Here is a 137,365-nt window from a genome sequence, read left to right on the forward strand (position 1 = left end):
CGTGTCGTCTTCAGCGATGAGAGTCGCTTCTGCCTTGGTGCCAATGATGGTCGTATGCGTGTTTGGCGCCGTGCAGGTGAGCGCCACAATCAGGACTGCATACGACCGAGGCACACAGGGCCAACACCCGGCATCATGGTGTGGGGAGCGATCTCCTACACTGGCCGTACACCACTGGTGATCGTCGAGGGGACACTGAATAGTGCACGGTACATCCAAACCGTCATCGAACCCATCGTTCTACCATTCCTAGACCGGCAAGGGAACTTGCTGTTCCAACAGGACAATGCACGTCCGCATGTATCCCGTGCCACCCAACGTGCTCTAGAAGGTGTAAGTCAACTACCCTGGCCAGCAAGATCTCCGGATCTGTCCCCCATTGAGCATGTTTGGGACTGGATGAAGCGTCGTCTCACGCGGTCTGCACGTCCAGCACGAACGCTGGTCCAACTGAGGCGCCAGGTGGAAATGGCATGGCAAGCCGTTCCACAGGACTACATCCAGCATCTCTACGATCGTCTCCATGGGAGAATAGCAGCCTGCATTGCTGCGAAAGGTGGATATACACTGTACTAGTGCCGACATTGTGCATGCTCTGTTGCCTGTGGCTATGTGCCTGTGGTTCTGTCAGTGTGATCATGTGATGTATCTGACCCCAGGAATGTGTCAATAAAGTTTCCCCTTCCTGGGACAATGAATTCACGGTGTTCTTATTTCAATTTCCAGGAGTGTATTTATAAGGTGCTTGCAAATTTCACCTAAGCTGCTTCTTTACTAGTACTGTCCAAAAAGCTATTAGTGCACGCCAGGATCTCTGTGTTGTTACATTCCATAGCATGACTGGTGACAAAGCAGTGTTCTGTGATAGTAGATTTTCTCGGCTGTTATTAGCGTGTACGACGCTTATTCTCAATACACAGATCGTCGTCAGTCCTGATAGCCTGACCAATGTATGACAGGCAAGAAATGCAAGGAATTTGGTAGCCGGCCGCTTTACGCAAACGAAGATCATCCTTTACAGGCCTTAAAAAGGAGCCTAATCTTAGATGGTCGTGGACAAACGCAGATCATGGCGTTTTCGCAGAACCCGACAGTTTCCTGTTGGAAATGCTATCTGAGTAAGACAAAAAGGCGGTAGAATTAGGTGCCACCTCGATACTTTCATCATTCAGCCGACAACAGACTTTTTCACTTCCTTTACATCTTGGCAACCAGTTTTGATCTTAATTTTATCGCTGATGTCATTTTTGCTTTTCCTCATACTTCTGTCTTTCTTCGTTTCACCCTTAATTCTCATTCTGTACTCATTAGACTGTTCATTACGGCAATGGTGGGCTAGTGCATCGCTGGCTTACTCTCAATTTGATCCAAGCACTTTGTTCGCAGTCTTCCATTCTTATAATTCCGTTTTGGTTTCTGTACATAGTGTACAATGCCTATCTTTCACTACATCTTACACCATTTTTTTCAGAGAATTCAGAACATTTTGCATCATTTTACAATGTCTAATACTTTTCCAGGTCGACAAATCTTATCAGCGTCTTTAGATTTTTCTTTAAGTCTTGCTTCCATTATAAAGCCCAACGTTAGAACCGCCTCTCTGGTGCCTCACCTTTCCTGAAGCCGAACAGACTATCCCATAACAGATCTTCTTTTCCATTCTTCTGTACATTATTCTTGTCAGCAGCTTTGGCGCATGAACTGGTAAGCACATTGTACCACAGTTTTTGCACTTATCTGCCTTTGCTATCTTCGTGATTGTGTAGATTATATACTTCCGAAATTCTGGTGGTATGTCTGCAGTCTCACAGATTCAACAAACCAATCTGAACGGTCTTTTGTTTGCTACTTTCCTTAATGATTTTGGAAATTTCGAAGGAATTTTGTCTGTCTCCTCTCCCTTTTTCGTTTAATAGTTTTGTTGATCTGCATTTCTGAAAGAGAGAAACTTGTTAACATCGAATATAAATTTAAATATCAGGAGTGTAGTCTTGTATGAAAGTGATGCATGGACGATAAACAGTTCTGAAAAGAAGCGAAGAGAAGTTTTGGAAATATGCTGCTACAGGACAGTGCTGGAGATGAGAGGGTAAATCGGATTACTAATGAGAATACACTGAATAGAACTGAGGAAAAAAATAAACTTGTGGCACAATTTGACTAAAAAGAGACTGGTTGATAGGATACGTTATGAGGCATCAAGAAATCGTCAGTTTGGCTGGTGTTATTGTGTGTGTGTTGGAGCGCGAGGGGGGGAGGGGGGAGGAGGGCGAGGGTATAGTTGCAGAAGGAGATAAAGGTTCACTGCAGGGACAAGCTTCAAAAGGATGCAGGATGCAGAGTTATGCAGAGGCGAAGAGGCTTTCATAGGGTAAAATAGCGTGGAGAGCTGCATCAAACTAATATTCAGACTTAAACTCAACCTTGCCTTCTTGGAACTTCTGCATGTTAACCGAAATGTTCAATTCCATATGTATTGTGGACAAACTTGGGCTAATTTTCTGGCTTAAATTTTATATTTCTCATCTGAAGATACCTCTCAACATATCTGAGTGCCAAAAACCTATCTTTCTGGTAATATATTTGTCATGCATATCGATCAATTTCGTAATATCGATCTTGTACCATGACAATTAGTAATCACAATTGGCAACCTAAATGATAAAAAAAACAAATTTACGGTAAATGTAATATCGTTACGCTTCAGTTTTCATGTAAACAAAATTTCCATCTTCATTTGTAATTTTGCTACTTTTACTATCGATTATGAAATAGATTTTATGAAATAACAGGCAGCTACTATTTTTCATGTTGTCAAAATTTGTAATCTTTGTTGTTAACCACTAAGGTTATAAATTTTCATTTAAAGAATTATTTTAAGAAAGCAAGATATAAATAAAATCTGAAAAATAATTTCCATGAAGACAGTCATGTTAATGGTAATTTGGGCTATATCCTGTTCTGGAAGGTACCCGAAGCTGTACTCGTAATATATAATGCAGTTTCGACGCGAAGTACAGAATAGTAGGGCCTGATTGCGAAAGAATTGGTACATGTTGTTCTCTGATCGATTTTGTTCTATGTATGGCCGAAGCAAGTTGCACGATTTATATCTGAAAAGTGTCAAATACGTGATAATAAATTATGTTTCAAGTACATGCAACTAAAAGAAGAAAATGGTTAGAAGCAACACAATGTTCCAGCAACTTGTCATTTAAAAGACCCTGGGCAAAAATCTTTTCAGTAAGTGATAACAGGAACAAAGGAATCAGTCCTGACACTGAGACCAGCTTTGTAAGTACTATTTATCTGCAAATATAACGTTTTTGCTCTTACCATGCATTTTAACGTTGTTTGAACTATAAGTAGTTATTACAATGTAATAATTGTTCTTCGTAATATATGGATTATAAGTAAGGGAGTGCATTATAGACTGAAGACCTCAACAACAGCCTCCAATGTATCTTCAGCATCGTTACCACTCAGACCATTTATCTTAAGGACAGTATATTGGTACCTCAGAAAGTCTGTCTTTTCTACAGACGTGTGACTTAGATAAATCATGTCAGTGGCACCAGCTTCATTTGTCCGCCCAATGAACTGCTCCAATTCGACTGCTGTCGACGCAAGGCCGTATAAATTAGCGGGGCTCTGTAACTGTTGGCCGCTCGCAGCACCGCCACACAGAAAAGCTCGCCTTTTGTGAACTACAGATGGAACTAGTTACCATCTGTCCACATGTAGACTCTGCTGGCTTACAACGGTGCTGCAGTGGGGGATCTAACAAGGCGAGGCCGCCAATTGTGAAATTCAGATTCGATTCATACTGCGCATAATAAAAGCTCATGGACAGAGGTGTAATGTGGCAAAGCACCAAGATGCACTTCTCAGCCGTTGTCGAGAAAATCGACAGTTAAAAGAAACCGTTGCGGTGAAATACTCTCTACGATTACTAATTTTCTACAGTGTCGTGGCGCAGCGGTAAGCGCTCGGGTTCGTAATTCGAAGGTCGCCGGTTCGAATCTTGCGCCATGCAATTTTTTTTGGTTATTAGTTTTATGTAATTCAAATATATATATATATATATATATATATATATATATATATATATTAACTATTAATGAATTGCTTATGCATGTTTGTGAAGGCGGATCGCTCTCCAATTGTACCGCCTCCATTTTTCCGTTTGTTTAACAGGGTGTACCAAAGCTCTCCCGTCCGCACTGATTTTCGACGTTGTTATAAGTTGCGCTAGAGACCGCATCTACCTTCTTTCGAAGTTAGCAGGCAACTACGCTGTTATGCGGCGGCTCGTACCGGCCCATTCAACACCTGTCCTTCAAGTGTAACGAGCGAGTAACCGAGTTTATATTTCATACCTGCCACAGCAAGTTTGTGTTCGTGGGGTCTCTATTCTAATTCGAACGTTTGACTTACGCTATACGTATTCGTTTCGGAATACCGTTTCTACGTCTTCCGTTAACTATACGTGGTTAACATTATGAAGATAATTAATAACATTTGTGAAATACAACTTTGTTTGCGGAAAACATAATGATGTTCGAAGTCGCCAGTTTTCCCACGACAAACGACTTTCAACAACTTATTATATGCATAATTGTTGCAACTGATTGCCGGGAATTATATATATATATATATATATATATATATATATATATATATATATTTGAATTACAAAAAACAAATACTAAAAAAAAAGGTAGCATGGCGCGAGAATCGATCCGGCGACTTTCGGATTACGAATCCGACCGCTTACCGCTGCACCACGACAGTGTAGAAAATTAGTAATCGTAGAGAGTATTTCACCGCAACGGTTTCTTTTAACTGTCGATTTTCTCGACAACGGCTGAGAAGTGCATCTTGGTGCTTTGCCACATTATACCTCTGGCCATGAGCTTTTATTATGCGCAGTATGAATCGAATCTGAATTTCACAATTGGCGGCCTCCCCTTGTAAGCTACATAAGGCCTATGTATACATTGAAGATAATTATCCACCTAATTAGCATCTCCAGCATTTTTGCAAATGATGGCCATACCATGACGAGAATGCGATTCATTATTTTAAATTAACTCTTCGAAGATTACATAAAATTCAAGTCCTGTCATGGTGGCCAGATATAGGATTATAAACCTGAAAGTCGGATGTTAAATTTGAAAACCTGTAGGAATCTTAATTTAAACAACGAGAGTAAACTTGTGAAGAAGTGTAAAGCATGGATGATCTCGACAAGTAAGTTTCTCTAACTCTCAGACCCAAGCCGTTTCACAGTAAAGCATTACTGCACGCGTCACGTCATTCATTCCGTATATTTATAAAAATGTGTTCCAACAGAATGATGACTGGCGATACCTTGTATAGCGTCTTGGAGATTTCGTAGCAATGTATCCGCACTTTTATATGCTATAATCCCTTGATAACTCACCCATCAGTGTTCTCTAAAAGTAATTACAAACGAGCTCTGTATTTGGAGAAAACACCATTGCATCGTACATCCCAGAAGCAAATAAATCACATCGATGATTCCGTACCAGCATATTCAAAACTGTCTCATTGGAAATGATCATCATTGTACGAAAAATTGTTTAAGTTTCTCTCAGGTTGTGGTGCATAGTTTATATGCATTAGTATGTCTACTTGTGTCACATATTAAATGCATTTTACGTGAAGTCTTCAAGAAGCTGCGACTGTTCTTACTTTCACATTAGCGAGTGTAGCGTAATCAATGAATGCCCTTCATATTCCATAAAAAGTACAAAATACCAGGACAACGTCTGTGAGAGGTGGTAACAAAGAGGTGAAGTATACATTGATGAGCAACGAACGCTTGTAATTTTGTTATTTACTGAGATATTGAAACACCTATTACTTATAAAAAACAACAGATTTTGTGTTTCGATGCCACTCAAGAATCCTTGAATTAACAATATATAACATAACGAATTGTGAAATTTGCACAGAAATACTCTCAAAATAGACCGGAAAAGTTGTAATTGTTCAGACTTTCGGTAAAGTGGAGAGAATTTTAACAAACAACATGTTATTGCACGCCTCTTTTAAATAGTAATACAATGTTGTAAAAGTAAACAGTTTAATTTAAAAAAAATGTACTTCACCATAACAGGTAATCAAAAAGGTTCAAGTGTTAACAATAGAAAATGTCCATTTTCTTATTTCAATCGAAGAAAACATTTTCGAAATATTGAATCGTTTATGGATTATGAGGGATACAACAAGAAAGATTCACAATTACGCGTTGTAGCAGCGCGTAGTGGTTAAAACTCGGTGTTATTTAGGATAGAGTGCTTTTTAACTAAACGCAATAACTGGCATGTGAATGGACATTATATTTAGAACGGTGAAGTTCTTGTGAACAGTGATCAAAATATAGATGCTAATGCTGAATGCTATAGCCTGCACTACGACATTTTTGGAGATAACAGAAATACCCATAACGTTCTACCACTCATTGTTCCGTGACGCAATGATTTGCTACTGAGTACGTAACGATTCCGTTTTCCTGGGCTTCCGACAGGCGTCGGACACTGAACATATCGTTGCCTTCTAACCAACATTAATTATGCGGGATGTCTTCGCAAATGTGGGATACGTGTTTGGCTTGATGAGTATTCGAGTAATTGGTATGTCTATACTATACCGAATATTCTTTTGGAACGAATGCAATGAGGCATCTCGAACAGAGTGATCTCCTCCATGCCAGCCAGTATGAATTTCGGAAATGTCAATCGCACTTCTCTCATATGACATCCTGAAAGTCATGGATCAAGGCAGTCGGGCATATGCAGCGTTACTTGACTTCCGAAAGGCGTTTGAGTGAGAATTACACACTCTCTTGTTATCGAAACTACGATGGTATGGGCTATTAGGTAAGATTTGTGGCTGAGCTGAGGCTTTGTTGGTTGGGAGAACACAGCCCGTTATCTAGGATGGAGAGTCATCGACAGGTGTAGAAGCAATAAGTGGTGAGCCCCGAGGAAGTGTACTGGGATCCTTGCTGTTTATGTTGTACATTACTGACTTTACAGACAAAATTAACAGTAACCTCAGACTTTTAGCAGTTGATTCAGTTACGTATTATGAAACACTTTGGGAAAAAAGCTGCATAAATACTCAGTCAGCTCTGGAAAAGGTTTGAAAGTGGTGCAAAGATCGGTAACTTTCTTTAAATTTTCAGAACTAAAATATTGCACTTCACGTAGTGTTCTATGGCTATAATGTAAAGACTCATTGCTGGAATTGGTCAACTAATACAAATATCTGGGTGTAACTACTGCTAAGAATGTGAACTGGAACAATCACATAGGCTCAGTCGTATTTAAGCAGGTGGAAGCCTGCGATTCATTGGTAGAGTATTAGGGAAATGCAGTCAATCTGCAAAGGAAATTGCATACAAAATACTCATGCAACGCATCCTCTAATATTGCTTCAAATATTTGGGACTCATACTAGATAGGACTGACGGCGGATATTGAAGGAATACAAAGGAGGGCAGCACCAAGTCACACATTTGTTTGCGCCAAGCGGGAGTGTCACTCAGATACTGAAAGAACTAAACTGACTGGCGCAGACTCAAACTATTCCAAGAAATCAGATAATAAACCGCTTTAATCGTCATGATCGAACCAATAAAACTATTTACAACTGATGCGGCTTATTATCTGAGTCTACCAAGATCAGTTGCGGATTTCCTGTGACCAAATTTGATTCCGTGAAAGCACACTCACAAAGTTCATAGATCCAACTTAAGTGATGAAGTTAGGAATATGCTACAGCCCGTATTTAATAAATTGTTTGTGTTTGTTAAGAATTTACAGTGCAAATTATACTTCCTTGGGTCTCAACCGTTGTTATCTATATCTACAACTATACTCTGCAAACCACTGCGATGTGCGTGGCAACATCCCCATAGGCGTCTAGAGGGCAAAATCAGGCCAATTACAGCGTTCACAGAGGCGTTTAAACATTCTTCGTGCGCGCCATACGTGAATGGAACGGAAAATGCACTAATAAATGGTACAATGGGAGTACCCTCTGCCACGCACATCGCAGTGGTTTTCAGAGTATAGTTGTAGATATGGATAACAACGGTTGTGACCCAAGGAAGAATAATTTGCACTGTAAATTCTTAACAAACATAAACAATTTATTAAATACGAGAAGCATCAGCAATATTATAACACTGTTCCCCGACGATACTAAAGACTAGCATAGTACCGCCGCTGGACGATCGAGAAATGTCTTGGTCAAGAGTTCCACCTGATGTCATGAATTGCAGCTCTGTTTAGACGTTGTCAAATGTAAAATTATGCCTATAAGAAAGAGAAATAACACGGTATACCGGATTACTAAATTTGTGGTGACAGTCTTGAGCATATTATAACGAATGAGTATTTAGATGTGATACCAGGCCGGCCGGAGTGCCGTGCGGCTCTAGGCGCTACAGTCTGTAGCCGAGCGACAGCTACGGACGCAGGTTCGAATCCTGCCTCGGGCATGAATGTGTGTGATGTCCTTAGGTTTGTTAGGTTTAATTAGTTCTAAGTTCTAGGCGACTGATGACCTTAGAAGTTAAGTCGCATAGAGCTCAGAGCCATTTGAACCGTTTGTGATACCAGAAGTGAGTTGAAATGGGCAGTCACTTAATAGTCTTATCACGCAATGCATAGATTTGTTAGAAAGGTTATGGAATGCTGTAGTAAATATTTAAAGGAAACCGAATGCATAACGCTAGAGTAATGATCCATTGGTTGGAGTCCTTATGAACTAGGGACGAAAATACGAGTAGGCATTAAACCAAAGGCGCGCTGCTAGAATCGTAAACTGTGCTTGTAGCCCATGTTATGAAAATACGAAATTTAGAAGTAATAGGAAATTTTTGAAAGGAAGACGACGCAGTTCTCGCGAAATTATTTTGATAAACATAGGGAACCGGTGTTCGAAGAAGACCGCGCTACCAGTATGCTGCCACCATTGGATATCTCGCGTACGAATAGAGAGACAGGACAACACAATTAGGAAGCGTGCAGAGAAGCATACAGACATTTATTTTTTCCTCTCTGAATGTGCGAATGATACAGGACAAAAGGACGATAAGATTGGTGCTAAGTACACTCCACCACTGTATAGTGCCTTGCCAAATTTATATCTACGAGTAAACTGACATTAAGAAAGCAAGGAATTGTTTATATAAATCTAGTGCGTGGAGCCGGTTGGGATGGCGCTACAGTCTGGAACCGCGCGACCGCTACGATCGGAGGTTCGAATCCTGCCTCGGGCGTGGATGTGTGTGATGTCTTTAGGTTAGTTAGGTTTAAGTAGTTCTAAGTTCTAGGGGACTCATGACCTCAGAAGTTAAGTCCAATAGTGCTCAGAGCCATTTGAGCCATTTTAGTGCGTGGACGTACAAGCTCGATAGGACTGGCGGGTATGAGACACGCTTTGTCCTACGTCGTGTTTGATTTCGATGTGTACGAGCTATCATTCTCGTAAACCAACATTTCTCCACATATTTCGCTTTCTGTGTTAGTGAAGACTGAAACCTACGGGCAGCGTTCCGCGGGTCCAGTATTGCAAACTCCTCTCCTTATGACGTGTGAGCCGCCTGGCACGTGAAGTTGTTTGCACCGTGCTTAGTACGCATTAAGCTTCGCCTTCAGGAGGACGGGAGATTCATACGGCCTAGCAGGGAGACAAGCTCAGATGTAAAGTGACGTAATACAACTGTCACAGAACACGCAACAGCAACAGGGGAGTGTTGAGTGATTTCTGGAGTGTCTCAGCATCTTTTAAAATACACCTCTCCCCTTACGCCTTCGTTCTTCTTCGTATTTTGTACTGGAGGTGCGGGAGAGTATAAAAAGAGGCGCACTGCCATAGAGTCGTGGAGTCGGTGGCGGCGGCAGAGGCCTTCAGCAGGCGAGTGTTTTACTTCAGCAACAAGATGACGGGAGCTGTCACGGCGGCGCCGCAGGACAGGGCCGGTGAGCCTTTGTTTACATCATGTTTACACCAGAGACTTTTCCTTATCTCTTACTTTCTCGCTCGTTTTGCTCATGTAAACAGCACTTTGAACTTGCTCGGGATGACCGTTTTTACTCTTAACATCGCAAAATTTCTGCAATATTCCAGTGTCATCCATTCTGCTAACCGTTCCTTGCCAACTGACATATGAAAATTATCCGTGAGGGGGCACGTAGTTGGTAATTTTCCAAGACTTCTTATGCTGCCTTTTGTGATTGTTTGTAAATAAACACTAGTTTCCTCGTTTCCTCTAGCTAAATCATGTTACCTACTTGGAACTGATAGCGTTAGATACTATTACGTTTTCACAGTTACTTAGAACTGGGCTCTGTATGCTGTATACAGTTATTAAGGGACGTAATTGACATTTATTTGGCTATAAATATTACTCGCTACAGTTCTGACACATTCAGCTGATTTATGCCGTCTATCCTCATTTACAAGTGATCTGTACGGACATATAACTCAGGCTTGCTACTTGAAAGATATACCATTCTTTTCAGGATTCCGTATTCTAGTCGGTAAAAACGGAAGCCTTATAGGATCACTTTGCTGTTCGTCTACCTGTCTGTCCGACACTCAGAAACCATTTTTCTCGGGAACGTCTAGACCTTCGACGTATCAAGCTGAAATTTATGTCTCATACTAAGGACTAAATTCTCTCAGTGGTGTAAAAATTGAAGCTTCTAAGTCAGTGCAGTCAAAATATACGGCTAAATGTGTCACATATTCTGATACTCGGAAACTCGCTCATCAGCACCTATGGTAGTTCCCTTTGACCTAACATAATAAAATTTGGCAAGAAGCAAAGTTTCACAGTACAAGTAAAGAAAAAATGAGATAAAAATTAATTTGTAATTATATTATACAAAAAAAATTTCCTCTGCCATTTGTTAGCCGACTACAACCTTAACATTAAAACATTCTCGAAAATCTTGGAATTCCGAGGACCGATATCTTACCATTATTAGTGTCGACAACAGGCTAAAGCGGTCGAGGTTCTCGGTTCTCTGGATGGATGAATTCATTATATATGGAATTAAGTTTGTAAGGAACCCTTAGCGCGCGAGCCCTATTCGTACTTGGCCTTTTTTTGTTGTTGTCACTACTGTTGTGTGTTTACTGGAAATGAACAATAAGCATCGCACATATCTTTAATTGATAATGAAGTGTGATTAATTAATAAAATTTCTCGGGCTTTCAGCCGCGTCAGGTGGTTAAAATCCCACGAGCTTTCGACCAATCTCTCCCCAGTCATTGTCAAGTGGTAAGACTGACTGCCAGACCAGTCAGGTCTTACCACTTGACAATGAAGAGAGATCGGTCAAAAGCTCGTGGAATTTCAACCACCAGACGCGGCTGGAAGCCCGAGAAAATTTTGTTAATTCATATCGCTACGAAGCCATGCATTCATACAAGTGTGATTAATGTTCGAATCGTTATTCCTTCAAGTCTTCACGGAATGTATGCTACTGTTCATTCTGAATGAAATCATATTCAATTTCAGTAAATGAACACGCGTACTGGATAGTGGTACCAGAATTCCTTACTAGCTGAACAGCGCTTGGCGTGAAATTTGCGAGATAACTCAACAGCTGCTTTCGATTAGTGATGGGCCAACCGATTGGCCTTTCGACTGTTCACTCGGTCTTTTCAGTCGAATAAAACTACGCAATGAAACCAGTCTATGTGACTTCGTCAGCTCCTCGAATGTTTTCACTCAATCGCCAGGTTTGACTAGTTTCACTCAGTGTGAGGAAACCGACTGACAAGTCTCTGATGGCTGCGTCAGTTCTTTGAATGTTTTCACTCAGAAGGAGACCGCTTCCACTCGTCATCACCGATTTGTCCAAATTTATTGTATGCATAAGGCTTAGCTAGAAATGAAAGTCACGCAAGTGGGAGCTCCAGATGACCAAGTTTTTAGAGAAAAACATCGTCCCTGGCGCAAGTCGGACGAGGCACCAGCTATTTACGGTAACCTCGTTTCCAGCCAGCGGTTATCACAATGGGAAGCGCATAGAACAGTAATTCGAGGGTTGTGGGTTCGAATCCCTGTTCAGAACCCTTTTCAATTTACGCTTTAATCACACTGTAAATAAATCTAAATAGTGTCAGTATATTGTATTTATTAAGATTTTCATAAAAAGCATGAAAAGAAAAAGCAAACGAAAATTTTGGATTGCGAGTAAATTTCCAATGTAGGATTCCCCTCAAATGTGCTCCATTAGTGCAATTCTGCCAACGTCAGGTGCAAGAATTTGGTCAAAAACATCAAAACTGCTGTAATCTCATAGAGAGAGAAAAAGTATGTAATTGCATTCTGAGAAAATTGTATCAAAAGACATTCCATCGAACATCAGTATCGTTACGCATGGTTTGGTGCCAAACTGTGCGGTGAGAGATGACCTTTTATAAATGTAAACCATTTTGCTGTTCTATAGATATTTAAAACAAGAACGTAATTGTAAATATGTGGGAGTTCAAAACTTGTGCAAGATGCCGAGAAAATTACTGTTTCCCTGTTTCTACGATGAATATCTCCTCAGTACGTGTAAATCATCAACTACAAAATAATAAAACAATGTAATTTTATACGCAAATCTTGTGTATGCCTTACAGTCCATCCATGGAAATTTTTTCGCAATTTCAAATTTTTCTTTGCCTTTCTTTCATGTCTTTTATGAAAATCTTAATAAATGCAATTTATGGAGTATTACTACGGTTCCTTTCCACTGTAAGTAACGTTTTAGTTGTGGTCTTCAGTCCGAAGACTGGTCTGATGCAGCTCTCCATGCTACTCTGTTCCGTGCGAGCCTCTTCTTCTGTTTACTGTAATCGTCTCTTGGCCTTCCTCTATGATTTTTACCACTAGCACTTCCGTGAAATACTAAACTGGTGATCCCTTGATGTCCAGAATGTGACCTATCAACCAATTCCTTCCTATGGTCAAATTGTGCTACAAATTTCTTGTCTCCCAATTTCTATTCAGTATCTCGTCATTAGTTACTTGATATACCCATCTAATCTTCAACATTCTCCTGTAGCACCACGTGTCGAACGCTCCTGTTCTCGTCTTGTCGAAACTGTTTATCGTCCATGTTTCACTTCTATATATGGGAACACTCCAGACAAATACTTTCAGAAAAGATTTCCTGACACTCAAATGTATATTCGATGTTAACAAATTTCTCTTCTTTGGAAGTGCTTCTCTTTCCATTACCAGTCTACATTTTGTACCCTCTCTGCTTCGGCCATCATCAGTTATTTCACTGCCCAAATAGCAAAACTCATTACTACTCTAAGTGTCTCGTTTTCTAATCAAATTCCCTTAGCGTCATCTGATTTAATTCGCCTTTATTCCATTATCTTTGTTTTGCTTTTGTTGATGTTCATCTTGTATCCTCCATTCAAGACAAGGTCCACTCCGTTCAATTATCTTCCAAGTTATTTGCTGTCTCTGACAGCATTACAATGTCTTCGGCAAACCTCAAAGTTTTTATTGCTTCTCTCTGGACCTTAATTCCTATGCAAATTTTTCTTTGGTTTCCTTTACTGCTTGTTCCATGTACATATTGAATAACAGCAGGGATAGGCTACAACCCTGTGTCACTCCCTTCTCAACCACTACTTCCTTTTCATGCCCTTCGACTCTTGTAACTGCAGTCTGGTTTCTGAACAAGTTTTAAATAGCCTTTCGCACCCTGTATTTTACCTCTGCTACCTCCAGAATTTCAAAGAGGGTATTCCAGTCAACAATGCCAAAATCTTTCTCCAAGTCTACAACTGCTATAAACGTAGGTTTTCCCTTTCTTGACCTATCTTCTAAGATGTGTCGTAGGGTCAGGACTGCCTCGATTGTTCCTACATTTCTCCGGAATCCAAACTGATCTCCCCTGAGGTCGGCTTCTACCAGTTTTTCCATTCTTCTTCACAGAATTCGTGTTAGTATTTTGTGACCTTGTCTTATTAAACTGATAGCTCAGTAATTTTCAGACCTGTCATTCTTTGGAATTGGAATAAGTACATTCTTCTTTAAGTCTGAGGGTATTTTGCCTGTCTCACACATCTCGCGCACCAGATGGAAGAGTTTTTGTCATGGTTGGCTCTCCCAAGGCTATCGTAGTTATGACGGAATATCGTTTACTCCTGGGGCCTTGTTTCGACTTTTATCTGTCAAATTCTTCTCGCCGTATCATATCTCTCATCTCATCTTCTTCTACGTCCACTTCAATTTCTGTAATATTGCTTTCAAGTTTATCTCCCTCGTACAGTCCCTCTATATACTCCTTTCACCTTTCAGCTTTCCCTTCTTTGCTTACGACTGGTTTCCCATCTGAGTTCTTGATGTTCATACAGCTGCTTCTCATTTCCGCAAAGGCCTCTTTAATTTTCCTGTAAGCTATATCTATCGGTCCTCTAACGAAATAAGCCTTTAAAACCTTATGTTTGTCCTCTAGCCAATCCTGCTTAATAGTTTTGCACTTCCTGTCAATCTGATTTTTTAAACGTTTGTATTCCCTTTCGTTTGCCTCATTTACTGAATATTTATATTTTCACCTATCATCTCTTAAATTCAATATCTCCTGCGTTATCCAAGGATTTATACTAGGCCTTTTCTTTTTACCTATTTGATCCTCTGCTCCTTTCAATATTTCATATCTTAAAGCTACCTGTTCGTCTTCTGCTGTATTCTTTTACCTGTAGTGGTCAACGGTGCCCAATGCTCCCTCTGAAACTCTCAGCAACCTCTGATTCTTTCAACTTATCCCATTTCTTCAATTTTCTACCTTTTTCCGATTTCTTCAGATTTAATCTACAGTTCATAACCAATAAATTGTGGTGAGGGTCCACATCTGCCCCTGGAAATGTTTTAAAATTTAAAACCTAGTTTCTAATTCTCTGTCTTACCATTATATAATCAATCTGAAACCTTCCAATTTCTCCAGGACTCTTCCACGTTTTCAACCCTCTTTTGTGGTTCTTATACCAAAGGTTATCGATGATTAAATTATGGTCTGTGTAAAGTCTTACCAGGCAGCTCTTTCCCACAGTCCACATTCACCTACAGTTTTTCTTTCTCTTTCTTTTCCTACTATCGAATTCCAACTCCCCATCACAATTATATTTTCGTCTCTCTTAACTATCTGAATAATTTCTTTTATCTCGTCATACAGTTCTTCAATCCCCTCATCATCTGCGGAGCTAGTTGGCATATAAATCAGGATTAACTTCCTGTATTCCTTCCGCTTTGCCGACCCCTGTTTGGGAAAGAAGTTAACATAAATAGCTCGTATCTTGCCAAGCCTCTAGCAAAAATACTATTTATTTCTAAATGACCGGCCGTCTTGAGCTCCCACTTTTGTCATTTATTTCTGGACAAGCCCTGTACATGCCATAAATTTGAGCGAAGTCGTTGATGACGAGCAGGCGCGGTCCCGTTTCTCCGGTTTGAGTGATTCCACTGATGTACTACTCCAATTTTTCCGGTTATACTTGAACCATGCCTAGGACGGCCAACTGTTTTGGAGACAAATAAATTATCTTATTTCAAGGAGAAATGTATAAAAGGTACATTTCTTAAAATTTCAAAATGTGTGTTCATTTATGGATTTTTGGTTGGCCTTGAAAGCTTAATAACTGGTGCTACATTATAAATTCATGTTTAAATAAATGGACAATTACTTTTTTATTTCAATTTATTGAACCTCCATGTCTCTCTTCCCGCGATTTGTACGAATCACCGACAATGCTTTTTCGGCAAATACTGAGGTGGTATCAAAAGAAATATTAGACATAATACATTTTTAAATTGTTTGATGATTTCCTCGCTTGCTTTTTAAGCATATACTGTCAATTGTCGGAAGAGATTTTTTCGCGAGAAATATTTGTCATAACTCATTAATTTCCTTAGAATTTTGATGATTTGCACAATATGTTTAGCTTCTGCACAAATGGCTGAATTATTGTTTAAGAGCTAGATTGAAATGAATTTAAGTTATTGGACATCATCACACCTTTTCAGTTAAATGGAATGCAGTCGCCAAAATTTAGTAATGTTCCCTTTCTCTGCACATACCCCTAAGGGCACTTTTATGCTCAATATTATCAATTTTATACCCCAACCACTAATCAGCTGTACTAGTTACATGTTAACTGAACCTGGAAGAACTTAATATACAGGAATATATCACTCAGTTTTAAATCATGAAACGAAGAATTTGTTTATTCAGTAGATAGTTAAATATGTATAATTCCTATTTTAAGTTTGGCGCAACTGCTGAAATGTCTTTGCGTACCATTATTGCTAGGGCTACCCTCTGGGGGCATATGCATGCCTGTTATATGCCACACCATTAGTATAACTAATGAAAGTACTACAGACTGATTTCTCCCTGAACAATAAATGGATAGGTCAGCCAGCTAAAGGATTAAAGAGTGGTTTCAGTTGAAAGAATGAATACAGTTTTGAACTGACAGAAAAAATACAAACTAGTTTCATGTGAAAAGAAGGAATGAATAATTCAGTTAATATGCGAAACAACGAGGGCTGCAACTTTAATAGTGGCAAATATTTGTTTTCGCCTTACACAAACCAGATACATATTTCAAAGTTTTACGGTGCTCCAATGTAGTCCCAGCAACGTGTATAACCCATTGCCAGCAATGTGCTAGTCGTAAGATGCCCTTAACAGCGCCAGTTGCGCTGTTAGTTCTAGTGGAGCAGTCTGTTACTGCCAGACGAATGCGTGTAACAGTTCTGACGCGAATGCCATGAAGTACTTCCTTCAATATTAAATTTCTCTGAAATCACAAGGGCTTAAGTCCGGCTCCATAGATCCAACAAATCGGTCTCAATTTGCGCCACATGCGCCCGAAGTATCTCCTGCAAAATAATGAGCGAATCCTCCAGAAACGCCGGCGACCAGCTTAGAGGAAGAAGCGGTGACACTTTTTGCAGAGCCTGCCCACATTTCGCAGGACAGTGGCCGGGCGTCTACAGCGCAAGTTGTGACCGATTTGTTTGATCGAGGGGGCTTGGAGGTGCTGTACCACCCACCACACTCCTTACACTTAAGCCCTAATACTACGTGACGGTGCTCCAGGTCAGTTCCGCATTTCTGTGCGGAGGCATCTCTACAACATTTAGTCCGGCTGATGGTCCAATTGCATGGCCTACCTGGTTGCTGGACCTCAGCCCTTTAGATTTCTTCCTGGACAAAGTCGTATATTCGAGGCCCATCCCGAATGTGCAGACACTGCACCAACGCATTCATGTTGTCTTTGACGTCATTCGGTTGCAGGGTGGCACATCTGAATGTGTGCAACAGTCGCTGCTGGGCCGTGTTCGCAAATGCTTAGAGGCCAGTATAAGGCACTTCAGACGCCTTGTCTAACGTTGGTCTCATTACAGCATGTCGTGCGCTCCATTGCACTGTACACGATGAATTAATAAATATGCTGTAGCAGATGAACCATGCATTTACGGCCCTGTATCCGTGTGACATCTTTTGTTCCTTGTTCTCTAGGGATCGCTTACTACTATTGGTCCACATTTCGCAGAATCCCCCTGTCGATTATTATTATCTGAATTGTTGATTTTAGATATTACAGGGGGATTTTGTGATTTTTTAATCACTTTCCTTGGCAGGTCCCGGCGGAGGTTCGGGTCCTCCCTCGGGCATGGGTGTGTGTGTGTGTTTGTCCTTAGGATAATTTAGGTTAAGTAGTGTGTAAGCTTAGGGACTGATGACCTTAGCAGTTAAGTCCCATAAAAAAATCACTTTCCTTAAGAAAGAACAATATTTCTTGTAATATGTAATCAGTCGGTCTTAAACATTTCAAATAATTTCCTTTTCCTTGTGTATGATATTTTGATTTCTTTTTTAATGTTTTATTACTACCAGTCTTTATTATTTTCATTGGGAAGCAACTGTTTAAGACTGATACAAGTTCTTTTATGTAGACATCGTCTGTCAAAAAAGTTCTGAGACAGATTTTTATTCCTAGCGTATAAGCAACCTGAGCGCAGTTACTACAGTGGTAGCTTCAACAGCCAATTGTAAACAACAGTTGTGCATTTGACCAGTGAGTTGTGAATAGGCAATATTAAACAGCAGACGTTCGGCTGTAGTGTGTCAACATTATTGTGTCACAAATTGCAATGGAGTAACATCCCTAAATCAAATGTTAGAGACATTCTATATAATAATTTGAAGCAAACTAAACTGTGTGAAAAGTTTGTTCAAATCAAATGGCTCTGAGCACTATGCGACTTAACTTCTGAGGTCATCAGTTGCCTAGAACTTAGAACTAATTAAACCAACTAACCTAAGGACATCACACACATCCATGCCCGAGGCAGGATTCGAACCTGCGACAGTAGCGGTCGCTCGGCCCCAGACTGTAGCGCCTAGAACCGCATGGCCACTCCGGCCGGAGAAAAGTTTGTCCGACACTCCTTGACTACCGAACACAAATAACGATCTGGACGTCAGCCATGATTTGATTGCAGCTAAAAATTAATGGCGAAAATCCTTTCTAGTTAAAAAGAGAAAATAAAGACAAAGTGCAGAAATTCACACTGAGGGTCAACGCTTTGACGACGTAATCAACATTCCAACTCCAACCAATGCAATCCCCGAGTTTAACAGTATTCCAAAGAAGGTGTTTTTTGAGTGCTGTGTATCGTTGTACGAGCGTTCTGTGCGTTGATGTGGTAAGTTTTATGTGACCAAACTGCTTAGGTCATCGGTCCTGTGCGTTGTACTCAAGTGTGGGGAGACTACGTAGAACATATGAAGCATTAAAACAACAGTCTTAAAGTTTCTCTATTTGTTATTAATATAGTCTCGAGACGTTTTGGGGTGATGGGGGGTATGTTAAATTTGGAACTGAAATCTGCCACACTATATACATCCTTCCAATCAGCTTACTGTGTGTGTACCTTGAAACTGTCTGTTTATTTATAATGTCTGTGATTTCCATGATACCACATCACTGTGAAGAGAAAAGTCCTCGCCCTGGAATGTCATTGTCTGGAGCAGAAATGTCTTCACTGAGGAGTACCGCTTCGAAATGAGCCCCGACGCCCAACGAAGACGTGGCTGGAGACAACCTGGGCAGCCGGCCGGAGTGGCCAAGTGGTTCTGGGCGCTACAGTCTGGAGCCGCGCGACCGCTACGGTCGCAGGTTCGAATGCTGCCTCGGGTATGGATATGTGTGATGTCTTTAGGTTAGTTAGATTTAAGTAGTTCTAAGTTCTAGCGGACTGATGACCTCAGCAGTTAAGTCTCATAGTGCTCAGAGCCCTTTGACCCATTTGAACACCCTGGGCAATGGTAGGATACCAAAGTTGCTGGCGCCGACCATGACGGACCGACTGGCAGGAGTGGTGGTCTGGGGTACCATTGCCTTTCATAGCAACACACCTTTCGTTGGCATCTGCGGCACCCTTACAGCACAACGGTACTTCGACAATATTGTACGCTCTGTTTTGTTGCCCTTCAAGACAAGCCACCCTGGGCTTACATTTCAGCAAGGTAATGCCCGCCCACAGACGGCGAGAGTTTCTACTGCTTGTCTTCCTGCTTTTCAAACCCTACAAGGACGCCGGATCTCTCCTCAATCGAGAAAATTTGGAGCATTATGGGCAGGGCCCTCCAACCAGCTCGGGATTTTGACGATCTAATTTGGCACAAGTTTTGGCACAATATCCCTCAGGAGGACATCAAACAACTCTGTCAATCATTGTCAAGCCGAATAACAGCTTGCTTAAGTATCAAAGGTGGGACAACGCATTATTGACTAGCACAGTTTGTGAAACTCTTTCTCTTGAATAAATCATCCATTTTTTCTTAACCTGTAATCATTCATTAACCTGTACATATACATAACATCTACCGATTTCCGTCCCACTCGGATAATTCTTTGGTGGTGCGTCCTTTTTTTGTCTTAGAATATATTTTCATATAATAAAGTTTCGTATCTCTGTAAACAGATGTGTTAACTTTCCAGCCAAACTCACATTAACTTCATTTAGTGAAAGATGACGAACTACAGGTATCCGATAAGGTAGAGAGGTTCCTACATAATAAAATAACGTAGAAAAATTACGTAATAACAAAGTCAAAAACTGTTTTAGGTCTAATTTTCGTAGAATAATCATCATTTAAAATATGTTCTTATTTTACAAATTTGATTAAAGGATATCCACTGATGATAGTACGAAGGCGCAGAAAAATTTTGGGGTTTATACTATAAAGCAGTTTGCATAACAGGCCGACCTTATACCCACTGAGTATATCTGTAAAGCAGCAACACCGATGGATGAATATTCGTTAACTTTGTTTTTCAGTCCTCTAACATTTTGTTACGTTATGATAAGCTTATGCAAACAAGATTATGTTTTGGTACGGCATATCATTTATCTGGACATATTTTAAAGCAGTCTGTCGAAATGAGGTATTTAACCTAAAAGGTGATCATCTTTCACACTTGTAATCACATAAATTCCGTAATTGGTGACGTAGCCCTGCCCTATTTATATTTGCAGCGATCAGTTCATTTGATTCGTCTTGCCCCTTCCTGTTAGTTAAGATGTAGGCCATTTGTATCACCCTCTCTCAGTAGCAACAGATGTCAAAATACCAATGTGAGCCCCAAGCGAAGTCAGCAGCAGTGCCTGATTAGCTATCACTTGGCTTTTTTTTCATGATCATGACGGTACATAACCTAAACAAAGCCCACATCTGAGTGAGATGTTGCTGCATATAGCAACATACTGTATTCTCTGTTCTTGACCAGACTGTTGCCTGCTCTCCCAATTACCAGTGCCTTGTCCTCGTTACACAGATCCCTGGTCAGTGCCTCAGTATCCTCTACAACTTAGTCAAGGATATCACTATGTCACTAGGTTTTACAATACTTCTGATCCGGTGCACTAATCCTGTTATCCTGGTTTTTCATGCAGTTGTTGAGCTGCACCCTTCCAATGACTGCTGCATTGCAACAGGACCTGTGTGTGTTATTCTACAGAACTTAGTTCTCTCCCTACTTTCTTCGACAGCTGAATGGGGCTCATACCCTTCAATACGTAACATGCTGTAGCTATTTTTTAGATTAATGATAACACAATTATCCGAACTATTCCGTTTTCGCCTCATTCATTTTATATTTCACACATCCCACTTTATTTTTTCTTCCTCAGCTGCTCCAAATCAATTTTCGTGGCCTCAGCCTCTGCTTGAAGGCACAAATCTTCGCCTTTTCTTCTGTGATTTTCCTGTCTTTCACTCATAACCTACACGCTCATCGGAGAGCTTCACTATGAATCCCTTCTTTTATTCCACTGCATTCGCCTCAGTGAAAGCGCAATTCACAATCCCCATCCATCAATTCCAAAATATTAAATTACTTGTGGCAGCATATACATTGTCACACAAGCTCGCCCTATTAAATATGATTACACGAAATTACGTGTTGGAACATATTACTGACCTTATACAGTAGTGTTTATGCTGGCGGAAATACATAAAAAAATCAAGCCGATCGATGGCGACTTCCAGCACTAAATAAAATTACACAAATTTCAGCGAAATCAGATCTACGTAAATTTCTGTGTATAAACACTAGTTACTTCCTTTTATACGAAACAGAAACGTAAACAAATAAATCAAGCCGAAGTTTATCCCATGTTTACCGTAAACAAATTTAAATATGAGCGTGCGATTCCCATTCTTACGAACTTTTCGCTTTCAATTATTCTGCAAACACCGGATTAATATCTTTACCGCATTGAAAACTGACAGCGTCTCGACTGCAACCAAAGATATGACAGATTCTGGGTATCACCGTTAAGTACATGGCAGTGGATAATACCCGTCAGAATATGTATTATGGGTTCTTCCAGTCCCATTTGCGTATGAGGAAGGGAAAGCACGATTGCTTGTACACCTCTGTGATCTCTGTATTTAGTCTATACTAATTCGTGGTTCGTACAGGAGCAATATGTCGGGGACTGTAGAATATTCCTAGAAACCTCTCTTAATACTGCTTCTTAAAGTCCTGTAAATTGTTTTTCGCGGGAAAGTTGACGTCTGTTTTCAAGTGTTCAAAAATGGTTCAAATGGCTCTGAGCACTATGGGACTTAACATCTGAGGTCATCAGTCCCCTAGAACTTAGAACTACTTAAACCTAACTAACCTAAGGACATCAAGAACATCCATGCCCGAGGCAGGATTCGAACCTGCGACCGCAGCGGTCGCGTGGTTCCAGCCTGAAGCGCCTAGAACCGCTCGGCCACAGCAACCAGCGTTTTCAAGTGTCTGCAAGTTTAAGTTTAAGTTTTTCAGCATGTCCATGACACTTGCTCGTGTATCAACCAAACATGTGTCCATGCATTCAATATACTTTGTTAGTTCTGTACCAGTAACCCTCCTCCCTCCCTAACCCGATTCTTTAAAGCAGCGATACTCAAACTACCCTGCACTGTGCCTGGGACTCAGCAGAACCTCTGACGGGACTTCGCTAAAATAATACATACGTAAAAAAAGTTTTGCATCACCCTGGTTCCCAGAACTCCTGAAGATAGACTTTGACTGTGGATATTGTATCACAGCAGTCCTTTTAACTGTTAAGAAATGTCACTAGATCCGCTCAAAAATGTAAACAACCATGCATGAGTGGCGCCTATTTGACGGTGGGGGCATGACAGCCGATCAGTTCCAGTCGTTCCTCCAGGAAGGAGGTACACGGCTCGTGTTGTCTGTAGTTCAACCATGCCTAGATGGTCAATATCGCGGTTCTAACGAGTCCGCATTGTTACTTTGTGCCAGGAACGGCTCTCAACAGGGGAAGTGGCCAGGCGTCTCGGAGTGAACCAAAGCGATGTTGTTCGGACATGGAGGAGATACAGAGAGACAGGAACTGTTGATGACATGCCCAAGGGCTACTACTGTAGTTGATGATCGTAACCCATGGATTATGGCTCTGAGGAATCCTGAGAGTAACGCCACCATGTTGGATAAAGCTTTTCGTGCAGCCACAGGACGTCGTGTTACGACTCAAGCTGTGCGCAATAGGCTGCATGATGTTCAACTTCACTCCCGACATCCATGGCGAGGTCCATCTTTGCAACCATGACACCATACAGCGCGGTACAGATGGGCTCAACAACACGCCGAATGGACCGCTCAGGTTTGGCATCACGTTCTCTTCACCGATGAGTGTCGCATATGCCTTCAACCAGACAATCGTCGGAGACGTATTTGGAGGCAACCCAGTCATGCTGAACGCCTTAGACACATTGTCCAGAGCGAATGCAGCAAGGCGGAGGTTCCCCGCTGTTTTGGGGTGGCATTACGTGGGGTCGATGTACGCCGCTGGTGGTCATGGAAGGCGCTGTAACGGCTGTACGATACGTGAATGCCATCTTCTGACGGATAGTGCAACCATAACGGCAGCATACTGGCGAGGCATTCGTCTTCTTGGACGAGAACTCGCGCCCCTATCGCGCACATCTTGTGAATGACTTCCTTCAGGAGAACGGCATCGCTCGAAGAGAGGAGCAGCATGTTCTCCAGATATGAAGCCTATCGAACATGTCTGGAATAGATTGAAAAGGGCTGTTTTATGGACGACGAGACCCACCAAGAACTCTGAGGGATCTACGCCGAATCGCTGTTGAGGAGTGGGACAATCGGACCAACAGTGCCTTGACGAACTTGTGGATCGTACGCCACGAGGAATACAGGCATGCATCATTGCAAGAGAACGTGCTACTGGGTGTTAGAAATACCGGTGTGTACAGCAGACTAGACCACCATCTCTGAATGTCCCGCTGTTTGGTGGTAGAACATGCAGTGTGTAGTTTGCATGAGCAATAAAAAGGGTGGAAATGATGTTTATGTTGATCTCAATTCCAATTTTCTGTACCGGTTCCGGAACTCTCGGAGCCGAGGTGATGCACAACGTTTTTTGATGTGTGTATCAACGTAAAGAAAAAATCTCACCAAATGTTGTCACATACTGAGAAAACCATCCATTATAAATATAATACCGGCAATGGTTTTGTAAAATTTAGTTTTTCCTCTCAGCGCACAACAGCCGAAACTGAGGCGACGAGCAGCATAATAAATCTACAATAATGCGACGATCAAAAACTACAAATAAAAGAATTTAACTTGTACGAGCAGGTATGTGTCGACTCCATACTCGTTATTACAGATGCACGCAATGATCGTTCTGACACTTTCTCCATCTACCTCTGCATGCTGTCTCATCTACACACGTTGCGAACATTCCACTGCGCTGTCTCCATCTCTCTCGTCTGCACAAACACCTCGAACAGTCTCAAAGGATTTCGTCACTTCGTTATCTGTGCTTCATTACCCAGGACTGCATAAACCCGAGCCGCACAGCAGAGACTACAATATTTAAGCTTGCGACTGCAGTGTACAGCCCTATTCGGCATGGAGTAGCTGCAAACCACTCTCGGGCCGCAGTATTTTCGATTCATATTTGTTAGTGACTACGGTTGTAAAATACAATACCTTTTGGTAATATTATTCCATGTATATCACATTGTTAAATTACATTGTTGATTTTAAAAGATAGAATGGAGCGTTGTCTTAATGGTATTGCAACAAAAACTTGCATGGAAAGACCAATGGTGGTTTGCTTGAAAGATGTGGCATCAACCTCAGAGATATCCGATCAAGACTATGAGATTCAAGAAGGTTATGTAACGACTCCAAGCTGGTCTAATGACCAGTTAAAGGTGGAAAAAGATAGTACGGCGAATCTTACATCAGTATCATATTTGCTGATTTTAACGGCTCACTCTCTGCAAATTATGTAGTAAGCTACGTCCGAATAGTTCCATGGTACCTGTTAAGATGCGCCGACATTTAGAAACTATACACCACAACTGCAAAGACAAAGATGAAGAATTTTTAATCCATGAGAAAGAACAATTATTAAGAAGAACTACGAAGGATGCGACTCAAAGTATGAATGAAAAAGCCACGGAGACATCGTATTCCGTCAACATCACGTTGCCCAAGCGCGCAAAGAGCACAATATAGCTGAGAATTTAATAAAACCATATGTGGCAGACGTAACACAATGTATCGTCAATGAAAAACCTGCAAAGCATGTTTCTACAACGCCACTTTCGAGCTACATTGTTTCGCATAGGATCAACAATCTCGCAGGATATATCGAACAAGACTACCAAGATTATTTGGACTAAGAGCTGAATTACAAGCGTTTATCACTGACATTTCTTTTAAACTAAAGAACTGTTTCAGCGATGTGACTTGCTTGTTCAGACTAGCGTTTTAGGCAGATATGTTTGGAAACATTAATGAATTGAAATTATCTTTCCAAGAGAAATAGACAGCAGTTTTCATTATTAATAATAAAACAAACGGCCTTAAAAGTTAGATTTTTGGATTATGTTGTCAAACGCGGACTAGAAAGCTTTTTAACATTGAGTGTGTTCGTTGGTGAGACAGCAGAATTACCAAATGAAATGTTTGAAGAATTCGACCAGTGTCTACATGATATGCACGCGTCTTTTCAGATGTATTTTCCTGAAGAACAGAATACGAAACTCAAAATGAATTCATTGGTTCAGAATGCTTTTGTACCAAATTTGCAGAAGCCAGAAAATATATCAAACAAAACCTATGAATCCCTTTTAGAAATAATATCAGATTCAGACATGGAATCATTGTTCAAAACAACGTCACTTAATAATTTTTTGTGCTGGGTTCGTGATGAACATTCAGAACTTTCCACACAGGCTCTGTTCTTCTCCCGTCGCAACAACATATTTGTGTGAAACGTAATTCTCAGCATATGCAGCTACAAAGACAAAATACCACAATAGACTGAATGCTAAACCTGACATGTGTCTTCAGTTCTTTTGTATCGAACCTCACAAATAGTTTCATACCTCCCATTAAATGGAAGCAATTTTATCTTATCAGTTTACAGTGGAATCAATACATTGTTATTTTGTGTATTAGGTTAGTATGTGTTGTTTTGTATATTGTTGTAGAGGTCAGTAGTGTATGATGTACCTTTTTGTATGATTTTCATTAAATTATTATAATTAAAGAAGGTTCGCAAAACCAGGTTTTGTTTACTTTAGGAGTCGGTAAAAGCGTTCTGTGGCCAAAACAGTTTGACAACCATTTCTTTAAAGATTCAGAATCCCAGTGAAAAACGAATAATAACGTTTGTGTGTCGTACAATGACATGATTTTGCAGTTCCACTCAGTGGTATACGTGGATACTGTTTGCAAAATGTGCTGCTAATAGAGTTAGTTAATGAAGAAGTGAAAAAATTAAGACATCATGCCTGAAACTGAAGTTTTACAGTGCGAACTGCGAAAATGAAATAGACAATAAACTTTTTCTCATTCATTATTTTGTGTGGGAGTGGGAGGGGCGGGAGGGGGATGGGTGAGCGGAGTGAGAGACGGAGTGCTAGGAGTAGGGAGGAGTGGGTATCAGTGAGAAGAAGTTACGAAAAGGTTTGAAATTAGGCGTAACGATTGTTGGAAGACTCATTCTCAAACACTGGATGGATGTACGAGGTGCATTCAAGTCCTAAGGCCTCCGATTTTTTTTCTAATTAACTACTCACCCGAAATCGATGAAACTGGCGTTACTTCTCGACGTAATCGCCCTGCAGACGTACACATTTTTCACAATGCTGACGCCATGATTCCATGGCAGCGGCGAAGGCTTCTTTAGGAGTCTGTTTTGACCATTGGAAAATCTCTGAGGCAATAGCAGCACGGCTGGTGAACGTGCGGCCACGGAGAGTGTCTTTAATTGTTGGAAAAAGCCAAAAGTCACTAGGAGCCAGGTCAGGTGAGTTGGGAGCATGAGGAATCACTTCAAAGTTGTTATCATGAAGAAACTGTTGCGTAACGTTAGCTCGATGTGCGGGTGCGTTGTCTTGGTGAAACAGCACACGCGCAGCCCTTCCTGGACGTTTTTGTTGCAGTGCAGGAAGGAATTTGTTCTTCAAAACATTTTCGTAGGATGCACCTGTTACCGTAGTGCCCTTTGGAACGCAATGGGTAAGGATTACGCCCTCGCTGTCCCAGAACATGGACACCAACATTTTTTCAGCACTGGCGGTTACCCGAAATTTTTTTGGTGGCGGTGAATCTGTGTGCTTCCATTGAGCTGACTGGCGCTTTGTTTTTGGATTGAAAAATGGCATCCACGTCTCATCCATTGTCACAACCGACGAAAAGAAAGTCCCATTCATGCTGTCATTGCGCGTCAACATTGCTTGGCAACATGCCACACGGGCAGCCGTGTGGTCGTCCATCAGCATTTGTGGCACCCACCTGGATGACGCTTTTCGCATTTTCAGGTCATCATGCAGGATTGTGTGCACAGAACCCACAGAAATGCAAACTCTGGAGGCAATCTGTTCAGCAGTCATTCGGCGATCCCCCAAAACAATTCTCTCCACTTTCTCAATCATATCATCAGACCGGCTTGTGCGAGCCCGAGGTTGTTTCGGTTTGTTGTCACATGATGTTCTGCCATCATTAAACTGTCGCACCCACGAACGCACTTTCGACACATCCATAACTCCATCACCACATGTCTCCTTCAACTGTCGATGAATTTCAATTGGTTTCACACCACGCAAATTCAGAAAACGAATGATTGCACGCTGTTCAACTAAGGAAAACGTCGCCATTTTAAGTATTTAAAACAGTTCTCATTCTCGCTGCTGGCGGTAAAATTCCGTCTGCCATACGGTGCTGCCATCTCTGGGACGTATTGACAATGAACGCGGCCTCATTTTAAAACAATGTGCATGTTTCTATGTCTTTCCAGACCGGAGAAAAAAAATCGGAGGCCTTAGAACTTGAATGCACCTCGTACTGTGGATACTCTGTGTGCCATCAGTTACACTGACTCAAGACAAAACAGTTTCTAACTGGAGTAGTGTCTTACTGTGTTAAACCTTTGATGTAAGATTGTACCACTTAATGAATAGATTATGAAAACGTTTTAAATTTTTAAATTTGGTCAATAATTACTTGAAATACTGAAAATTAAAATTGTAGCCCCTGGAAGCCATTAGATAGGCAACTTGTAACTGGGGCTGTGGGGCCCTGTGTACCCATTTAAAAATATAAGTGGTATTGGTCCCACACACTTGATCAATATTGTATGATGCACATCATGAGTGTTTTGTAAGCAAATTCCTTGGTCTGCTGACTGCATTTTCCTTGTATCTCACTACCAAACCGAAGTATGCCACCAGCAAGTGTTCCAACACTCTTCTAAGGGGACATCTTAACCAAGTTTTACATCTATCGATGACTTTCCCCCACAAAATCATTATCCAGACACGAATTGATACCTCTTACGCTGCTACTTTCGTTAATAGGCGTTGATGTAATGCAGAGTCAAATGATTTTCAGAAATCAACAAATGCTTAAGTCACTTGACTGCCTTGATCCATTGCTTTCATGGCGTCATATGCGAAATGTCCGACTTAGGTTCCTCAAGATTGGTGTGGAAGAGGTCATTCTGTTCGAGATATCTCGTTACGTTTGAGCTCAGAATATGTTGTAACACTCTGCAACAGATGGAGGTTAGTGGTTTTTGGCAGTCGTTTTGTGGATCACTTCAGCTGCCGGAAGAGTTTGTGACCTGTGCCTTTATACGATATTTTATGATTAAGAGAAGGGCTAACTTGTGTGTAAATTCCAGACAGAGTAAGACAGGGATTCCATCGCGCCCTGGGACCTTGTTCAAGTTTAGTGATCTCAACTGCTTTCCGATCACACTGATGTTAATATTTATGTCAAATATTTGTAAAACGATGCAAGAGTTAAACGGGAGCTGTATTGCTCGATCTTCCTTTGCAAAAGAATATGAAAAAATGGAAGTCACAGCTTAAAAAACTGTTGTTATTCCAATCGGATGTTGGGTTATTAATGTCCAATGAGGACAGTACATCTCCAAATGGTACCGGCTAGTACCAAGTTGGCAACAGCACTCATCTTTTCTGTCATCGATCACAATCCCCGTCCAGCTTCAACTTAAGACCTCGTTGCTCGTCCACACCCCCCTTCAACATGTTGTATGACTGTGGATTGTGCTGAGGGCTCTGACTATTTGTGTGTATTGCTTACAAATTGAAAATGGGATACTATACATTGTGCGTGAGTATCGCACATTTTTCCACTGATGAGTCTTCACAATAAACTGAGAAAAAATGTTACAGCAATAAATCTTTAGTAGTTGTTCAGTTTCAAATGCAGATGTGCTCAAAACTGCCATTTAACTGTTATTATCAGCCGAGGATCAGCAGGTCACATACAGTAAACATCGTGATAAAGTCCCCAGTCACACAGAGAAAAAGTTTTGTCTTTACGATATCTCAGCACGTGAGTTACAACGTTGTTCTTCTCACGTTGGAACTTTCCCAGATAAATTAACCGTCGCCTATTTGCACATGCTTTAACGTAGCGCCAGATAGTGTTGATTTCCTAAAACAAGACGCGTATTACACCGCCTTAGGCTCTGTACCAGTTTCAGACAGCACTTTCAAATTGTTGTTAAGCTGAATAGTTATCGCGCCCGCTGTTCTCGTTTTGATACTGGTTGCCCTGTGTAGTACATCTAGATCTACCACTGTTACAGCATTCGAGTGAATGTCGTTTCATGTTCCCATTTATGAATACTGTTACACGTCCGTATGCACCCCACCTGAGGCACATGTTCGACTCCATCGAAATGTCACATTCAGCACACTGTTAATGCTAAAAGCAGCTCATGGTGGAAGCTCAGTGATCTGTAGTGAAAAGTTGATATTCGAAACTACTTGCTCGGTCAGACGTTTAAAACATTCGAAGATACTGCAACCCCTTATTGAAGTATATTCGCGTGTCACTACAAAAGTCTGCATGAAGTTTATGTTTTCTCCTTATATAAAAAACTAAGGAGTTCTTCTCCCCCTCCCAATAAAATAATATTTTATAGTTTTAATCATCGTAAATTACATACTGATATACAGCATATATTAACATATTGCTTCTTGCAGAAAGCTGCTTTATGTCCCACAAGGTTTCTAACACGGAAATAAGAGTCTTAACTAAACAGTTCTGTGTCAAGCTCAACAAATAAGAAAACACAATCCTCATTCTGAAAAATGTCATGATTACCAGCTCAAGCTGCTGATAAAATCTTTAATTTAACAAGCAGTTTCGGTTTTTAAAAGCATTTACAGCATTATATTAGGCGAATATAGAATCATTGACATCAGATATACTAATGAAATCATGAGTCTGTCACTGTTGTCCCCTCGTAATCTAAATTACATTGTCAGTATACTATAAATTGTGGTAGACAGTGAACTCTTTCATGTTACATCAGCAATCAGTATTTATGGATACTGCACAACACAGTTTGTTTATTGACGATGTAATTTATATTATGACGTGGCAACAGACAACTTTCTGGTTTTATTATCTGACGTCCGTGATTTTACAATCGCCTAATATGAGACTACAACTGCTTTTCAGAACCTGACGATGGTTGTACTTTCGATTTGTGAGACACCACTTTCTGAAAATATGTTCATGATTCTGTCTCACATTATATAAGAAAATTTCAACGCAGAGCGCTTATGGTAATTTCCGTGTCAACTACACAGGACAGAAAAAAGAATCCCTAGCATCGAGTTGTAGCAGTCGTGAAACCACTAAATAGCTGTGTAACTCTGGAAGGATGATATCGTTTATCACGGTTTAGAAAACACGGCTGTTCTTTAAAAATTTGCTAGAGGTAAAAAGAAGTCTTTTCACCTCATTTAACCACTGAGAGGATTTTAAAGTGATTTTAAAATATATTTGGCAGGCATAATTTCTACTTTCTTTCTGACTCAGAGATGTGGTATAATCGTTAACTCACTGCAGTGGTGCTCGCGAAAATTAAGGTCCTAATACTCATCCAACCAACACGATTTAAATTTTCTTTCTTCGTCGGAAAAAAAAAATCTCACTGGGATTCCGGTCTGTTAACTTTGACAAGGCCGTGATCAATTTACTTCCACATCCCCAACCAAGTGAACTAAAACATCTTTAACGAAACGCTGAATTTTGGTTATTGATAGTGTACAGCATCAACCAGCCAGAGTCACGTTTTGGTTTACTTCATTGAAAAAAAAAAAACAGCGTTTCAGGTTTCTTTATCAGATGGCTTACATGTTTTATAACAAAGCACATGGACATGGGTTTTCAAGTAAGTTGTTGTGAATTTAAAGTCTGGAACATTTGTTTTCATCGTCTTTCTCCAACGAATGATGTCAAAACGAATGACAAAAAAAGATAGTTTGTGTTGTTGCCTAACGAACTTGAATAGTAGTGATGACCGCAATGGGTGTATGTGAAGCCATGAAAAACAGCATGAGTGTTATTCGTTGAAGAAAGACTATGAAACCGAATGTTACAGATAATTTCATGGTACCTCACCTACATCCGACGTCCACGTAATTTAACACAAGCGTATAAGCAGTCTGACGAACACAGTATAAATTCGAAACCGGTCGCGCTGCCCTTTCAGCAAAGTAAATTCAAAGGAAATTATAACTTGTATCCCGTAACAGCAACAATTCTTCAATAATGCAATTATTTGACGAAATAAGACGGCACCGATATTAAATGATATGAAATATTTTTTAGAAAACTGTGAATGAGTGTCTGCTTTTTCTACATCTTGTCATTCTTAGATACTGCTTCGTCTTGATTATTTCCCTTACAGACATACAGACGTTAAGAAATGTCAACTGTGAAATAGCACAGTAATGCTGGCAGAAACAACCCTTTATCGACCTCAAATGATATGAAGTGACTACCTTTCGGTTCATGACGCAGGGTTCTGGAAGACGCGCTACACCATGCTGCTACTTAATACACTGGGGCTGGCCATCAGCTACGCGACGCGTGTCAACATCTCGGTGGCCATCGTCGACATGGTCAACGGGACGGCGCTACAGGAGAGAGACGCCTCTGGAGGTATCCAGCTGGTCCGCGACCCTGACTCCTGCCCGGGCGAGCTGGTGCTCGAGGGTCCCGGCGGGCGCAAGGTAAGTTGCGGCTGACGTAAATGTACCCTGGCTCAGGAAGTCGAATTACTCTAGCAAGGGGCTCTAAAGGTCTTCAAAATTTTCTTTGATTTCCACGTTGGACCATTTCTTTGACTTTTCGGCAATTGTCGCCAACATCGCCATTCACTGTCGGGAGTAGATTTTACCCATATTTATAATGATTATTTCTGTCCCTATGAGACTGGGACCTCCTTTCATCTAACATTTCCTCTAAGGTTTAAGAGAGTATCAAAGTAAAGCGCAGAGAGTGATAAAATGTAAATGACTGGAAGCTCTACATCAAGTTGAACAACAATTGTGTGTGAGAAAATGTAAACTCTAATACTGTTTTGATTAAGCAGAGCTGTATAACGCAAATGGATGATGATGATGATGTGCTTCTGGTAAATGAGCAGATTGTTGAGTAGGAACTTACCAGAATTCACTTATCATGAGGCCTGTCTTGTGGAAGTGACATGACTGCAATTGTGGTAAATGTAAATGTTGTGTGACTAGGGCCTCACGTCGGGTAGACTGTTCGCCGGGTGCCAGTCTTTCGATTTGACGCCACTTCGGAGACTTGCGCGTCGATGGGGATGAAATGATGACGATTAGGACAACACAACACCCACTCCCTGAGCGGAGAAAATCTCCGACCCAGCCGGGAATTGAACCCGGGCCCTTGAGATTGACATTCTGTCACGCTGACCACTCAGCTACCGGAGTCAGACGAAATAGTGGTACGATTGTTACACGATCATGTGTTCGTCACGCATGCCACGCATTCTTTCCGGATGAGATTGTGCCTAATAAAGCTTTGATTAACAGAAAGGTTATTAACAAGAAGGATAAATTTCGGCATGAATTTCTCAAATGGAAAGCGGAAGTCGGTATTAGGTCTTTTATCCTTTTGGTATTCAGTTGAACTACCATAATGATGAAACCTGAGACCCTGATGAGGACAACCTTTTGCATTCCTCTTGATAAGCCAACCTCTGACAACAGTTTCAAATCTGAAAGAAAGAAAAACTAAACTTCCTTGTGTGATTAGGAGGGTTCTACGAAAATTGTTACCTGCAACTAAAAGACCACTATAACAGAACAGAACGCTGACTTCAAGGACTTTATAGAATACACTATCAACGAAGACAGTGCGGTGGGCACACGAAGCTTTTCTCGTAGAGCTGCATATGCAAAAACTCTCATGAGCAATGTGAATGCAAAGAATAGCTTGCAGTGATGCAACAAGCGTAAAAATGGACTGTCGACCTATGAAATTTATTGTGATCTGATTATTCTCAAAAAATGTTCAAATGTGTGTGAAGCCTTGTGGGACTAAACTGCTAAGGTCATCAGTCCCTAAGCTTAAACACTACTTAACCTAAATTATGCTAAGGACAAACACACACACCCATGCCCGAGGGAGGACTCGAACCTCCGCCGGGACCGTCTGACTATTCTACTTTTACATTACGTCCTAACGAAGTATGTTTTTTTATCTGCAGAACACCAGGAAAAACGAGCATTCATACCTGTCTTTTTGCAAAAAGTATAATGTTTCACGCGGGCATATACACTGAAGCGCCAAAGAAACTGGTATAGGCATACGTATTCAAATGCAGAGATATGTAAACAGGCAAATACGGTGCTACGGTCGGCAACGCCTATATAAGACAACAAGTGTGTGGCGCCTTTCTTAGATCGGTTACTGCTGCTACAATGGCACGTTATCAAGATTTACCTGAGTTTGAACGTGGTGTTACAGTCGGAGCACGAGCGATGGGACACAGCCTCTCCGAGGTGGTGACGAAATGGGGATTTTGCTGTGAGACCATATGACTAGTGTACCGAGAATGTTAGGAATCCGATAAAACATCAAATCTCGGACATCGCTGGGGCCGGAAAAAGATCCTGCAACAACGGGACCAACGACGACAGAAGAGAATCGTTCAACGTGACAGAAGTGCAACTCTTCCGCAAATTGCTGCGGATTTCAATGCTGGGCCATCGACAAGTGTCAACATGCGAACCATTCAACGAAATATCGTGTACCTTTGACGACTGCACGACGCAAAGCTTTATGTCTCTGCATGCGTCCGTCATCATCGACACTGGACTGTTGATGACTGAAAGTATGTTGTCTGGTCGGACGAGTCTCATTTCAAATTGTATCGAGCAGATGGACGTGTGCGGGAATGCAGACAACTTCATGAATCCATGGATCCTGCATGTCAGCAGGGGACTGTTGAAGCTGGTGGAGGCTCTTTAATGGTGTGGGGCGTGTGCAGTTCGAGTGATGTGCGACCCCTGATACGTCTAGATACGACTCTGACAGGTGACACGCACGTAAGCATCCTGTCTTATCACCGGCGTCCATTCATGTCCATTGCACATTCCGACGGACTTGGGCAATTCCAGCAGGATAATGCGGCACCCCATACATCCAGAATTGCTACAGAATGGCTCCAGAAATAATCTTCTGAATTTTAAACGCTTCTGCTGGTCACCAAACTCCCCAGACATGAATATCTGGGATATCTTGCAACGCGTTGTTCAGAAGAGATCTCCACCCCATCGTACTCTTACGGTTTTATGGACAGCCCTACAGGATTAATGGTGGCAGTTCCCTCCAGCACTACCTCAGGTATTAGTCTTGTCCATGCCATGTCGTGTTGCGGCCCTTCTGCGTGCTCGCGGGGGCCCTGCACGATATTAGGCACGTATACGAGTTTCTTTGGCTCTCCAGAGTAATTATCAGCAGATCATACCATCTTGCAGTAGTGATCATTGCATTATAAAGGCATGTTCTCTAAAGGGGATTTCGTTCTAACATGACGACGTGTCCATTCACACGCTTGTTGAGTCTGATGTTGATGTGATAATCCTGTTTGTGAAATAACGCCTATTTTTGCGTATTCTACAATCGCCAGATTTCAATATTATTGAGTATTTTATGTTGGAAAAACGGCTGATAGCAGGTTACACTCCAGTAGCGCATTAAATTCCTGCATTATTCAAGAAATTGACGACTGTTTTTAACGATGAACAGTGAGTCACGCACAAAATCCCGTCAACAATCATTCACATCAATGAAACCCGTTCTGGGTATCTTACATTGCACAACAACATTCTAGCTGAATTTCATGTGTGGTGTATCAGTAAAGTTTTAATGTACAATATCAAAGAAACATATCAGAAACATTTTCATTGTATCTTTATTTCAGGATGGAGAGTTCATGTGGGATAAGCATATGCAAGGAGAGATCCTCGCAGGCTTCTACTATGGCTATACGGTTGGGCACATACCAGGCGGCGTGCTTGCTGATCGTTTCGGTGGTAAAGTCGTCCTGTTGTTCGGCATTCTCGTCTCATCTATTCTGACTGTTCTGACACCGCTGTCTGCGTGGGCTGGCTACTACGTACTGTTTACCAACAGAGTCCTCCAGGGACTAGCTCAGGTACCTACACTCCTTTCCTTCTTTAGTTACTTCATCAGTGCCTAATACTTGATTAGTGATATCTAGGCAAGAGCTTTAGATAGCCTTAACATACCAATAAATAACTTGTCTGTCTGACGTTGGCTTGTTAGTATTTTATCCATAAAATAATAACAAACCAACGTCAACAGACAAAAATTCTCAGCACTGAGCCGTGCGCGGGTCGTGTTCGTGCCATTTATTACTTGACATCTTGTCTTTGCGGTACTGCCGTCTCGTTTCTTATTCGATTTACTGGTGTGACTGAGTTGTTGGCTTTCCTGTCAGTGAGTGGCAGCAGCAGCGCTTATCGATAAGAGCACTGTCCTACTATTTGAAGCGACCGCTAGTATTTCCGGGTCGTAGTGTGTCGTGAGTTGAGTCGGGATGGAGCTCCAGGGAGGGCCGGACAGCCATGACTCGCCCGACCATTGCCGACACACGTGACTTGAGTGGGGACGACCTTGGTTGGTCGTTCGGTCGGTCGTCTCATCGGACGACGTGTATTTGGTCTTCTGACCACTTCTGGGCCCCTTTAGTTGGTCATCTTGCGGGATGTGGCTCGGTTCCCTCTGCATGGTTGGGTCCGAGCCAGTGTCTCCAGGTCGTCGTGTGACCAAGTTGTGAATGGACGTCAAGGGAGTCGGGATGCAGCCCCAGTGAGGTCTGCACAGACAGTACTCGCCCGACCGCTGGCGACACACATGCACTGTCTGACAGAGGGAGACTTGAGCAGGGACGACCGATGGTTGGCCATTCGGTCGGTCGTCTCATCAGGTGACGTGTATTTCCAATCGCTTCTGGGACCCTTCAATTGGTCATCTTGCTGGACGTGGATCGGTTCCTTCCTTGTGCAGAGATATCGGGTGGCCAATGGGCAAGTGTTCCCTCTGCATGATTGCGTCTGAGCCTGTGTCTCCGGGTCGTCGTGTGTCCAAGTTGCGAACAGACATCAAGGGAGTTGGGACTGAGCACCAGTTAGGTCAGGACAGCGAGTACTTGCCCGACCGTTTCTGGGCCCCTTCAGTTGGTCATCTTGTGGGACGTGCGTCAGTTCCTTGCTTGTGCGGAGATGTTGGGTGTTACCCCTGCATGGTTGGGTCCGAGCCAGTGTCTCTGGGTCGGCATGCATCCGGAGTTCAGTCGGGGCAAAGTAGCAGTGAGGTCTGGACAGCCATGATTCGCCCGACTGTTGTCAACACACATGACTTGAGTAGGGACGATCTCGGTTGGTCGTTCGGTCGGTCATCTTATCGGACGACGTGTGTTTGGTCGCCGAGCGCTTCTGTGTTCTCTCTATGTGCCGACTTGTGATTTGTCCTTGTTGTTCCACAGTGACTGGTTTTAGTATTGTTCGAGTTGTTTGTGGACGTGTTACACAGAACGGTGTGTAGCTTGTGTGGTTTTGACTGGGCAGTTATTTTAATGCTGTCTGCATGCTGGATTGAGTGATTCGGTTGGGACGGAGCAGCAGGCACGTCTCTGCGTCGTGAGGCCAGACCAGGACCGCTGATGGATTGCACGCACTGTCGAATCATGAGGTGCTAGCTGCGAGAGCGACAAAGTTCGTTGCCCACCGAACCTGGACGCCGAAGTTGAGTGATTAGTTAACCTGTTATGAAACCTCAACTATTGTGACATCTCTGCATTCATCTGCGGATTGTTGGCCCCTGGGCCGTTCGGGCTAGCAGTGCTGTTCGTTTTCTCGTTGTCCTCAGCCAGCATTTTCCATCGTTGTGGCGTTAGTCGGACGTAAGGGAATTGGTTAAATTGTTGGTCGGTCCTTGGGCTGTCCCAAGTTTGTGTTGCCATCAGATTACCTAACTTTAACTCTTGGCTGCCTGTCTCACCTCACCTTACGTTTGAACTACCTTCCCAGGCCGACCCTTGGAACACTTCTGAGCACCATTTGTTCTGTTTGTTTATATTGTGATTTTCATTTTAGTTGAAGTATTGTACGAGGCCTTCCGCAGTGTATTAATTCAATTTTTTAAATTTTACATAAAGGCCTTCAGCCGTGTTAAATTAAAATTTTGAGCATTGATTAATAAAAAAATTTTTTCTTAAAAATTGTTCTATCTGAAATTGTTTGTAATCCAGGCCCTAAGCCGTTAATTGTTCCATGTGTTATGTGTGGCCTTCAGCCAAGGATTTGCACGAACCCTTTCAGCCGTGTGTATTCTTTAAAGGAAAATTTGTATTAATTCAAAATTATTTATCTGACTTCTTGTCTAGGACTTCAGCCGTTGTTTCAAATTTGTTTGTGGCCTTCAGCTGTGCAATACGTTAATATTTCCTTAATCGGGCTCCGGCTGTTCTGTTGTAAATTCAAAAGGAAATTTCTTGGTTAGAAAAATTTTTTGATTTGCTTTAATTACAGTTGTCCTTCAGACGTGTAGTGTAGGCCTTCAGCATTAAAAAAAATTACATACTACTTTTGGTTGCTTTTGATTTCTAAGCCAGGCCTTCAGTCGTTCTTGTGTTTACTGTGGTTTTGGGGCCTTAAGCCCGGCAAGCATCTCAAGTTTTCTTTAACTAAGTCTTCTGCCGCATTGTTTAATTGTGATCTTTTTGTGTAAGTAAGTGGTTCTTAGAAAATAAAGTTGTGTGTTTGATTGTGCAACCCACAGTAGCTGTCTGTGGCCCCATCCACGACCTTAAACTTATCCTGTGCGCTCTCTGGTTACCTACCAACCAGGTTTCAAGCACTGTAAAAGGATTAACACAAGGACATGAAATGCAAATAAAGGTTTAAAATTTTCAGCTGCACATGTTCTGGTCACACAACGGATATTCTTTAGTTCTTACCTGGTAGACTTCCCAAATAAGGAAGATACTTTTATGTCAGTTACCAAGAGGTGTTAGTCGGAACATAGGCAGACTACATAAAACATAATGTATAAGTTTTAGCAAGGATGACAATGAGGTCTGTAACTGAATGTAACACGGAAATGTGCCACATGAACTGTTGAGAGTGGTAAGAGGCTGGGGATGGCGTTGTCGAAAATTCTTAAGCAAAAACCGAGCGAGATGTTAGACACTGGACTCGCATTCGGGAGGACGACGGTTCAATCCCGCGTCCGGCCATCCTGATTTAGGTTTTCCGTGATTTCCCTAAATCGCTCCAGGCAAATGCCGGGATAGTTCCTTTCAAAGGGCACGGCCGACTTCCTTCCCTTATCCGCTGAGACCGATGACCTCGCTGTCTGGTCTCCTTCCCCAAAACAACCCAACCCAACCCTATTAAGCAAAAACAGTTCAGTTTATCAACAGCGTAAAACATGCTCCTGTGTGACTTTCATTTACTGACCTGCACAAACCAATTATTGAATGTTTAGTGAGACAGCAAAAATTTGATAATTTTGAAAACTAGATACGCCCACAATTTGAGAATTATTCTCAAGGGAATCGTTAGTCGTAGCACAGAAAAGGGATTTACATTAGCGAAGGAGGTACGAACGGGTTATTTCCTAGTACCACATTCCACGGTTATGGTTAGTTTCACGCTCTAGGAAAAAAAGAAAGAAAGAAAGAAAAAGGAAAACCTGTCTCACTTTAGATCGATATGTAGGAGGTAGAGGGCTTCCCTGTTGAACTGAGCTGGAGAAAATTATCATTCGTATAATGTTCCGACAGTGAAATCGCATAGTTAAAGACCGAAAGCTCTTGAAAAGGGTGAGAATCACTCTCTCAATTGTTACGTACCGCGCAAGCGGCCATTTCGACACAGTCCAAGACAGCCAGGAATTATTCCGTTTTCACTTACCTCCTTTTACAGCCCAGGAATTATTCCGTTTTCACTTACCTCCTTTTACAGCCTCGAAGAGCTGTCAAACTCCTTCGCCTTTGCTACAGTAAAAGTTGCCACAGGACTATAATAATAATGACGTACAGTGGTTTCTTCACTTGAATGGTTATTGTTAAATAATGAACGGACATACTCCCCTCTGCCCAAACTTATTCAAGGCTAAAAAAGTAAATAGGCCTATATCAGAATGTGACAAATCAGGATCAACTTCAACATATCTATTGTTTGTCTGTAGAGATCATAATATTCCATCTGGCACCGAAATTATTTATTGTCACGTTTAAATAGGTACAAACAATCCATAGCGCATACAAAATAAGTAGCGGCCAAAGACCTCAGCGTCCAGAGAAACAAAGTATGACTTACGGACTGATGCACACAAAACACATTTAATGACATTCCTCAACAGACTCAATGAGGGTTACAATAAGGGGGCACAAATGACTAAAGAATTTAACGATAATACACTAGTACCTAACACAATAGAGAGAATGTCAAACAATCATATCCTCTTAGTTCGTTCATGAATTAAGATAAATACGAAGGTGAGTCAAATGAAAACCTTAATTTTCTAATAACAAATCGAAAATTCACGCCGTTATCCTGTAAGTTGATAAGAGTGCTACAAACAGCGTGCAGAATGGCCTGTAGGTGGCAGCATAGTGCAGATGCACACGTACCGTCGCAGTATCAGTATAAAGATTGCCGCCCCACTTGCGACTTGCACCAGGGAAGAACAGCGTTGTGTTATTCGGTTTTTGCGTACCGAAGGTGTGAAACCTCTTGAAATTCATCGACTAATGAACGTTCAGTAAGGTGATGCATGTTTGTGACAGCAGCAAGCCTACGAATGGAGTAGGAAGTTCGCAAATGGTGTGACTTCAGTGGAAGATGGTCTCGTCCAGGTGAGGCACAACGAGTTGTGGCTCCACAGAACATTGCAGCAGTTGAAGCCATAGTGAAGGAAAACCGCCGAGTGACACTGAATGACATTGCAGCATGTTTACAGGTTAGTCATGGGTCAGCACACCACATTGTGCAAGATGTGCTTCAGTTTCACAAAGTCTCATCAAGATGGGTGCCACGGCAGCTGACTCCTGAAATGAGAGAACGACGTGTTGATGCTTGTGAAGGACTTCTTCGGCGCTTTGAACGAGAAGGTGATGGATTACTTGCAACAATCGTTACTGGGGACGAAACCTGGGTTCACTTCCACCAACTGGAAACGAAGAGACCGAGCAAGGAATGGCACCATTCCTCATCACCAAATGATTTCTCTATGTTTGGACCACTCAAAGACGCAATGGGAGGAAATAAGTTCTGTTCTGATGAAGAGGTACGCCACGCGGTGCATGAGTGGTTGCGCGGACTACCAAAACAATTTTTTTCTAAAGGAATTAATGTACTTTGTAAGCGCTGGAGGACTTGCATTGAGCCTGGCGGAGATTATGTTGATAAGTGATACAGCTTTGTACCACTTCTGCCTCATGAATGCAAATGAGGAGGCGCTTGAATAAATACGCAGAAAATTGACATTCACGCACCCCAGAATGCGATAAATCGAAAGCTTTGCCGCATAGTAGAACTCACTTGATATTCTATTATTTACCGAGCTCTAATTACAGCCGGCCGGGGTGGCCGTGCGGTTCTAGGCGCTACAGTCTGAAACCGGGCGACCGCTACGGTCGCAGATTCGAGTCCTGCCTCGAGCATGGATGTATGTGATGTCCTTAGGTTAGTTAGGTTTACTTAGTTCTATGTTCTAAGCGACTGATGACCTCAGAAGTTGAGTCGCATAGTGCTCAGAGCCATTTGAACCATTTACAGAATCTATATACTTAATTGAAATTGTTACATCTTAACATCCAATAAAATATCATCCCATGACAAATTATCACTTTCCTTTTCACAATATTGTCTTTATCTTGATAAAAGTGTGTCTTTTTCTCTGTCACTGCAGTTTTTACAAAACGATTTTCTAAAGGAACCAGTTGCCACTGCCTGTTCGTTAACCACACCAGAGGTTAAATCATCCGTGGGGCACCTATCTTGATAGAATATACGACGTTATATTTGCACATTGCGCAAATAGTAAGGGAATTTGGTTAGGAAAGAAGACTCTAAAGGTAGTAGATGGGGTTTGCAATGTGGGCAGTAAAATAATTGATAATGGTGCGGGTAGAGAACATATAAAATGCAAACTGGCAAGAGCAAGAAAAACGTTTCTGAAAGAGAATATTTAAATCGAATATAAAACTAACTATTAGAAAGTATTATCTGAAGGTGTTCGTCTGAAAACACGCTGCTAAAATGACAAACGGGCAAAACATCTTTACCATTTTACCAAATAAATAAAAGTGTGTTGTTCTGTCTCTGTATTGCCTTGATACTACTGTTGCCCTCTTAAGTACCCAGTGGCACTACACTGTATATTAAGTTAACATAACTAGGCTGTTCCCTCTTTAAAATTCATTTGAACACCAATATCACATCACTGCCGCTTTGATCGCGTCTATATAATCAATAATAAAATACACTATTAAACTTCTCTTATACTGCATTGTCTCAAACTTTCTACATATACAACCTACGTATGAACACAGTGCTCAAACTCTCAAGCTAGACAACATATCTTTAATGCAAAATAACAATATATTGGCTTATGTAGTTTATGTTTATGTGAGTTATGCTATTACTTATCAGTTTCTGAATGTAAGAAGGTAAGAAGGTAAAAGTTCAGAATAGGTCCAGTGCTATATTTAAGTGTTTCGTGCAGGAATGTTGTCAGCGTTTGCCGTGCGTATGATAGGAACAAAAGAAGATGCTTCAGCTGTTTGTGTTACGCAGTCAATCAGAGAGCAGCGAGCAACGACGTGTTTCGAAATAATACATTCGAAAGAAAGGGTGAAACATTGGTGTAAACGAGGATTATAAATTTAATTGCTCCTTATTTGAGTCGCAGCCATTTTACTGTGCAGTATCTGCAGACCAATTACAGCTTCACAACCCATGATATATCCGAAAAATCAGTGAAATATTTCTCTGCTCTGTGTTGCTACGTAATCGATCTGCGACAACATACTAAGTAAGTGGATCAATATTTTTTACTTAAATCCCAGGAGAAGGTAGATGAATCAATGATTTTTGATGAAGTAATGGAAGACAGTAGTTGGACTAATGTTCATTAATATATCGAACGTGTGACTCTATTATTGATAAACATTGATCTATACCTTCTCCCACGATTTAATTAAAAAACGTTGACCTATCGATTACATAATCATTTCGCACCATACCTGATACATTTTTGTCTCTGCAATTAATCCGTGAGAAGTGTATCAACGGACGATATCGCCATGCAGAACTAAATCAATTAAATCAGTCCACTTTATAGCAGTCGATACCATAGTTCACATATATTTGTCTCGAAACTCATTAATACACGGGAAAACAGCAAACAAGACAATGGTTTCAATTTCGGCGCTAAAAATACATTGACTTTCTTCTCGCCTCTCATTGGTCACGTAAAAGAATCATTCCATTGGCTACGCAAACTGAACCGTTGTCAACCTATAGTAGTTGATAAACACCGCCGTGACTGCCGCTGGCCCTGATCTAAATTGCAGCCCAAACACATATCACATAAGAATTTCTGTTATGTATAAATTTATTATTATTTTGAACATTTTAGCTGGTGTAAGTTAATTTGACGTCGAAGAGAAATCACATAACATTGGCAGTTACCACTACCTGTTCGTTAACCACACCAGAGGTTAAATCATCAGTGGGGCACCTATCATGATAGAATATACAATTTTCTATTTGCACATTGAGCAAACAGTATGTGAAACCGAGCAAGCAGCAAAGGAAACCAAGGAAAAATTTGGAAGGAGAATTAAAGTTCAGAGAGAAGAAATAAAAGCTTTGTTCGCCAATGACAATGTACTTCTTTCAGAGACAGCAAAGGACTTGGATGAACAGCCGACGGAAAAGAGGTCATAAGATGAACATTGACAAAATTAAAATAAGATTGATGGAATGTAGTCAAGTTTCAGGCGATGCAGAGGGAATCTGGTTAGGAAAGAAGACTCTAAAAGTAGTATACGGGTTTTGCTATGTGGACAGTAAGACAATTGGTAAATGTGCAAGTAGAGAAAATATAAAATGCAAACCGGCAACAGCAAGTAAAACATTTCTGAAAGAGAATAATTTAATCGAAGCCCCACGATCGTCTCCATGGGAGAATAGCAGCCTGCATTGCTGCGAAAGGTGGATATACACTGTACTAGTGCCGACATTGTGCATGCTCTGTTGCCTGTGTCTATGTGCCTGTGGTTCTGTCAGTGTGATCATGTGATGTATCTGACCCCAGGAATGTGTCAATAAAGTTTCCCCTTCCTGGGACAATGAATTCACGGTGTTCTTATTTCAATTTCCAGGAGTGTAGAAGGTATCAGATAGATTATATAATGGTAAGACAGAGATTTAGGAACCAGGTTTTAAATTGTAAGACATTTCCAGGGACAGATGTGGACTCTGACCACAATCTATTGGTTATGAACTGTAGATTAAAACCGACGAAACTGCAAAAAGGTGGGAATTTAAGGAGATGAGACCTGGATAAACTGAAAGAACCAGAGGTTGTACAGAGTTTCAGGGAGAGCATAAGGGAACAATTGACAGGAATGGGGGAAAGAAGTACAGTAGAAGAAGAATGGGTAGCTCTGAGGGATGAAGTAGTGAATGCAGCAGAGGATCAAGTAAGTAAAAAGACGAGGGCTAGTAGAACTCCTTAGGGAACAGAAGAAATATTGAACTTAATTGACGAAAGGAGAAAATATAAAAATGCAGTAAATGAAGCAGGCAAAAAGGAATACAGACATCTCAAAAATGAGATCGACAGGAAGTGCAAAATGGCTAAGCAGGGATGGCTAGAGGACAAATGTAAGGATGTAGAGGCTTATCTCACTAGGGGTAAGATAGATACTGTATACAGGAAAATTAAAGAGACCTTTGGAGAAAATATAACCACTTGTATGAATATCAAGAGCTCAGATGGAAACCCAGTTCTAAGCAAAGAGGGGAAAGCAGAAAGGTGGAAGGAGTATATAGAGGGTCTATACAAGGGCGATGTACTTGAGGACAATATTATGGAAATGGAAGAGGATGTAGATGAAGATGAAATGGGAGATACGATACTGCGTGAAGAGTTTGACAGAGCACTGAAAGACCTGAGTCGAAACAAGGCCCCGGGAGTAGACAACATTCCATTAGAACTACTGATGGCCTTGGGAGAGCCAGTCCTGACAAAACTGTACCATCTGGTGAGCAAGATGTATGAGACAGGCGAAATACCCTCAGACTTCAAGAAGAATATAATAATTCCAATCCCAAAGAAAGCAGGTGTTGACAGATGTGAAAATTACCGAACCATAAGTTTAATAAGTCACAGCTGCAAAATACTAACGCGAATTCTTTGCAGACGAATGGAAAAACTAGTAGAAGCCAACCTCGGGGAAGATCAGTTTCGATTCCGTAGAAATATTGGAACACGTGAAGCAATACTGACCTTACGACTTATCTTAGAAGAAAGATTAAGGAAAGGCAAACCTACGTTTCTAGCATTTGTAGACTTAGAGAAAGCTTTTGACAATGTTGACTGGAATACTCTCTTTCAAATTCTAAAGGTGGCAGGGGTAAAATACAGGGAGCGAAAGGCTATTTACAATTTGTACAGAAACCAGATGGCAGTTATAAGAGTCGAGGGACATGAAAGGGAAGCAGTGGTTGGGAAGGGAGTGAGACAGGGTTGTAGCCTGTCCCCGATGTTGTTCAATCTGTATATTGAGCAAGCAGTAAAGGAAACAAAAGAAAAATTCAGAGTAGGTATTAAAATCCATGGAGAAGAAATAAAAACTTTGAGGTTCGCCGATGACATTGTAATTCTGTCAGAGACAGCAAAGGACATTTGGAAGAGCAGTTGAACGGAATGGACAGTGTCTTGAAAGGAGGATATAAGATGAACATCAACAAAAGCAAAACAAGGATAATGGAATGTAGTCAAATTAAATCAGGTGATGCTGAGGGACTTAGATTAGGAAATGAGACACTTAATGTAGTAAAGGAGTTTTGCTATTTGGGGAGCAAAATAACTGATGGTGATCGAAGTAGAAAAGATATAAAATGTAGACTGGCAATGACAAGGAAAGCATTTCTGAAGAAGATAAATTTGTTAACATCGAGTATAAATTTAAGGGTCAGGAAGTCGTTTCTGAAAGTATTTGTATGGAGCGTAGCCATGTATGGAAGTGAAACATGGACGATAAATAGTTTAGACAAGAAGAGAATAGAAGCTTACGAAATGTGGTGCTACAGAAGAATGCTGAAGATTAGATGGGTAGATCACATAACTAATGATGAAGTATTGAATAGAATTGGGGAGAAGAGGAGTTTGTGGCACAACTTGACTAGAGGAAGGGACCGGTTAGTAGGACATGTTCTGAGGCATCAAGGGATCACAAATTTAGCATTGGAGGGCTGCGTGGAGGGTAAAAGTCGTAGAGGGAGACCAAGAGCTGAATACACTAAGCAGATTCAGAAGGATGTAGGTTGCAGTAAGTACTGGGAGATGAAGAAGGTTGCACAGGATAGGGTAGCATGGAGAGCTGCATCAAAAGTCTCAGGACTGAATACCACAACAACAATCAGTATTTTGGGTTTCAGTTAACGGATTTCTCTAGGTTTAATGACGATTACGACAATTGGAGGCGTTATAAGCATGCTTTTGTTATTGTCAGCTGTCTGCTGTGAGAAAATGTATTTTTGAGCACATACTTGTGGCTGAAGGCAGTTGGGAGATAGCAGAACGCTGCGTGAAAAGCTCTAGACCGCGCTGCCTCGCTGATCTGATTGTGAAACGGCTGGGAAAATCTCGACGTCTGCACATCATATTTAATAAAATTTAGTTGAAAACTAATGGGACCAAGATTCCGCTCCAAACAATATATCGTTGTACAGTAAACATCTCATAGAGCACATTGGAGGATCCGAGATTGGTTTCAGCGTGATATATTGTAGAAAACGCAAATGTTAATGGAAACAGCGCACACCCACAGTATCGTGTGTAATCGGTTGGTAGATGCGCCTTCATCTAAAAATTCACTTTCCACAAGTCATGCACTATGGTCTCACAAATAATTAAACATAGTCCATTACCTAAGAAAGTCAACGCGATAGTCACTGATTCAGATTAACAATATGTTTATTTCTTACAGTCCACGGACGCCTTTCTCGTCAGTAACGAATACTATAAGGCGGAAATTCACTATTCGTTACACCATCCTTTCATTCCTTCCGCCTCCACGTCTTCAATAAGAATCCAAAAAGTTCTTCAGAATTCTTCAGACTCGATGTAGTTTCCGTCTGCCACTGGACAATTCTCGATCTGTTCTATTTTTCTTCTCTCTCTTGCAAATCTAAACCGGAAAATTAATTCCGGTTCTTCTTCTGTCTTTCAGTCGGCTTCTCTGCTTTCTTGATACATCAACATAATTTTCGAATAATTTACATCCCAACGTTCGGAAGGAAAAGTGCACCAACGCCTTCTACTATGACGCCATTATACAGTGTCTGATACATTCTTCATTTCACTGACATGTTCCCAAAGTTACTCTCTTTCATCTCCTTCCAGGTGCACTCTTCTCGGCACGCCACAGTCTAAACATAGCTTCAAAGTATTTCTTTCTTTTCGTTACCTGATCATCAGTTCGCCACCAGCTCACTATCAACCATCTTCCGTCTACTACCTCGATTATGAAACACTGGGTTTATTTTTGTCCTAACGGGCATAGTATTTGATTACCATGGAAGTAAAAAAAAAAAGCAGTTGTCATTGCGTCACGAACTTAAAGGCGACGTCCGCCATCTTACATAGCCCCTAAACATTGGGTACTCAGCATTTATACCTCCATGGCTCACAGAGGAGGTACTTCGCCGTGACATCACCCTGGCATGCCCATGTCCATTTTTGACCGTTGGGGTATCTATCGACTTTCGTGGTATGTGTCCCAAATATCATCTGGTGCTTCGATTGTGTGGAGACGTAGTTGTCTCGTAAAAAAACGCCAGCGTCGTATATAGTTGTACTAACGATCCGATCGTAATCTATAGTTGGAAGAATGGTGATGGGTAGGAATTATGGGTAGGCATTACTGATTAATGTGTATATCGTTAATTTTAAAAAATCCAAAAAAAGTAATACATGATCAGCACGGAAGCATATTTACAAAAATTGAGTGGAAGAAATGTTATAAAATGACTCGTTCCCCATCATTACTATTTATTGTGCAAATGATACATGTCACATGAAACTAACTATTCGTATGTCACAGAGCATGATGTACGTTTTATAGGTGTATACACTTTCAAAAGCTCAAAAAGAAATTCAGAAGTATAATCAAGCAGATGATCAAAGTAGACATACATTACAGTTGTGATATATTTGGTTGTTCCTGAAAAACTGGTAGAATTACTGGCGAGAAATATTCTGGGAAAAGTAGCAAATAGGCTACTGCTCGAACAGTAGGCCTACATGTTACACAGCTTAGGCTATCATTGCCAAAAAAGATTTACATATATGTTAAAGCAAAATATCCATTTTACGGGGTCTAAACGTGTTAGATGTTTCGCTAAATAACATTTATAACACTGCACAATGTTTGAACATGTTTTAAAAAATTATATCGTTCTTTTACGCTGTTACTTACTGTTATTAGTCGCACACTGAATGACACATCATAGGTAAGATTTCAAAGTGGACCGATGTGTAAACTACAGTGAAACTAATGTACTGACAATCAAATAAAACAATAATTCTATTCTGTGTGAAGGTATATCTCTATGAAATTATGTTTCTGTGAAGTTTCAATAATCGTTCACTTTGTTGATGTCCATGAGATACGATAGCATGTCTTGTTTCTTTCCTCACTGCACATGTTTGTGGGCTAACAAAGAACACGTAGGTAAGTTTTTTACAAATGTAAACATTAAAAATGTAGTGCATACGTGTTGAAAGCTGCAAACGTAGCGAACAAGAAGCAGTACCAATAAGCAAACAAGCATTGGTTTCGGAGTTCCAGTTTCGTTTGCTGTCGATACAAGTACAGTAGAACTAAATGGATTACGAAAGTTTCCTTCTCAGATGTTATCCTTGTCTTCTTGGTTATTCGAAATATAACACACGCACACAAAAAAACAAATTACATTAACGAGCCCAAATGCGTCGTATTACTGCAGTAAATATGCATTCAAGACAGGAAAACATTTGAAATTATCTTCCTGACACTATGTGAGTCAGGTGAGCACTGTAATTTTTAGTATTTAAAACAGCTGTTACGTGTACACGAGGGAAAGAAAGAACAAGAAGCAATCGTAAACAGTAGTCTGCTAATGTTTTGGGCTATTTAAGACGTCGGCAGGCCCTGGCCTCTTTGGCTTCAAAACAACTTACACCTCTACAGCGCCATCCCTCTTTTTTAATCTCCATGTTGATTACATATATCATAAAATTTACATTGCTTACATAAATATTACTAAAAAGTACAATTAAAATATTAAATTTACAAATAAAGTTTCGTGCGTTCGGATACATTCATTCACATTTTAAATTCGTATGAACAAAATCGGCGAATGAAAGGCACTAACCTCGCACTAAAAACAAATACAATGAAGAAAAAAGAGACTATTGGCGAACTAACACATAGCAATTACCTGAGGCGAAAATCTACGTACGTGAAGTGTTACCTTATATGGAAGTGACACGTGCACGACAAACACTTCACACAAGACGACAGTAGAAGTTCTGTGAATGAAGTGCTATAGGAGAATGCTGAAATCACATGGATAGATCGGATACATAGTGAGGAGGTACTGAACCGAAATGGAGGATAAAGAAGTCTATGGCAAAACTTCACTAAAAGATAGGACTCAGAGGCATCAAGAAATAGCCAGTTTGGCTATAGAAGGAAGTATGTGCGAGAAAAATTGTAGGCAGAGACCTATGCGTCAATGAAGAAAGTAGGTTAAAATGGAAGTAGGTTGCAACAGTTGTAAATAGAGAGATGAAGCGTCTCACACATGCACAGGACAGATTAGCGTGGAATACTTTATCAAACCAGTCTTATATGTATGCATGGATGTATGTTCTTTCGGACATGCCGGAAGCAACAGACATGATGTATTCATATAATTGATGCGCTTCAATGTGCAATGAACCCACCAACTTCAGTGCGGGTGCACAATTACATTCGGCCTTCTGTGGGCATCTCAAAGTGGTGAGTATGGAGGACATAGACGACAACTGCTCTATAGTTGCGAACATGGGTGGGCCGAGGGGCGTGCCGAGATAGTCCGAGAAGTGACAAACACTATGTCCGTACGGCGCAATGGTTAATGCAACTGCCTCGGGTTTGACTCCCAGTCCGGTACACATTTTCACTTGTTGCCGCTGGTTCCACATGAAGTCCCAATACATCTGACATCAATAATTCCTTCCATTTCCTAACCTTTCTCCCCTCCTACAACTTCAGTTTACATGATATTTAACATTTTTGGCTATTTGAATGTGTCTTGGACTACTTGTTATCTACCTGTACAGTATCGGTACGTTACACTATCGATTCGCGATGTATTCTACTGGAATTCTCTACTTCACCGCTGCTGATAACTACAATAAGTAAAGTGGTATTGAAAACAATTCTCTTCAAAGTTCACTTGCTTAAATTAAGATACAAATATGTGCGCTGTGTGCTGCTGATTGCTTGTCATTACCACGGACCTGCAAATCATTTCTTTTCTGTCTCTGTCTCTCTCTCTCTCGATCTCTTTCATCCTTACTCGCTTCTCAAAGTACGAAAATCGAAATCAAGCGGGGTACATTAAGAGCAAATTGTGTAGTTTGTGTTCACTACAGCTCCCTTATGCAATTAAAGCATTTCAGCATCTTACGATATCTTTGTCATTAATTTATTTTTCTTTCATTACCTGACTGCGCAGATCAGATTCGAATATCGTCTTTTTCGTTTACAGGGTGGCATAATACCAGCTATACAGACGACTGTTTGCAGGTGGGCACCAGACCACGAAAGGAGCCTGTTCTCCATTATTTTCTTAGGTAAGCGTCAAGGAGCCCGTTTTCCATTATTTTCCTAGGTAAGCATGAAGGAGCGTGGATTCCGTTATTTTCCTGGGTGTCAACAAACCGTGTTGTAACTTTCGTTCAGTAAACTTAAAATTAAATTGTTGTTGATGATATGTGCTGTCAGCAACACAGTCTATAACTAAGAACATAAGGTTGCTCTACTGGATATTTTCTAGAGAGTTAAACTCAGTGATTACTAAATGGTGATCGATTTGCCAATCACAGTTGCACGACAAAGTCGTTGATGGGATGCTGCTCACCCAGTACTTGTTGCTCTGTTATTCTTGTCACTTTATTGAATTAATAATCCTTGACATGTCATTCATATTGTGAATACTCATACACAATGGAATAGGTGAATGGATGACGGCACCACATCCCATCTACGGGGACGTAATCTAGGATCTTCTCCACTGTCCTTAACACCCACACATTGAGCCTGGTCCAGTGCAACGGAGATTTCTTCTGTCTACCTAGTTCATTTGCTCCCGTGCAAAGAGTGCTCATAGTAACTCAAACCATTGTATTCCCAGTACTGCTTTAACTTGATTTCACGGGTTATGTACTGTATTTACAGATACTTTTAAAGCAGTTGCTAGGATTACCAAATTTTGAAACAGATGTACGTGGAACGTTCAGCAAGTAATGCAGCATTTTTTTTCTGAAAGCAGGTTGGTTTTATTCAGAATTCCAATACACCATATTATTCACCTCGGCTACAAACTCTGCTTTTCAACATACTCTCCGTTCAATGCGACGGCTTTACGCCGACTTAATGAGAGGGCCTGAGTGCCCGCGTGGTTCCACTCTATTGGTCGATGTCGGAGCCAATGCCTTGCAGCATCAAAAATCTCCACATCATCCACGTACTGCTTCCTGCGGAGTGCATTCTTCATTGGGCCAAACAGATGGAAGTTGGAAGGTGCGAGATTCGAGCTGTAGGGTGGATGAGAGAGAACAGTCCAATGAAGTTTCGTGAGCTCCTCTCGGGTGCGCAAACTTGTATGAGATCTTGCGTTGTGATGGATCAAGAGAACTTAGTTTCTATTTTTGTGGCGACGAACACGCTGAAGTGGCTACTTTAATTTCCTGAGGATAGCATAATATACTTAAGTGTTGATCATTGTAGCCTGAGGGAGTACATCAAACAGAATAACCCCTTCAGAGAACCAGAAGACCGTTGCCACGGCTTTATCGGCTGAGAGTGCAGTTTTAAATTTTTTCTTCGGGGGAGAGGTGATGTTGAGCCACTTCATGGATTGCCATTTTGTTTCCATTTCGCATTGATGATCTCATGTTTCGTCGCCTGCGACGACGTTCAACAAAAAATTGTCGCGATCAGCCTCTCAATGTGCAAGCAATTACGCACAGATGGTTTCTCGTTGCTGTTTATGGTTTCTTGTCAGGCGGCGAGGAACTCAGAGGGCACACATCTTTGAATACCCCAACTGGTGGGCGAATGCGTCAGCACTACCAACGGAGACGTCCATTTGTGCAGCGAGGTGTTTGATTGTGCTTCGCCGGGCACCTCGAATGAGAGTGTCCGCACCTCCCAACATTGTAGGAGTCACAGACGTGTGCTTCTGGCTAGCTCGCGGGAGATCGGAAAGGTTTTGCGTGACACCTTTTAGAATGATAACAGGTACCTCGCCCATCGACTCACCGTGCTTTTGTTCACTGCCAGGTCTCTGTAGACATTCTGCAAGCGTCTGTGAATATCTGCGATGCTCTGGTTTCCCATCAAAAGAAACGCAATGCCAACTCTGGGCTTGGAACGCACGTTTCTTACAGGCCCCATTTTGAAGGCAACTTATAGCACCGCCACCTATTGAACTTCATGAAACTATAGAGACTGAAACGGGAATACTCCACGACGTCCTACAACAAATTTCCCCTTTGTTTCAACCGGAATTAGCGAGAAGAAAATGAGTTGTATTACCTACTGAACGCCCATCATAACTTATTTCGTTTGTTTGTGCTCACGGTTGTGTTCGAGTTAGTGACCTACATGTCTGTCTTTAGAGATGGGCTTTATTCTTTGCAGTGCATACATTATCACTCTGTTGTATTACGAAAATTACTCTTAAAGACCGAAACATTAAACATATTTATTTAAAGCTTTATTCCCCTCTCTTTTGTCGGAGGTTGTTTCGCCGGTATTACAATCCTTTTTTTTAATGTGTGTTTCAAACCGCCATTGAGGATTCTCTTCCTTTTAATGTCTTTCCACGGGTCAGTGTTAATTTTGCTTTATCGTACGTTATTAACACATTTTCTGTTACTGGGAGTGAGATTAACGCTGCTGTCAGCTACAGTAGAGGTATAAAGCGGTGTTCTGCCGTATTACGCGCATAATACATGACAGCGATGGCTTGTAATTCCGCACTCAGACGGGTAGCATGAGAACTGTTACCACTAACATACCAACATGTCGTAAATGGCAGTATACCAGCAAAGATCTGGTGTCGGACAAAATGTGCCATACAGCATTATTCAATTGCACGCATCATTTCATGACTCGTCCTTCGCATGTGCAAGTAAGTCGGCTTGATGATCTAAAAACGCAGAGCGTGACTCTCGAAACGCGTAGTTGCGAGTTAGAAGTGGCTTTTTGTGTTTTGTATCTTGAATAAATATGTCGACTGACTGAACAAACACTATTTCGTGTCCATATTGTTACCATGAGGAATTTTTGAATAGTATGGTTGATACGAACATGACGAAGGTATTTCAGGAGCTCTGAACAGAAGGCAATATCCCATGGAATGGAATCATTTGTCTCCGTCACCGGAAACCAGAGTTAGACCAGTTCTCACTATTCGTAAACTCCTGTTCTTGGTGCTTCGTGGCAAAGTAGACTGCTGATGAAATTTTCTGGAGCGTGATTCAGTCATAAGCACCAGTATCTATTTCTACAGCCCATGAAAACTGCTTCGTGCTATGTAACACAAAGCACGTGGCTAGGTGAGACTTGGCGCTGTTTTTATCTGCAAATATACTCATTCTCATTCGGCAGCCATAGTGTCATGACTCATTAGTGATTCTGACAGTGAAACACTTCATCCTTCCTTCGTCTGCGATCTCTCCCCATCTTTCTTTCTTCTCTTGGTATCAACAGATTCCTAGATAAGGAGCCTGTCAAACGGCTGATACCGTGTGGTTATAACATGTGGAACGTACTAATTGAGTGGTGCCTTGCTATCTGAACATGGATGTGAATCAAGTCGAAACATTATCCGCGGTCCGTACTTCAGTTGACAGCCTTTGGAACTTACTTTCTGGCTGCTCCTTGTAGTTCCACGAGACTTTACCGAGTACGTGTAAGAAATCATATGCCTGATTCGATTGCGCAGCGAATATTTCCTGTTGTTACTGAGCTGCTGCGACATTTGTTTGCCGACAGGGATATTTATTGGAACCCTTGTATCCATGGCGGTGACGGGCGTCCTGTGCGAGACCGTCGGTGGGTGGCCGCTTTCCTTTTACTTTTTCGGAGGCGTCGGACTGCTATGGTGCGTGCCTTGGTTCTTCCAGGCTGCGGATTCGCCGTCGCAACACCCGTACATCGACCCAGCCGAACGTAACTACATCAAGGCCACGATACGGTCAGCTGCTAAGGTAAAGTGCGCTTTCACCAGCTCTCGCTGTATCATAAAATGTCTACTAAATGACATTGTAGTTTTCCCACTGCGACGCTGGTCTTGAGGAGTCGTATGTGGCTGATAGTAGTGACAGCTATCGGAATGTGTTCCACTCCATTTAAAAAAAATTAATATTTGTAATTTGCAAGAAAAACATACCACAAATTCGAGAACCACCGCCGGCCGAATTGGCCGTGCGGTTAAAGGCGCTGCAGTGTGGAACCGCAAGACCGCTACGGTCGCAGGTTCGAATCCTGCCTCGGGCATGGATGTTTGTGATGTCCTTAGGTTAGTTAGGTTTAACTAGTTCTAAGTTCTAGGGGACTAATGACCTCAGCAGTTGAGTCCCATAGTGCTCAGAGCCATTTGAACCATCGAGAACCACCCGCTATGCTGAACTTGTCATGCTGTAAGCACCAACTACAAAGTTTAAAGTTGGTTAAAAAAGATCCACTTTCTTGAACTTCATCATTATTTTTATATTTATTGTTATCCTAATCAGACCAGTTTTGCAGACTCTTGACAGCCTCGTAACAAGGCCACAGTCAAGATGATCGTGACTACCATGTATTAAACTGCGACGGTGCAGAACCTCAGTTACGGGTTGCCCGCCCAACGGCTTCCAGGGGCAACAAAAATTAGTCTTTCGATATTTTATGTAATTATTGACCGAATTTAAAACTTTAGAATGCTTTCATAATCTGCTCATTAAGGGATATAATCTTATATCAAACTTTTAACACAGAAGACAAGTATTAGACTTAGGAATTGTGTTTATGTCTTGCCGCAGCGTAACTTACTGCATGCAAATTACACTCACTACACTGCTTGACAGTCGCTGAGGAACAGAGATGTTGTTGGACAGAAATAATTACAAACAATGATGTATGATATGAAACACAGTACATACGTAATAGAGGTGGAATGGCATATTTATCACGAAAAATGAAATATATTACACCACATGGGAAAGCAGGAAACAGGCATAAATAACGTTCATATTTGACACAGGTCAGACTCCCAAAATAAAGGTCGATATCGGACTCTCAGTAAGGAATATGCCCTCGTCTGGCATTAATGCACATTTTACACCTGTTATTCGTGCTCGACGGCGGATATTGTACTACTTCTTTCCCAAGGCGGTTTTCAGTTCTTGCACTGTTCGGGGTAGGGGTGTCAATTAAGAAACGCGTCTGCCAAAAGCATCCCAGGCATGTTCAATGTCTATAGCGCTTAGGTTTGAGGAGTGTGCAGGTCATTCCATACGTTCAATATCTTCACTTTCCAGTGTGTCCGACTCCTCAGCTGTTCTGCGTGAGCGGCTGCTGTCGTCCGTAAACAAAAAACCGGTACCTACCGTCCGTTTCCTTCCCTCCCCCCCCCCCCCTACCAACCCCCTGTAAACAAAACAGATGGACCATAACGTCTAGCCCATACCATTGACGTTCGTAAACATTATAAGGCGTGTAATGTGTTCCACTCTCTCACTCTCTCTCCACACTTAACTGGTGGCCAGAATCACATGCCTCAGTCTAGCAGTATTCGTCGCAGAACATCACTCTGGACCACTGTTGCTGACTGCATCCAACACACTCATTACACCAGCGAACTCTTTCTCGACGACAGCGTTGGGATGCATTAAACAAGCTTCCGAGCATAGAATCCCGCCTGATTTAATCGCCGTGAAATGGTTCTGCCAGAGACGAGTGTACTGATAGCGGTTGCAAGGCTACAGCGATCTGCCTGGGAGTGAGATGTCTGTTCCTTTTCGCCACTAGAGCTACGCATCGATCCTCTTGCTTGGTGGTCCATCTATGACTACAGCCATGCTTTTGCATAGCATTTCCACCTTCAGGGGCATTTTCTAAATCTCGAGATGACACTTTTGGACACAACACACCCATTGCTGAGGCCACAGCAGTGACACTTTGACCAGCTTCGAGACGTCCAAATGCTCGTCCATGATCGTAAACACTCAAACGACGTCTTGCAGACTTGTCATATCACACGAAAATGTAGTAACCGGTTCTACAATCACCTCCGTCAAACACAGTACTGTATGAACTGTCGAATGCATACGGAGCATTCGTGCACAGGCTTCGTTGCTGTTAACACGTCCTGCCCAGCACATTTCCTTTTGCTGTCATTGGTCGGGTGTTCCGCAGCAATTGTCGGTTGTTCCTCAGCAACTATCAATGATGATGATGATGATGATGATAATGATGATGATGATTGGTTTGTGGGGCGCTCAACTTAGCGGTTATCAGCGCGCGTAGAAAGTCCCAATCTTTACATCTACATTTATACTCCGCTTTCATTACCTCCCTTTCCTGTTACAGTCGCGTATGGTTCGCGGGAAGAACGACTGCCGGAAAGCCTCCGTGCGCGCTCGAATCTCTCTAATTTTACATTCGTGATCTCATCGGGAGGTATAAGTAGGGGGAAGTAATATATTCGATACCTCATCCAGAAACGCACCCTCTCGAAACCTGGACAGCAAGCTACACCGCGATGCAGAGCGCCTCTCTTGCAGAGTCTGCCACTTGAGTTTGCTAAACATCTTCGTAACGCTATCACGCTTACCAAATAACCCTGTGACGAAACGCGCCGCTCTTCTTTGGACCTTCTCTATCTCCTCTGTCAACCAGACCTGGTACGGATCGCACTCTTATTAGCAATACTCAAATATAGGTCGAACGAGTGTTTTGTAAGCCACCTCCTTTGTTGATGGACTACATTTTCTAAGGACTCTCCCAATGAATCTCAACCTGGTACCCGCCTTACCAACAATTAATTTTATATGATCATTCCACTTCAAATCGTTCCGTACGCATGCTCCCAGATATTTTACAGAAGTGACTGCTACCAGTGTTCTCTGACTGTAGCTGTAAAATTATGTCATAGTACGACACATAGTTTAGCAGGTATTACGTCATAAACATTGAGATACATGAAAATCTTTACTCGGTCCAATCTCGCCACTTTCATGAATGATGATTAAATGATGAGGACAACACAAACAACCAATCCCAGAGCGGAGAAAATCCCTAACCCGGCCGGGAATCGAACCCGGGACCCCGTGATCCAGACGCAGCAACGCTAGCCACTAGACCACGAGCTGCGGACAGCAACTATCAAGCAGTGTGTATTAATCCAATATCAGAAAATGAGAGCTAAGTGCAACTTCCAACAAATATTGCACAAAATTTAAAACCATTACTAAACCTTTTGTCGCTGGTACCCTCCCCCTTCCCGCGCCCCACCCCACACCATATGGTTCAAATGGCTCTGAGCACTATGGGACTCAACTGCTGAGGTCATCAGTCCCCTAGAACTTAGAACTACTTAAACCTAACTAACCTAAGGACATCACACACATCCATACCCGAGGCAGGATTCGAACCTGCGACCGTAGCAGTCGCGCGGTTCCAGACTGTAGCGCCTAGAACCGCTCGGCCACTCCGGCCGGCCCCACAGCATAATGAAAGGAAAAAAAATATGGCTTACCACATTTCCGCTGCTCGTGCACTAAAACTGCAACATCAAGCATGACGTTTTGATATATTACTTCTTTACGACTAACTTTATTCGCAACACGTTTTGCAGATAGTACTCACATATATCTCTGACTGTAGCTGTAAAATTAGGTCATAGTACGACACACTGTTTTGCAGGTATTACGTCATAAGCATTGAGATACATGAAAATCTAGCTTTTCTTTGAAACGAAGCGGAAATTACCCAGACAATAACCATCCACTGCTTGATAATGAGCGGATTTATCGACCTGCAACGAACACTAAAAATAATTTCAAACCGTTTCTAAACTTTTTCTCACTTACATGCTTGACGTCAAGTATTAAATACATTAACTCATGACACGTTTGAAGATGTTTTATACATGGGAGTTGGATTCCTAAAAGAATTGGGGGTTTTCTGGTTAAACGCTTATTTTCGTTCCTTGTATCTTAAAAGAAAATATATATCATTAAATGAATCATTGATATGAGTTTTAATTTCCGGCAGCCTTTCCCGCCAGTTGGTAGAAAATGACCTACTGGTTTTAAAAACTGCACTTTACAAAATGTTAATTACATTAGCTTCTAAATGATACCGATAGGGCAAAAAATAAAGATAACGTTTTTAATTTATCAAGAACATAATATTAAGCATTATGCTATCAGTTTTCATTGAGTGCAGATTCTGTTGTGCCACTACGATTTAAATCCAGAAATCTATGTAATCTACCTTTTTAAAGAAATATTTTAATATTAAAGTTGATATTTAAAATGGAATAAATTATTCTTTTGCATGTGCTTGTTATGTATACACCAAACGCGTTCTATTGTTTATCTGACGCCGCTGATGTTCCCTTAGCAAATATGAACGTAAATTACGATTTTTGTGCTTTTAATAATACAATGTGGAACTGTTGTGCATTTTTGTACTAATCTATTGCCATTAAAGCCTTGAGTTTGAGTGAGTCATTACTTCATTTTAGTCCACAATGAGCTTTAATCGGACAAGAACTAGGACATAAAAAAGCATAAACGAAAAGATCAAGGAGTATATAAATAAATTCGGAGATTATTTCATGAGAATGAAAGAAAATAGAATGCATAAAAAATAACGGATTATCCTCCAGCAAAGAAAAGACCAATAGGTTGACCAGTAAGAATGTGGGGAGATGAAATAGAAACTAACTATAGACAATAGGGACACTGAACAAAGTACATAAGTGGCAAATGCCTAACATGTGAAGGAAGAAGAAGTAGTTTCATGTTACAAGAATATTAAGGATAAAAAAGAGATAACTAAAGAAAGACTATGAAGTGACAAGATTGCAGCTGGTCAACAACGTATCTCTTTTGTGATCTTATTAGAAACCTAGGCAGCAATTTTCAAGCTTAGTATCATGGGAGTACTAGTATAGGTTCAAGCTATATAAAATCGCTACCATGTCATATACTGACAATTTAATTGAAGACTTTCCCCTCAGCTCAGTCAAAGTTGTGGTGTCACCGCCAGACACCACACTTGCTAGGTGGTAGCTTAAATCGGCCGCGGTCCATTTAGTACATGTCGGACCCGCGTGTCGCCACTGTGTGATCGCAGACCTAGCGCCACCACAAGGCAGGTCTCGAGATACGGACTAGAACTCGCCCCAGTTGTACGGACGACATTGCTGGCGACAATACGGACGAAGCCTTCCTCTCATTTGCCGAGAGACAGTTAGAATAGCCTTCTGCTAAGTCCATGGCTACGACCTAGCAAGGCGCCATTAGCCTTACCTAGTTTGAGAGTTATCGTATAAATGTCTCAAGAAGAACTTTGTAAACCAACAAAGATTAAAAGTTAAGTATAAAGCAGCTACGTACTTTTCTTGCTACCATTCAATAGTTATCCTGTTCCAGACTTGACGCCAGTCGGTGTATGTGTACGCGTGCCTTTCGGCTCCCTTCTCAGTGTGGCGTAGCTAGCTTGTTACGCCAAACAAAAGTGGTATAAGATACTGTGTCATCACGACCTGTGTGTGTTCATTTCCACGGCCACGCCGTTGGTCCGGGTGGGACTATTGCTATGCGACTGGTCTGGCATTCGAGATAACTGTGGCTCAAATCTCCGCCCCCTCACCTGTATTATGTTTTCCATGGTTAACATTGTTGGAACACGTGAGGCAATACTGACCTTACGACTTATCTTAGAAGAAAGATTAAGGAAAGGCAAACCTACGTTTCTAGCATTTGTAGACTTAGAGAAAGCTTTTGACAATGTTGACTGGAATACTCTCTTTCAAATTCTAAAGGTGGAAGGGGTAAAATACAGGGAGCGAAAGGCTATTTACAATTTGTACAGAAACCAGATGGCAGTTATAAGAGTCGAGGGGCATGAAAGGGAAGCAGTGGTTGGGTAGGGAGTGAGACAGGGTTGTAACCTCTCTCCGATGTTATTCAATCTGTATATTGAGCAAGCAGTAAAGGAAACAAAAGAAAAATTTGGAGTAGGTATTAAAATCCAGGTAGAAGAAATAAAAACTTTGAGGTTCGCCGATGACATTGTAATTATGTCAGAGACAGCAAAGGACTTGGAAGAGCAGTTGAGCGGAATGGACAGTGTCTTGAAAGGAGGATATAAGATGAACATCAACAAAAGCAGAACGAGGATAATGGAATGTAGTCGAATGAAGTCGGGTGATAATGAGGGAATTAGATTAGGAAATGAGACGCTTAAAGTAGTAAAGGAGTTTTGCTATTTGGGGAGCAAAATAATTGATGATGGTCGAAGTAGAGAGATTTAAGTGTCAGGAAGTCGTTTCTGAAAGTATTTGTATGGAGTGTAGCCATGTATGGAAGTGAAACATGGTCAATAAATAGTTTGGACAAGAAGAGAATAGAAGCTTTCGAGATGTGGTGCTACAGAAGAATGTTGAAGATTAGTTGCGTAGATCACGTAACTAATGAGGAGGTGTTGAACAGAACTGGGGAGAAGAGAAGTTTGTGGCACAACTTGACTAGAAGAAGGGATCGGTTGGTAGGACATGTCCTGAGGCATCAAGGGATCACAAATTTAGCATTGGAGGGCAGCGTGGAGGGTAAAAATCATAGAGGGAGTCCAAGAGATGAATACGCTGAACAGATTCAGAAGGATGTAGGTTGCAGTAGGTACTGGGAGATGAAGGAGCTTGCACAGGATAGATTAGCATGGAGAGCTGCATCAAACCAGTCTCAGGACTGAAAACCACAACAACAACATGGTTAACATGAGTCGACTGAGGTCAAGGCTGGGAAGGTTCCTTTGAACATGACCTGTCCTCCATCCTTGGCCAGACAATGCTTGTGCTCTTCCTTTAGTGGCCTCGTCGTCGATGGGATATTAAACCCAAATCTTTTGCCTATCCTTTTTCCGTACAATGACATTCTAAATCTTGTTCTTGACACATAAGAACTTTCTTACTTTTACACCAGAACATTGGCAATGGTAGAAAATACCGCCAAAACTCAACAACAGACACAACTTGGAGCCTTCTGGCAAACCAAAGGAACTAGTGTGTCTTCTACATTTAGCAGGAACGATGTCGGTAGCTTTCCAGTCACTATAATGTCTGTATGACTTCATATGTAAGGGATACAGAAACAGATGGCTTTGCATGTCTAATACAAGGCTGTTTGTTTCCACCGGATATATCTATGTCCGCTTCTTTTTCCCCTAAATCAATAACATGTCTTTAGGTTTCTCGAGATTATACCTCTAGACGTTTTTGGAATTAATAGGTCTTCAGGTTTGAGAGTCATGTAGCCGACTGAAATGTGACTGTTTGCCCTCCTCTCCAACTGCTCCACCTTAACTATCAGTGCTGAACGTCACAGGTGACGGCAAGGGAGAACATAGCCAGCGACAGGGGAGGGCAACTCCCTCCTCCTCCTCCCACCTCCACGTCACTTACTAGAAGGAAAAATCTTTGCGGCCTGAAATTCATGCTGCTCTCCCGAGCAAATTTATAAATTCAATATTACACTGAAGAAAACTGGCACATCTAATGGATGTTCACTTTTAGCTAGTTAACCTACAGGAATTTACGGTGACGTGAAATCCAAAAGCCGTTTCGTCACCATTCACAACGTGAAACTAACACCAGTAGCTTCCCCCTCCCCCCCCTCACCTTCCCCTCCACCTCAGCTCAGAGGACACATCTTAAATACGCTATTGGGCTGCGGTGTCATAAAACGGCAACGAATCAACCACACGGAAATGTCCCTCTCAAATGGTGTACATAATATGTAATTACGAATATCGAACCAGAAAGGATAAGAAAAACAACATTTAAGTTTAAGGTCACGTTGACAAAGTGGTCATTAGAGACAAAAAAATGGTTCAAATGGCTCTGAGCACTATGGGACTTAACAGCTATGGTCATCAGTCCCCTAGAACTTAGAACTACTTAAACCTAACTAACCTAAGGACATCACACAACACCCAGTCATCACGAGGCAGAGAAAATCCCCGACCCCGCCGGGAATCGAACCCGGGAACCCGGGCGTGGGAAGCGAGAACGCTACCGCACGACCACTAGCTGTGGACTCATTAGAGACAGAGCAGGAGCTTAGGTCATGGAAGGATGAGAGAGGAAATGGGCCGCGACCTATTCAAAGAAACCATCCCTGCATTTGCTGTGAACCACCGTTCTCCGAGTTCATTGTGCTAACCATTGCATTGCCGTGCTCGATGCGTTGAACCAGAACTCAGAAAATCGTTCAGTTGTACTTTAATTTAGAACCATACGAGCATTACTGAGGAGCAGACAGTGGAGTGTGTTGCTTCTTTGGTGTTGCAGAAGAACCTACCTGTGCCGTGGAAGAGCATTATGTCAACGCCAGCTATTTGGGCTCTCGTCGCTATCATGGTTACTTTCGACTGGACCTTCTACCTTCTCATCACGTCGCTGCCACAGTACATCGCCCAAGTCTTGCACTTCGATATCCGCAGCGTGAGTGTTCTAGCACTACTTGTTCCATAACTGAAATAGTGACCTGAAGTAAAACAGATTTATATATCGTGCTGTTTCCGCTCTGCAAGATGATCTCTGTTTTAAAATGTATGAATAATGCTAATATACTTTTCACGGACGTTCGCAGAAATTTACCTTAGCGGAGAGAGGTCCAAGACTCTAGAGTGGCGTTTTCTGAGTAACCCAGTTGGCGAGTTAGGATATATATCATAATACAAGAACTCACTTTTATAGGAGACTTAGAGAACTTATTGCATCTCACAGAACTGGTTAACCTCTAGACCTACACTGTTCCAATGATCCCAGACATCAAGCATTTATTTGACATTTTGTTGAAGTGTGAATGTAAGCAGCGCGGGTTAGAGAATATTTTTCCACACTACTGACATATTATTTGGTGCATCAATCTCCTCGCTCAAACATTAGTTGCCGATGAGGTCTTGGTAAGTCCTTCAAAGATTTTGTAGTTAGGCGCCTCTGTCACTCGTCTCAGCTGGACGTACCAGGTGGCCGCATGTGTCGCATGTTTCTTAAACCTGCTCCAAATATAAGAAAGGCGAGTCTAATTAATAAAAGTTACAAGCTATAGCTCAAGGAATAGCACCTCCTCACAATGGGGTGATACAGGGTAAGCCGAGACACTGTGTTATAGAGCGTAGATTTCGTTTCTTTGTGAGTCATTCCCACTCTCATGGTTTTGAACTCGCTGCTGTATGGTTCAACAAAGGAAAGTGGAGAAAAAGCCGCTCTTTGTGGAATGCCGACTATCACAATTGTGAAGTTGGCAACGAGACGTAACCCAGTTGTTTTGGTAATCAGCATCTCCCTTTCAGAAGTCTCTAAACCATACTATTGAATACAGTTTAGGCCCCACATCTTATATGCTTTTCTAAGGTGTGAGAGGTTTGTTTACTTATTATATGCACACTCCAGGAAGACTTTTGCGGAGGCGGTAGACAGGACAGCTGAATCAATAGAAATCATATGACATCCATTGGTGATAAATGATTTCTGACAGTATTTAGTGCGTCTACATCTAAGAGAGCATAAATGACACACTGAGTTAAAGAAAAAGTGGAAACAATTATTCATCGTGCCATGCTGGGTTCTTTTCTTTGCACTTCGTGATCACTCCTTACAGCCTGACGCCTAAGTGCCATGCTCTATATAGTTCTACAGTCACCCTGTGGTATCCGTTCCCATTCTTCAGTGAGGGCCCATGAGAGTTCTTCGAGAGTTTGTGGTGGAACACGACGACCACGTACACGTCTGTCAACCACGTGCGTAAGAAGGGACTCACCGCCTACCATTCCATTACTTCAATGTCCAGGCTTCGCAACACATTCCTACTGATGCCCACCGCCTGGGTCCTGGCATTAGAAGGAATTCAGAGCCACCACCGTATACAGCAGCCACCACATGGTCCAACAGGATCTGTTGGATGCACTGCCTGACGTTAAGGCGAATATGGACAACGACAAGATCCGTATGGCTGTCAACACTTAAGTTTCCCCACAACATTACAGAACCTTCCAAATCTGTCGATTTCCTGGACACTCTTTGGCAGGTTCCTCTCGCTACGGGTCTTCGTATACGAACACGGCTATCACCTTGCGTCGGAGGATATCTGGACTCGGGTGTGAATAACACGATTCGCCAGTGACGAAGTTGTCGGTGCACATGGGAATGACAGAACTGAAGATGAGCTGCAAGATGTTGTCGTGTCAAGTGGGGTACTAGAACAGGACGTCTGGATTGTAAGTTCCTTTCTCGTAACTGGTTTATGATAGTCTGATAGGACATAGCGGCTCCAGTGGCCCTTCAGTGTTCATGGTGTTGAAAAAAGGGAAAATCATCTAGAAAACTGTAATAATCTATTTATAGCAAATTTTAAAAGACAAAATTTTCTTAGAACCTAGAAAAATTAAAGTTTCGTACAAAATCGACAATGCCGTGCATACTGTAGACTATAAGGTTGATAAGAGCCTGTGCTATAATCATCGGAGCTACAGTTCATTACTTTAAGAAAAACTGTTTTTTGCAACTTTGCCTTTTTTTGGCCATTTTCGCCATATTGGATCGCGTTTAACGAAAGAGAAACTCTATTTAAAATTTAATTTCCTATACGCTCATATTTTTTGTGTGCATGTTGTAATTTTTACAAATTTAATATTAAGCTGTCACAGAATGCTTGGACTAAAAGACTTTGCTGAAATTAAGCAAGCACACCTACTGTGTAACATGACCGAATTCTTCGGGGTTAGTACAACGGTCTGCCACGTGAAAATGAACAACCCTGCGCCGGCTTCTACCCATCAGAAGCGGGTACCGTGAATTGCCACAAAAAAGACTGAGGACTCTGTTCAACACTGTCTTGCAAATTTTTTTTGGAAATTTGTGATAAGTTCCTAAGGGACGAAACTGCTGAGGTCATCGATCCCTAGGCTTGCACACTACTTAATCTAACTTAAACTAACTTACGCTAAGGACAATATGCCCGAGGGAGGACTCGAACCTCCGACGGGGGGAACCGCGCAATTGTGGCAAGGCGCACCAGACCGCACGGCTACCCCGCGCGGTTGTCCTGCAAACGTTCAGTACAGCACAAAGACGCTGCTCCACCAACAAAAACGGAGTAATTTCATGTGGCCGTGTGACAACCAAAGAAACATAAGTTATGCAGCACTTCTTAAAGCCTCGGTACTCCTGGCCGTGGTCGTACACGTAATAATATAATTCTCCAACCTTACGGTCTAGAACATTGGCAGTCATTTCTTGGAGCATACGAAATTCTGTAATGTATGAAAAAATTCTATACGCCAGCTTCCAGAGAGACAGGGAGGTGCAGGTGCCCTCTCTTGCACCCTCACTACGCCGCATCTGAGGATGAGTCTGAGTTCCCCAAAAACTATTTAATGTAAATAAAGTAATGTTACATAAGTGACTTCCCACAACCATAATTCATTTAATATAATGTCACGGTGTTCAAAGATATTCATAATGGATAATATTAATATACGTTTTATAAAAGGTCTGCCACACTCCTACAGTATGTTAGTGAGATGTGGGTATACGGAGTAAGCTGTGGTAAAAGTTACGTGGAATGGCAATTATGTAACTTTTCTGAATAAATGGCATTTAGCCTCTTAATCCTTCATATCACTCTACGAGAAATTTGAAAACTTATTTTTTCATTACCAGCCTTTTTTATGTTATAATGGTATTATGAGGCACACACTCTTTACTTAGCTGCGAACTAGAACTATGTTATCAATAACGCTCTGTTTTCCTGCTTTTCGACAGAATGGGATCGTATCAGCCATTCCTCACATCACTGGTGGTGTTGGAAGTTTGGCTTTTGTGTGGTTTACTGACTTCCTGCTCCGGAAAGAATGCATGTCCAAAATCTGGAGTTTCCGTGTTATAAATGCATTAGGTAAGTACAGGTTGGCTAAAATCTCAGATTTCAGTAACAGCTTACGTCGATGTTCAGAACAGTGCAGATGTATACACAGGACATTAACATGTCTGTTGTAACTTACAATCTTGTGTCTCAGTCTTCTGGAACTTTCTGTTTATAGTTACTAATATTTGCACAGGGCAAGCAACCACATTTCCCCTTTTGAAAAAAAAAGAATTAATTTAGTTAACACTGACAGGTAGCATTTGCCTGACGATGTAGTGCTTCTAAATTTGGCCACCGGGAGTTGGAAGCTCAAAATAAGCTTAATGTTCTTTGGGAAAAGGCGTAGAGTGAAGAGTCCGACATAACGAAGGAAGAAAGGAAATTTGGGTAAAATATTCCATCAAAGGTGAGGCCATTACGGTATCTTGACATTGAAAATCAACTCTAACAAACAGAAGCACACAACCGTTAAGTTTGGCAAACATGCAACAGTTGAGAGTTCAGCAAACTTACAACTGTTGCAAAATGTCGACAACAGTTTCAAACTGTTGTAAATACACATACTTGCTTCTTTTACGGAAAAGAAAATGGATTCCGGCTGTGAAGGTGCATTAGCACTTATTTGTATAATACTTGCTGTAATTGTTTATCCCGAGAATCAACTCCAAAATGCGCATGTGCCCCAGAAGATTTTTGTTACAAAGAGAAACTCACGGAGCTTTTAATGCTGTGTTGGAGAAGCTCTGTATTGAACGCAGACAAGGTTTCAAGAGTTTTGTCAGAATGACTTGTGGACGATTCGAAGAACTTTTGAGGCTAGCAAAGCACAACATATTCAACGTTGTTTAATTTTATAGCTGCAGTGTCACCAACAAACACTTCTTGTAATAACCGATTTTTGGCACTTGGTGACAGTCAGAAAGTTTAATGTATTCTGACTGAATGTAACTGGCTACGATTAGTGAAACCGTGCCTAGAGCGAGCTGAGTTACCGTGAATGTACTCAAGTTTTTTGTAAAAGTAAGTACCGTTATTTTACTATCTATACATTCTTTACACATTAATACGTAAATTTATTGGGACATATCACATATTCAATTTCTTCACAATATCCCATTATCTCAAGGTAAGGAACAGAAAATTATTGTTAAGGTGTTATATTACCATAGTAGCTGGCAGGCACGCCAATCTTTCATTAAAAATTGTAAGTTGCAGAAACTCTTCAAATACATGCACCTACACTCAGATACACTATATGTCACCAGCACTTCCTTCTGAAACCACAATATATTTTACGACCCGAAATGAACTTAGTAGATGTCACTGCCTTACACTTATAATTTATCCATAGAATTATTGAATCAGAATGATCAAACAGAGGTTTCCTAAGTTCAGTTTCTAATAAAAACTGAACAGTTACTTCTATGGATCTCTCAGGAGTCTCCGTTGTATAAATACAAAAAAGATTCAATGCAGACGACACGGTACTGTGCATACGTCAGTCACTCAATTCTGACGTGTTCAAATGGCTCTGAGCACTATGGGACTCAACTGCTGAGGTCATTAGTCCCCTAGAACTTAGAACTAGTTAAACCTAACTAACCTAAGGACATCACAAACATCCATGCCCGAGGCAGGATTCGAACCTGCGACCGGAGCGGTCTCGCGGTTCCAGACTGCAGCACCTTTAACCGCACGGCCACTTCGGCCGGCATTTTGACGTGTTTTTCCCACTGACTGTAAAGTACAAATTCGAGACAAAACTCCTTTCAACTAGTTTTTCAAACTCGCTACTTCATACAACCACTGATAACAGCCGGCCGGAGTGGCCGTGCGGTTCTAGGCGCTTCAGTCTGGAACCGCGTGACCGCTACGGTCGCAGGTTCGAATCCTGCCTCGGGCATGGATGTGTGTGATGTCCTTAGGTTAGTTAGGTTTAAGTAGTTCTAAGTTCTAGGGGACTGATGACCACAGATGTTAAGTCCCATAGTGCTCAGAGCCATTTGAACCACTGACAACAGTTGAAAATTAAGTCAAATTTCGAGCTGAAGCCAGTTGTCAACCGAGTTTGTTGGAGTTGGTTTTCGGTGTGGAGGTACCTTTAGAGATGGAGCGCAAGCTGGGAGTTGTTAAGAATGGGAACTGAAATGGAATACCCTTTCAAAGGAACCGCCTCAGCATTCGTCTTAATGGATGAAGAGTCATAATGGAAGACCTAAATTTGGATGGCAACATGGGGAATTGAGCCGCCTTCCCCCTGAATACGACACCAGTCTTTCGACACTACGCCACTCTGCTTGCGCCAACTTAGCGACAGTCTCTGTGATGACTTTGAGATGAAAACTTTTTACTCTTTAGTGCAGATATTTTTAGCGCATCTGTTGACTATGGACCGGGGGAAGGAGGGGAGGGGAGGAACCAGTGACAGATGAAAGCTTTAAGTCAATTCGGAATGAGTGCAGCGACAGAGGAAAACATCAAAATTGGAGTTCCTTTCAAGTCTTGAGATGTTTCCTGTACCGAACTCAGAAACAAAATCATTCCCATCTCTTTCAAGGTCTTTCAATATCTCTTTTGCCATTCGGCTTGTGGTTCAGGATCTTCTGGGGAATTTGCTGACCATTCTCATGAGGTATTGTCTACGATCTTCACAATATTTTTGAATTTTTTCATTCATGTTGAAAATATTTAATTATGTTCTAATATCTTCATTTCCTATCATGTATCTTACTGTGTAGCCCTTCATCTTCCTTAGGAACCTCAGGTCTGCTGTTTGAATTTTATTTTCTAGGATAACCCAGGAGCCGCCATCACTTTACAGAATTTCATGATAGTCTCTGTTTATGTTTTATGGCCCAGTGTTCTGCTAATGGTACCACAGACAGCTTGGTACTTGTGTGTTTGATTTTCAGTGTCAGAGTGAAAATCAAAACTTATAGCACAGCCTAAATAAGAGATTTGAGAGACTTGTTCTAAAACTCAATTGTCCAAAACAATTTTTGATCTGACTGGATATTTTCCTCGGAGTGCCATTATTTTCATTTTATTACTAGAAATTTTACAGTTGTATTTTTGCATATTTCGTTCAGCTGGTATAGTGACATGTGGAGGTAATTTTCATTCCTTTGAATAATAACGATATCATCAGCAAACCAAAGTTGTTGTTGTGGTTTGATGCATTTCCGCATGCGTCTTCATCTCCGAGTAACTACTGCAACCTACATCCCTCTGAATATGCTGTATTTATCTCTCGGTCTCTCTCCTTTGCTGTCTCAGAATGTATCCTACCAACAGATAGATCCCTTCTTCTAGTGAGATTGTGCCACAAATTTCTTTTCTCCCCAATTCTATTCAGTACCTTCTCCTTACTTACGTGATGTACCCCTCTACTCTTCAGCATTATTCTGTAGCACCACGTTTCGAAAGCTTCTAGTCTCTTCTTGTCTAAAATATTGATCGTCTATGTTTCACTTTCATACATGCCTACACTCCATACAGATACTTTCCGAAAAGGCTTCCTGACACTTAAATCTATACTCGATGTCAACAAATTTCTATTCTTCAGAAACGCTTTTCTTGCCATTGCCAGTCTACATTTTATATCCTCCCTACTTCGACAGTCATCAGTTATTTTGCTTCCCAAATAGCAAGACTTATTTACAAGTGTCTACTTTCGTAATTTAATTCTCTCAGTATCATCTGATTTAATTCGACTACATTCCATTGACATCGTTTTGCTTTTGATGATGTTCATCTTATATCCTCCTTTCAAGACACTATCCATTCCGTTCAACTGCTCTTCCAAATCCTTTGCTGTCTCTGACAGAAGTACAGTGTCATCGAAAAACCTCAAAGTTTTTATTTTTCTCCATGGATTTTAATTCTTACTCTAAATTTTTCTTTGGTTTCCTTTTCTGCTTGTTCAGTGTCCAGACTGAATAACATCGGGGACGGGCTGCAACTCTGTCTCATTCCCTTCTGAACTACTGCTTTTCTTTCATACCCTTATAACTGCCATCTGACTCCGGTACAAGTTGTAAACAGCCTTTCATTCTCTGTATTTTAGCCATGAAAGACAGTATTCCAGTCAACATTGTCCACAGATTTCTCTAGGTCTACAAAGGCTATAAATGTAGGTTTGCCTTTCCTTAACCTATCTTATATGAGAACTCGTTGGGTCGTATTGCCTCGCATGTTCCTACATTGAGGTGTTACTCATTCATTATCTTAATCCTTTTGTTTACCTTACATTTCCATTTTCGAAGAATAAAGACAATGTAAATATTAAAACGGGTGGGTAATAATCCACACCCTTGTCTAACACCTCGGTTAGTAATTATTTCTTCTAACCGATTTCTAGATGTGTTTATTACAATGTGTGTATTTTTCTTAAGACTTTTCACTACCTCTATTATGCGATAAGGACATGCACATTCAGGCATAATACTGCTTAGGCTGTCACAGCTCACACGGTCAAAAGCCTTGTCAAGGTTGCACTTTGCTGTAATTTGTCAGAAATTTCCAGAATCTTTACTGTCCACCGTACAGGGTTATTCGTACGTACCTCCAGGTTTTCAGAAGATGACTGCATGAGAAATACAACGCTAACGGTATAATGGCACGTATCAGTGGATAGAACGTCTCTCTAATTTTCAGTTCCTAATACGCGCAGTTGCGTAGTTGCAGGCATGTCAGAACATGTAGAAAAATCATCCGCTCCGTATTATCACCTCGAATTAGTTCGCGCCTCTAAATAAGCGACCAAGTGAACAGATTACTGAAACAAGCTACTGTCACGCCTTCCCGAGCAGTTTGCGGCAGCGACTACAATGAACTGCGCGCACGTATTGAAGTTTATCATGATGCAGATATCTGTCCATATTGGGTATCTGTCATGCGAGTCAAATACACGGAGAGCTGCTCTCTCCACTGTTATGTGTCTGTTTTCTGTATGTCCTGTACTAAGGCAGGTTCTGTGATTGATCAGGCAAATTTGCATGTATGCTGTTACAATGGCGGCCGATCAATTGCGTCATCTTATATCAAGATTTCCACGTCGCCACGTCTCAGATTAATGCTGAAACAGATAAATATGAATTAGGGCAAGGTAGATACAATGATTCGTTTTAACAAGAACATGTCAGAGTTTAACCGATATATTGACATAAAATATGCAAACATTAAAAACACCGCGCCTTCTATCAAAGCGTGAGTCTACATCGAAAGCTAAAACGGAAGAGAGTGAGGGAGACAAGAGCCGACGCTAAGGAAACTGAAATCATTTGTTTCAACAGACATTAGTTCACATTTGAAGAGTCACAGATTACGCTCACATAATTTTCTACTACGTCGCGTCGATTCACCTCTGGAGCGGTCGCTTATGCAGTTAATTTAGAAAAAGGGTATGACAACTTTAGGTTGAATATTACGATTTATGCACGCATAGTGTAGAAAAATGTATATTTTGACCATGTAAAGACATACTTACACCTTTTGTAATAATAGGTCATATTTCGGTCAGCTTTGCCATAATAGGTCATATTTCGGCCAACTTTTGGAACAAAAGCATATGTTAATAATTTCTTTAAGGACATAAAAATAAGAATATGAAAAAATTGCTGACATGACAATGTATCAGACGATATTTTCCAAATGAAAACAACCGTTACTTGACGAACTAGTAGGCAAGCAGCGTAGTACTATAGTTGGTTCACTACGTAAGACATTGTTACACGGAGTCGACAAGACGCTCTCAAAGCCAACGAACACGGCTTCCGACGTAATGAACATCGCACACGTGGTCACGCTATTCTGCTTGAATACAAACTCAGTCTCGTTCAACATACCGAAAGTTAAGTGCTCCAACAGCAGGAAGTTGCGAGGTTTTATTCAGGATTTAGGAGAGAAGTTTTTCAGCTGTGACGGGGAAATATTATTTTCTAAACTATACGAAATTAATGTAGTGCAGAAAAGCGCTTTATTGTGCAACAACACTGTAATACCGCCAAACACAGCAGTTCTGTGAAGAGAAGTGCTGAAAGCGACTGCAGACAGACACTGTTATTTGAGCAGACAGGCCCATCTTCAACTGTACAATCATTATTCAAGTACTTGTGTGAGTTGGCGATATCTTACAACATCCCATTGGAGAATTCAAGTTGTTGGAGAAGCACACAACACATTCAGTTCGAGATGAATCTACGTTGAGTTGTTCACCGTAATACGAATTAGTGTTTCTGACCAAAAGGTCTGGGTGTCCAAAGATGAAACCACCGATGCGGGCTGGCGATATGTTGCAAATGTTGTTATTGGTATTCTAAAAGCTGATGGGCCTGGAGAAATGGTCCTCCTGACGTGTGAAGTTCTCGAGACACTAAAGAACTCGACAACTGTCATTTTGTTTGACAACTATGTGAAGCTACTGAGGCCGGATGGTGTGAACGGAGACAACGGTTTCTTGCTAGTAGCGGATGATGCTTCATACGTCTAAAGCAGCCAAGGGCCTTCAGATCCTCTACCCCTGTACGGTGTACGTTAAGTGCCTTGCTCAAGCATTACTCAGAGTTGCAGAAGAGTTATGATCAAATTATCTTCATGTATAGAAATTAATTTCATTTGGCAATTCACGGAACAAATGCCTACGCTGCCTCCCTCCCCCCCACCACCTCACCCCACCACCCACCCCCCGCCAACCCCGCCTCCCCATCAGCCTATTCTTACAACATAGTGTTCTTGGCTTAACGCTGCTGAGTATTACTACACCAATTACACCAAAATAAAGACAATCTTGTGAGCTTGATAGCGATGATTCATATAGTAACAGAACTGTGGAAGGGGTCATGACAGATACCTTGCCTAGAAACTTGGCCTACATCAACCCCAACTTTTCAGTCGTATCAAAAGCTGTCACTAGAATAGAATCTGCTGGTAATCAACTGTGTGATGCACTGGATATTATGCAACATGTGCAGAGCGAGTTGGGTCGAGCTCGTGGTCATGTGGCTGACAAAGTTAACAACAAATTGAAAGGTATTCTTCAGCAGAATCCTGGATACTCTACAGTGTCCATAATTAGTGAGTCTTTGTGGGAACGCCATAACGTTTGAAGACAATGAACCGAAGTTGGCATGCAGTGACCTCGCCACCTTCGAATGCGATCCTGTGACATCCTATGATGTGGAGAGGTGCTTTACCAGGTACAGAACTATCCCCGGTGACAACTGTACGTCTTTAATAAAGAAAAACCTGACAATGCACGATATGCTCTAGTTCAGCTCTGCAGAAACTGAAAATAGACGATACGTGTTAACTAACTTCGAATACTTTGAACAAGTTGTGTGCAGTATTAAAAACATTGGTTTACTATTTGGATTGGTGTTATTGTTTTCGCTGTATTTCGCGATTTTTGCACATGCAAACAACCCCAAAATAAGAGCTAGTTAGTTTCAAACACTCCAGAAAATAATTATTGTACTCACAATTTGTTCAGAAGTGAAAGTTGTATTACACAGACTGGACACATTGATCAGGTTACCTTCCATTAGGAACGTGGGTGCACTCAGCGACTGTGATCTGAGTTATAAATTATACAACTCAGCTATCAGTCGTCCTTTTTTGCAGGTTTTATTTGGCAAATCCAGATTTCGGCTAGTGCTTAGCCATTATCAATACACTATTTCCTAGTCTCAATGCATGTAAGTTCCCTGTTGTTCGGGCGTCAGTCACAGTTCTTTGAACCGTGGCACCTTGTCATAATAGAAACGAGCCAAGCAAGTATAAACACTGACTGCTGCGTCCAACACTCTGATTGAAAGTACTTTGTGGTTGACATTTCAGCGTGTCGAGTGGTAGGGGCCAGCCGCGGTCCAATTGCAGTCCTTTATTGAGCACCACATACTCCCTGTGTTGTCTGTCTTGTGGGCACGAGCAGCTCCTGAAGCATGGTTGTGTGTACACCGGCAACACTGCCCACACCAGAGCAATCTGTCGATCGCAAAATAATTTCAATTGGCCAGGGGCTGAAAATACCGCTTCAGTTGTAAATTTCTTTTATTATCCCACGACCGGGTTCGGGCTCTTATAAGTCCATCCTCAGGTGTTGTAGTGGAAATAGCAGGAGACGGGAGATAATTTTCACACACAACAACACACATAAAAACAAAAAAAATAATACAAAAGTTAAAAAAAACTTTTAGAAAACATTTCAAAACCGCCTATCGGGCTAGGTGCTTTGAAACCTACGTCAATGCGGAAGTGACACTAGACAGTACTACGGACGACTGCCTGGGTAGGGAAATATACAAATAATAGCAGAACTCTTACACTGTGCTCTGGGCCCCGAGCGTCGCAGTGGACGTGCACTAGCCGCGGTGTGCTACCTATGAGCGCAGAACAGGGAGTTGCGGATGCGAACGAGGTAGCAGATTGGTAAACCAGAGTGGCAAAAGAGCTGTCGGAGAGAAGAACGCGGGGCCACTAGCCCGGCAGGTCACAATTTGATCTACTAGTTTACATTTAAAATGAAAAAACAACAATAAAATTACGTCAAAAATACAAGAAATAAGATAAAAGTGCATTAAGCGTAGTAAAGGAGCGTATTGAACAGGTCAATATAGAACTGTGGTAAAACTGAGTGGAAGCTGCAATACAAAATTATTATATAAACCGCAAAGCGCAATCAAACTTTACTTTTACATGAGTGACAAACAAGTTTTAAATTTAGTAGGGATATGTAAGTGGCAACGTGGAACAACGCGCCACAGTGATCAGTTAAAAGTTACAAGCCCTAGTTACTGATCAACCGGGAAATTAGCGGAATCTTACAGTCTATACTGACGGAAAGTAATATGCCAATTAATAGCTAGCACCAGTAGCACTAAAAGGTCACATTAAAAGTAGGGTCAATTTAAAATCTGCTAACCGACAGTCGCAACTAATCGAGCATTATTTTGTCCATGACGATCATGCCATCAAGAACAGAGAGGAGTTAATTATACACCTCAAACATGTAACTGTAACAAGTGATACGAATCTAGCATGTCTCCACATCGTGAGCATGTACACGAATATCCCCATTAAAGAGGTGATTACTGTTACTGAATCCGACTTACGGATGTTCTCACATCTAGATTCACAAAAAAATAATGAATTCCTTCATTTGCTCAGAATTCTCCTGGAGCATATTTACTTTGTCTTCAAAGACAGATTGTATGGACAAACTGATGGGTCAGCCATGGGATACCCCATTGCCAGTATGTTGTTCTTGTTGTGGTCTTCAGTCCTGAGACTGGTTTGATACAGCTCTCAATGCTACTCTATCCTGTGCAAGCTTCTTCCTCTCCCAGTACCTACTGCAGCCTACATCCTTCTGAATCTGCTTAGTGTATTCATCTCTTGGTCTCCCTCTACGATTTTTACCCTTCACGCTGCCCTCCAATACCAAACTGGTGATCCCTTGATGCCTCAGAACATCTCCTACCAACCGATCCCCTCTTCTAGTCAAGTTGTGCCACAAACTCCTGCCGGCCGGAGTGGCCGTGCGGTCCTAGGCGCTACAGTCTGGAACCGAGCGACCGCTACGGTCGCAGGTTCGAATCCTGCCTCGGGCATGGATGTGTGTGATGTCCTTAGGTTAAATTAGGTTTAATTAGTTCTAAGTTCTAGGCGAGTGATGACCTCAGAAGTTAAGTCGCATAGTGCTCAGAGCCATTTGAACCACAAACTCCTCTTCTTCCCAATTCTGTTCAATACCTCCTCTTCAGCATTCTTCTGTAGCACCACATTTCGAAAGCTTCTATTCTCTTCTTGTCTAAACTATTTATCGTCCATGTTTCACTTCCATACATGGCTACACTCCAAACAAATATTTTCAGAAACGACTTCCTGAGACTTAAATCAATACTCGATGTTAACAAATTTCTCTTCTTCAGAAACGCTTTCCTTGCCATCGCCAGTCTACATTTTGTATCCTCTCTACTTCGACCATCATCAGTTATTTTGCTCCCCAAATAGCAAAACTCCTTTACTACTTTGTCTCATTTCCAAATCTAATTGCCAGTATAATAGCGAATATTTACATCAATCACATTGAACATCAGTTTTTTTCAACCCTCCAACACCTTCAAAGAGTGGTATGCTACAAAAGATATGTCGATGACATCATACTTTTGCATAATGGGACCGACGCGCAGCTGCAACTTTTTCAACACGACTTTAAAAAAAAATTCACCCCAAGATTAAGTTTACGATAGAATACCACTCTGGCTTTACACTCTCATTTTTAGGTCTGGAAATTTCGTGCAGGACAGTAACGTTCACCTTAACATATTTAGAAAACCAGCTACGAGTAGTTCTATTATTCATTGCTCTTCAGTTCACTCAAAGCAGTCCCTCTCTCAAAAGAAAATTATTTTTGTGGCCTTCAATAGGCTTAACGAATGTACGGCATATGCCTGTTTCCTGTAGTGAGGTCCGCAAGGTTCACCCAGTTCATTTTACATAGCTGTAAAATTATCAAGGTTCAAATGGCTCTGAGCACTATGGGACTTAACTTCTAAGGTCATCAGTCCCCTAGAACTTAGAACTACTTAAACCTAACTAATCTAAGGACATCACACACATCCATGCCCGAGGCAGGATTCGAACCTGCAACCGTAGCGGTCGCGCGGTTCCAGACTGTAGCGCCTAGAACCGCTCGGCCACCCCGGCCGTCGTAAAATTATCCTCTCTTAATAAAAGTTTGCGTGTTTTTCATTTTATCCTGTGATTATGGCACATTATTGTCTGTGGCATTATCTGTTTCGTCAATAATTAAAAATTTGCTTTCTTTCATGATGTAAAATGCATCTCAGGTCTTATCTCATATAAGCCTCGATTAGTTGTCGACTGTTGGTTAGCAGGTTTTAATTTGACCCAACTTTTAATGTGTCCCTTTTAGTGCTATTGGTGCTAGCTATTAATTGGGGTATTACTTCCCGGCGGTATAGACTGTAAGATTTCGCTGCTTTTACTGTTGATCAGTAACGAGAGCTTGTAAGTGGGAGTGGTACATGTGTATGTTCTTTCAACTGATGATTGGGGCGCGTTGTTCCACGTTGCCACTTATACATCCCCACTAAATTTAAAACTTGTGTGCCACTCATGTAGAAGGAAGTTTGATTGCGCTTTGCGGTTTATATAACAATTTTATATTGCAGCTTCCCCTCAGTTTTACCACAGTTCTGTACTGACCTGTTCTGTACGTTCCTTTACTACGCTCAATGCACTTTTAACTTGTTTCGTATATTTTTTATGTAATTTTTCTTGCTGTTTCTTCAGTCTAAATGTAATCCACTAATTCAAATTGTGAACGGCTGGGCTAGTGCCCCCGCGTTCTTCTCTCCGTCAATAGATGGCAGCACTTCGCCACTTTGGTTTACCAATTTGCTTCCTCGTTCCCATCCGCTACTCCCTGTTCTGCGCTCATAGGTAGCACACCCTGCCTAGCACACATCCACCGCCGAGCTCGGGGGCCACAGCACCAAGTGTAGGCCTAAGTGTCCTGGTATTATTTGTATATTTCCCAGCCCAGGCAGTTGTCGGTAATACTGTCTGGTGTCACCTTCGCATTGCCATAGGTTTCACAGCACGTAGCCCGACCGGCGGTTTTGAAATGTTTTCTAAAAGATTTTAAAAACATTTGTATGAAATTTTTTGTGTTTTATGTGTGTTGCTGCGTGTGAAAATTATCTCCCGTCTCTTGCTATTTCCACTACAACACCTGAGGACGGGCTTATAAGAGCCCAAAACCAGTCGTGCGATAATAAAAGAAATTTACAACTGAAGCGGTATTTTCAACCCCTGGTATAATGCTCAGTTGCAGATGTTCTTCCGGCAAGATTGTTTGTAATTTTAATTGGAGTATAACACTATTAGGCTACTGCTACAACCTTTGTCAAGAGCTACTCCACGCCAGTCTTCGATTTGATGTGTGTCACCGAGCCTCGTTTACAACCAGCTGTCACTTCTGCGAGCTGTTGGTCTATGGACCGTTACTACACCTGATGCACTATCGCCAGAACGGTTACCCTTCGGCTGGGTCTCCTCCAGGTTGTCATCAATTGGCTTCTGGGCATCTCCGAGGGGACCATATAGTATGAGGATATGTTGTGATCATTTTGGACACGTCACATCGTAGAAGTACTTAAGGGTAATACAAGGAAGCGACATAAAATGTGACGTCCACGTAAGATCATTACTAAGCAGGGAAGTATCAGCGGTAGGAAAGGTGATTGGAAGACTTAGATTTGTTGGAAGGATTTTAGAAAAGTGCAGGACATCTCTGAACGAAGTCACAGTATGACGCGCTACTGGAATTGTAGCAGGTCGATGTAGCTCATACAGAACTGTAACAGAAATGCTCAGAGAACTTAAACAGGAGGACATAGTTCTCACCAAAGCCTGTTTGGTAAATATTTAGAACCTGTATTCCAAGAATCTGTGCGCTCATTGTACTGTCAGCAACGTATATCTTGCGTAGGGCACGTGAACTAAGAGGTATCAGGAGGCACACAGACGGTCATTTTTCGTTCGCCTAATGCGCGAATGGAATAGGAAATAATGTTTTTAATACTGGTACTATGTATCCTCCGACATGCAGTGTACAATGGCCTGTACAGTACTCACACTATGTGACCAAAAGTTTCCAGACACCTGGCTGAAGATGACTTACAAGTTTGTGGTGCCCTCCATCGGTAATGCTGGATTTCAGTACGGAGTTGGCCCACCCTTAGCCTTGATGACAGCTTCCACTCTCACAGGCATACGTTCAGTCAGGTGCTGGAAGGTTTCTTGGGGAGTGGCAGCCCATTCTTCAAAGAGTGTTGCACTGAGGAGAGGCATCGATGTAGGTCGGTGAGGCCTGACTCGAAGTCGGCGTTCCAAAACATCCCAAAGGTGTGCTGTGGGATTCAGGTCAGGACTCTGTGCAGGCCAGTCAATTACAAAATGGTTCAAATGACTCTGAGCACTATGGGACTTAACTTCTGAGGTCATCAGTCCCCTAGAATTTAGAACTACTTAAACCTAACTAACCTAAGGACATCACACACATCCATGCCCGTGGCAGGATTTGAACCTGCGTCCGTAGCGATCGCGCGGTTCCAGACTGTATATCGCCTAGAACCGCTCGGCCACCCCGGCCAGCAGTCAATTACAGGGATGTTTTTGTGGGTGTCCGGATACTTTTGATCACATAGTGTGTGTAGGTACAGAAGTACAAGAGAGGCATTGTGCAACACGGTGTGGGTTACTTCAAATCTATGAGAGTGTACGTTGTTAAAAGAGACAGCCAACATATTGCTCCCTCCAATGCACGTCTCGCGAAATCGCCATAAAGGTAAAACTAAACAGATTCGAGCTCACACGGAGTCTTCTCGCACACCATTCGCGACTGGGAGAGAGGAGAAAGTGAAAAGGGTTCATAAAGTAGCCTCCGCCACACATGATGACGTAGATTACAAAGTATAGATGAAGGTGTAGGTCTGTAAGCTGAGTGGCCACGAAAAACACAATGCATAGAAGAGTGAGTACAACTCGGATAAGTGGTGAACCAGCCTTTAGAAGTTTATTTGATATTTCATCATATCCAGTCTAGTCTTTAATGTACCGGGTGACAGTACTGAACTATATGAAAAAGCCTCGATTAGTTACAAACTGCAGTGAGCGCACACTTTACTCAACATGTACACGTCACTACAAATATTCAGATTTACGTTGCGACATGTTCTATATGCTGCCATCATTGACGATGATGTGGCTTAGACGAAAAGCGAAATTCTGCGTGACCAGCTAAAGTGGCGGAATATCGCACTGTTGATGACTTCCTGAATCGCTGTTTTCAACTCAGCAATGGTTTTGGTGTTATTGCTGTACACTTTTCTTTAATAAAGTCCCTCAAAAAGGTGTCTCATGTGTTCAGATTCAGAGAATATGGCGGCCAATCGAGGGCCATGCCAGTGCCCTCTGGAGCCAGAATGCGGTTCCGAAGTGCTCCTCCAGGACATCAAACACTCTCCTCCTTCGATGGCGTCGAGCTCCGTCTTGCATGAACCACATCTTGTCGAAATCAGGATCACTATGGATAATGGTAGTCACCGTGCCCTCCAATAATGTCGCACCGATTATTCCGTGACTTAACATTGCACATCGCAGTCACCCTTGAGAGTAAAGGTACTTCTCGATCGTGAAATGCGGATTGTCAGTCCCTCGAATGTGCCAATTTTCTTATTGACGAATCCATCCAGATCAAAGTGGACTTCGTTGCTAAACCAAACAACAATGCGCATACTAATTTCCATCACGCCACGCCGCCAACCATACAATTTGAAGGTCCTAACGCACCTTTCAGAAGTTATGACGATTTTATTTCATATAGTTCAATAATTTTCACCGTGTGTGTTTGCTTTATAGCTGATTGAATTTCAGTGTTGCTTCTTTCCTGGTGCTGGCATAAGACACAGTTCTCTTGGAAAAACAATTTTTGTCATTAGTTCCCTGGCCTGGACACCCACTTGAATCGTCGCCTGTCGAATTACACTATGTATATACAAAGACCCACCACGAAGGAATTATCCGAACGCGACGGAGATCGGTAGATGTGATGTACATGTACACGCTAACAAATGACTACATTTTCAGAAAAAAAACTGGATGATTTAGTTAAGAGAAAGAGCTTCAAAAATTGAGAAAGTCAGTAATACATTGGCCTATATGGTGGGGGACAGTCAGCTTGGCTTCCCATCGTTGTCCAGAGCATCTCCAGACAGGTCTTCGCTGTCATCGAGACTCAGTTCGAAGCGGGGCTCATCACTGAAGACAATTCGAGCCCAATCAATGAGATTCTAGACGTGGGAAACTCTAAAGTTCGATATCCACTCTGTCCTTAATTCCATGCTCTGACGCTTAGACTCTCTGCTCACAGCACATGTTTAACACCATACCGACTTTTCAAAGCCAGAGGTCAACTGCAGCTCTGTAATCACATCTATTAATATACAGGTACCCTAGTGCCCGCCGCTACAATGGTGGTGGTAGCGCTGGTGGGCTGTGACAGCACCATTATCATCGCGATGTTGGCGCTCAGCGGCTTCTGCACAGCGACCGACTGCACGGGCTCCTACCTCAACATGCAGGCCATCGCCCCCAACTACGCAGGCACCATCGTCGGCATCGTCAACATGTTCGCCAATCTGACGGGCATCGCAGTCCCTTACATCGTTGGTGCCTTTACCAACACCAATGTAAGTAGCGCCGTTACGTGAAACAGTACATATGACAATTCAAGAAGATGTTTCCGATTCACAAGACTATACCTTCACATGGAAAGAGAGAGAAGCTTTCGATGAGTTTTAACTTACGCTTAGAACTACAATTTTCTATTTCCGAAAGAACAATCCGATTTTACAAGGGTGTAGAAATTATAACAATTCCTGAAGATTTTACTGGAACAGTCTTCACCTAAGTAATACTATTAAAATATCTTATTTAACAGATTTAATAAAACTCAGTACAATAACAATATAGTTCGTTGACTTTTTTTAATATTTTTTTACCCTTTGCATTTCAGTCGTGTAAATTTTTGGAGCATTGTATCGAACATGAAAACCGCAATGTGCGGGAAAATCATTTTTGTTGCAAAAAAAGTTTTACGTTGATGGTAAATCCTTTTAAACTTTAACTAGTCCATCATATCACGTAGTTTTTTAAAGAAATTGTCAACTTTTTTCTTGTTCAAACCTGCTGCTTGCTGCAAAGTCTGGGATTCAGGTGTTCTTAGCGTTGAGTTCTTATGCCTTGACAGACAATTATGGTAAAAGTCTTTACCCGATTTAATTTTTGTTATTTTTAACAGATGTTTTACTTTCAGTTGCTCTACATTTTGTAAACTAGATTTAATAAAGCATATAGGTTGTCCAGGATAAACGTATAATAATATATACGAGGACTGTCCAGAAAGTAAGTTATGATCGGTCGCGAAATGGAAACGACTATGAAAATCCGATAAAGCTTTGCAAAGATGTGTTGGGCAGTGTCTCTACTATGATTCTAGGTAGAATTATGTCGCTCTTTTCATTCCTGAGCTCTTAGTGAGCGCGTAAAGATGTTATAGAAAATAGTGTCTCCCGCCAAGTACGAGGGCCTGGTGAGAATTTTCCCCTGAAGCTATGCAACCAACATTACATAACTGTCGTGCGGTTTCTTCTTCAAGACAATTCTCAGCCTCATTGTGCAGGGGCAATGAAGATGTTCCTGCATCGTTTCAATTGGAAATGTTTGGTTACCCACAATACAGCCCGTAATTGTCTCCCACTGAGTTTCATCTTTGCTCAAACGAACCGCTGGCTATGAAGACAACATTTTGGCATAGACAACGAGCTTTAGGCCAGCGTAGAGAATTGGGGGAAAGCACTGGCGGCTGCCTTCTATGATGAGGGTATTGGAAAGTTGGTACATCGCTACGACGAATGTCTGAGTCAGAACGGCGACTACATAGAGAAGTAGCTGAAAGGTATAGCTAACTGTTACAAATGAAACATTTCTGATTTTCACTGTGATTTTCATTTCGCGATCGATCGTAACTTACTTTCTGGACAGTCCTCGTAATTTAATAACTTGAGACGTAATTGAGATATTTATTGACGTAATTGAGTATTTATTGGCAGTTTTCTTCTACAGGTTTGGTTCGTGTTTGTTTGCAGCAGTTGATACTGCATGTGTATGCGCTTAACTGCTTTGTTCACGTAAACGCGCGTCAGTAGCCATATGGACTTCATAGCAGAAGGTGTTCGGTATACTGTGCAACAATTTCTTCTTGACGTGATCTTTTAGCGAGATGACGTACCATACAATTTTGAGAACGTTGTGAGGGATTTTATGTATCAAGAGTTCTCAGATAGCTGGACACGGAGAGGTAGTCCATTGATTTCTTGGTCCCATAGAAGCCTAGACATTACGCCACTTGATTTTTTTTCCTTGGGGGTTTACCAATAATGAAGTGTATCAAATACCATTTCGTGATTTAGCAGCTCGGCGTCATCGCATTCGTGCAGCTGTCGCAGATGTTACACTTGGAGAGAAGTGGAACACAGATTAGATATCTGTTGGGCCACTTACGGTGTGAGTATCGAGGTGTATTAGACGTATAAAAAAATTTTGAGTTACTATACTTGTAGAAGCAAACAGCCAATAAATATCTCAATTACATCTCAATTTGTTACATTTTATATAACAATACGTCGAACCCGGACATCCTGTATTTACTAAAAAGGTTTAAGCTGGTTATCTAAATTTTTAACATGATCGTCCAATACTCTTTCCATTTTGTCACTGAATAATGTCTGGTAAAACTCATTATTTCTTCAAACAGGGTCCATGGCCACTATTTCCTTTCTCATAAACCTTACGTCTGCCACCTAACGACCCCTTGTAACTGAATACTTCTGACTCGCCTTCCTGATTGTCATTTCTAGAAGTTTGACTTCTTCTACGGCCACCTTCATGTTATTTTTATTTCATTTATACCCTGCCATGATGTATTGCCCAAATAGGGCAATCAGTTATATGAATGCGTGGTGTCTGTTCTTTTAGGCAATGGATCAGCTTTCTTCAGTGCTGATGCACAAATACATCCGACCTCCTGTGGGAATCTCAGAGTAGAGGTAATGGAGGAAATGGACAGGGACAGCGGATGGGTGACGCTCCGTCGGAGTGTGGATCGGCCGTGAGGCGCGCCGAGGTAGTCAGTGCAGTTGCGATAGCGCTGCGTCCCGGATGGCACAGTGCTTGACGCACCTGTCAAGTAAGCAGGAGATCCCGATTTCGAAACGTGTTCCGTCCTACACATTTTCACTTGTCGCCACCGATTCCACGCGATGTCCCAATGCAGCTACATCAGTGATCCGCTCCCTTTCCTTTCCTTTTCCCCTCTCCACCTTCAATTTACGTATAGTAGACATTAATATTGGGAGTGTATTCTGTTCGAAACACAGACCTAATTTTTTTTTTAAAATTGGCCAAGTACAAGCAGGACTAGAGCACTGCGGGTTCTGGACAAACTTAATTGTGTGTGTAGATGGTTCATTCATGCCGGGAATCAAGAATCTCTGAGATTTTTGGCTTTTATCTATACCGGTACTGGCAAGATATCGGTTCTGGGAATATCATGACGGTAGTTTCTGAGACTAGCTCACACATACAAAAAGAAGTGAATAGGTGACTTCAGTTTATATACTTATATACCTAGAGAGAATAGATTTAATAGGATATTTTTTATTTACTGAAAAAGCCTAGAACTGTAGGCAGAGAGAGAATTCCTCCAGTAGACAAAATTGCAGAGTGACGGTTTGTAACACATACATCTTACACTCTAAATACCCAGGATGTAGCATTCAGTCATATGATCTGCTGGTCATAGCTTCTAAATTTGATAGTACTTGTAATCCAATTGTAAACTCCTAGCTCAATTACACTATACTGTGTGTGCTGTATCGTGGATATCCCATCTTAAAAGAGAGAATACAAGTGTGCATTCATCAATGCAATAAAAAGAAATCTCCTGTGTATAATAGTTTGCATTAGATCCCTGCCTGTAAAATGCAACTTAGTCACATGCAGTAAGTGCTTTAAAAACCTTGCTGAGGTGTAGATGGAGCCTAAAATGTTTTCCCCGTTCTTTTTATAAAATAATAGTAATAATAATAATAATAATAATAATAATAATATGGCACTTATGGATAATACATGTATCATACTCAAAGCTATTACAGGATTCCATTAAAACACTCATTTTAACGCCGAGCAGTTCCAATTTGTAGCAAGATCGTGTTTGTTTGTTTAAAATAATAATAATAATAATAAAACCCCGTGGAGGCCCGGGAAAAGAATATGCCTTCGGTGTGTTCTGCCAGTCGTAAAAGACGACGAAATGAACAAACCACTAATAGGGCTAACCCCTCTTTTAGTGCGATTAGTTGGTTCAGGACAGAACTAATGAAGCCTCGGACAAGCGCTGTCATGGTCGGGGACGATGCTTGAACCCTATGCCCGTCCACAATGGTAACGACACTGCTAGCCACACGGAAAGTGATTTAAATCCAAATAGAGGTATTTTGCAGGATATGCTTCTTGCAACCACTCTAGAAGGAAAACAAAGACAGAGGATGAGATGGTCAGATGAAGTTAACCGACACCTCATGTTCCGTTATTACCAAGCAAAAAACTTAGGAACCAACACAACTGGATACAGATCACAAGTATACACAAAATTTATTACCAGATGCCCAGAATTAAAATTTTTAACAGAACAACGACTAGCTGATCAGATATGTGTAATAATAATAAAAAAAAAATACCCCAGTCAGAATTAGAAAACGTCAAACAACAAGTACAACAAATACTGGAACAAAATAATGTGCAATCAGAAGAAGGAGAAAATACAGTAATGGACACAAACATCCCAGAGCAAACAAACAAAGAACACCACACATCAATTAAACAATCAGAGGAAAACGACGTCTTAAGACGGCCACCAGAAGAAGCACAAATAGAACATGAAGTGACACACATGTTAGATATAGAAGAAAAATTTCAGCTAACGTACATAGAATACGAAGACACAAATACAGACATTAGACCATTCTTGCATAGACCACCAAATAATCCACAAGTCTAAACAACAATAACAACTATCAACACAATCATACACAACAAACTAAATGAAAATACAACTATGGAAGAGTTACAACTACTAGTTTATGTAGGAGCACTCACTATACTAAATATACACACTAAGCAGAGATCAGAACAAACCAACACACAGAAGAAACCCACAAAACCAGCATGGCAACACAGGCTACAGATCAGAATAGAAAAGCTGAAAAAAGACATTGGACAGCTAACACAATTTATAAGAAATGAAATATCAGACAAAAAACGGAAAAGATTAGGTAAAATCTCACAACAAGAAGCGATAGAGCAATTAGACGAAAAGAAGCAGAAATTACAAGCATTGGCCAAACGACTTAGAAGATACAAAAAAAGTGAAAATAGAAGGAAACAAAACCAAACATTCAACACAAACCAAAATAAATTTTATCACACAATAGATAACACACACATTAAAATAGACAATCCACCAAACATAACAGACATGGAACACTTCTGGAGCAAGATATGGCCAAACCCTGTACAACATAACAGGCATGCACGGTAGGTACAAGCAAAAACAGACACATACAAGATGATAACACAAATGCCCGAAGTGATAATTTTGCAACATGAAGTCAACCGAGCAATTAATTCTATGCACAATTGGAAAGCCCCTGGAAAAGATAAAATAGCAAATTTTTGGCTAAAGAAGTTCACCTCAACACATTCACATCTAACTAAATTATTTAACAGTTACATTGCAGACCCATACACATTCCCTGATACACTTACACATGGAATAACTTATCTGAAACCTAAAGATCAAGCAGACACAGCAAACCCAGCAAAATATCGCCCCATAACATGCCTACCAACAATATACAAAATATTAACTTCAGTCATTACACAGAAATTAATGACACATACAACACAGAACAAAATTATAAATGAAGAACAAAAAGGCTGTTGCAAAGGAGCACGAGGATGTAAAGAGCAACTGATAATAGATGCAGAGGTGACATATCAAGCTAAAACTAAACAAAGGTCACTACACTATGCATACATTGATTACCAAAAAGCTTTTGATAGTGTACCCCACTCATGGTTACTACAAATATTGGAAATATGCAAAGTAAATCCTAAATTGATACAGTTCCTAAACATAGTAATGAAAAACTGGAAAACCACACTTAATATCCAAACAAATTCAAATAATATTACATCACAGCCAATACAGATTAAGTGTGGAATATACCAAGGAGACTCATTAAGTCCTTTCTGGTTCTGCCTTGCTCTGAACCCACTATCCAACATGCTAAATAATACAAATTATGGATTCAATATTACCGGAACATACCCACACAAAATCACAAATTTGCTATACATGGATGATCTAAAACTACTGGTAGCAACAAAACAACAATCCAATCAATTACTAAAGATAACAGAAGTATTCAGCAATGATATAAATGTGGCTTTTGGAACAGACAAATGTAAGAAAAATAGCACAGTCAAGGGAAAACACACTAAACAAGAAGATTACATATTGGATAACCAAAGCGACTGCATAGAAGCGATGGAAAAAACAGATGCCTGTAAATATCTAGGTTACATACAAAAAATAGGAATAGATAATACAAATATTAAATAAGAACTAAAAGAAAAATATAGACAAAGACTAACAAAAATACCGAAAACAGAATTGACAGCAAGAAACAAGACAAAAACTGTAAATACTTATGCTATACCAATATTGACCTACTCATTTGGAGTAGTGAAATGGAGTAACACAGACATAGAAGCACTCAATACACTTACACGATCACAATGCCACAAATATAGAATACATCACATACATTCAGCAACAGAAAGATTCACATTAAGCAGAAAGGAAGGAGGAAGGGGATTTATCGACATAAAAAACCTACATTATGGACAGCTAGACAATTTAAGAAAATTCTTTCTAGAACGAGCAGAAACTAGCAAAATACACAAAGCAATCACTCATATAAATACACCGGCTACACCACTGCAATTTCAAAACCACTTCTACAACCCTTTAGATCACATAACATCAACAGATACGAAGAAAGTAAATTGGAAAAAGAAAACACTACATGGCAAGCACCTTTATCATCTAACACAGCCACACATCGATCAAGACGCATCCAACACATGGCTAAGAAAAGCCAATATATACAGTGAGACGGAAGGATTCATGATTGCAGTACAGGATGAAACAATAAACACTAGCTATTACAGCAAACATATTATTAAAGATCCCAGTACCACAACAGATAAATGCAGACTTTGCAAACAACAAATAGAAACAGTAGACCACATCACAAGCGGATGTACAATACTAGCAAATACAGAATACCCCAGAAGACATGACAATGTACCAAAAATAATACATCAGCAGCTTGCCATACAACCTAAACTTATAAAACAACACGTTCCCACATACAAGTATGCACCACAAAATGTACTGGAGAATGATGAATACAAATTATATTGGAACAGAACCATTATAACAGATAAAACAACACCACATAACAAACCTGACATCATACTCACCAATAAATGAAGAAATTAACACAACTAATCGAAATATCCATACCCAATACAACAAATATACAAAAGAAAACAGGAGAAAAAATTGAAAAATACACCCAACTGGCTGAGGAAGTCAAGGACATGTCGCATCAGGACAAAGTTGACATTATACCAATTATACTATCAACTACAGGAGTCATACCACACAATATCCACCAGTACATCAACGCAATACAGCTACATCCAAGCTTATATATACAACTACAGAAATCTGTAATTATTGATACATGTTCAATTACCCGAAAGTTCCTAAATGCAATGTAACATATACCATACAGTTAAAAGGAAGTCACGCTTGATCAAGGTCCGCGTCACTTTCCATTTTTGACCAGACCTAAGGTCTGAGAAAGGAAAGAAGATAATAATAATAGTACCTGACGGCGAGTATTAAATCATAAGGTGCAGACAGACACTCACTGGCTGCCAGACTGAGAGCATTATCAGATGAAGACTTCCCTGACGTTCGACAAAATGATGTGATATGAAGAGTATTTGTACAGACTACTGTAGATGTCTGCAACACGCTGCAAATGTGTACCTCTTTGAGAAATATCCAAAAAACCAACTTTTCTTCTATGTCATTCATGTCAAAAGAATAATGCAAATTACTACGCATATAGCAAAACCGAAAAAATGGCTAAAATTATGATAAATCACTTAAAAATGGACAAAACGCCGAACAATAGAGGAAGCCCAACACCTGTATCGCCCTTCTGGCATACTATATGCACACTGCATACCACTTATTAATGGATGATACAAACTGAATGTTTTGCGATCAGCACCCTGCTCTTTCTGTGTGTGTGTGTGTGTATGTGTGTGTGTGTGTGTGTGTGGATGTGTGTCTGCATATGTGTGTTTGTGTGTGTGCACGCTCGTGCATGTATATATATATATATATATATATATATATATATATATATATATATATGTGTGTGTGTGTGTGTGTGTGTGTGTGTGTGTGTGTGTGTGTGTGCTTCTCTTATGTGCACATACGTTTTGGAATACTGGGAGGTTGCCATGCTCTGTGGTGCTTACAGACAACAAGAAGACATCATTAACACACTCATTTCAACACAAACTATGGCGTCATACACTTGTTAATAATATAAGGATGAAGTAGATTTGGCATACAGCAAGAGTTTATTTACTTAGCTATCGAGTTGTGGTAGGTTATTTGAATTTATATGCCTTCTGAATCTTTTTTGTTCTACCTGAGAGCACTGGTTGATTGCATGCAATGTGCTAGTGGAACACAGCATCTGATTCTACCGTTACAGAGACCTCGTATTAATGTCCAGATACTTCTGACCATGTATAGTCCATGCAGTTTGCATATCACTAAGATGAAAGTAGGTTGTCAAATAAGTTTTGTTCTAATTTCTCTGGTGCACAGAGTGACGACAGACAGACGACAGACGACAGACATGCCATTTGGGTTCTTGTATGTCCATATTTCAGATGTGATTGTGATTAATGCATTTAGAACATAATGTTGTGTTAATATGTAGTCTGTAACTTCTATTTTACTAATTTATGAACGTGCCAGAATGATGTAAAACCAGCTAAAACCTAGAGCCTGACAGATATTCATATATTGGCATTACTTGAGATCCTTAGATACCATCTTGAGATGGCATGCATCAAATAGAAAATAAGTATAGCCTTCTTTTTGTAACTACAGCAAACACGAGCAGCTTGGAATGCTGTCTTCTACCTGTCGGCTGGGGTGGCCACTGTGTCGTACTTAATCTATGCCGTGTTCACCACGACTGAAGAGCAGCCGTGGAATGTGCCAATATCAGGTAAGTGCTGAAAAGTAAAGAGTTAATTATATTTAATTTAATTTACTTATTTATTTAACTTAGTCACATTAGGGATTTCAGAGCCTCTATTACATTGGATCAGATTTTTAACATATACAATACTTTTTACAGCACAGTTCCTTAAAGAATTGTAATAATCTTAATATGATACATGATAATGAAGTTATTACAAAAGAATTAAAAACTAATTGTCACCAGATTTAAATGTATCTCTTGCATATAAGATAACAGTACTTAACCAATAAACACGCAGTTACTTAAAGAATCGAACTCCCATATAGGAAACAGCTTAAAATCACTGATTAATTTACAAATGAAGTAATGTCTTAAATATTTGATGTTAATTATTTAAACAAGAAAAAGTTTAGGAAGGTTTGAAATTATGCTTAGAGTTTGAAAGTCGCTAGATTCTCTCATTATGAAACACTGGATGAATATAGTGTTGGTATTTTTCGCTCCATTCTAAGCAAAGAAAATTTTTCACGCATCTCGATGTTTATGACGTAAAATATCCTGAAACATGTGTCGTACAATGATATAATGTTACAGGAACATACAGTGGTATATGTGGATACCGTCTGAAAACTGTGCTGCGAATAGATTCGATAGCAAAGAAGTAATAAATTAGAACTTCGTGTCAAATGCTGAAGTTTTAGTGCATGAATTGCGAAAGTGTATAAGGAGCAGTCAAATGGAAGTGAGACAGACGGAAGAAAATAAGGAAAGCGTTTATTAGTTCAAAAGTTATCACCATAACTGGTAATGCATTTATTCCACTGCAAGACAGGGCAGTCAGTACCTTCGCGGAAAAATGATTGCAGTTGCCTACGGAATGCACTTACCACACTGTGAGACAAGACAGTCAACACCTTCATGGAAAAATGTTTGTGGTTTCCTAGAGAATCATGATTATACGCCGGCGTACACCTCTTCATCCGAAGTATATCGACGGCCACGAATGTCTGTCTTCTGGGATCCAAAAGTGTGCCAATGTTATGTCGCCAACGTTGTTTCGACTACGCTGCAGAAGTTTCGCTGGGAAGCCCTTACACGTCCTCCATATAGTCCCTATCTCTCCTCACGCTATTCCATATTTTTGGATCACTGAAAAAAGTCATTCGTCTATTTGCTTCGGACAAAGAGGTGGACGCCATAGTACAATCATTGTTCCGCAGACAACCGCAAACATTTTTTCATGAGGGCATTGACCGTCTTGTCTCATAGTGGTATAAGTGCATTAACAGGTATGGTATCACTTTTAAAACAGCAAACAGTTTACTTCTCTATTTTTCCATTTGTCTAGTATTCATTTAACTTTCTCTTATGATATAAACTTCTTCCCTTTCATCGTTTTGGGGGGTTGCGACGAAAAAAAGTTTCGTAAAGATTTGGAATTATGTGTAAAGCTTGTTGGAAGTCGCTAAACGCTTTCAGTGTCAAATACTGGTATTTGCACGCCATCAGTTACACTGCCTCAAGAAACACAGTTTCAACGATAATGCTTGTCTTATTGTTTAAAACTGTTAATTCAAGATTATACCTCTTAATGATCGGATTATGACAGCATTTTAAATTTGGCCACAAATATTTTGTTGACACTGCAAACCGTTACATAGTCAACCTGCTACTGATATCGGGTTCCTGGTTAGTACTTAGTAATACAGGTAAGAACGAATAGAATTAATATTACGTTGGTGCATAAGTTCGTAGTGTTTTTTTGTTCTGCATGTTGGTATTCCGGTTGCTATGGGTTTATTTATCGAATGTCATCATTTATTTGTTGTTCGCTGTTGCTATTTTAGTTTACATACTGTAATTTTGTCATTGGGAGATAGTGAGTGCAGCTGTGGACGCTACAAAACGGAATGCCAAGCGGAGAAATCGGAACATTTCCGACGTATTGTTCTGTTTGAGATCAGTAGAGGAGTGACAGCAGTGGAGGTAGCCAGAAACATTACCGCCGTGTATGGGGATAATGACATTGGACAGAACACAACAAAAAAATGGTTTTCTCGCTTTAAGGAAGATCTTTTTCATATTAGTGACTCTTCACGTTCAGGAAGATATTTGGGGTTTCATGAAAATCGTTAAAACGCATTTATGCATCCACATCACCGTACTCGAAAACAGGCAGATATGATTAAGCGTGATTATTCGACCATCGAGTGACATTGCAACCAAGGGGGCGGGTTCAAAAATCTGTTGTGTGGATACCGTATTCTCTAAGCCATAACCACAAAAATCGGCTGGTGGCCACATGTACATCCCTGCTTGCTCGTCATCAATTGGCTCGTGAACAACACCGATAATTCGTATCCTGTATCGTTACTGGTGGCGAGAAATGATGTCTTTATGCTGACATAAGGAAAAGAAAGGAACGGTTAAGCCTAAACCAATCACAAACTCCCCGTATAAAGAGCTGCTCTCATCCACAAAAGATAATGTTATGCGTCCGGTGGAACAGCGACAGTATACTGTATTACGAATTGCTTGACGGCCGGGGTGGCCCGAGCGGTTCTAAGCGCTACAGGATGGAACCGCGCGACCGCTACGGTCGCAGGTTCGAATCCTGCCTCGGGCATGGATGTGTGTGATGTCCTTAGGTTAGTTAGGTTTAAGTAGTTCTAAGTTCTAGGGGACTGATGACCTGAGAAGTTAAGTCCCATAGTGCTCAGAACCATTTGAACTATTTTGAACGAATTGCTTCCCCGATGTGTAACCATCGCTGCTGACATTTATTGTCAACAACTGAGACGTCCTGAAGACGCAGTACAAGATCAACGACCAGGAAGACTGCGTTAAGTGATGCTAATCCACGATAACGCCCTCTCGCATTCTTCTATACAGACAAAAAAAAAAAAAAAAAAAAAAAAAAAAAAAAAAAAAAAAAAAAAAAAAAAAAAAGCTATACAGGAGTTGAATTGGGAAGTCATCCTGCATCCACCTTATCTTTTCCGCTCTCTATCGAACAACCTTCAAGAAATTTTCTTTCCGGATGAAAATGTGCTCCGAACATGGCTCGACAAGTTCTTCGCCTCAAAACAAGTTTTCTACAGTCGTGTAATCGAAAAGTTACCCTAGCGTTAGCAGACTGTTGTAAATAGGGAAGGAGAATATATTACTGATAATTAAAGTCTCTTTATAGGTATCTGTTGTGTTCATGAATAAACGCTACGAACTTAAGCAGCAACCCCTTACTAGCGTTAATACTCCTAGTGCTAGTAATAACAACAGTGACAGTAGATGATCGTATTTATGTGTGTACGAAAATGATAGTTTTTAATATAGTGAGACCTGAAGGAAAAAAATGTCAGATAGACCTCACCCGCTAGGAACTTCGGGAAATGAGGACGTTCTGGTGACAAAGAAGGACACAAAGTTGTGATGAGATAATGCAGTGATTTTCAAACTTTTTGGGTCCACGGCTCCCTTGATTTAAACATAACCACCCACAGTTCTTTTCGCATATAACACTCCACTTGAATTGTGAGGTAAATAGACCTACGTTCCGGAAAAAAATGAACAAGATTATTTATTGCCTTATGAACAGTTGACACACCAATTTCAACCAATTTTTAATGTTAGTGCATCTTATTCTTGCAATAAAATCACTGGCAAAGATAAGCTTCATTCTTCATCACCAGTTCTTAAAATCTCGGTAGAAAATTCTAAATTGCGGATTCCATCTTTTTCTCTGCATTCGTTTATGATCTGTCTTTCGTGTTGGTGATTGACAACACTGAAAATCCTACCTCGCGCAAGTAGGATGTTGAAAAATTTACCAAAATGGGTTGGGCCATATTACCCTCCTGCGGATACTCTTGCTTCACAAAGCTCTAAAACTGAAGCAGTGTTGGGGAAACGAACTTCGATTTGATAGTAAATAATCAATTCATTATTTTTATAAAACCATGCGACGCCCCCTTCTGCAAGACTGTGACGCCCCTGGGAGCCGTGACGCAAAGTCGAAACCCCTGAAGTGGGGGATTCATATAGAGGAATGGCAGTCATTATTGTTGTTTTACTGAACGGGGTAGCCGCGCGGTCTCAGGAGCATTACCACGGTTCGCGCGGCTTCCCCTGTCGAGGGTCGAGTCCTCCCTCGGGCATGGGAATGTGTGTTGTCCTTAGCGTAAGTTAGTTTAAGTTAGACTAAGTAGCGTGTAAGCCTAGGGACCGATGACCTCAGTAGTTTGGTCCCGTAGGAACTTACCACAAATTCCCAAAAATTGTTGTTTTAGTAGATATGTCATTAGCTCTCATATGAAACTGGAGACATCATTCAATTCTCTGGTGTAGTGAGGGATATCATTCCAGAGGCAGGTTCCTGCTACCGAAAAGGATGTAGAGAACGGGACGGGGGGTTGGAGGTTGGACAGAAAGAATTTTAGTCTGATGGGAACGTTTCTGCATTGGTTTCCAGACTTAACGATCGGAGAAAGATATGAGGCAGAATACATGTTCATAATACGATAAAAAGAAACAGAGTTTGTGCAAATTTCTTATGAGATAAAAGAGTAAATGCAGAAATGCTCTGCAGTGAACTTCTGTCGCTTTCAGTTCAACCATGTAGGACATACATTTCAAACTTCTGGAACGTTCTCCGTGTTTACATTTTCCTGAACGTGGCTTATCACGTACAAGAATGAGACTCTCTTTGAAAGAACAAACTGTTTTTGCCATAAACGACACTAATGTTTAGGGCTTCCTAAAATGCCTTTGCTCCACTACTAAACTAAAATAAAGAATACTCAGAAGTGATCTTACTTTCCACTCGGCACTGCCTTTTGTTATCTAAAAGTAAGATGGGCTTTGTTCAATACATCAAAATCAGGATAATATTTCCTATCTTAACGACAAAAGTATCGAAGGTCAAATGAAAAACGCAAATATGTCCTAGAAATGCTTGTGATGGAAAATACTACATCACACCAAAAATATTATACGAACTATGTAGAAGCTCGAGTCTCAACGAATTTCAACAGACGAGTACACCAGAAGGACATATCAATAATTCCCATTTTTCCTCTATCCGTATGTTATCTAATATTTTCGTTGACTTTTCTTGCCAGGAGTAGCTGTCATGATATCAACATAATATTATCGAACTCGATCACAGCAGTAAATTGTATTTCAAATGAATACTTGCCAAAATTAGCAACAAATGTGTAGTGAAACTTGATACAGAGTTTCATAATGTTTTAATCCTTTGTCTCTCTTTGTTTCAGAAAGAGCACGCAAAGCGAATACCAGTGAGGGAATCGAGAACACCGCATTTGATGAAGGAGTGATGCAAGCGGTTGACGAAGAAGTAATACAGAGAGGTCATCGGAGAACTGTTATACCGTAGGGTCCGTTCCTTGGACACTGAGTCTCTAAGAGAGACACGTGCGCATATAAGGCACTTATATTCTATTTTCGTAAATTAAGGAGATCGTCAATGCCACCAACCGTTTGACATCCCCTGCAAAGGCTTTCTCCATTTAGGTCCGTTTTCAGTATCCACACCTATAGCTCCTTCGCAGACCAAAAGTGTGCTTGAGCTTACCACTTCCGTTTCAACTCTCTCCTATACCAACTGCGGATGGAGAGCAAGAAGAGCGACTATGATAAGAGCTCGAATTTCTGAGTGACAGTCATTTCTCGGGGAAGTAATACGTGTACGTTGGAATTTTAGTAGTGAACCTCCCCGCAAAGCACGATGCCCATCTTGTAGTATCTGCAACTCAAGTCGCATGAGTACGCTTGTTACGCTACTGCCCTACATAAACAAACCTGTGGTGAAACGGAATTCTCATCTTCTTTGAATATTCTCCGTCTTCTTTATTAATTCTATATGTTAAGAGAGCGACTGACGAGTGTTCTGTAAGTTACCACTCTCTTGGGAAAATTACATTCCGTAAGGATTCTTCTAATAAATCGGTCTGGCATGTGCTTCCCCTACAACTAATTTTATCTCGCCCCCCTCAGTTATTCCAAGATTTTTAAAGTTGTCGGGTGTTTCTAGTGGTTCGTCGCTAACAGTGTAATCAGACTAACACCACAGGTCAACGAAAAGTGTTTCTTTATTACTTTCTGTCAGGTAATAGTTTCACGTCACTATTTTCGGGCACTGAATCTGTGTCTGACTTTTTTTTTGTATCATGTAAATGTATGTGACACTGTGAGTTTGTAATAAACTATAAAATAAGCAAAATAATTTGAAAAAAATTGAAGTTTCCACCGTGAAGAAAGGCTTTTGTTGAAGTATAAACATTAAAATACTTCTTCGATATCTATACAGGGTGAGTCACCTAACGCTACCGCTGGATATATTTCGTAAACCACATCAAATACTGACGAACCGATTCCTCAGACCAAACGTGAGGAGAGGGCTAGTGTAATTGTTTAACACAAACCATACAAAAATGCACGGAAGTATGTTTTTTAACACAAACCTACGTTTTTTTAAATGGAACCACGTTAGTTTTGTTAGCACATCTGAACACATAAACAAATACGTAATCAGTGCCGTTTGTTGCATTGCAAAATGTTAATTACATCCGGAGATATTGTAACCTAAAGTTGACGCTTGAGTACCACTCCTCCGCTGTTCGATCGTGTGTATCGGAGAGCACCGGATTACGTAGGGATCCAAAGGGAACGGTGTTGGACCTCAGGTACAGAAGAGACTGGAACAGCACATTACGTCCACATGCTAACACCTTTTTATTGGTTCAAAATGGGTCAAATGGCTCTGAGCACTATGGGACTTAACATCTTAGGTCATCAGTCCCCTAGAACTTAGAACTACTTAAACCTAACTAACCTAAGGACATCACACAACACCCAGCCATCACGAGGCAGAGAAAATCCCTGACCCCGCCGGGAATCGAACCCGGGAAACCGGGCGTGGGAAGCGAGAACGCTACCGCACGACCACGAGATGCGGGCCTTTTTTATTGGTCTTTTTCACTGACGCACATGTACATTACCATGAGGGGTGAGGTACACGTACACACGTGGTTTCCGTTTTCAATTACGGAGTGGAATAGAGTGTGTCCCGACATGTCTGGCCAATAGATGTTCAATGTGGTGGCCATCATTTGCTGCACACAATTGCAATCTCTGGCGTAATGAATGTCGTACACGCCGCAGTACATCTGGTGTAATGTCGCCGCAGTCTGCCACAATACGTTGTTTCATATCCTCTGGGGTTGTAGGCACATCACGGTACACATTCTCCTTTAACGTACCCAGTAGAAAGAAGTCCAGAGGTGTAAGATCAGGAGAACGGGCTGGCCAGTTTATGCGTCCTCCACGTCCTATGAAAAGCCCGTCGAACATCCTGCCAAGGGTCAGCCTAGTGTTAATTACGGAATGTGCAGGTGCACCATCATGCTGATACCACATGCGTCGACGCGTTTCCAGTGGGACATTTTCGAGCAACGTTGGCAGATCATTCTGTAGAAACGCGATGTATGTTGCAGTGCTCTCCGATACACACGATCGAACAGCGGAGGAGTGGTACTCAAGCGTCAACTTTAGGTTACAATATCTCCGGATGTAATTAACATTTTACAATGCAACAATCGGCACTGATTACGTATTTGTTTATATGTTCAGATGTGCTAACAAAACTAACGGGGTTCCATTTAAAAAAAACGTAGGTTTGTGTTAAAAACATACTTCCGTGCATTTTTGTATGGTTTGTATTAAACAATTACACTAGCCCCTCTCTTCACGTTCGGTCTGTGGAATCGGTTCGTCAGTATTTGATGTGGTTTACGAAATATATCCAGCGGTAACGTTAGGTGACTCACCCTGTATACAGGGTGGTCCATTGATCGTAACCGGGCCAAATATCTCACGAAATAAGCGTAAAACGAAAAAACTACAAAGAACGAAACTTGTCTAGCTTGAACCCCCATTTTTTATTACATATTCGTGTAGTACGTAAAGAAATATGAATGTTTTAGTTGGACCACTTTTTTCGCTTTGTCACAGATGGCGCTGCAATAATCAGAAACATATGGCTCACAATTTTAGACGAACAGTTGGTAACAGGTAGATTTTTTAAATTAAAATACGGAACGTTTGAACATTCTACTTCGGTTGTTCCAATGTGATACACGTACCTTAGTGAACTTATCATTTCTGAGAACGCCTGCTTTTACAGCGTGATTACCTGTAAATACCACATCAATGCAATAAAGGCTCAAAATGATGTCCGACCTCAATGCATTTGGCAATACGTGTAACGACATTCTTCTCAACAGCGAGTAGTTCGCCTTCCGTAATGTTCGCACATGCATTGACAATGGGCTGACGCATGTTGTCAGGCGTTGTCGGTGGATCACGATAGCAAATATCCTCCAACTTTCCCCACAGAAAGAAATCCGAGGACGTCAGATCCGGTGAACGTGCGGGCAATGGTACGGTGCTTCGACGACCAATCCACCGGTCATGAAATATGCTATTCAGTACCGCTTCAACCGCACGCGAGCTATGTGCCGGACATACATCATGTTGGAAGTACATCGCCATTCTGTCATGCAGTGAAACATTTTCTAATAACATCGGTAGAACATTACGTAGGAAATCAGCATACATTGCACCAGTTAGATTGTCATCGATGAAGTGGGGGCCAATTATCCTTCCTCCCATAATGCCGCACCATACATTAACCCACCAAGGTCGCTGATGTTCCACTTGTCGGAGCCATCGTGGATTATCCGTTGCCCAATAGTGCATATTATGCCGGTTTACGTTACAGCTGTTGGTGAATCACGCTTCGTCGCTAAATAGAACGCGTGCAAAAAATCTGTCATCGTCCCGTAATTTCTCTTGCGCCCAATGGCACACGACGTTTGAAGTCGTCGCCATACAATTCCTGGTGCATAGAAATGTGGTACGGGTGAAATCGTTGTTCTTGCGATTTTGACGTTTTTGAGATTCTCGATTCTCGCGCAATTTGTCTTCTACTGATGTGCGGATTAGCCGCGACAGCAGCTAAAACACCTACTTGGGAATCATCATTTGTTACAGGTCGTGGTCGACGTTTCAGATTTGGATGAACACTTCTTGTTTCCTTAAATAACGTAACTATCCGGCGAACGGTCCGGACACTTGGATAATGTCGCCCAGGATACCGAGCAGCATACATAGCACACGCCCGTTGGCCATTTTGATCACAAAAGCCATACATGAACACGATATACCTTTTCCGTAATTGGTAAACGGTCCATTTTAACACGGTTAAGGTATCACGAAGCAAGTACCGTCTGCACTGGCGGAATGTTACGTGATACCACGTACTTACACGTTTGTGACTATTACAGCACCATCTATCACAAAGCTAATACAGTGGTCCAACTAAAACATTCATCTTTCTTTACGTAATACACGAATATATGATAAAAATGGGGGTTCCTATTTAAAAAAAAAACGCAGTTGATATCCGTGTGACCTATGGCAGCGCCATCTAGCGGGCCAACCAATTGCGCCATCTGGTTTTCCCCTTCAAGGTAGTCGAGTTTCGTTCTTTGTAGTTTTTTGTTTGATGCTTATTTCGAGAGATATTTGGTCCGGTCACTATCAATGGACCACCCTGTATTATGTGCCCGCTGGCTTATATTGCCTTTCCATCTTCACAACTAATATTGCTCTTTTACTCAAATTAATTGCCCATTACATTTGTTGTTGAAGTGAGGAACAGCCGATTCTCGCCGTATTGGTAGTCCAGCAATCCTGATACTGTCTTTCTATCACTATGACATCTTTATAAAAGTGTTCACCTTGTTTGTCACTGACAGCATGCAAATTTCCGAGGAAAAAGAAAGGTGACTATAAGAAAAGTGAATCTTGAAGTGTACCAAATAGCCTGTCTTTTTGAACTTTTCCATCATAATAGCTACAACAGAAATACGTAATTAATCCTTTTATTACTCAAAAATTTAGCAACAGCCTCTATGAAATAAAGCCAACCGTCCCTCTCACGCAGTCAGTTTTGATACAAGGTTGAAACTGGTTCGAATCTCAGGTGGAACCAAAACTTTCACAGAGATAACTGAAAAAATCTCTATTTTTGGCTAACGTTTTCAACAGGAGTTTCATTAGGGTCAACGTAATCTTTAGTGGTGGCAACGAAACATTTTTTTTTAAAGCTCTTGTACAAAATATGGTGCAGGAAACTGTGGAGTGGCAAGTGATTGTGTGTTGTGTGGGCGCAAATCCTGAATAATTTTTTAATATACTTATTTGCCCATTTCAACAACTCCAATTGCATACACAAGATGACACAAGTAATATATTCAGCATTCAGCTTACCAAAAAGCAAACTTTAATGTTTAACACAATAGAAGACACAACAAACTGATGTGCCCCTTTGAATTCACCAACTTTACAATAAAGGAGACAAGAAATAGTGCACCAAAATAATTAAACAACAGAATAAGGAGAACAAGAAAAGACATAACAATCAACCAGCAGAAAAATGCTCCTATCGGAACACACAAAGGCAAATATACTTCTGAAACGTCGAATACCAGCTGCCTCATTCTATCCTGCTCAGCAGCTTTAAGAATTTTCTCAAAAATTTTGGCATGCTAACATATTCACCTTCTTTTTAACGCTTAACACACGTGTCACTCCCACATGCTCCTGTAAATGTAATGCGCTCACACCCGCTAGTCCGTGGCTGTAAGTCGCTCATACCCATCCACTACCACCTGCCCATTCTCACTCACTCAATCAGCCCAATTCATTGTCATTATCTCTTTGTCTCTCCCTAACTGGCACAGCCTCCTGTCTCATAGCCATAGTCTCCTTCGTTCTGTCCTATCCTCACTATCACTATCTCCCTGTTGCTCTCTCTTACTGCTAATATCTCATTTCTTCCTTCCTTTCTCTTCTCACTCTCTGTCTCTCTCTCTCTTCGTTGTCATTGCCATAGACTGTCACTCTTTATCACTGGCTCTCTGCCAATTCCACGTATTCCTTCTCTTGATTCATCTCCCACTGGCACTGCCTTCTTCATTCATTTCTTAGCAGTTTTCTGTTCCACTGCCACTGTGTCCCTCTCTTTCTCTCACGCTGCCATCGTCTTCTTCGCTCTTTCTATCCCACAATCACTGTCTATTATCTTCTGTTTGAGTATTTATTACTTTTCCGTCTCTTTTCCACTGCCAGAGTCTACTTCTGTCTCAGCACAATAAAGCACGAATATTTTGCACACGCAATATTTTGTAAAATTTTTGAAGGTGCTGAAGAAGATAGAATGAAGCAGGTGGCACCCCACATTTCAGTCAATCTTTCAAACAGGAGCATATTAGCCTTCTTTGTGATCCAATAGGAGCATTTTTCAGCTGCTTTCCTTTTTTTGCCTGCTGTAGCAGGGCATGTCATTCATATGAAAATAACTTCATGGGTCAATAAAATTTTGACGGTTTACTTACAAGGTGTACAGCTTTGCTTCCGCCGTTTTTTCCCCAACATTTGAGGCTTTAAAGAGACAAATTGATTACACATGTATCATTCAAAGTATTTTCCGTCGCTGGCCACTACTTTCTCCCATCTTTCTGGCAGTGTACGAATCCCGCGTCGAAAAAATTGTTCATGTTTAAAAGCGATCCACGAATCGATCCAATTTGTGACTTCTTCATGAGATCGGAAGTGAAGGTCAGCCAGGTCTTGCGCCATTGATCTAAATAGATGATAGCCAGAGGGAGCAATGTCTGGAGAATACGGCGGGTGGGATAGGACTTCCCATTTTAACGTTTCCAAGTACGTTTTGACCTCTTTTGCAACGTGGGGTCGAGCGTTGTCGTGCTGCAAAATCACTTTATCGTGCTTCTCGCTGTATTGCGGCCGTTTGTCTTTTAATGCTCTGCTCAAACGCATTAACTGCGTTAGATAACGAGCATCTGTGATTGTTTCACATAGTTTTAACACCTCATAGTACACGACGCCGAGCTGGTCCCATCAAATGCAGAGCATGATCTTGGAGCCGTGAATATTCGGTTTGGCCGTCTACGTGGAAGCATGGCCGGGATATCCCCATGATTTTTTGCATTTAGGGTTATCGTACTCAATCCATTTTTCGTCCCCGGTCACAATGAGATGTAGAAATCACTTCCGTTTTTGCCTCTGAAGCAACTGTTCACAAACACACAAACGCCGTTCAACGTCTCTTGGTTTCAGCTCACACGGGACCCAAGTTAGCTCTTTCTGAATCATGCCCATAGCCTTGAGACGTTTTGAAATGTCTTGCTGTGTCACTCCCACTAATCGTGCCAATTCTTCTTGAGTTTGACGCGAGTTTCACTCAGCAGAGTCTCCAATTCTGCATCTTCGGAAACATTCTCTTTCCACCACTATGCCGGTCTACAGCCTTAAAATCACCGTTCTGGAAGCGTTGAAACCACCCACGACACGTTCTTTCACTAATAGCGTCCTTACCATACGTACTTGAGAGCATTCGATGAGACTCAGCCGCTGTTTTCTTCATATTGAAACAAAACAGTAATACCTCCCGCAAATGACGAGAATTAGGCTCGTTAACTGACATTTTCAATCAAGAACAACTTTATGATGCAGACACAAATTGACTATTGTTTGAATGAGGTTATGTTGACCGAGGTCCAAGCTAACTGCCTGACGTCTGCGATCTGTTTAATAATTTTTTCATAATGTGGGATCACAGTCATAATATATTTCTTTAAAGTCAGTACCGCCATTAGACTGTCTCTTTTTTATTTGCAGTGTTACATTTACACGATCATGATTTCGGCTTTACAATGCCATTATCAAGTGTTTTAATGTTATACAGTGCCGAAGATGGCATACTGTCGTATTTAAAATACACTATTAGACACATTGTCTAAGGGTCAATATTTCTGGTGCGATCTGTTTCTTTCGACCGCTACTTACCGTTGTCGGCACCTATCGGCAAACGGCGGAAGCAAAGTTGTACACCTTGTATATGTAATTGAAATAACGCAAAACTAACTTTAAATCTCAGACAGGATTTTATGTGCACAAAAATGTTGCATGTTCTGCAACTTGAAGTTCCCAGAACTCTTCTGACGATAACGGAGACACTTCACAGCATATGTCCCCGTTCTATGTCACTTTGTAAACCACGTTATACCTCATACCGGAGTTTACGTGTACAGTTAGCGCAACTTTGAAATTCTGTGTCCAGAAAACGGATAAAGATATCAAGAAAATTTTCAAAAGTTGTTCGAGATCGGTGTCTTAGAAATGTCTCGTAAAAAGTACAGCTGTTTGCTCCGCATAGCCATCTTGGAATCCACGGCTCGGTTTCGTTATCCAAAAATCATGTTTTTGGGGTGTATCTCGATAACGGGTAAAGATTTTTGAAAACGCGAAGAAGGCGCTCCTAGATAAATACCTAGAGAGTATACCGTCAAAATTTGAGCAGTTTTCTGTGGTTAGTTGTTAGATATCCGCTGCTGACGGCAGACCATCGGTGGAAAACGCCTTTTTGGGATTTTCTAAGAAACTGTCCACAAAGTGAATGGTGTCTCTATAAACCACTTAAGGCGCACCGTAGACCGCATCTAATGCAAAAAGAACCAACTGATTTCTTCCATTGCTGGAGGAAGTGTGTAAAATTCAAAAATTGACCCTGTATTGTAGGTTAGTTACTATAAGACGATCCTTCAGTTGGGCATACAAGTGATCCCTAGCTCAAGGACTATCAAAAACACTTCACTCTACCTTTCTATCACCAATAGAACCCAAGGTATGAGCCTCGGGAAGATCCCTTTTTTATGCATACCGGTAGAACAGCAAAGCCTAAAACATACCCAACAAAAGCCGTCATCATAGCTAACGCTAAATAGGGAACCGACAAGGAGCAAGAATCCTCAGTACACGTTACTCACTGCTGGGCGGAATGAGTGAGAACAACGTAACAGTGAATGCAACATCAAGAGAGAAGAATTTCATTTACCATAACAATAATAAAATAAACTTTTAGAACTTTACACACATAGGCCTGGCAGTTGCCTGTTGTAGTTGAAAATTGTGATCTGTTGATAACTAAATTTGAACAGCCCCAACATTCATCTGCGCTATAAGACTGCATTTGTCATAATAGGCAAAAATTCCATTAACTGTCGTAGCCAAAACCACACAGCAGTTAACAACATTAGGCTTCTTGCCGTACTTCTTTTCTTGGATCCACGAAGCAAAAGTCCGTCTGCTGCGCCCGAACCGATGATCCATGTTGTCGGAAAGCCCCCGCGTGCCATGACTGCAAGTCGACTTGACCACCTCCCTGCTTTGCTTCACGAAGGGCACATTAAATGTGTTGCAGGTAGCGTGCAGTACGCCTGGCTGGAATACGGCATCGAATCCAGGACCCTCACCTGCTGTCTGCTTGGTTGCTGGAGTAGATGTCACATGTTGCGTCGTCTCGTTCACGCCTGTCGGTACACTGGTTATGGTGGACAACTCCGTCAGATGCGTGCATGAAATAAACCCAGAATAAACCATTATATTCTGCACTAGCTCTGACACTAACGCTGTGGGGAAAACGCATCGTGGTTAGTTATTATTGTCTAGTACAGGAGTAGTTCTGAAAGTTTTTAATTGACTAGGGTGCCACGGGTTCGTAAGTCTTGTATATTGACATTCTGTGGTAAGTTTATCTCAGAGTTCTTGATTATAGTTTTGCATTTTGCGTATAAGTAAACAAATAGACGAACAGTTTACACGAGGTGCGACAGTAAAGTAATGAGACTAATGTGAAAAAAAAGTTGCTTACCGTTTTAGTCAAGTTTAGTATTGTCTTCTTCAAAGTAGTTCCCTTCTGACTGCACACACTTTTTCCAGCGCTTCTGCCATGGTAACATTTCTGAAACTCATCTTCTGTAATACCCTCCAAGACCCTCGTCACAGATTTTTGGACACCTTGTGTTGTTTGAAAATGGCATCCCTTGACCGCCGTTTTGACTCTTGGAAATAGAAAAAAAGTCGCACGGAGCTATATCTGGGGAATAAGGTGGCTGTGGTAGTAATTAAATTTGTTTTGAGGTTAAAACTTGCTGTACTGACAGAGCAGTATGGGATGGCGCATTATCGTGATGCAGAATCCAATTATCAGCAATGTTGGCACGAAGACGAAGAACTCTTTCATGAAGTCTTTCTAAAATTTCTTTGTAGTATTATTGGTTAACTATTTGTCCAGGAGGCACCCACTCTTTATGAACAATTCCTTTGGAATCAAAGAAGCACACAAGCATGCATTTCACTTTTGACTTTGACATGTGTGCATCTTTTGGTCTGGGTGATCCCTTTGAACACCATTGCGAACTTTGACGTTTTGTCTCTGGATCGTACTGAAAAAACCAACTTTCATCACCAGTGATAACACCCAATTTAACGGAAAAAGAAATAGCACACCGTTGCGCAGTATTATATGGTTCCATTTCCGTGACAAGAGACACAAACACGTGTTAACTTATTACGGCATAACTCACAACTGAGCAGTTGCATCGATGGGCCACTTGGACTAGAAGCAGCTTTTAGATCAAGGTCAAAGATATTATGCCTACGCAAGCCTGCAGGGTTGCCACATGTTGCAAAGTAAATCAATCTCATTACTTTATTGTCGCACCTCGTATGCAAGCGGGCACCCATTTAGCATCTGTCTACTAATGAGTGTTCGTTTGCAAACTCAATTTGGAAAATATTCAGCTCCGCGACCCTGAATTGTTCACGCCGTCGCATCTGTTGCTGGCGAGGACTGTGCCATCAGTTCCAAAAGAACTGACTGTGGACTGTACGCACTAAACCACTGTCTAGACTTTACGTAATGTGACTTAACACTAGTTTCACACACGTAAAGTTTGAAACCCTGGTTGCCACTGTCATGTATTATGCTCATAGACGTGGAAATGCCTAAAATGTGGACCAAAAATAGTTATTTCATCCTGTACATGTTTCAGAAAAAAAATAACGAACGCCATCCGAGAGGGCCTTGAAGGCACAACGGTAGCGAACGGCCACTGTGTTATCCTCGACCCTTGAGCGTCACCAGATGCGGATACAGACGGGCACTTGGTCAGCACACCATGATGCCGGCCGTTATCAGTTTTCGTGACCGATGCCGCTACTTGTCAATTAAGCAGTTTCTTAACTGGGCTCATAAGGGCTGAGTGCACCCCGCTTACCAACAGCACTCGGCAGACCTGGACGGTGACGCATCCAAGTACTAGCCAAGTCCGACAGCGCTTAACTTCAGTGACCTGATGGGAACCGATGTTATCAATGCGGCGAGGCCATTGGCCACATGTTACAGAAGCAACAGCAATTTCCTACCATGGTTTGTACAGTTGCCGAAATATTGCTGAGTAGATCAGCAGCAGATCACCATTTAAACGTCAGTCACTCCTGCCCAAGGGAAGCTACAGTCAGTACAGCAAATCTTCAGCAAATGGACGGCCAAATTCTGTATACCCCAGGAATTACTGCTATGATCATCCTTTCCACATAGTTACCGTAAAAACGGCCAAAACGTAAAACAAATTTCAATATGCTGTTCAAGTTTGAGGAGCAACAGCAATTTTGTAACACAGCAGGTGCAGCTGGCGAAATGTTTCGGCGTATATCGTCAGTAGAACACTATTCAATCGCCCATCACTACAGTCCAAGAGGAGCTAAAGTAACCATACAGCAAACTACGAGTAGGAGCAGTGCCGAAGCATGTACCGCAGGAGTGTCTGCTTAGATCATCACTTTGAAATTGTTACTGTGGAAACGTCTAAAATGAGAAATAAAAGCCGACCGGTGTGGCCGAGCGGTTCTAGGCGCTACAGTCTGGAACCGCGCGACCGCTACGGTCGCAGTTTCGAATCCTACCTCGGGCATGGATGTGTGTGATGTCCTTAGGTTAGTTAGGTTTAAGTAGTTTTACGTTCTAGGGGACTGACGACGTAAGAAGTTAAGTCCCATAGTGCTCAGAGCCATTTAAACCATTTTTGAGAAACAAAAATATTTTCATGTTGCCTTATTTTAGAAGCAATAGCAATTCGTACTATGGTGGTTTGGCTCTACTACAGGAACTACTGATACAATCATCTCTTTCATACAATTACTGTAAAACCGCCTAAAACGTGAAAAAGAAATTCTTCATGCTATTAACGTTTCAGAAGCAATAGCAATATGGTGCTGCTGCCTAAATTTTTTGGAGTTGATCAACAGTAGAGCAGCATTCAAATGTAAATCGCTACTAATCATGGGGAGCTGTAGTTACTTTACACCAAGCATCGAGTAGATGAAATGGAAAAGCTGGTACTTCAGGAATTACTGCTACGATCTTCCCTTAAAATTCGTTACCGTGGATACGCCTAAAGCATGAAAGAAAAAAACAATTTTTTTTCACGCTGCTCATGTTTCTGAGGTCAGCAGTTGCGTACCATGTTGGTGCAGCTGCCGAAATGTTTCTGAGTGGATCAACAGTAGAGCAACATTGAAATAACAGTCACTACTGCCCAAGGGGTGTTAGAGCCACAGTACAGCGAAGATCGAGCTCATGTACTGCCAAGCCGGTACTCCAGCAGCTCCTGTTACGGCCATTCCTTCCACGTCGTTACTGTGGAAACGCCTAAAACGTGAAACATGCCGCTCATGTTTCAGAAGCAATAGTAATATCCTACCATGGTTGATGCAGCTGCCGGAATGTTTCTGAGAAGATCAACAGCAGAACAACATTCATACGTCAGTTACTGCTGCCCAAGAGGAGCTTAAGTCACCATACAGCAAAGCTCGAGCAGATGTATTGCCAAAGCAACTATTCCAGAAGAGTCTGCTGTGACCAATCCATTCAATTTCTTACCGGGGAAACGCCGAAAACGTGAAACAGATTTTTTATGCTCCTTATGCTTCAGAGGCAAAAGAAATCTCATTCTTTGGATGGTGCAACTGCCAAAATGATGAGTTGGTCAACGGTAGAGCACCATTAAAACATCGATCTCTACTGCCCAACTGGGCTAAAGTGTCTGTACAGGGAATCTTGAGCAGATGTACTATGAAAGCAGGTAATTCAGGAACTACTGCAACGTTCATCCCCTCCACTTCATTACCTTGGAAACGCGTAAAACGTGAAACAAGAGAAAATATTTTATCATGCTGCTGATTTCTCAGAAAGAAGAGCAATTTAATAGCACAGTTGTTGCAGTTGCCGATATGTTTCTGAGTAGATCAACAGTAGTGTACCATTCAAACGTCAGTCATTACTTCCAGAATGAGATTTTCACTCTGCAGCGGAGTGTGCGCTGATATGAAACTTCCTGGCAGATTAAAACTGTGTGCCGGACCGAGACTCGAACTCGGGACCTTTGCCTTTCGCGGGCAAGTGCTCTGCAAGGTTCGCAGGAGAGCTTCTGTAAGGTTTGGAAGGTAGGAGACGAGGTACTGGCAGAAGTAAAGCTTTGAGGACGGGGCGTGAGTCGTGCACGAGTAGCTCAGTTGTTAGAGCACTTGCCCGCGAAAGGCAAAGGTCCCGAGTTCGAGTCTCGGTCCGGCACACAGTTTTAATCTGCCAGGAAGTTTCATGTCAGTCATTACTGCTCGAGGTGAGCAAAAGTCACCGTACAGCAGACCTCGAGCAGATGTCCTACCAAAGCCGGTATTCCAGCAACTTCTGGTACAATCATCCCCTCCAATTCGTTACTGTGGAAACGCCTAGAACGTGAAACAAAAACAGTTTCTTCATGTTGCTCACGCTTGAGAATCACCACAGTTGATGCAGTTGCCGAAATATTTCTGAATAGATCAACAGTAGAGTACCAATCAAACGGTGCTATGCTGAAGGAGAGGTAAAACCAGTTTACAGCAAATCTCAGGCAGATGTACGGCCAAAGGAATTACTTATACGATCATCCCTTCCACATCGATACTATGGAAACGGCTAAAACGTGAAACATAAAACATTTTCTTTATACTACTCTTGTTGAGAAGTACAGGAATTTGGTACCACATTTGGTGCAAAAAAATTCAAATGGCTCTAAGCACTATGGGACTTAGCATCTGAGGTCATCAGTCCCCTAGACTTAGAAGTACTTAACCTAACTAACCTAAGGACATCACACACATCCATGCCCGAGGAAGGATTCGAACCTGCGACCGTAGCAGCAGCGCGGTTCCGGACTGGAGCGCCTAGAACCGCTCGGCTACAACGGCCGACACATTTGGTGCAACTTGTGAAATGTTTTTGAATAGATCAACAGTATATTACCATTCAAACGTCAGTCTGCACCGCTCAATATAAGCTAAAGTTATTGTACAGCAAACCTCGAGCAGATGTATTGCCAGAGCCCTTACCAATCCTTTCACTTTCCTACAGGGGAAACGCCTAAAACGGGATTATTATAATTGTTTTCAGCCGTCTTCTGACCGGTTTGACGCGGTCCGCCACGAATTCCTCTCCTGTGCCAACCTCTTCATCTCAGAGTAGCACTTGCAACCTATATCCTCCAATTATTTGCTGGATGTATACCAGACTCTGTCTTCCTATACAGTTTTTTCCCTCTACCGCTTCCTCTAGTACCATGGAAGTCATTCCCTCATGTCTTAGCAGATGTCCTATCATCATGTCCCTTCTCCTTATCAGTGTTTTTCACATTTTGCTTTCCTCTTCGATTCTGCGCAGAACCTCCTCATTCCTTACCTTACCAGTCCATCTAATTTTCAACATTCGGCTGTAGCACCACATCTGAAATTCTTCGATTATCCTCTCTTCCGGTTTTCCCACAGTCCATGTTTCACTACCATACAGTGTTGTTCTCCAGAGCCGCGCGGAGTGACCGCGTGGTTTGAGGCGCCATATCACGGACTGCGCGCCCCCTCCCGCCAGAAGTTTGAATCCTCCCTCGGGCATTGGTCTGTGAGTTGTTCTTAGCATAAGTTAGTTTAAGTAGTGTGTAAATCTAGAGACCGATGACCTCAGCAGTTTGGTCCCTTGGGAATTCACACACATTTTGTACTCCAGTCGTACATTCTCAGATATTTCTTCCTCAAATAAAGACCGGTCTTTGGTACTAGTAGACTTCTCTTGGCGAGGAATACCCTTTTTGCCAGTGCTAGTCTGCTTTTGACGTCATCCATGTTCCGTCCGTCGTTGGTTGTTTCGTTGCCTAGGTAGTAGAACTTAACTTTATCTACTTTGTGACCATTTATCCTGATGTTAAGTTTCTCGTTGTTCTCATTTCTGCTACTTGTCATTACTTTCATCTTTCTTCGATTTACTCTCAATCCATATTCTGTACACATTGGATTGTTCATCCTGTTCAGCAAATCATGTAATTCTTCTTCACTTTCACTCAGAACAGCAATGTCGTCAGCGAATCGTATCACTGATGTCCTTTCACCTTCAGTCTTAATTCCACTCCTGAATCTTTCTTTTATTTCAATCATTGCTTCTTCGATGTACAGGTCGAACAGTAGAGAGAAATACTATATCCCCATCTTACACCCTTTTTGTTCCGAGCACTTCATTCTTAGTCGTCCACTCTTATTATTCCTTCTTGGCTGTTGTACATATTAAATATTAACCGTCTCTCCCTATACCTTACGCCTATTTTTCTCATAATTTCGAACATCTTGCATCGTTTTACATCGTCGAACGCTTTTTCCAGGTCGACAGATCCTATGAACGTGTGTTGATTTTTCTTCAGTCTTGCTTCCATTATCAACCGCAACTTCAGAATTGCCTCTCTCGTGTCTTTACATTTTCTAAAGCCAAACTGATCATCATCTAGTGTATCCTCAGTTTTCTTTTCCATTCTTCTGTATGTTATTCTTGCCAGAAATTTGGATGCATGAGTTGTTAAGCTGATTGTGCGATAATTCTCGCACTTGTCAGCTCTAGCATTTTTCGGAATTGTGTGGATGATATTTTTCCGAAAGTCAGTATGTCGCCAGACTCATACATTCTACACACCATCGTAAATAGTCGTTTTGTTGCCACTTCCCCCAATGATGTTAGAACTCTGATGGAATGTTATCTATACCTTCTGCCTGGTATGATCTTAAACCCCACAAAGCTCTTTTAAATTCCAATACTGGGTCCCCTAGGTCTTATAAAATGTGGAAATGTTTCTGAGTAAGTCAGCAGCATAGCACCATTTAAACATTAGTCTCTACCGCTCAGGGTGAGCTAGAGTCACGGTACAACAACTACTAAGCAGGGGTACTGCCAAAGCTGGTACTCCAGGAGCTCCTATATGAAGCTATCTTCAGCAGAACTCGAGCAGTCGTGTCTCGCATTCGGGAGGACGACCATTCAAACCCGCGTCCGACTATCCATATTTAGGTTTCCCGTGATTTCCCTAAATTGTTCCAGGAATATACCGGGATGGTTCCTTTGAAAGGGAACGTCCGATTTCCTTCCCAATCCTTGACACAATCCGAGCTTGTGCTCCGTCTCTAATGACCTCGATGTGGACGGGGTGTTGAATAGAATGTTCCTTCCTTCTTATAACTCGAACAGATGTATTACCAAACCGATACTCCAGGCGCTTCAGCTACGATCGTCACTCCCACTTCGTTGCCGGAAAACGCCTACAACGTGGAACAAAAAGTAATTTGTTTCAAGTTCCTCCTGTTTTAGAAGCAACAAGTGAATGGGGAATTGCCTATTTATTTTTTTAAAAATAGAAATCATTTCAGACGAAAAAGAAAACAAACTACCTGAGTAATGTACCTGAATCTATGTGCCAGTCCGGTCGTTAAATCTGTTTTTCGCATTTCTTTTTCCTGTTCCATTTTGAGCATCTGTTTAATGGAATTCCTTGAAAGAGGAAATGAAGATAAATTTTCAAATAGAAAGTGTTAAACGTGTTTATAAATGGTGTAAAACCTTATTAACATGCAGACATAGCTGTCGATGATAATCACTCACGCGTACAACTTTAGCACGTAACTGAGATTGAAATTTTAAAATTTTGTGTTGTGCTTGGGCTGATAAATATTCCGAGAATGTAATGAGACTGGTGACAAGATGTACATTGTAGTGTCGACACAAAAAATTTAACTTGATGGTGCAGAAGACAATGCAGTCCGCAGAAGCCTTGTTTTTGTCGAAGCCCACTTCATCGCATCCCATCCCACTTATCTTTTTTGTTGAGATATGCTATGAGGATTAAAAATTCTTGTTCTGACATATAAATCAATGATTTTCTTTTCCAATTCGACAAACCTTAAATACATTAGAGAGCTGATAACGACTCATATGTGTCTACAATGGGGAATATTTGTTCCATGAAAAGAAGTACAAATAATTTAGAGCTCAGATATTGTAGCAGACCTCTCGGGTGATAGGGAAGTAAGCCCACGCTGATCCAGTTTTAATGAGCCCGTGCTCACATTAAATTATGTTTAGTATATTCTTTGAAAATATGTTATTTCAATTTGGCATTATTATGCTAATTAAAGACTGTCATTAATATTTCAAAGAAATTGTCTACATGTGGCGTAATACTGCTACAATTGGTAAAACAGTAAAAACTATCTAGCAATGCTATGTGGATTCTAAGCCACATACGATCAATATCTCACGAACAAATTAAAATACAACCAAATGCACATTGATAATCATTCGTGAAAATAAATAAGCTTTTAGCTGCCACTCTGCATTTCAACGTGCGGGTCAAGTATACTGTTCACTTTTTGTAATGAATCTCGTCCTCCTTTATACTTAGCTCAGCCCGCGGCCTAATTCCACACAATATCTTAAAATGACTGGGAAATTCGTCATTAAACTGCCTGATCCAGGTCTCTAGCTTTGATAGAAGAAAAATTATTAAATAATCGGTGCTGATAGTAACACGCCTTTAAAACAACAATGAAAATTACATAAATGTGACGCGTAATGGCAGCGGAATGGACAGCTCCAGCGATGTTGTTTTCTCTCCGCTGTAGACAATGTTATCATTCTGAAAACTGGGATTAACTTCCACAGATAAAACTCAACTCACACTTCAACATATTATCTATTTGATATCAGCACAATAAAGAAAATTACATTACATTCCAGACCTGGATAATTTTGCAGCGTACGTAACAACGCTTCGGAAGACAACCATAGAGGGAGCGCGCGCGAGAGAGAATCTTTGCATATATAAATCGGTTGAAGACCCCTGTTATCATTACAATTATATCGTTTATTTTTCAGATATATCATTATTGTCTTATATTTTTAAACTATTATTTTTTTAGTTATAAAACACTGTCCTTAAGCATTTTGTAGTCACACGAGTTTATCTCGTAGTTTTTCTACGTCTCATTTCACTTGCAAAAACATTGTTGTTACATATTGATATAAAGACCCTATTTGGCCTCCTTGAATACTAAGGGCACAAATTTTTAGTTTTTGTTACTGGCATTCCACGAGAGTACCTGCACTACGGTACTCTCGTCATTGTTCCACTAGTGTCCGTAGTTATGCTTCAGTTTTCAAGTTATCAGCTTAAATTCATATAAGTTCATTTGTTACATTCCTTTAATGTCTTGCTTTAGAAAGATTTACATTATGATTATTGCTGGTCGACGGCAGATTTATTGCTGCTTTTTCTTACGTGCTAGATTATGGTTACATATTTTTATTCACTTGCCTGGGACAATATATTGCTGTACGGCTACCCCATTCGGGCGAAGGTCAATGGGAACCCCAAGAAAACCACAACCGTGCCCTTCTGTACCCGTACTACTTTTTCTTCTAGGTTTTACTTTGAACTATGTAGAAAATTTAAGAAATACATAGTTTCATGGAGTATGCATTCAAAACGTGTTGGTAAAATGTTTACATAAGTACTGCATGAAGAAACAGTCTTGTTGTAAAGGTCTATAAGTTTTATGGTTATGTTTGAACAGGCTTTGTAGTTTCCGTTATATACAAATGATTCCTCATTGTTCGGATCAGAAAATTTACTATAAACTTTGACTCTTGGAAAGTCTTCTTCGCCGTATGTAACTGGACTCCGAGGTGGCGTTTGTTGTCTCGGCGCATCGTCAAGAGTGTGCTGCAGCTGGTGTGGAGTACGCCTGACTGGAACACGACATCGAATCCAGAACACTCAGCTGTTGTCTGCTTGGCTGCTGGATAGATGGCACATGTTGCGTCGTCTCGTTCACCCCTGGTGGTACACTGGTTATGTTGCACTGTTCTGTTAGACGCGTGCATGAAATAATCGCAGAATATGACATTACATTCTGTGCTGGCTCTGACATTAACGCTATGGAGAAACGCATCGTGGTTAGTTATTATTGTCTAAAAGTTTTTATTTGGCCTGGATGTCACGGGTTCATTATGACATTCTGTATTAAGTTTATCTCTCATTTTTGATACGTTTTTACACTTCGCTTATAAATAAACAAACGAACGAACCGTTTACGCACAAGTAGGTACTCATTTAGCGTCCGCCTACTAGTGAGCGTTCGTTTGCTTTCTCTATTTGAAAAACATACAGCTCGGCGACCTTCAATTGTTCACACCGCCCCGTCTTCTGCTGGCGACGAGTGCTAATTGTTGACTGCGCCAAACTCGCAACAGTTCCAAAAGAAATGACCGCGGACTTTATGCATCAAACCACTGTCCACACATTTCAAAATGTTACTACGCAGTAGCTTCGCATACATTAAGGTTGTCATTGTCATGTATTGTGCTCATATTACGGTGCGACATCGCCTTACCTCTGCCCCAGAAAACGTTCAATATCGCACCATGTTCACTAACCACTGTTTGTAGAGTCTTAGTTAGCATACTTTTGACGTGGTTTTGAGACACAAACACATTTCCTTATAAAGTCCATATTAGCGTAAGCTACATCCACAAATTTACACACCGAGCGAGGTGGCGCAGTAGTTCGACACTAGACTCGCATTCGGGAGGACGACGGTTCAATTCCGCGTCCGGCCATCCTGATTTAGGTTTTCCGTGATTCCCCTAAATCGCTGCAGGCAAATGCCGGGATGGTTCCTTTCAAAGGGCACGGCCGACTTCCTTCCCCGTCCTTCCCTAATCCGATGAGACCGATGACCTCGCTGTCTGGTCTCCTTCCCCAAACCAACCAACCAACCAAATTTACAAGAAAGTGCACTTTACAAGCCTCTCACTCAAGACAGTATATAACACGTTTCTGCGTACAGGTTTGTATATGAAACAGTAGTATACAATGTTTAGTTCTTTTATATCACATCATGTCAAGTAATCGATCACTGGATCACTGTGATCTGGCTTTCAGACCCTGGCCTGACTTTACAATAATATTTGACTTTCATTTGTAGTTTATTGTAAGAAAATGGTTACTTGTTCTCATTTGAGATTACATTGAATATTCAGTAGTATACTGCAGAATGTAGTACAAACTTGCCTGCATAATCAATACATGTTATTATAACATATTAACAGCAACATAATTATATTCTTGCACAAAATAAGGTTTGAGCATAACAACGTTACTTGCAAGTACTATGCTTCAAACTTACAATTACTATATACATGTCATCAGCGTGAATACTTCTTCAAATCCTTGTACAGGTGTAAACCTTTGAGTTTATTACCTTCTACACCAGCTAGTAAATAATTACTCCCCTGTGGGATACTGATTATCTCGTAAGGCCCTGCATATAGAGATTGCTAGAGACCGGTTATATGCATTTGCATGTTGCATATGCATATTTGGCTATTTTTCACCAGTTATTGCATATTTTAACTAAAAACTGGTGACGATGCATATTTCCGCTCTATGTTTACATTTTTAAAATTTTGACGTGCTGTCTCCAGCTCTATCTAGTTTTCGTGTCTCACAGATTCCCCACCACCTAGAACTGGGTGCAATCGCTAACCGAGAGGCCACTGCTTAGCGAAATCATTGTAGAAGAGGAACAGGAACAGACAGACAGAGTAATGCTCCTGCCCCCGCGCCCCCGGTTAATCCCCTCTGCTATCATACCGTACACGTCGGCAACAATTAAATTAAACTACGCAAGCTTGCAGTCGCACGTTCATTGTTTCAGTTTAGCTTTCTATTTACTTGCACACAGTTGAACGTATTTACAACGTGTAGTGTGTAACGTGTTGTGCTCCTTGGCATCCGAAAAAGCAAACGTTGTTTCGTGGATAGCAGATCATCCTGAAACATTTACAAATGATGGAATTGTTTGATATTTTGTCGGGTTTGCGAGAAAAACGTTTCGTACAAAAAAAGTTACAAATAGACTAGCATGTCAAGACAAGTCTTCATAGCGCAGGAATGCAGAAGAAAGACTAACGGCCACGCGGAGTGACCGCGGGGTTTGAGGCACTATGTCACGGATTGGGCGGCTCCTCCCGCCAGAGGTTCGAGTCCTCCCTCGGGCATGGGTTTCTGTGTTGTTCTTAGCATAAGTTAGTTTAAGTAGTGTCTAAGTCTAGGGACCGATGACCTTAGCAGTTCGGTCCCTTAGGAATTCATAGACACACACACACACACACACACACATACAAAGGACCACGACAACAACTTCTGCCAACAGTAAGGTGCAGTGGCAGGGTTTCGTCCAAAGGTAACCAAACAAGTCGATTTAACGTGGATCGATGTGAAGCGTTCATTGCAAGCAATATTCCTCTTCTCAAACTAACCAACACCATCCTGAAAGGCTTCCTGCGCAAATATTGCTTAAACCAAAATATACCAGGTGAATCAACATTGCGTAAAAGTTACATACCGACAACTTACGTAAATGTTCTGGAAGAAATACACAATGAACTCAACGACAGCATTATTTGGATTTCAGTTGACTGAATCACAGACGTTTGTGGCCGTCACATTGCAAATTTAATTCTTGGTGCTTTAAAAAAAGAGCATTCTTCTTCCTGTGTAGCGGCCTGCAAAGAACTTGAAAAGATCTGTGAATGAGGATATTAGAAAAATAATTCCAGAGTCTTCTTCAAATGAAAGGGTGTTTGTGTTTATTTCATATGATGCTTCCTATTTCATCAAAGTAGGAAAAGTCCTCCGAGTATTTGATCACAATTTGATTCATGTGACATGCTTTGTTCGTGGGGTGCATCGTCGTGCTGAAGAAGTACGTTCCCCGTTTGTGAATGTAAATAAACTGATTTCATCCACAAAGAGTGTGTTTCTAGAGGATCCTGCTCGCATCAAGACCTACAAAGGAAAACTACCCAATGTGCCTTTACCTCCTGAACCAGTGGTAACTTGCTGGGTACGTGGGTCGAAGATGTGTTGTTTCACAATGAATATTTAGAGGCCATTAGAGGGGTAGCAAACGGCTTCGGTAGTGCAGAGGCTTTATCAGTTTGTCAGTGCAAGGAAGCTTTTAATGATTCCGGAATTAAAAAGACATTGCTGTGATTAGCACTCATTTTTCCCATATACCTGAAAGCATTAATAAGCTTGAAACGCAAGGCTTGGCGTTGAATGAGTCTATTCAGTTAATGAATAAAATTATTCTAGTGAACTCCTCATTGCCGGAGGAGGTATTCCCAAGAAAACTTAAAGAAAAATTTGTAAACATTTTGAACAATAACCCAAGCTTTTTACCCTTGTGCCAAATTGATAGTTTTGTTAATAGGATGGGTGAACTTTTACCAGAAACAATAACTGCCAACATAGCACCCAAATTCAAATACTGCCCAGTTACCTTAGTTGATGTATAACGGTCCTTTCCTGCTTATAAAAATGTTTTGAGTGATCGAAGACACAATCTTACAAGGGAACCTCCCCATCGCACCCCCCTCAGATTTAGTTCTACGTTGGCACAGTGGATAGGCCTTGAAAAACTCAACACAGATCGATCGAGAAAACAGGAAGAAGTTGTGTGGAACTATGAAAAAATAAGCAAAATATACAAACTGAGTAGTCCATGCGGAAGATAAGCAATATCAAGGACAGTGTGAGCTCAGGAGCACCGTGGTCCCGTGGTTAGCGTAACCAGCTGCGGAACAAGAAGTCCTTGATTCAAGTCTTCCCTCGAGTGAAAAGTTTAACTTTTTATTTTCAGTTTATGTGACAAACTCTTATGTTTTCATCACTTTTTTGGGAGTGATTGTCACATCCACAAGAAAACCTAAATCGGGCAAGGTAGAAGAATCTTTTTACCCATTCGCCAAGTGTAGTAGTTAGGTGGGTCGACAAGATATTCCTGTCATGTGACGCACATGCTGTCACCAGTGTCGTATAGAATATATCAGACGTGTTTTCCTGTGGAGGAATCGGTTGACCTATGACCTTGCGATCAAATGTTTTCGGTTACCATTAGAGAGGCACGTCCTTTCGTCAACTAATCGCACGGTTTTGCGGTGCGGTCGCAAAACACAGACACTAAACTTATTACAGTGAACAGAGACGTCAATGAACGAACGGACAGATCATAACTTTGCGAAAATAAAGACAGTAAAATTTTCAGTCGAGGGAAGATTTGAACTAAAGACCTCTCGTTTCGCAGCTGCTCACGCTAACCACGGGACCACGGCACTCCTAACCTCAATGTGTCCTTAATATTCCCTATCTCCACATGGACTACTCAGTTTGTATATTTTGTTTATTTTTTCATAGTTCCACACAACTTCTTCCTGTTTTTTCGATTGATCTGTGTTCAGTTTTTCAAGGCCTATCCACTGTGCCAACTTATAACTGAATCTGAGCGGGGTGCGATGGGGATGTTCCCTTGTTAGTACCGAACAGTTGGAACCGTATTTGGTCGTTTATGTTTGCAGTAGTAGAAAAATGTAAAATAAATTGTAAATGATGCTTTGGTCCAATAGCATTAATTAAAAGTTAATGCTGTTCAAAAAAAATTCATGATTGTATGTTGTTTTTTAAATAAAATATTACGGAATTTTTTGAGCGTGCCTCTCTGCGTGCGATATATCTTAAAGTTGGCCCTGTAAATATGGACTGTTTCGCTGCGACTCATTCGCATCGTATCTGCTTGTTACCGACAAGAATAGCAAAGAAGGAACAATTCTTGAAACACTGTAGGCGTCCCCATTTTGCAAATTTTTATAAAATAATCCCAGGAAAGTCCCCTTCCTAACCTCTGTCAGAAAGTATTCAGAAAATGATATCAGCGTTCTAAATGTATCGATTTTTCGCTTGGCCGGCGCTCTTCCTCGAATTGATATGCGCAGGTTCGACTCTTGAGATATAATGCACGCAGTAACTACCATATTTTTCTGTTATTTAATCTTGCATACTTCGACACTTTTCCTGAAATTTTAAGCGTTTTTCACTTATAATTGCACGCATATTTTAAGGTTTTTTGATGGATATAATTCGGTATCTAGAGATTACCAATTCTTATTTTTCGTAGTTGAGGCTGACGATTTGGGATAGATCTGAAGTATTATTAAGTCGTTGATTTGAAATTGTTGTTCATTACTCACACACCTGTCATATTTTATTTCCTAATCTGAGCACACTTCATTAAATTCCCAAAAAATATCTTCTAATGTCTATTGTTTGATTCTTGCCGGTCATGGCAATTGAGGTAAAGGAATAAGACACTCGTTTCTTTCCCCTCTGTCTAACATTACTTCTGCTCGTGTGTAGTCAATCGAAGCACGAGTTAGGTTATAGAGTATTCTTTCGAAAACAGTTACATAAGCTAACCATTTACTGTGCTGGTTAGGAATACAGGATCTAATGAATCTACTGAACTCTTTAAGTATTCGTTCCACTGGTCTCGATTCCGGGTGGCAGCGTGATAAAGTAAAGTATGTTGCATTGTCTGAGACAATGCCCTTTGGCTTACCTACCTTAGATATGCATTCTTTCAAGAAATTGTTGACGATAGGAACCGCTGTAAAGATTTTAATGGGGTAGAGTTTTTAGTACGTAGAGTACGTGTCACACACAGCTAACAGACACTTTACCTGCGACTTGCATTGGGTAAACATCCAGTTACATCTACAGAACTAGCCGTAGTGGACCTGTGGGGACTACAGCATGTAGATCAGTTCTGCAGGACCTATTTACATGCTTTGTCTTTTGACAAATATCACAGATTCTCACGATGTGTTGTACTCGGCGTCTTAAATTAGGGGCATGACAATATCATTTTATGATTGCACACGATTTCCAATGGCTGCATGCCCCCAGGTGAGGTGTGTATACCAGATATAATTTTCTACACACGACTGCAGAATACACACACACACAACATCTCAGAGTCTACACTCTACCTTTAAAATAAGACATTATATTCTACGTTGTACTTATCCCTCAACCCACTGGTTTGATATTGTGATATAAATTTCTTAACATCACTCAAAGTAGGGTCTAGGTTTTTGCAACCCCACTATGTTGTTGCATACAAGCAAAAACGTTTGTCTGTATACTTGGTCTTTTACCAACAATATTTTGTACTCTGAGGCTTGCTCAATCAACCCTGTGAGTTCAGATAAACCCTGTGAAAGACGTGATAATGCGTCGGCAATCACGTTATCATTTCCTTTGATGTACATTATCTGCAACCGATATTCCCGTAAGGTCAATGCGCGCCAGGCCAACCTGTCATGTAGCAGTTTACAGCTGAGCAAGAAACTCAGGGCCTGGTGGTCGCAGAAGATTTTAACTTGTTTACCGTAAATATAAAAATCGAACTTCTTAACAGCTCATGATGTCAAAGCATCCAGCTTGGTAAGAGAATAAGATAGTTCAAAACTCTGAAGCACATGACTTGCAAAATCTGTCACTCTTATCTCTGTAGTATCACCTATTTCCTCTATTTGGAATAAACATGATCTCAAACCGTACGAGGACGCATTCGTTGGCAAACAACAATCGTTTGACATATTCGGATGGTACAGTATGTTTGTTTTCAACAATGTCTGTTTAATAGTCACGAATGCATGTTGCACCTTGGAACTAATCGTTTGCATATTCGGATGTTGGGATTTCGCTGACCAAACCCAAGGCACAATCTTGCGTAATAGACTCAATAATACATCGCTGTAGAGCATCTGGTATGGCACGAAACACCGGAAGAACGATACTAATTTTATAAAAGGCTTTGTCAGTTTTTTTTAGTTCTTTGCTATAGGAATTCCTCAATTGCTTACATCCGTTTTTGGATCAGACACTATTTCTAAGGGCGAAATTAATGTGCTCTTAAGAACAGGAATTTTATTGTTCTCTGCCAAGCTTCGATTTCTCTAAGTTGGCAGTCACGCCTGCTTCTGTGAATTTCGCAGAACTCTCTGTAGTATGTCGATATGCTCTTCCCGTGACTGGGCTGCTATTAGGAAGTAGTCTACGTGTACATCTATACCTGCATGGACACTCCACAAGCTCCTTAAGGTGCATGACGGAGGGTACTCGCACCACATACACAGTGACTCTGTCCAAGAATTCTGGGCCTTATAGTGCGTCTAATGCAGTAATGAACACACCTGCGCTCACACTGAGCTCAAAGGGAAGCGCTCAAACCTCATAGTACTTCCGTAAAAAATGAAAGCTGAGTATGTCTTTGAGGATTCAGAAAATAGGATCGTCCAGTACGAAGATTTTAAATTGCTCGATGTTAAATACTTTACATCGAAATTTTTTTAGATTTTTCCTCCAGATTCTCTGGTATGGTACGTACTAGTACTATGGTTTTATTGATATCCCAGCTTCTAGAACTAATCTGATTTTTCCTCCAGCTTTTACCACTGCAACTACGAACTGCTGTAAGGTGAAAGGGGCAGGTTCATAATTCGCCATTCTATCATTTCTCTTATTTCTTTAGTAACAGACTCCTTTCTATTCTATGAGAATTGCCCAAGTCAGTCGGAATACACAATAGACATGAATAGATGCAGGTGATTAGATAGAATCTTTAGCACGTGTTACCTGTCAAAGTCGTATCTAGACATATCAGAGGTCCTATATCACATGCTCCACATAGGTAGGCACAAATTGAGACGCGTATAGCGCATGTGGCGCGACGCAGCGCAGCGCGTGTTTTGTAACATCACAGGTTCGAATGGGAACGCGGAAATTGCGACGCGACGCGACTGGGACGCGACACGCGCCTGCGCCAGGTCGCGCGGCGTTGTGGTTGAGGCACAGTTTCTCGCGCCGCGCGTCGCGCGTGCCTCGCTAGCACCGTGGGAAATTTGAGGCGGGGAGCGGAAGAGTAGCCCGGCCATATGCTCACATCGGAAGGGTAGTGTTTCGTTTTTCGCCATTTAAACGCTCCAGCTTTCTTCGTTAGTACATTATACTTTTCTGTTATTTATATCTGTATAGTTTTGTTTTGTTTTGCTTTTCTTCTGTCAAGAAAAATGCAGACTTCAGTAACTGATGAGCCATTGGCCGCTGGAATTGAATCAAATGCCTCCGCGATGTTTTCAGATCGCAAGAACGGACAGTGGGTCGTGAATAAGGAACCAAGGAATATTATAAAATCGTGTGATTAAGAATCAAGGCAGGAAAGTAAAACAAGGTTATCTTCTCGCTGCCTTGTATGCTGGCGTATCTGTACGATCTGTTACAAAAACTTAGAAAGGGATAATCTCCACAGTTGTGATCCCTTTGTGCTCCTGGTGAAAAGGTGTCCAAGAAGTATAGAAGTCTCACTGTAATTACTCTGAAGCGGATGTAATAATGTAATACGACACACTGTATTACATGCATGTGGAGATCACATTTCCACTGCAAGCTATAAACAGTCGAAAAGCAGTCACAAATAACAATGTTTTAATTGGCTCGCTGTGATGAGAAAAAGCATTTCAGTTGTTGCATGCACATTATCAGCATTAATAAACTAATTGTACAGGTTACACAAATGAAGAAAATGATCGGTATTATTACGAAAGTAGAAATATCCTAAAAGAGTGTTGTGATTAGATATATTTAATTTTTTGAAATGTACAGATGACGAAGGCAGATCTACTTTCATGACAATATTTTTCGAACTCCAACTCACAAGGCACACATGGATAGCTTCTGCATTCCTGTCGCGCGCATTATCCCCCGCTGCTGACAATACACTTACCATTGTGTTGTGAGACAGATTAGTGGAATTTTTTGTAAATAACTATTTTATTCGCGATCACATATTGTCAGCTTGGCAAGCCGTAGGTGAGTAACCAGTATCTGGCAGGTGCCTATCACTCCGCCTGAAGGAACGCTCGTCATTATTTTAATACTGCTCAGATCAAGAGAAGGAATAAAATCCGTTGGTCAGTTTCCATTCCAGTCGCTCAGTGTTAAAAATACGATGGGTTACGGGGATTCCACCAAAATTCCAACAGAATTGGCAATCTATTTTTGTGTGAGTTGTTAAACTTTTCCCTTTTGAAGAAGCATCACCGTTTGTGAGTAACGGCCACATTCTCTTGGTCACTGGTTTAATTGTACTTCGTTTGTCACAGTGTAATTTGTCAGACTCATCTCACAGCAGCTATTGAGACAGAATTCCGAAACGGAGTGCCTCATTAAACAAGTAAATGGCAATCACAGAGCTCCAAAGCTTACGAAAAACCTCATGGTGTCGGTTGCAGTAACATAAAAGAAGAAATTTCGTATTTATTTTCGTACTAGGAAGCTCTTGTTTCGCTAGCTGTCCGTAACTCTTAAAAAATTACAGTCACTGGAGTGAAATAAATAAAAAGGGAAGTATAAGTACTGATATATAGATAAGAAAGTTCTGTGTGTTTAAGAATTGGCAAAACGCTCTCCTCCTTGTGTGCTATCATTCGCCAAACTTTCGTTTCGATGTCTCGAGCTGTTTAGGAGATATGAGAGATGTTGCGAGTATTTCATTCTCGCGGGAGTGGGAGCCATTTTCTCGAGATCGGCAGATATAGACCTCCTTCCAAGTCTAAACAAAAATTCATCATGTTAGCTAAATTTCATACGCAGCAACATATGGTGTAATACTCACCAAATGCAAAATCATAGCGACCCCTAATTTTCATTGCAAACTTTTTGAGTTTTGCATAGTGCCTTACCAAAATGTGTACATCACAATAAGAATGACCATTAGCGAGGTGATAGGCACTTCGCCACGAAGCTGACATATAAGGCTACAAGTAAGGCAAAAATCATATATTTTCAGTGAATAGTGTCTGTAAAATCGTTTGAGAAATATAACAGGTTGCGCGCGCTCCGGTTCTGTCAGAGTAAGCGCGTGCGAAGTATGGTTCACGCGTCACAATATGCGCTGGACCCGCGCGACTCGTGCGGCACGTGCGTGTCGCGCTGTAGTGTCGTGTCACGTCACACGTGCTATACGCGTCTCCATTTGCGCCTAGCCTTACGCTAGGCGCAAAATGAGACGCGTATAGCGCGAGTGGCGCGACGCAGCGCAGCGCGCGTTTTTGTAACATCGCACAGATCCCATTTGAACTTGTGATGTTACAAAAACGCGCGCTGTGCAGCGCCGCGCCAGGCGCAAATTGAGACGCATATAGCAGGTGTGACGTGACACGACACTACAGCGCGACACGCACGTGCCGCACGAGTCGCGCGGGTGCAGCGCATATTGCGACGCGTACACCATACTTCGCACGCGCCGACTGGCGACGCTCTGCGCTGACAGAACCGAAGCGCGCGCAATGTTATCTTCCTCAAACGATTTTACAGAAACTATTCACTGAAAATATATGATTTTTGCCTTACTTGTAGCATTATATGTCAGCTTCGTGGCGAAGTGCCCATGATCTCGCTAATGACCATTCTTATCGTGATGTACACATTTTAGTAAGACACTACGCGAAACTCAAAAAGTTTGCAAAGAAAATTAGGGGTCGCTATGATTTTGAGTTTGGTGCGTATTACACCATATGTTGCTGCATATGAAATTTAGCTAACATGATGAATTTTTCTTTAGACTTGGGAGGAGGTCTCTATCTGCCTCCGATCTCGAGAAAATGGATCCCATGTAGCGCGCTCACTTCCGATCTCACGCCGCGGGAATGAAACGCTCGCAACATCTTTCATATCTCTTTAACCGCTCGAGACATCGAAACGAAAGTTTTGCATATGATACCACACAAGGAGGAGAGTGTTTTGCCAATTCTTAAACACACAGAACTTTCTTATCTATATATCAGTACTTATCTATATATCAGTACTTCCCTTTTTATTTATTTCACTCCAGTGACTGTAATTTTTTAAGAGTTATCGACAGCTAGCGAAACAAGAGCTTACTAGTATGAAAATAAACATGAAATTTCTTCTTTTATGTTACTGCTAACCTTCGTGATCCTGGCAAAAAGCGCCAGAGATATGAAGTACACAAGTTTAACTATCATTATTTGGATATGGATGTAATAAGAGACATTTACTACGTACATGTGGATATCCCATTTACACTTCAAGCTTGAAACAATCGAGAAGCCATCACGATTAACGATGTTTTAATCGGCTCGTCGTGACGAGAAAAAGCATTTCAGTGGTTGCATACACACTGTCAGCATTAATAAACTAATTACACAACAGGCTAGACAAATGAAGCAGTGGTCGGTATTATTCCGAAAGTATGAGTATCCTGAAGGAGTGTGGTGATTTGATATATTTATTTTGTTGAAATGTATTGTTGACAAAGGGAGATCTGCTTTCATGACAATGTTTTTCGAATGACGTGAACTCTTCCTCTCACAAAGCACACTTGGCTAGCTTCTGCGTTCCTCTCACATGCATTATTCTCAGCTGCTGACGATACACTGACCATTGTGTTGCGCCATGTATCAATTGTTTATTTTTATCAGTAACAATTATTTTATTCGCGAATTACGTAGTGTCAGAAGTAGGGAGACAACAGTGGCACCACTCCATGTTGCATTGTTGCCAAATTTATTCAAGATGGCGGATCCAAGACGACAGCATTATATGTGGGAACGTCGCTATGACGTCATGGCAGGAAGTTCAAATTTTGGTGGGAAAACGGGTCAATTGGGCTACCGCCACTAATCTAACCTTCTCTGTCCTCCCCTTTCCCCCCCCCCCCCCCTCACGAAGAAAATGGAGGGAAGTCCAAATTTTGGCAGGAAAAAGGTCAATTGGGCTACCTCCACTAACATAAGTTGTCTGACCACCACCTCTTCCTTGGAATTGACAGAAAAAGGGCTCAGCTTGTGCTACACTGCTGGGTAGGATGGATGTAACTCTTTGTTTTGCGTACAGTGTTTATTTAAGCAATTTGAGTTGACATAGGCAGTAGCTCTATCCAGTGTGTTCACCATGAGGTCCAGAGTCCTACTGACCTAGTACACAGTACTGCCACCAGAGGGCACTGTCTTCCCATTACAGTCTGGGGAAAATGGCGGGAAAAGGACTCAGTCTGCGTCCAGCTGCTGGGGAGAGGAAAGAGTGTACTTTTATTTATTTTTTCAGTGAGATGTTGGAAAAATTTATTTAGGAATGGAGTTCACATAGTATATTTATTACACTGATACAAAACACTCGTCCTGATGTGCTTTGGGTCACAGTAAATAGCCTACAGGTCTGCAAACTACTCATCAATCACGAAAATAATGCAGTATGCTGATGTAAAGACACAAAAACAACTTGTAAATTATCAAAATAATGCTTGTAAAACACTATGCAAACACACTCACTAATTATAAGCTGTAGAAATAATGCATTGCGTAGCCTACAGACCTGTTCACAAAACAATGCAACAGACACAACCACTACTCATGAAATCGTCAAAAATAATGCATGCATAATGGCCAAATGCTTAAACTGCCCTAAATAAACAGGGCATAAACACTCATTGCAAGTATAAAACACTTTCGAACTATTGTTAACAAATTCAACCATACTGTATCAGCAAACTGCCTGCTACAGAGGCCCCAAGGCTCTCATGCTGGGCACAAGCATGTCAGTCAGGTCTGTGAGATGCCTTTGGGCTGTGCACACATGTTTACCATTGCTGGCCTTTATACCTGTGGTCCAGCAAAGACCTAATTACTGAGAGACTCACCATCACAAGTGCGGCCATAATGTTCTCAATGTTATAGTGACATCACATGTCTATGTAAATAAGAGCCAAGTCTACCTCTGGACTCACTATCGAAATCTTTTGCAATGCTTCCCTGAATAACACAAGATGCATTGTTGCTAGCAATACTTACGGGACATGCAAAATGCGTCTAGCCATGTACATGTTTACTGTGGCTGACGCATAGCTTTCAGAGCTGTGGGTCCAGTGGAGTCCTAATTGCCAAGCAAGAGATGTCTAGTGTAGCAACTCACTCGCACAGGCTCAGCTAAAAGTCTGTCAGTGTTATACTGATGGCTCATGTCTATGTAAATAGCAGCCAAATCTCCCTCTGGATGTGCTATAGAAATCTTTTGCAATGCTTTCAGAAACTGTTAACGAAAATAGTCCAGAATAGCACCGAATGCATTCTTCCTGATGCTCCTAACGACTGACCTCGTCCATCTCATATCAGCCCCTCACAGAAATCGTAAAGTGTGACAGAAATGTTAATGATAGCTTTTGTTGTTGTTGTAGGAGCTTTTGTGATGTCTCTGCTTGTCTGCAACGAAATTCTTGCCCTAACAGGAGCTGTTTAAGAAAATAGCTCAGACTAACACCGAATGCATTCTTCCTGATGCTGCTAATGAGACATTCCATGGTACCCTTCCTGGAAATCGTGACGTCCTGCTTTCAGCAAACATCTCTGAAATGGTAAACGTTCACACAGCTATGTAGATGCTCTGACGTCCCAGCACAAAGAATGTCTTGTGAATGAATGGATTTTTCTGACTGGCTCTTACTGAATTTACCCGCCAAACTACTGCTGCTGCCACTGAGGGAGCACTGTCTGCCTTTTGTTTCTGCAGATGAGACTTTCAGCAGCAAAACTATTTTGTACAGATCGCCTTATTGCACTGGTCTACAGATCGTCAGATATAGAAAGACACTTGCTCAATTACACTGCTCTGCCACTGATGACGGAAGCTTGAATATTTCAGTGTGAAACCGATCTCCACGTATTTTCACTTGGATTTACCTGATTACCACAACATTTTCGCGATACTTTTCCGTGTCAAGCACATAGCAGTATGCTACCAATCGCTTGCACAGTATAATTCCGAAGATATAGACTGGACATTATTTCTCTAGAAACTCAAACCTTATCAAGATGCAGTATGCTGTAAACCACTGAGTAACTAGAAACTTACCCATCTGTGAAGATCTTTATGTGAAAACTCGAAAAAAATAGAGAAAACTGATATTTCCACTTGCGAATACCGATGTTGGTGATATGACAGATTCCAAATCATCTCATAATTTACAAAGTCAATTAAGGTGTTTCTCATGTCTAGAGAAACAGCAAACATGTCTTCCACCAGTCTTTCACCTGCTAGATGTGCACACAACAATTGATGTTCTCTCAACCATATAAAGACAGGATGTGTGCAGAAGCAGTCAACCGGACAATTTAAATTGGAGGGAATAGTGGTCCAGCGCAAAAACATATCCATATACAACTTCTCAAATTTTTCTAGGAAAAATGCATCCTGTGCAATTCTGGGAAGCACTGCAAAAGATTTCTATAGAATGTCCAGAGGAAGACTTGGCTCTTATTTACGTAGACATCTGACATCAGTATCATATTGAGAACCTTTTAGCTGCACTTGCAGTGGTGAGTCGCACAGCAATTAGGTTTTTGGTGGACCACAGGTACAATGGCTATGCATCATCGCACCAGCAATGGTAAACACATGTGCGCAGCCCAGAGGTATCTCTTAGGCTGGACAGATGTGCTTGTGCCCAGTGTGAGGGCCTTGGGGCCCCTCTAGTTGACAGTTCGCTGATATCTTGTGGTTGAATTTCTTAATGATAGTTCGAAAACGTTTTTTATGTGCAATGAGTGTTTCTGTCCTGTGCTATTTTTGGCTTTTTAACCGTTGTGAGCATGTTTTTTATATAGCTTTATTGATGCATTATTTTTTGCCGGTTTCGCTAGTAGTGGACATGGATGTTTCATTATTTTGTGAATAGGTCTGTTGGTTGTGCATGGCATTATTTCGATGGTTTGTAATTAGTGAGCATAGCATTCTACAAGCATTATTTTGAGAATTTACGAGTTGTTTTTTGTCTGTACATCAGTGTACTGCATTATTTCGGTGATTTATGCGTAGTTTACAGGTCTTTAGGCTATTTGCTGTGACCCCAAGCACATCAGGGTGAGTGTTTTGTATCAGTGTAATAAATATGCTATGTGAGATCCATCCCTAAATAAGTTGTCCAACTTCCGACTGAAAAAATAAATACAAGTATACTCCTTCCTCTCCTCAGCAGCTGGACAAAGAGTCCTTTTCCCAACATTTTCCCCAGACCACTATGGGATGGCAGCTCCCTCTGGTGGTAGTACTGTGTACTAGATCAGTAGGACTCTGGACCTCATGGTGGACACACTGGATGGAGCTACTGCCTACGACAACTCAAATTGTTTAAATAAACACTGCTAGCAAAATATCTATGTCCATGCTATCCAACAACTCAGCACCTGCTGATTCCTTTTCCCCTCAATTCCAAGGAGGAAGTGGTGGTAGGACAACTTAGGTTAGTGGAGGTACCCCAATTTACATTTTCCCACCAAAATTTGAATTTCCCACAATTTTCTTGGTGGGGGGGGGGGGTGTGAGGGGAGGGGGGGGGGCGGAGGGGATAGGTTTGTGGAGGTAGCTCAATCGACCTATTTTCCCACCTAAATTTGAACTTCCCACAATGACGACATTGCAACATTGCCACATTTATCGCCGCCATCTTGGATCCGCCATCTTGAATAAATTTTGCAACAATGTAATGTGGAGTGGTGTCGCCCTTGTCCCCCTACTGACAGTTTGGCAAGGCATAGGTGAGTAACCAGCATCAGGCATGTTCGTGTCATTCTGCCTGAAGGGTATGCTCGTCATTACTTTGATACTGCTCAGATGAAGAACAGTAATAAAATCCTTTAGTAAGTTTCCATTCCAGTCGCTCAGTGTTAAAAATTCAATGGAAATTCAACCAGAATTCCAAGAGAATTGGCGATTTATTTTTGTGTGAATTGTTATCCTTTTCTCATTGGAAGAAGCATCACCATTTACGAGTAATGGTTACATTTGTCTTGTTGACAGTTTTTATAGTACTTCTTTTGCTAAAACACGATATAAGGTGCATAAATTCATTTTTGCAGCAGCTATTGTGACAGAATTCGGAAACAGAGTGTCTCAGTAAACAAGTAATTGGCGACCACAGATCTCAATAGCTTACGAATAACTTCATTGTGTCGGTCTGTGGTTACATAAGAGAAGAAATTACATATTTATTTTCATACTAATAAACTCGCGTCTCAGTAGCTGTCGATAACTCCAAGAATTACAGTCCGCCAGCCAGTGTGGCCGAGCGGTTCTAGGCGCTTCAGTCCAGAACCGCGCGACCGCTACGGTCGCAGGTTCGAATCCTGCCTCGGGCATGGATATGTGTGTTGTCCTTAGGTTAGTTAGGTTTCAGTAGTTCTAAGTTCTAGGGGACTGATGACCTCCGACGTTAAGTCCGATAGTGCTCAGAGCCATTTGAACCATTTTTTTTGAATTACAGTCACTGGAATGAGAAAAATAAAATAGAAAGTACAACTTCTGACATATCGTCATAGATAAGAAAGTTCAGTGTGCTTACGAATTGACAAAGTACTCTCGTCCTTGTGTGCCATGATTCGGCAAAATCTCATTTAAATGTCTCGTTCGGTTTAGGAGATGTGAGGGATGTAAGACTATTTCATTCCCGTGGGCGTGAGATCGGGAGTGAATGTGCTACATAGGATCCATTTTCTCGAGATCGGAGACAGATAGAGATCTCCTCCCAAGTCTAAAAAAAAAATTCAACATGTTAGTTAAATTTCATACGAAGAAACATGTGGTTTAAATCGCACCAAACGCAGAATCATAGCGACCCCTATTTTTCATTGCAAACTTTTTGAGTTTTGCGTAGTGTCTTACTGAAATGTGTATATCACAATAATCATGACCATTAGCAAGATGATGGGCACTTTGCCACGAAGCTGACATATAACGCTACAAGTAAGGCAAGAAACAAATATTTTCAGTGAATAGTTTCTGTAAAATCTGTTGAGTTAGATAACAGGGTGCGCGGGCTTCGGTTCTGTCAGCGCAGAGCGTCGCCAATCGGCGCGTGCGAAGTGTGTGTACGCGTCGCAATATGCGCCAGACCAGCGCGACATGAGCGGAACGTGAGTGTTGCTCTGTAGTGTCGCATCATGTCACACGTGCTATACGCGCCTCAATTTGCGCTTGGCTTACGCAGCTTCCACCAGCTGGAACAGTGCCCTGCTGACATGCAGGGTCCATGGATTCATGAGGTTGTCTCCATACCCGTACACGTCCATCCGCTCGATACAATTTGAAACGAGGCTCATCCGACCAGACAACATGTTTCCAATCATCACCAGTCCAATGTAGATGTTGACGGGCCCAGACCAGGCGTAAAGCTTTGTGTCGTGCAACCATCAAGGCAACACGAGCGGGCAAGCGGCTCCGATGTCCATATCGATGATGTTTCGTTGAACGGTTCGCACGCTAACACTGTTGATGGCCCAGCATTGAAATATGCAGCAGTTCGCGGAAGGGCTGCACTTCTGTCACGTTGAACGATTCTCTTCAGTCGTCGTTGGTCCCGTTCTTGCGGGATCTTTTTCTGGTCACAGCGATGTCGGAGAGTTGATGTTTTACCAGTTTCCTGGTATTCACGGTACACTCGTGAAATGGTCGTATGGGAAAATCCCCACTTCATCGCTACCTCGGTGATTCTGTGTCCCATCGCTCGTGCACCGATTATAACGTCACGTTCAAACTTAAATCTGGATAACCTGCCATTATAGCAGCAATAACCAATCTAACAACTGCACCGAACACTTGTCTTATATAGCCGTTGCTGACCGCAGCGCGGTGTTCTACCTGTTTACATATCTCTCTGTATTTGAAAACGCAGGCATATACCAGTTCCTTTGGCGCTTCAGTGTATTATTATTACGTACTGTTATAGGGACGTTATACAGTCTTGTTTTTCTGTTAATTTTGTGCTGAAATGACATTTTGCAGTGGTATTGTCTGAAGAACTGTCATTATTTTCGCACTATAATATGATGTATCCTGCTTGATATTTTAAGGCATTTTGAATAACGTCATTGCCGAGCCTACTGAATCACCAAGTCCCCAGTCTAGTAAGTCATCTTCATCTTTAGTTTTGCCATACAAGTTACCAGTATTTTTGACGTGCAAATCAATTGACATAAAATTCTCATCCTTCCTCGTTTTTTTTCACACAAGAGTATATTTCTCGCTTTGTGAGTCTGTATGATTGATTAATTCTGTTTTTCACATCTAAAGGAGGACGGTATTATAAAACACACCAAGACAATGAATACTGGAAAACAAATTTTTAATTCAGTCAGTATGCACGTTGCCTCGCCAATTTTCACATACGTGAAAATACGAAATACGTAGGTTGGAACTTAAATAGTGGCAACACTGCTGTGGAGACACTATGCAATGGAATCTACTATTGCCGCTAATAGCACACGTTGTTTACATACCTACCTTACCTCCAAGTAAATGGACTCGCCCGTTCCACGTCACCGGCGTGCGCATAATCGAGGGAAACACAGTCACTTGTGAACGAGCGGTCTAACGTAACGGTGTCACTATGTTTTAGAAACTGGAACAACGGAGCTGGATCAAGATTGAATGTGCTAGAGGCCGTGCAGCACGACAGTGTCATCAAGGTCTTCAAGAGGCTTGCGAGGAATCGGCATTGCCGTACAGAACAGTGGCACGTTGGGTAAATGCCTTGAACGAAGGTCGGCGAACTGTGGTAGACATGCGTCGGGCAGGTCGTCCTAGCGTCTCTCAAGAAGAAGTGCATGCTGTTGCCGCGTTAGCGAACGGTGATCGACGCCATACGATTCGTGAGAGTGCGGTTCTAGGCACTACAGTCTGGAACCGAGCGACCACTACGGTCGCAGGTTCGAATCCTGCCTCGGGCATGGGTGTGTGTGATGTCCTTAGATTAGTTAGGTTTAATTAGTTCTAAGTTCTTTGCGACTGATGACCTCAGAAGTTAAGTCGCATAGTGCTCAGAGCCATTTGAACGCATTTGATTCGTGAGCTCGCCCACAAAACCGGATTAGCACATACGACTGTGCTTCGCATCCCGAAGGAACGCCTGGGCACGCGAAAAATTGCATCACGATTGGTTCCTCATGACTTGAAGGAAATGCAGAAATGCATGCATTACGCTGCTGCTTAGACGCACTTGGAGCGCTGTGAGCGCGAAGGAGAGGTTTTCTTACGCCGTCTCGTAAAAATGGATGAGACATGGGCCACATCGTACGAGCCAAAACTGAAACACCAATCCAACGAATGGCGTCATTACGGGTCGCCACGAAAGTCGAAAGTGCGTCAGAGCCCCCGCATGGTGAAAGTTATAGTGATTCTCGAGTACGACTGTGATGGTGTTATCCTAACGCATTATGTTCCACTACAGACCGTCAATGCACAGTATTACTGTTCGTTTTTGGAGCATCACCTACGACCAGCTTTGCGAAAGAAGCGGCGACACCTTCTGAGCAACGCACCCATCATTTTGCACAACAATGCGTGGGCGAATACAGCGCAAGCTGTGGCTGCTCTGTTCGGTCGCAGGGACTGGGACGTACTGTACCATCCATCATACTCCTCGGACTTATGTCCTTGTGACTTTGATTTGATTCCGAAGATGAAGGAACCACTTCGTGGCATTCGCTTCAGAACTGTTCCAGAGATTCGACAGGCAGTAGACCGCTCCATTCACACCATCAACAGAACAGGATCTGCTAACGGTATACTACGCCTTCTACATCACTGGCAACGGGTTCCACACAACGCTGGTGACTACTTTGAAGTGCAGTAACAGGTGCAAACATGTAACTCTTTTGTATCGGTTGTGAATAAATAGTTGCCACTGTTTAAGTTCCAACCCTCGTAGTTAATTAATTGAATTGAGAAATCCTGTCTGAAACGCTAAGAGACTGTTTCTTTCGCTACTCTCATATTTGGATAAATTTCCTCTAATCTCTTCAGAGAATTTTCCTAACTTCTGAGGTTGAGCCTCACCCACTTCTTAGTGGTGCTTTCTAATTTTGGGTGTAGCTCAGTTAAACATATTGAAAACGTTGTTCACAAATTCGATGGCACTTCCCTCACTAGCTTTCTGTAGGACCATTGTGACACGCACATCCACTGACACCGAGGTGAGCTTTTGGTATTCGGTGGACAGCAGACAGATTATATGTTTGATGCTCCAGAAGATCTGTTACAGTTTTCAAAAACCTGGTACCATCAGGCAGGGCGCTCCTCTTGTCAAGAGAATCGTTGCAAAATAGTATCAGTAAATGCAGAACATTGAAAAAAAAATACATAGCTTTTTTTCCCTTTTATTGCCCACGGGACTAGAAAAATACGCAGTAGCTGAAGATAAACGGTTTCCAAACTTTGGAAATTTTCGCTCTCATATTACATTTAATAAATAAAACATGGAACCCCAAATGCTTCAAATTTTGTTATAATTGCCTGCAATACAGTGCTTGCCTTTGTGACCTCAAAAGTAAAATGTGTTAGCTGCACTCATGTTAGAAACAAACTTCAGATCATGGATACTTGAACATCGTTGTGTGACCAAGGCATCATATTGTAGGATGATTTGCGGTTCACACTACTGTTGATGTTCTTTTCGTCAAAGCTTAGGACAGCGATTGCTTTATTTTGGTGAAATATTGCTGAACTAGCTTTAACTAAACCTAACACCTTTAAAATATAGGTTGACATTTAAACTGTTTTGTCGCTTTCTGGAGTGTTAATCGGCAGGGCAAAGGATCTTCTCCCCAAACAATCATTCGATTTTGAAGATCTTTCCCCTCCGATAAGCATATGATTTTGATGATAAAAGTCTCAAATTGAGGGTATTTTCTATGTCGTCTGAGTTCCAAGTGTCATTTTTTTTGTAGACACCAAACACGTTCTTGTGAATAACCCTGAGACAGTTTGTAAGTAGGCTGTTTAGGTTTTTTTATTGGTAACGCCACCTCTGTATGAAAATCACTGGCTGTGCTGTGTGCTGTCTGTGTCTAGTTTGCATTGTTGTCTGCCATTGTAGTGTTGGGCAGCGGCAGCTGCGTGTTAACAGCGCGTAGCGTTGCGCAGTTGGAGGTGAGCTGCCAGCAGTGGTGGATGTGGGGAGAGAGATGGCGGAGTTTTGTAATTTGTAATGAACTGCTATATATATTATGACTATTAAGGTAAATACATTGTTTGTTCTCTATTAATATCTTTCATTTGCTAACTGTCCCTATCAGTAGTTGGTGCCTTCCATAGTTTGAATGTTTTATTTAGCTGGCAGTAGTGGCGCTCGCTGTATTGCAGTAGTTCGAGTAATGAAGATTTTTGTGAGGTAAGTGATTTCTGAAAGGTATAGTTTAATGTTAGTCAGGGCCATTCTTTTGTAGGGATTTTCGAAAGTCAGATTGCGTTGCGCTAAAAATATTGTGTGTCAGTTAAAGCACAGTCTTGTATAATTGTTCAAAGGGGACGTTTCATATGGCGACCCTGCCAGGATTCGAACCTGGAATCTTTTGATTTTTTTCTTGTAGTTTGTGTAATTAATGTAGCTTTTGTTTATTGCTAGCGCGTAATTGTAGAGAAAATCTCCTTTGTAGTTGCAGTCTTTCACTGTTGTACAGTAAAACAGTTGTGGCATGCATGTAGATTTGCACCAAGTATTTCGCAGCTGCAATTAACTAGATATTATTTTCAGTGTTGTGTTAATGTGTTCTCTTATTTTGCTCTTCAAATTGCGCTTTTCTGTGTTATCGTGTGAAATATTGTGGCAATTATGGCGTGTGAAAAACGTAATACTAGGCTCCAAAGTAAACTGAGAAATGACAGTGAAGACGAAAGCAGTGTGTTAGCGCCACCGAGTAATGAATTAACTGATGTTCAAAGTAGTAATTTGGTAATTGTGCATAGGGAAATGGAGCGGGCTGCAAACAATGGTGTAGACAGTGAAACAGGTAGTGAACAGGGAAGCATTATCGATCGATCGGTCGGCAACAGCTCGCCTCAGGAATCCGAAATGACAGGACACAATTTCGCAAATACTATAGATTCAGGTTTTGGGTCATCACCGTTTTCTCAAATAAGTCAAGACACATTTTCTGCTTGTCAAAATGTGAATGTTGCCAGTGCAAATGCACTGCCGAAAAGCGTAGAGAAACAGATTCCAGACACTAATACATTATTATTGCAATTAATGCAACAAATGGAACAAAATCAGAGACAAATGGGACAAAATCAAAAAAGTTAGACACAGTGGAACAAAATCTTAAAAAGTTAGACACAATGGAACAAAATCTTCAAAAGTTAGACACAATGGAACAACACCAGAGACAAACACAGCAACAGTTGGACACAATGGAACAAAATCTTCAAACGTTAGACACCACACTTGAACAAACACGTGAAGATTTAACTACTGAGTTACATAACATTGAATCGAAATGTCAAAAGGTCTGTAATGACGTAAAAACACAAATTTGTGAGCATTTTCAACCTATTTTTTCGCGGCATGAATACGCATTACAGAATCACGAAGCAGCCATAAAAGAACTGCAAACCATTGTTCATGAAAATCATGAGACCTTGTGGGCTAAAATTGACTCAGTCGCATCTACCGATTCGGTTACGCAACTTGCAAAAACTCAGGAAAACTTAAAGGACACAGTAGATTCGATTTCAACACAAATGGACACTCTGAAACTTGGTCCAGAAAAACACACTGAGGAAATGTGTTCACTATCGGAGAAAGTAGCCGAACTTTCGGATCAGGTCACTAACTTATCTACAAAGGTAGATGATGATCTGAATGACACAAGACCTGTAGCCTTCACTGACACAGAAGAGTATGAACAAATTAGAAAATTCAAACAGAATCAAAATCAAATCAATACA

At 41.4% G+C, this 137,365-nt stretch overlaps 1 protein-coding gene across 1 annotated transcript; it reads left to right on the forward strand.

Annotated features, from left to right (window-relative positions):
* Positions 1-9,944: 9,944 nt before the first annotated feature.
* Positions 9,945-96,512, forward strand: LOC124789964 (sialin-like). Its single transcript, XM_047257499.1, has 10 exons — positions 9,945-10,022; positions 31,993-32,204; positions 35,429-35,662; positions 50,574-50,658; positions 54,089-54,303; positions 62,658-62,810; positions 66,135-66,267; positions 81,274-81,515; positions 90,221-90,341; positions 95,591-96,512. Exons 1-10 carry the CDS (start codon positions 9,983-9,985, stop codon positions 95,710-95,712), a joined length of 1,557 nt encoding a protein of 518 aa, XP_047113455.1. The 5' UTR covers positions 9,945-9,982; the 3' UTR covers positions 95,713-96,512.
* Positions 96,513-137,365: the final 40,853 nt, after the last annotated feature.

This window comes from Schistocerca piceifrons, chromosome 3, assembly GCF_021461385.2.
Source record: "Schistocerca piceifrons isolate TAMUIC-IGC-003096 chromosome 3, iqSchPice1.1, whole genome shotgun sequence".
Lineage (NCBI taxonomy): Eukaryota > Metazoa > Arthropoda > Insecta > Orthoptera > Acrididae > Schistocerca > Schistocerca piceifrons.

Excerpts from the sequence above, each read along its gene's own strand:
- LOC124789964 (XM_047257499.1), top strand. The coding sequence starts at position 9,983 with ATGACGGGAGCTGTCACGGCGGCGCCGCAGGACAGGGCCG. Across the intron at positions 32,205-35,428 it reads AGGGTCCCGGCGGGCGCAAG|GATGGAGAGTTCATGTGGGA; the intron begins GTAAGTTGCGGC and ends TCTTTATTTCAG. Across the intron at positions 66,268-81,273 it reads CCGTGTTATAAATGCATTAG|GTACCCTAGTGCCCGCCGCT; the intron begins GTAAGTACAGGT and ends ATTAATATACAG.